The 142,617-nt window shown below is 41.3% G+C and overlaps 11 protein-coding genes across 15 annotated transcripts in view; 3 read left to right on the forward strand and 8 right to left on the reverse strand.

The window, feature by feature from the left end:
- Positions 1-2,444: 2,444 nt before the first annotated feature.
- uqcrc2a (ubiquinol-cytochrome c reductase core protein 2a) lies at positions 2,445-10,693 on the reverse strand. Its single transcript, XM_076265322.1, has 14 exons — positions 10,583-10,693; positions 9,261-9,365; positions 8,947-9,096; positions 8,794-8,858; positions 8,627-8,683; positions 8,252-8,376; positions 8,013-8,110; positions 7,761-7,818; positions 7,561-7,656; positions 5,735-5,934; positions 5,509-5,589; positions 4,790-4,866; positions 3,610-3,763; positions 2,445-2,782 (listed from the first exon to the last, which is right to left on the reverse strand). The coding sequence occupies exons 1-14, from the start codon at positions 10,613-10,615 to the stop codon at positions 2,699-2,701; spliced, it is 1,383 nt and encodes a 460-aa protein (XP_076121437.1). The 5' UTR covers positions 10,616-10,693; the 3' UTR covers positions 2,445-2,698.
- Positions 10,694-12,902: 2,209 nt separating this feature from the next.
- On the forward strand, positions 12,903-15,574 carry LOC143101999 (NHP2-like protein 1). Its single transcript, XM_076265326.1, has 3 exons — positions 12,903-13,098; positions 13,607-13,727; positions 15,035-15,574. The coding sequence occupies exons 1-3, from the start codon at positions 13,096-13,098 to the stop codon at positions 15,295-15,297; spliced, it is 387 nt and encodes a 128-aa protein (XP_076121441.1). The 5' UTR covers positions 12,903-13,095; the 3' UTR covers positions 15,298-15,574.
- Positions 15,559-23,412, reverse strand: LOC143101998 (kelch-like protein 24). 2 transcript variants are annotated; one of them, XM_076265324.1, is made up of 12 exons: positions 23,380-23,412; positions 23,202-23,274; positions 22,495-22,786; positions 21,690-22,016; positions 21,438-21,581; positions 19,630-19,816; positions 19,147-19,293; positions 18,806-18,934; positions 18,241-18,417; positions 17,659-17,805; positions 17,074-17,239; positions 15,559-16,518 (listed from the first exon to the last, which is right to left on the reverse strand). In XM_076265324.1, the coding sequence occupies exons 3-12, from the start codon at positions 22,762-22,764 to the stop codon at positions 16,344-16,346; spliced, it is 1,869 nt and encodes a 622-aa protein (XP_076121439.1). In that variant the 5' UTR covers positions 22,765-22,786; positions 23,202-23,274; positions 23,380-23,412; the 3' UTR covers positions 15,559-16,343. The 2 variants fall into 2 exon arrangements, with proteins under 2 accessions (XP_076121439.1, XP_076121438.1); XM_076265323.1 differs by having other exon boundaries at positions 23,202-23,403.
- Positions 23,413-23,776: 364 nt separating this feature from the next.
- Positions 23,777-26,567, reverse strand: anks4b (ankyrin repeat and sterile alpha motif domain containing 4B). Its single transcript, XM_076266843.1, has 2 exons — positions 26,407-26,567; positions 23,777-25,109 (listed from the first exon to the last, which is right to left on the reverse strand). The coding sequence occupies exons 1-2, from the start codon at positions 26,565-26,567 to the stop codon at positions 23,987-23,989; spliced, it is 1,284 nt and encodes a 427-aa protein (XP_076122958.1). The 3' UTR covers positions 23,777-23,986.
- A 3,641-nt stretch (positions 26,568-30,208) lies between these two features.
- slc25a17l (solute carrier family 25 member 17-like) lies at positions 30,209-36,879 on the forward strand. Its single transcript, XM_076265327.1, has 9 exons — positions 30,209-30,449; positions 30,594-30,654; positions 30,840-30,906; positions 31,195-31,343; positions 33,136-33,252; positions 33,441-33,586; positions 33,688-33,783; positions 33,985-34,067; positions 34,238-36,879. Exons 1-9 carry the CDS (start codon positions 30,375-30,377, stop codon positions 34,383-34,385), a joined length of 942 nt encoding a protein of 313 aa, XP_076121442.1. The 5' UTR covers positions 30,209-30,374; the 3' UTR covers positions 34,386-36,879.
- A 2,066-nt stretch (positions 36,880-38,945) lies between these two features.
- dxo (decapping exoribonuclease) lies at positions 38,946-41,362 on the reverse strand. The gene is made up of 6 exons (XM_076265328.1): positions 40,578-41,362; positions 40,258-40,484; positions 39,944-40,163; positions 39,712-39,847; positions 39,461-39,555; positions 38,946-39,381 (listed from the first exon to the last, which is right to left on the reverse strand). Exons 1-6 carry the CDS (start codon positions 41,015-41,017, stop codon positions 39,231-39,233), a joined length of 1,269 nt encoding a protein of 422 aa, XP_076121443.1. The 5' UTR covers positions 41,018-41,362; the 3' UTR covers positions 38,946-39,230.
- A 355-nt stretch (positions 41,363-41,717) lies between these two features.
- LOC143102003 (winged helix repair factor 1-like) lies at positions 41,718-44,330 on the forward strand. Its single transcript, XM_076265331.1, has 7 exons — positions 41,718-41,939; positions 42,068-42,172; positions 42,270-42,415; positions 42,548-42,783; positions 42,877-42,974; positions 43,391-43,538; positions 44,149-44,330. Exons 2-7 carry the CDS (start codon positions 42,070-42,072, stop codon positions 44,192-44,194), a joined length of 777 nt encoding a protein of 258 aa, XP_076121446.1. The 5' UTR covers positions 41,718-41,939; positions 42,068-42,069; the 3' UTR covers positions 44,195-44,330.
- Positions 44,331-44,408: 78 nt separating this feature from the next.
- Positions 44,409-49,012, reverse strand: LOC143102004 (ras-related C3 botulinum toxin substrate 1-like). Its single transcript, XM_076265332.1, has 6 exons — positions 48,641-49,012; positions 46,918-46,989; positions 46,529-46,646; positions 46,230-46,292; positions 45,969-46,128; positions 44,409-45,653 (listed from the first exon to the last, which is right to left on the reverse strand). Exons 1-6 carry the CDS (start codon positions 48,673-48,675, stop codon positions 45,523-45,525), a joined length of 579 nt encoding a protein of 192 aa, XP_076121447.1. The 5' UTR covers positions 48,676-49,012; the 3' UTR covers positions 44,409-45,522.
- Positions 49,013-51,708: 2,696 nt separating this feature from the next.
- Positions 51,709-66,622, reverse strand: LOC143102002 (ral guanine nucleotide dissociation stimulator-like 1). Of its 2 annotated transcripts, none has more exons than XM_076265330.1 (17): positions 66,183-66,622; positions 60,785-61,077; positions 60,326-60,370; positions 60,069-60,238; positions 59,766-59,908; positions 59,432-59,671; positions 59,183-59,286; positions 58,848-58,932; positions 57,825-57,896; positions 57,069-57,155; positions 56,710-56,742; positions 56,336-56,457; positions 55,227-55,322; positions 54,953-55,073; positions 54,013-54,306; positions 52,465-52,579; positions 51,709-52,246 (listed from the first exon to the last, which is right to left on the reverse strand). In XM_076265330.1, the coding sequence occupies exons 1-17, from the start codon at positions 66,204-66,206 to the stop codon at positions 52,098-52,100; spliced, it is 2,193 nt and encodes a 730-aa protein (XP_076121445.1). In that variant the 5' UTR covers positions 66,207-66,622; the 3' UTR covers positions 51,709-52,097. The 2 variants fall into 2 exon arrangements, with proteins under 2 accessions (XP_076121445.1, XP_076121444.1); XM_076265329.1 differs by having other exon boundaries at positions 66,151-66,622.
- Positions 66,623-70,817: 4,195 nt separating this feature from the next.
- Positions 70,818-109,590, reverse strand: LOC143102005 (choline transporter-like protein 2). 3 transcript variants are annotated; one of them, XM_076265334.1, is made up of 22 exons: positions 109,401-109,590; positions 92,375-92,423; positions 89,995-90,068; positions 89,283-89,367; positions 88,979-89,063; positions 80,135-80,248; positions 79,959-80,019; positions 78,960-79,080; positions 78,224-78,307; positions 78,017-78,129; positions 77,659-77,790; positions 77,359-77,458; positions 76,793-76,885; positions 76,312-76,396; positions 75,941-76,203; positions 75,495-75,589; positions 74,488-74,591; positions 74,254-74,327; positions 74,062-74,132; positions 73,788-73,876; positions 73,420-73,504; positions 70,818-71,778 (listed from the first exon to the last, which is right to left on the reverse strand). In XM_076265334.1, exons 1-22 carry the CDS (start codon positions 109,429-109,431, stop codon positions 71,675-71,677), a joined length of 2,112 nt encoding a protein of 703 aa, XP_076121449.1. In that variant the 5' UTR covers positions 109,432-109,590; the 3' UTR covers positions 70,818-71,674. The 3 variants fall into 3 exon arrangements, with proteins under 3 accessions (XP_076121449.1, XP_076121448.1, XP_076121450.1); XM_076265333.1 differs by lacking the exon at positions 109,401-109,590 and adding an exon at positions 99,900-100,157; XM_076265335.1 differs by lacking the exons at positions 70,818-71,778; positions 109,401-109,590 and adding exons at positions 71,799-72,606; positions 99,900-100,161.
- An 18,476-nt stretch (positions 109,591-128,066) lies between these two features.
- rbfox3b (RNA binding fox-1 homolog 3b) overlaps positions 128,067-142,617 on the reverse strand; it is a 38,873-nt gene continuing 24,322 nt past the window's right edge. Inside the window, exons 7-11 of the mRNA XM_076266844.1 lie at positions 138,550-138,682; positions 137,340-137,379; positions 133,358-133,416; positions 130,811-130,889; positions 128,067-128,179 (exon numbers count right to left, since the gene is read on the reverse strand). Of these exons, the coding sequence (XP_076122959.1) occupies positions 128,135-128,179; positions 130,811-130,889; positions 133,358-133,416; positions 137,340-137,379; positions 138,550-138,682 (356 nt within the window). The 3' untranslated portion in view covers positions 128,067-128,134. The remainder of the gene's footprint in view (positions 128,180-130,810; positions 130,890-133,357; positions 133,417-137,339; positions 137,380-138,549; positions 138,683-142,617) is intronic.

A 142,617-nucleotide genomic window follows, 5' to 3' on the forward strand; every position in this document is an offset into this window, starting at 1 on the left:
ACACAACGAAATAACAAACACTTGATTTAAAAAAAAAAAAAAAAGTCGTTTAGATTAGTCGACTAATCGAAAAATTAGTCGAAAGATTAGTCGTTAGAAAATTAGTCGTTAGTGGCAGCACTAGCATACATACAACACAAACACATTCTTTAACAGCAGAAAGAGTAATTAAAGTATATAATATAAAAACACAACTAAGCAGTAAGGACAGTAGAAGATAAAGAATATGCTAAATATACTAAAATACAAATTATACTAACACTTAATACAATATGTAAAAATATACTAAAATACAAATTACAAAAATACAAATTATACTAACACTTAATCTAAATCAATTCTAAAAACAGTATCCACATAGTGGTGATTAATAAATCAGAGGCGCTTGCAATGACTGAGGCAGGGACTGAGCCTGTGATTCTCTGTGCATAGTAAGGTATGGTAAGGTGCTCTAAGGTGCTCTGTGTGAATGAGTGTCATGGTGGTAGTGCAATGGTGATAGTGGTCATGGTGATAGTGCAAATGAGTAAGTCAACAGTGCAACAATGCAGAAATAAAGTAAAGTAAAGTCTATATATCTATATATTTAACTATTTAAGAAAATGTATAAGTGTGGCCACAGTTCTGCTGTGGCATGGAGGGGGGGGGGGGGGGGGGGGGGGTTATGCATATGTGCTAATGTGCTAATAAAAAGGTACCATTCACAAGACTACTTTTACTTTTAGACTTTAAGTACATTTCCAAGCCTGTTGTTACTTTTACTTGAGTAAAGAAGTTAAATCAGTACTTCTACTTTTACCAGAGTATTTTTTAACACTATTTGTATACTAGGCTACCGGTACTTTTGCCATCTCTGCCGCAGAGTACAGGGACTTGCCTAAAAGGACTTCGGTATTATTGCTGGGGGCAAACACCTTACTGTCTATGGGCAACATTTGCCAGAACACCGGCAATCAAAGACACCTATATATGATTTCCAGTCAGAGTCAGTCACATGTTTCTCCATTGTTGCCACCACCATGGCGGCGCTCGTTCTGGAGCCCAATGCGATCAGAGTATAAGTTAGGACTACTTCTATACTATTTGATGCCGTCATCTAGCTTTCTAATATGGGTATGGTATTAAGCAGACGCGTTTGTCCAAAATATATGGTAAATTCAATTTGATTCACGTCTTATTCGCTCTTGGCCTAGACAGAAATGATGAAAAGGCCCTAAATAGGCTATTTCATGAGCAGGTGAAACAAAACGGCGATCTGTTCTCAGTTGCTCCTCCATGGGTGATGGAGACTACAAGTCTGTCGACAGTTTGGTTTGTCGTCGTGATAGTGTTCACCAACACAAACAAATTAAATAAAGGCATACCTTTATGTTCGGTCATGTAGCCTACGTGTCTTCATCTTCCTTTCTTCTTTTCCGCGGAGAAGTTCTGCTTGCATACGGCTATCCCGTTATTTTGCGCTTTGCCACTAGGGTCACAGTAACCAACTGTAGCATAACTCTTTCCTTTCGTCCAATAATAGTTTGTCTGCAAGTTTATGTGACCATTGCAGTCAGTGTTTACAAATCGTATACTTTTTTTTTCTTTCACAAAACAGATTAATTAGGAGAGGATACCTAATTAATCATCAGTGCCACCCTGTCCCCCTCAACACACAAAAAGCACAACTTTTTAAAAGTGTGCAGTCAATTGGGATTACTTTGATCAAAAACAATCTGGTTTATCCTGATCCTATCTGAAGGATTGATTCAAAGTGGATTTCAGGCACAAAAAACATTAACGTTGGTCAAATAATATATTAGTCATGTATAAGCACTTTTGTTAACTGTTACAGTAGTAAATATTATTTATTTGTTGTGGATTAGACAGGGGTCTGACTGTTTATAAGAAACTGACAAAGGAAGGGGATGTTTATGTTTTATTGTGCTGTTTTCTGTCTTAGAATAGATAACACAAGTAAAGCAACACAATGGATTATTCTAACTGTACCTTCCATGACCACTTGGCTAAATTGTGATATGAAGTCTAATTTAGTGGCATTGATAATCCAGATGTTATACTGAAAAGTTTGTACCTGGATCAGGGTGATCCAATTCAAAATAGTTTTGAAAAACCAGCATAACAGTCAGATGGCTAAACTGCTAGATAGTAAAACGTTGGATTTCCAAATACCACATGGACATGCTTGGAAGTACTTTACATCCCTATATCTGTAAGCAGCCTATTGTTAGACATGAACTTCATACTATTTCTAAAGGATCACATCGTTCATAATTTCTCCAAAGGAGCAGAATTAAATTCAGATGCATTTTCATGAAATCACATGACATTTCCTTAAAATGTGCTATTGTCATCACTCTACATTGCCCTTCCTAGAGATCTGAGTTATTGTATGTTTCCATTTATCAGCATTATATTAGAGACAACAACATATTCTGGGAGAATTGATTTCATAAACCATTTAATGAATTTACATCAGATATACAGTGAAATAGACACGTGTCCCTTTATTTGGTGCTTGTGCACACTGAAACTGTAGAACAAAAACTAGGAGTAGCTGGTGACAAACATTGTCAAATGCAGTTGGTAGTCGTTATGTTTTTTAGGACCATTTCTCTTGCATTTCTTTCTGCAGCAAGGCAACAACTGCCTTCGTTTAATAATTAAATACAGGTGACCCCCCCTCCTCTTCTCCCCCTCACAACTCGTCCACAAATGGTGTGTTCACCAGATGTCCACTGCTGGCCATTGTTTTCTTGCCGGACACAAACTTCTTTGCAGCCTGCAGGAATAAGTACAATAAAACCAGTAACTAAACATTGTTCAATGAAAACACATGGGGCATATTTGTTTCACTGAATATTTCATCTACACAATCAATGTGTTTTAAGTGGAAAGTGAGTGATAATAGAAATTTCACAAACAACGTTAAAAGTCACATTATTTTACCCGTTTTCCCACAATTTGATGTGGTTTCTTGAGGTCTTACTAAAACACCTGTGTCAAACTTTGGTCAAAATACCAAAAGGAATAAGCATCACCACAAAGTTATCAACCCTGTCTGAAGAACTCTGTTCAGAGCACCTTGTTTGTGTGTCTGTTCCTTTACAAATACGAGCATATTGCACGATAGCTTTTCTTTGACATGTTTGCAGGATGAAAAGCTAACTTTCGCTCTTTCATTCTTCAGGTGTTAGTGGAGACTTGGTCCAGAACGACAAAATGTAGGTGGTTTTATTTAGCGGTTTAGCAGGTGGAGCAACGATAACGTCACTGACTACGAATCGATTGACTGGGTCTGTGTCGCTTCATCTGTGTTGCTTCGGACAAAAGCATCTGCTAAATATCAGTCAATGTTAACTTTAACTTTATTCAACAAGCTTCCCTTCTTGACATCATGAAGGCCAAGAAGTTCTGAATGGCTCATTCTCATCTCACTGAACCAGGTTTCCAGATCTAGGCAGCCCATAAATGAACAATTCTGTTTTATTTATCAAGAGTCAGGCTCTGACTTGATTGGGGCATAACTTCCAGTCCACAACCAAAGTTGGCATGGTAAATCCAAATAATCCTGTCTATGATAAATGTGTGTATGGTGGGAACACTCACGTTTGTAACATCACTGGAGGTTACCGTGTCGATAGCCTGGAGCACTGCCTCAGGTTTGCTATAGGCTCCACTGCTAAATACCTGTGCTGCCACCTCCTCCAGGAGGCCTTCTGTGGTCTCTAAGGACATCAGGTACTCTGCCTTCACCTGGTTCCTGTAGGAGAGAAAAAACAAAAACAAATCTGAGGCTCTGCTGTGGGAGAACACATTCTTAAAGGCACCCTTTAGTTTAGTTTTTTTTACCATAACATACCATTTCCTAAATCATTTTGATGGCTCATAACATGACAAACGCCACTTCTGCCATTGTCTTAGTGGCCCTCTATAGGCGATTACCGACCTAGCAACAAACACTGCCGCCCCTCCTCCGAAATCAAAATGGAATTATGTTCATACTTTGTAGCAAAAGATTTAGTTTGTTTATTATTGCAAGAGCAAATCTTCTTTAGTGCCGCTTTAAGGAGGATGTTGGTACTTTTTGTTGCAGATGTGTTTAAAGGACAATTCCGGCGCAAAATGAACCTACAGTGTAGGGGTTAATAACACATGTGTACCGAGTTCGTCCGTTCTCTGGGATATGTTTTCATGCTAATCAAACGTGACCAGTTTTACCACAAACCGCTAATTAGCGTTAAACGCTAGTCTTCGGGGCACACGCAAAGTAAAAAGAAATCGCTATTTCTATACCACTAACAAGGCTCAAAATAGCACCACACTTCCACGGTAACATAATGAGGGGCCCTACATGTAAACCGAAGCATTGAGAAGTTTGTAAGTGTACAGACAGTTTATTAAAAAGATTGTTTAGAAACAGTACCGTTCACAGTATACAAGGGGGCGCCATCTTGAGAAAACAGTCACGTGACAGTTCAGCTAGCGTTGCTCCCATAGACGGTCTATGGTTGCTCCAGTCCAGCGTCGTGCAACGTGAGCTGAATTGTCACATATTTTGAGCCTTGTTAGTGGTATAGAAAAAGCGATTTCTTTTTACTTTGCGTGTGCCAGTTGCGCCACAGCTGGGGCGCATATAAACCATTCTCAAAGTTAGATATCGCTTGCCTTCTCTGAAGATCTCAACTTGAGTATGTCAACTAGCATTCTGTGTTGACATGAGGCCTGATGTTCTCACCACACAAATGTACAGTCATGTTTATGTGGGTGAGCTCAGCTGTGGTCTTACTTTGCCCTGGCCAGGTCCTCCGCGGAAAGTCCTCCATCCGCAATAGCAGCCACCTGAGCCAAAGCAGCTCTGATCACCTGAAGGGGCCACATAAGGGAGATATGTGAGGACATGGCTATGTTCTCCAATCTGTAAAGTTGCTCTGGATGAATAAGTGGGTAAAACACATAGTGCCCTTTTTTGTGCACGAGCAAGTGTCTTTACTAGTTTCTGATCTTTACTGAGTTTTCTAACCTAGTGTCCATATCAGAATCAGAATTAGAATCAGTTTAATCGTCCAGGTTTGCATAAACAAACGAGGAATTTTACTCCGGTTAATCTTAGCTCTCAAAGTACAACACTCACTTAACATATAAGAATAAAAAATAAAAGACATAAAAAGAATAAAAGACTAAAAACAGAACAGTCACAGAAAACAGTACAGGAACCACATATTTATGGTTTCATATAATAACAGTCCCCCCTAGAGCAGGGACTTACTTTACCCTGTTAAAGTTCCTGAAAGTGATCATACTGTGGCGGTTCCGCCAGTGGGCACACGCATAAAGATGGGAGAACCCCCCAGTTCCTGCATTGGAATAGCCCCTCTAGAGTTGCTCCACCCTTGGGCTAAGCCAGCTGATGTCAGTCTTTCAAGTACTGACTGCCTACTGTCTATATCTGGATGAGCATACTGACCACATGCAATAGCTTCTGCACAGTTACTGAGCAGTACTCACATCTCCAGCAGCATCATATTGTGAGACAGTGTAAACCCCAAAGAGTCCGGAGTCTGAGTATGTGGCACTGAAGGCTGTGGCCTACAAGAGAGATCATCCATCATCACTACCGCAACATCATCTTTCTAAATGTTATTTCCTATCTCAAAATATAAACGATATGTGTAGATGTTTAATCATTGGTAAATAAAAATCATAGCAGCTGAATGCCTACACATCTACTTACATCAAATGGTTGTGTGGTGGCCTTGGCGATGCCCTGGCAGAGTTTGCTGCAGATGTTGGCTCCTCTCTTGACATGAGGGCCAGCTCCCAAAGCCCTCTGCAGCACACTGAAGGCGTTAGCCTCCACAGAGCCAGTCACTGCTGACTCACTGGCCACCAGAGCATGCACCAGCCCATCAGCACTCTGTAGCCGCATCTCACCTGCCAGGGAAGAGTCGCCAGTCAGCTTACACAGCCATACCATCCATATACACCATATTTATCTTAGGGTTTACATCAACTGGCAATATGCCGGCTTTTAGCCATGGCACGGATAGTTGTCTGGCAGATGAAAATATCAAAATATGCGGATGGGAATAAGCCAAATAAACTAAATCGATATTAACAAAATAAATATACTAAAATATGCTTTATATGTTTTGTAACCTACAAAATATTTCGTTCTTACCTACTGGACAAAAGTATTGGGACACCTGGCCCTTACACCTACAGGAACATTTATGATGTTCCATTCTTCATCTTTAGGCACTAGAAAACTACAACAGCTTTCAAACTCCTAGAAAGGTTTTGGAGTATGTTTTGCAGAATTGATTCATTCATTGAGTTCATCCCAAAGGTGTTCAATGGGGTCGAAGTCAGGCCTGTGTGGGCCCATGAAGTTCTTTCCCACTCAACTCAGCCAACCATGTCTTTATGGATCTTGTATGGTGCACCCTATGACAGTACCATGCTTGAATACAATGGGATCTTCTTTCACAAATGTTTGTTATCGCAGACTACACAACTACTGGTAGGTGCTTGATTCTTTGTGGTAATGGGTCTGAATGAAACACATTAATACAGTGATTAAGTAGTTTAAGTGTCCCAATAGTTTTATCCATATGGTGTATAAAATGTGTTGCCAAGACAACTTATGCAAAAGTATATATTGCACCACAATCACTCTATAGCAACAGCCCTGTTCTGGCCCAGCCATGGCTCAACTCTGCATATTAGCGTGAAATTGGGGCTCTTGGATTCTAATCCAAGAGTCAAAATACCTGTAAAAATGTGTGTCTTAAAGAGAGCACTCTAAGCCTCATGAGTGAGACTACAGTAATAATGGTCTCAATTCTGGCCAAAGGCTGTTGAAACCTGAGCTCAACAGCAGGGCTGCACAATTATCGCAATATAAACCAACACAATTACCCAATCGCAAAATCTACAAATAATCATGCACAATCATGCTCATGTTAATTTTGTCACATTTCTGACTTTTATATTAATTTCATCCTCACTGACTATGCCGCTTCTGGTTAGTGGGTGAGCATAGTGTGTGAGGGGCACAGCAATTCTGATTGGTGAGCTTCACAGTTGGTCATGGGTACTGTGCTTCTTGTGCACCGGGTGCACTCACCAATCAGGGGTGGCACAAATCAAAGAGACATTTGGAATAGTATTGAGCTGAATCAATTAATTGACATTCAAAAATCATATCTCAAATCGCAATTGCAATATCTGTCAGAAAAAACACAATTAGATATTTTCCCCAAACCGTGCTGCCCTTCTCAACAGCCAATTGAATTACAGCCCTCACTTCCCTGTTCCTGAATCAATGAGTTAAAATCATTGGAATAGTCACTTTGATTGTTTTCCATTTACAGATCCTGGATTGTGCACAAACAATATATTTTTAATTGGACACACTGGCCAGAGAGCCAGAGGAATGTCAGGAAAGTTTCACTTTGTGATGGTGTAATAGGATTATCAGGGATGGCACCTTGAAGCAGCAGCAAGTGAAAAAAACAGCACTCCTTGCATTTGTTCAGGTGTTCCCAATTCTCCTACCTCCACGGTACACAGCTTTGGCCCTAGGTACTCCAGCTCCAGGATGGACGTTCAGGTACTGCTCTCCCATCTGCTTCAGCACGGAATGCTTTACACCTGTGACAAAAGCACATTAACAATAATCAAGCCAGGGCACAACAATGACATGGCTAACCTACTACCTACAAGTACAACATATTACAAACTCAACTGTTACTCACCAAGTCCAACAACGGTCATTCTTGCACTGGTGTAATTATTCTCCACAAAAGATTGCAGCTAATTAGAAAATTAACACAAATATTTCAGTTAAAATACATTTAGAAATGGGCACTAGAACTTAGATCAGAGCCTGTAACATATATCAGTGTGTCTGTACTGTGTTCTGAAAAACCCAGTGTCTAATATTTACCAGTACTGTATTTGTGCAGTGCAAACCTGCTCTCAACTTTTTGGTGAAACATGTCCTTTACCTGGTCAGACCTGATTTTGCCCACATTGAAGTCTGGGCAATACAACGAGTTGGAAAGGCCATTTTTGTATGCAGCTTCATGCAACTTCTCCACAACACCTACAACATATTGAACAAGACATGATGTCTTATAAGTGTTTAGGGGGGGAAGATGTTGAGATTCTGAGCATGTATGAACTCCCAACATCAAGGGGGGAAAAGTACAACCATGTCACTGGTTTGAAATGTTGACAGACTTACCGATTTGTGGACACTCTTTAGCCATGGCCTTGTCAACCTTGATTCTTGGGATGAGGTCTGACAATTCCCATGGTCTAAACTCAGGGGCAGTGATCACGCTGATCAAGTACTCCATGACTGTGTCACTGTCAGAAATATCAGGGCAACAGATGAGAGAAAATGGTCACAGTTTTGTTTTGCAAACAATTATAATGCTGGTACATTATTACCTTGTGCACTCACTGATTTAAGTGGATGTTTTTCACAAAAAAACATGGCAACGATTGCTACGCATTATCAAAACATCTTTCCAGGACTGCTTTAAAACACAGCCTGTGAAATTTGTTCCCTACTATTTACATACACCAGAAAATAGAAAAGAATTGACAGACTTACAAGTCATCTCTCAGACATTCTGCAGAGTAAGCCATGTGTTCCCTGGATGATGTCACACTGTGAGATATAAATAATAAATAGAGTTGTCTTAAGAATGGGACTAGCTCAAAAGTCAGCAGAGGCCCTGTGGCAAAAGGTCATATGAGTATAGTTGATAGCAAACTGACCTGAGAGAGCCTCCCACGGCCTCTATACTCCGACAGATCTTAAAAGCAGATGCGCCTTTTGTGGTCTGTAAACCACGAACAACCGTCAATCAGTGCTTCTGTATGTAATCAGTGCATTGGAATATGGAATCATATGCTATGCTGTGATCTTACCAGGTTTCCTGCTAATCGCAGCACATGTGTAAGCCCAACATTGTCTGGTGTCTCATAGCGGCTGCCAGCTTTCACAAACACACCGATTTTGGAAATGGGAGAATAGTTTTCTAAGGAAGCAATCAGCAGGCCACTGGGCAGTTTGGATACCTGAGGAAACAGAATGCAAAGACAACCATGGAATTTTGCTCAGCACAGTCTGAAATAGTTCTATGCCAAACCATATTCAATAGGAAAGCCAATGGAACCATCGTAGTTATAGGTCTAAGTAAAGCCTTAAATTGGAAAAGGAATTAAGGTGTGCAGGAGCCAACCTGGATATCCTGTGGCTGGAAGACTGGCTTGACAGGGGCATTGCGGCGGTCCACAGGTAAAGGTTCGGCCAGCGAGCTCCTTCTGGCAGCTGCATAACATCGTCTCTGTGAGGATGGAGGAACAAAAAGCTAAACTCAAAAATCCAGAGGGAATCCTTAAACTCCGAAGGAGGTCTCAGGGGTGGGTGAATACAGTACTCAAGGTTTAGGCACAGGGACAAAACTAAGTGGAACGGGACACCAGATAGAGTGGCTATCTATAGCTTCAGTAGTGTGAATTCATACGACCTGGGATAGTGACCCGAACGGGTCGGCATACGACCTAACATGACCCAATACAGTACCTTGTGTTGACTGTCAGAGAGAGAGAGGAAATGGCAGGGGGAGAGAATTAAACACAGACATAAGGATAAGAAATGCACGTTATTTTACCTCTCTGAACTGGTAACTCCCTGGTCATTCTATAGCCTAACCCAAATCTGAAATTCTTTCCAGCGGTCAAGCTAAACCGACGGCACAGCAGGGAATAAAAATCACATGCCCTTATGTCAAAGCATCCCTTCATGAGGGTAACGTTACATAACATCTGAACAGTAACGAACACTGATCTATGTCTCGGTGAGATTACAGGTTAACTTTACAAGTACCAAGATAACGTTAACCTGGGTCTTCAGAGTGGTAGAGAAAAGTCGACTCTGGAAGTCCAGTGCTTGCACCAACTAGGCTAACGCGAGTGCTGCCAAAACAGCGCTAATAACAGCATTAGCCAGAGGACGTATTTTCTGTTCGGCTTTCTACGGTTACCTTGTGGTTGTATCTCTCAAGACCTACACCGATAGATCGACTCTCAGAGAAAAGTAGGAGATTATAGTGAAGTTTATTTGTATGATGAAAGATCTATCCATATCAATACAATGACCTTCAGTAGGCTACCACTAAAACGTTAGCTGGCTATGCTAACGTTGTTGCTTGCTATGTCTATGAACACCTCAATCAAACTTTGCTAGCACGTTTGCTAAATGTCAACATCATATCAGGACTTTGGGAGTAAGCAAGCCCTATTTCACAAAATGTAAGCACACAGCAGAACTGAAAATAGATGTAAAACTTTAGTCACACAGCCATACCTGAAACACGTTATTGCAAAATCTAATCTGACTGTAAGTGGGAGGCCTTGCGTTAACAACCGATTCACTTTTGTTAGCTAGCTACTATATCAGCGTCTTAATATTTTAGAGATTAACAGTTGACAAAAAGCTATCACATACACAGAAAGAACAGAGAGATTTAAATGAAATATTATCAAGAGTATGAAAACTTACAGAGAGATGATTCAGAGGTCGAACTCCTTTCATGACTGTTTCTCGATGGGGGAAAAAGGCAGATATGGCTGACTTGGCGTCCTACCCATAGGTCCTACCCCAAGTACTACCCAGACTCCACGGTAGTAAAAAGCAACCCTACTGGCCGAGCCAAAGATGGTCACAAGTTACCTCAGAAAAGTGTTCTTAGAAAGCTGGGTTCTTCATCAACTAGATGTACCGCAGAGCGGTACAAAATATGACCGCCGCCCAGTCCAGCACATTTTTTCCAGAAAAACAAATCACGCTGAAAGGCCTATATGATTCGAACTGTCTCACTAAATTGCATTATCCACACTCAATTCTCACTGGTATCTGCTAGACAACAAGTACCAAAACATGATTAGTTCATAGATTTCACATGTAAAATTCATTTTATACAACCCCACCCCCATCTTGCCTGTTTATAATTCTGAGAAATTCTTGAATTGTGTGCATGTGTGCGTGTACACGTTTATGTTTATGTGTGTGGGTGTGTGTGTGTGTGCGTGCTTGTGTGTTTGCCTGCGTATGTGTGTTAGTGCATGTGCATGCATGCGTACATATGTCTACTGTGTGAGTATGTGTCATACGTATGATTACTGTGAATGTATGTGTGTGCGTGTGTATCTGTTTATGCACATGTGTGCACATGGAATGGGTTAACATGACCCCTGGAGGCAAACATATGGAAAAAATTGGTCATCCTAGGCCCTACGGTTCTCAAGATATTCACAGAAAGCTGTGTCTGCCCTACCCTCCTTTCGGGGGGTCCAGTACAGTGGGGGGGCTACAGATCAAAACGAAAAACGATGGTTCCATGCTATCCATGTGGGGTAACATGCCCACCAAGTTTCGTCTACCCCGGTCTGTCAGTGTCCCGGGAATCCTTGACGGAAATTTGGACATGCGAAAAAGAAAAAAAAAGAAAATAAATCTGACTAAACCTATATGACCGCCGCTTCGCTGCGCGGCGGTCATAATTACTAGTATGATATTGTTTTAATGGTGAATACACTTAAGAATAATATGTCCACAATATATAGGCTATGTCAGAGAGAGTAACTAATTGCCCCTCATTTAAAAGGAGGTTGGAAATTTGTTCTCATTTTACCAATCCGGGTGTAGTGTGCATACATGTACACACACACACACACACACACACACACACACACACACACTTGGAGCAATGAGCTGGGAGCCCATACACACTAGGATATCCGGAGCAGTGGGCAGCCCTTAATCCGGGGCACCCAAATTTAAACCCAAATTTAAAAAGGGGCACATTTTTAATTATATGTCAACATTATTTACACTTAAATCTGTTACAACGCCCCATATTGAAACAAAATTCCGGTTCCGGCGCCGTCAGGTGTGGCAGCCTACTCAGCAGCTCCGCTTGAATTTCCCCTGGGGATCAATAAAGTATCTATCTATCTATCTATCTATCTATCTATCTATCTATCTATTAAAATATGAGGTCAAAATGTGTCTCAGACTACCTTGGAAAGTGCTTTGAGTGATCGGATCATAGGTCTACTGCGTCCATAGACATAGACCCTTTCAAGAGAGTTCCATTATCAGCATCATAGTTGGCCCCACAAGGCTTCCGTTTTAACATTCCATATGTTATCTTAATGCAGAGGAAGTCGATTGGGAACCAAATAGAATGTTCAAGCATTGTTTTTGTTTTTATTGTTGAACCCTTTACTGATATCTATGTAATGCGTCTTGGTGATTGTTTACACTTGTATTTAGGGCTAACCACTTGTGATCGGATCACATGCATTTTAAAAACAAATGTAAATGAGAAGTAGTCTACGTGGTTTAGTGACAAACCTGGGTAGGTTAACACAGAGTAAGTGGTAAACCTTCTACAAGTCGAGCCCTATACGGTATTGTTTTTATTTGGAGAATGAAGCCAAATACAGCTCTTCTACTAGGAGGTTTACCACTTACCGAGTTAACCACTTACCAAGTTAACTTACTGAGGTATTTGGAATACCCCCATGCTCACTCCCTCGGAGGGGTTATGATAAATGGGGAACATCATCAAATTCCAAGTGGCAAATCTGGGTAGCCTAATCCAGAGAAAGTGAAGAGCCCTTTGGCTTTATTTAGTTTGAAGATGTCCCGATTAAAACAAGTGAATATTTAAAAAAAAATTTGCAAAGTTATGAAATAATATCAATAATAAAGAAGGACTTTTCATTTGACATGTTAATCAATTGGCGCAGGATTATGACACACCGTGTTCGGACACGCCCCTCAACTGACGATTCTGAATCGTTCTGAACCATAACCGGGGACTGCAGTGTGCATGTGTGCTCGCAACAGCAGCAAAGTGGCATTTCCCTCCTTATATTAATTTTTTTTTTTTTTTTTTTTTTTACAAATCAACGTTAAGAACAAATTCTGTCCTCCGTGAAGCACACGCCGAGAGGACTGCATAAGACTTATACATTTTAACTTTACCTACTACGAAGTTAGTGAATATGGTAAGTCATGCACCATTTGCTAAGTTAACGGCTAGCCAGCTAAAGATGCTTATAGCTGATGTTTGCTGTTTGATGTTGTGAAAGTGTGTACCAAATACGACAAGCTCTTGTTCGTTTATCAATAAACGAAGTAAAATAGAAATAGTTGCCTATCGTTGATAACTCCGTGAGTTAGCTAGGTAGCTCGGGCATAGCCTTCAGTTACAGGCTAGCACTGTTGCTGTGACCCTATGCTGTGACCTGTGGCTGCAAGTAACCCACGTGCTGTCAGCACTTTTGTGTACAATTTGATGGTTATGAGTTTATTTTACAGGATTACTATATATATATATATATATATATATATATATATATATATATATATATATATATATATATGTATATATATGTATGTATATATATATATATATATGTATATATAAACGAATGCAGTACTGTTTATTATTCACTACTAGCTGTATTATAAGTACAGATCGACTCACTGAGATGCTTTCCGTTAACGTTACAGACTGAACCAGAGGTGAATCCAAAAGCCTATCCGCTTGCTGACGCAACGCTGAGTAAAACAATACTGGATCTTGTACAGCAAGCTTCCAATTATAAGCAACTGCGGAAGGGGGCTAATGAAGGTAACCTTTTGTTAATGTTTTTTACAGCGTAGAGGCACATATACACAGTGGTGGAGGAAGTACTGAAACTCAGTACTTAAGTAAAAGTATAAATACACAGAGAAATATTTACTTTAGTAAAAGTAAAAGTACCACAATGACAACCCTACTTAAGTAAAAGTAAAAAGTACCTGCTTTTAAATGTACTTTTAGTATTAAAAGTAAAAGTATTTGCATAATGATTTATTCTCTTAATATCTATATTCTAAAACGAAAAATCAGTATGGGCTGTGGCATTTTAATTAAGCTAGTTTTAGGTTATACTCGACTAGATAGTTTTAAGCTAATGCAATTGTGCTTACCATCTGTGGGCCAGTTTACATTCTGACCTACAATTCTAGAGACTGTAATTCTGGTTATCTAACTAGGGTGATCTGCTGAGTAATATCATTCAGCAAAACACGAGAGCCTGAAGTTTAACGGGGTAGACAAGGGAAACGTCGGGTGGATCGTAATGCCAATTATGCTGATTGAACAGAAAAGTTGCTGAGAAAGGTGTCTTTATGATTAGGTTCAGTTTCACTTGCGCAGACGCATAGACATTGAATGAGCGCTCACATTACTACCCCCCAATTGTAGGCTATGCATCTTTATTTGATCACACAATTATGGAATATTTCCTAATCTGGAAAATGTTACGTTCCGGTTCATTAATAGTCTACCATTCATTTGTGCCGCAAATGATCAGACGTGTGACAGAAGCATGGGCATAGCCTGTAACTTCGCTGATCCGCGGATAGCAATCTCATCGGAGAGGAGGCCCTAACGCTGCAGATAACAGAGAAAGGCACAGAACACAGTTGCATGTACAGTGTAGCCATGGGTCTGGTGAATATAGCCTACCGAATGCAGATGGCTACAAGCTCACGCTTTGCCTGGTCTAGACTAGAAGCTTATGTTTCTAAGAATGCACGTAGCGCTCCAGAATCTTTGGTAGCAACCCCGCCCCCTGGTAAAACAAACGTGTTTGTCAGAGAGAAAAAAAAAACTGATCATAAAATGTATCATAAAAAGGAACGATGGTGTTGTAGAAATGTAGCGGAGTAAAAGTACAGATAATTGCTGTAAAATGTAACGAAGTAAAAATCAAAAGCATGCACTATAAATTTTACTTAAGTAAAGTACAAATATGTGGAAAATTTACTTAAGTAGGCCTACAGTAACGAAGTATTTGTACTTCGTTACATTCCACCAATACAACACAGCTTTGGTTGTAACACTAACCGCAATCTCCAAGTTATCCTAATCTTTATACATTGTCCACACAGCCACCAAAACCTTGAACCGAGGTATTTCGGAGTTCATTGTGATGGCTGCAGATGCTGAACCACTGGAGATAATTCTTCACCTGCCACTATTGTGTGAGGATAAGAACGTCCCGTATGTATTCGTGCGCTCGAAACAGGCTCTGGGACGAGCCTGTGGAGTCTCCCGACCAGTCATCGCCACATCTGTTACCATTAAGGAGGGTTCACAGCTCAAACCCCAGATTCAGTCCGTGCAAATGGCCATTGAGAGGCTGCTGGTCTGAATCAGAAGTCATGATGAAAGCATGATGTGGACATACAGCGTGAAATAGCTATGATGAGTTCAATGTGTGTCCTTTGCATGGCAGAGGAACCCTTTTTTTTTTTTTGCTCTAAAAGGCAAGTTATTTTACTATCCTCTCTGGTTTATCTGCAACTTTTTTTTATTTAACTTTCACGTTTTAGTGTAGTTTTTCTTAAGCTTTGATCATGCTCATACCACATTGTTAAGCCTGTGAACTTTTTTTGTAAAGAGTTAAGATAAACATTTTGTTCATGGTAGTACTTTCAGTGTGATTCTTACAATGTACTGGTTATGTGCTTGCAAAATTGATTTTATTTGAAGACAGAACAGCTCATGACATCTTAAAACATGGTTCAGTATTTAATATATTAACACACATATTCCAGGTAGATGTCTTGAGGTTTGAACATTAAACAAAACAGATTCATATACACACACCCTTCACTCAAGGGTAATTACCTGATTGTCTTAAAGCACTAATATTCCAGTGATGCTAACAATACATGTAAATGGCATCTCCTTTATACTGATAAATATCAGGTGTGCCCATTAGGCAAAACTTATTGTATGCATGTACTAATTGAAGTAAATAATAAATACAAAATTAACATCACAATAGAAAATACTGTACAAAAATACTACACAAAAGACTACAGATTAAGTTACAATAATACACAAATGGACGCTACAAAACAAAGCCCTAAGGGCACATGATCACATCACATGTTATACTCAAGAGCAGAATGGGACGACACAGTCTACAATCACAAAAAACACACTGCACACATGGGCGAGTGTTTCTTCGACTCCCACCTTTGGATAATGGAATGAATCCACCGGAAAAGGCATATGTGCATGGACCCTTCCACAAGGGTATGTTTTAGCAACCACCCGTGTGTAAGGAGTTGGTGCCTCTTACCGACACACAAATTCACGGGTGCAACACCAATCGTCGTCTTGCTCTGACCACAGCGAGCGAAGTGCTGGCAGAATTTGCCCCTGCATGTGACCGCAAATTTGAAGTGTTCAGTCAACGTCTGGGAACTCTGTCTCAGCAGCAGTCCCAGGACAACTGCCGCCCCGAGTGTCCTTCCTCAGCTGCATCGACACGCAGCTTAGCCAGCTCCGGCTGGTGGGCATCTCCCCTACAATCTCCCAGCTGTCTGTTTCCTCAGAGTACCGCTCGATTGTATCGTGGTACCTGCCAAACAGACAGATGAACTCTATGACGTAAGCAATATGTAGCTTCTCATGCAGTTCAGAAATGGAGATGAATGCCAGCAAAAGGGGCTGTTTCTCTCTATTATTATTATTATTACATGTATCAGTATACCTCCACATTTAGTTTTAACTAATGACTTTGGGCAGCCGTGGCCTACTGGTTAGCGCTTCAGACTTGTAACCGGAGGGTTGCCGGCAAGGCACCTAACCCCTCACTGCTCCCCGAGCGCCGCTGTTGTTGCAGGCAGCTCACTGCGCCGGGATTAGTGTGTGCTTCACCTCACTGTGTGCTGAGTGTGTTTCACTAATTCACGGATTGGGATAAATGCAGAGACCAAATTTCCCTCACGGGATCAAAAGAGTATATACTTACTACTACTTACTTACTTAATTTTCTGCCAACATGCAACCATGTTTTCTAAACTGAAAGCAGCTTTGGATTCAAATATATGCACTTAAACTACAGAAACCTGGATGTCTATTATTTTTCATTAAACTGAAATATACATTGGAGTGTTGAAAATGTGTTACCTACCTATCCCAACCCTCCTCTCCCCCTAGAACATAAATCTTCCCGTCCACTACAGCCACACCAGGTCGGTACCGCCGCTCCTTCATTGGGGCACACATGGTCCACTGATTGGTCTTGGGATCGTAGCACTCCACCTTGTCTGTGTTCTCTGTGGAAGCATGCCAACCCCCTGTGTGCAAAGGGCAGTGAAAAAGTGCCACAGAATGAGCAAAAACAGGCCGCGAAACAATCTGACGTGATTGTGGACAAACATAACATAGAGGAGAAGAAAAAGTATTTACACAACCTCACCGGAAATAAATCCTAAAATATAGATACAGAATTACTTTTCACATTCAGTAGTATTTGGATCAACTCCACAAAGTCTAATGATCTGGTTAACTCATAAATCTGTCTATTTATTTATTATTCTTTCTGGGAGAAATAAGCTAACAAATCTGAATACAAGTTAAACTGATTTGAGCAGAGAGTCGTGTAAAGTTACAGGAATGTATGATATTTTTCTAATGTGGTCCAAAAAAAATATTAGTACAAGTCAAGTACTGATAACTGGAAGTTAGTGAAAGATGTGACAATTATCCAACTCACCTATAACATAGATCTTGCCCTTCAGGGTGCAGGCAGCCGACCCTGAGCGAGCGATCTGCATGGGGGCTACCTCTGTCCACGCACAAGTTTTTGGGTTGTACGCCTGTGCAAGATCTGTGCCATCTCCATCCTCAAGAACAGCTCCACCTAGTTATGGGAAAGAATAAAAAAGTTATTTAGTTCAATGGGTCAGTGTTTTCTTTTTTTTGTTGGATAAAAAAAAATACAGGAAGGCAAAAATCATCAAAATTAAAAGTGCTTATGTATCAGTATCAGATCGTATGTATGTATCAGATCAGACTATATCACAGTAAATACAGCTCTGGAAATATTAAGAGACCCCTGCACATTTTTCTGATCCATTGAAATGCCATCATACAGTTGCTGAGTGACATTTGAATGAGTTGACAATCATATTCAAATTTGCACTGTTCTCTTCATTGTGAATACGACCTTCAAATCATTCGAATGTCACTCAGCAACCATAGGATGACATCAGAAAAATGTGCAGTGGTCTCTTAATTTTTTCAAGAACTGTGAGTTAGGAGTTACTCTAAGCAGATTAGCAAGCAATGCAATGACCTGTGACATAAAGAAGACCATCTAATGCTACCACAGCAGGGCTGGTGACTGCCATCTTGACTGATTCCATGAACTGCCAGCTGTTGGTGTGGGGATTGTAGCACTCCACTGTGTCTAGGCGAGAGCGGCCCTCCCAGCCCCCCACAGCAAACACATATCCATCCAGCATGACTAGACCTGTGGGAGAGAGAAGGGGACATCTTGCTCAAGAAAAGGAAATCATCACCAAATCATGTACTCTATAAGAACTAATTATTTAATGAAGATTACCTAAACTATCCAACTCAAATCCTTTTCCACCTGCATGCATGACAGTGGCTGTAAAGTGTCTTTATGGGATAAACTTGCTCTATATAACAAACTGTTGGATCTTTAAAAATATAACTTTCACTGTTACTGATTCAGCAAAACTCATTTTGAAAGCAGTGTCGATGACCACATATACTGTTATTCTACTATCTTTGCATCATTTTGCTCACAGTGTTGGTTATTCTGTGCACATTGCAGAACAAGTTCTGCAGGGGGGGCAGAGACAAATAATTGTGCTCTCATGTAATATTCTCACCCAGTTCTGAGCGTGCTACATTCATTGGGGCCATCTCCTGCCATGAGTCAAAGCAGGGGTCATAGCGCCACATCTCACGGCTGGCTGAGCCATCTGGGAACTCCCCTCCTGCTAGATATAACATGGAGCCTGTGGAGAGAAGCAAATACCAATAGATAAAATTATTAGGTCATGTTATAAATCCTCTCCCTACAATAACATTTCCAACATTTTCTGCTCCGTCGACAAGACCTACTACCCCATCACCATTGTAATAGCGTCTATCAATGGCCCAACACTAAAACAAGTGGGTTAGATAAAACCTGATAGCATCACGTTTGGAGCTGTTCGGAGTGTCTCACCTGAAACAACTAAACCGTGTTTGCTGACAGCAAATGGAAGACAAGCAAGGCTCTTCCACTGGTTGGTCAGGGGGTCAAAGCTCTCCACACTTCGTAGAACCACCTTGTCGTCCTCCCCACCAACTGTCACAATGACTTCAGCTGTGCCTGTCAGGTACAGTTGCGTATGATGAGAGACAAGATCAATCCACCGTATATTTCAAAGATATTAATCTGGATGATAGTATGGGAAGTATTGCCTGCTGTATTCTCCTTATAGCCATATGGAAAGAATAAAAGGAGGCATCAAGTTGATATAATCATTAAGCATTTTTTATAACACGTATAACCATATGAAAGTTTAAAAAGTGCAAACTTTGAAAATGTACAAAACCGTCAAATGTGATTGTGAGTAGTGTAATGTTACATCTAATTAAATAGTTGCCAATACAAACACCAGAGATATTTGCTGACCGTCTGGAAACAGAAGGTGCGGGGTGGTACCTGTGGAGCGGCGAGGCCGAGCCCTGGGGCCGTAGAGCTCCCCTCTGCGGTCCTGCAGCAGCATGTAATCCTTGGCCTCGGAGATGAGCCTCTGGCACTTGAGGGACTCCTTGACCACATCCAGGGACTCAATGACGTCATGGATGTAGTACGGGCTTATGAGGGGCATGCGGATGTGTTCAAGCACCTGTTGTATACAAAAGCAAATGTAATTGTATACACATAATTGAATATTAAAGGTGCTCTAAGCAATGCTGGGTAACATTAACCTGACTCCGCCAGATGGATTGCTTCGCATTTGCTCCGCATATCCATCTGGGAACTTTCCGTTGGAGAATTTGGGAAGGGGCGAAAATATTGGTTAGCTGATTGGATAAACCATCTGTCTATCACCACCTATGTTGGTGATAGACGGGCCAAATCAACCAATCAGATCAACGAAGCGTTCTTCGAATGGCATCTTTTAACATACAAGTTAGGTAAGTAGCTAACGTTAACGTTTTTAAACTTACGATTTGTATGTGACATGAACCTCATCAACGACAATCCCCACCAAGTTTTTATGGTAGGCTACACTTCTGAAGAAAGCTTATTCCTTCTCGTTAAGTAACTAAGATTCAGGGCTACCAAATACTAACTGGAATTGGCCGTGGAGGATATCTGTGTCCTTCATTACTCCCAGCTACATTGCAGAGACTCCTAGCTTCCCCAGGAATACTTGAATATTCGGATAAAACTTCAGAGACAGCTATGCTCATCTCATCCGTGGAAGTCGCCATGTTGTTTAGATTGAACAGTAGCTTCTCGTTGCGTCACACCTAAACCCGACTCAAAACCAACGATGATTGGACGTTCGTTTGGCGAACTGCTCCAAATTTTCTCTATCGGAGAGATGCCAGACTGATCTGCGAGTGAAAATCTGAAGCTCACGAGATCAGGACTACTTCCTCCCCCTCCTTCCTGTGCAATTGAAACTCTCCTAAACGCGCATCTTGTCGGTGATTTGCTGGAACAGTTTGTTATGTTTTTATCATTTTTTAAACATTTTTTTACAGAGTATTCAGAACACAGGCAGCTAGCGGATGGTGAGGTGATGTTTGCTGTAAGTGACAAAAAATGTTTTAGCCTACAAAACGTCTGACACCGCTTAGAGCACCTTTAATGTGTGTATTTACATAAAACAACAAACTCCTCTGCATCATCTTTGTAGGGCTTCAAAGGATTGTTGAATATTTGCTGTTGACAGTGATCCATTTAATTCGCATAACAACAAACCTTTAAAATTTATGTATTTCCCAAATTCACAGTTTTTAACGACTTTGAGTCTAAATTGACAATAATAACAGTAACCAAAAACATATTCAAACGGATTCTGTAAGGAGAATCAATTAGTTAGATTCAGGGTAAACAGATGGGCCTTATTCAATCAACCAACCAATCATGCAGTACTAATAACCATGCTGAAACATGATCCATATTCATAGCAGAGAACAATGCCCATGTCATGTACAACAACAATAACTTTGCCTGGGCAGTCTGGACAGCTGTGCCCCCTTCTGAGAGGACCCACCCTCTCAACTGATCTAGATGGATTTCAGAGCTTAGCATCTGAATCCCCGACATTTCGAGGCACCTCGTGCCGATACAGAGTAAACCAGGCCAGGCTCTTCTGTAGGCTTAAGGCCAACAGGACTCACAACTAATACTATTTCAAAAGGGTCATTGTATTACATTAACAATACTGTTTTCTCACTTTGACAAATAAATTGAAACTCAGACCAAATTCTGAGTTTGTGTCAGTCACTCACTTTTTCAAAGCTCTGTCTCCGAGACGTGCTCTTGTTTAGCCAGAGCATTGCTGCCTCAAACACCGTTTCCTCTTTTGGCACGTTCAGGTGGTCGCTGGAGATAATCTCGGTCAGTTTGTCAGCGCACAGAGACAGGAACTCCTCCTGTTGGCATGGGCAGATTTATGTAACGTAAACACACAGCAGCTCCAAATGAGGAAACAAACAAACAGAAAAAAATCAGTTAAACTGTGTAGGCCTCCTCGATCCCACCTGCTGGCAGACGGTGCTGAAGTGCTGCTGGATGTACTCCATGCTGCGGCGCTCCAGCTCGTGACAGGAGTGCGCCTCGGCGAAACAGTGGATGCCCACACAGTTGATCTCGTCCATCTGGCGCTCCATGAAGCGGCAGCAGGCCTCACGCACTGCCATCACGTCCAGGAGGTTGGCGGCGGCCAGGAGGGCCTGTACGTTGGCTTTGGAAATGACCACCTCGGCCGTGTAGGCGTAGCTCACCAGCATGCCAATCATCTGCGGCTCCACACCGTTGATGGCCACACGCTCCTGACGCGACTCCATCAGATCAGTGGAAAACATGGCCTGCCAGGGATAGTTGCCATAGCATCACTGCATGGACTTCATGATGGTTGTTTATTCTTAAAAGGTGACTGTGGCACTATAATATATAGGACACAAGACTTGGAAAAGACTTCTAGTATTTTGATGTTTTTTAGTTGTGATCATTACTGTGCTTAGATGAAATGCCTTTCATAATATGGCAAAAATGATGACAAAAAACTGATTAAACTGAACTAACTAAAATATTACCAATCTGACATGATGAAGCCTTCAAAATGGGTTATTCTCCTACAGATAGCTACCAAAATCTCCAATCTATCTCAAATATGTAGGATATCATCTTTGAATGATTCATGAAGCACTAATATCTCATTAGGCAATGGTAGAGCTATGCTTTGCTGATCAAGAGGGGTGGGGGTTGATTTCACATTAGCAAAGACACTAAATGCTCACGTCTCAATAGTCAAGATGTTGTTTTGTCCTCACTGGAGCGCCTTACCTGAAAATAGGAGCTAAAAGAGGCAAGCACGATGCGATGGCAGGGAAACTCCTGTCCTCCGCAGCACAGTGTCACATCACAAAAGGCATTATTCAGGCGCAGACTGTTGAGGCCCTCCAGCACCTTGTTGGGATGGCGTGCCTCTACAAACACGTATTCCTCACTGTCCAAGGAGGCGAGGGGAAAACCGGATTCCTCCAGAACAGGAGATGGAGGAAGAGTTGCCGTAGCAGGGGAAGTGGGCGATACGTTCACAACCATTATTTCCATTTTTCTGATCACTGTTCTGTCACTGGTTAAGTAATAGGGATAATAGAATTATTCACCTAATCAAAAACATCTTTACACAGTAGGCTGCAACACAGTGATGTTAAACAATAAATATATACAAATTACTCGTAAGGGATTTAAGCGAAGCAAAAACAATGAATACAACGAGCGTATTGCATGTGTAGCCTATGTAGTAGTGACAGTATCACCGACATCGACTGTGACAGCCAGACGACTGGGAATCGCTGGGAAACATGATGGGTATCAAATATCACTATTGACTATCATTTCGCCTCCATACTATTTCCATGGTGAAAAAGAATAATCTTACCACTGTGTGTTTGAGGTGAAATAAAGACCCCGTTACTGATGTCGATGAATCAACAATGATGAACCTTACACCTTTGAAAATGTTTTTGATAAGGGGTGGACATTACCTCTTACAGATGGTTCATGTTCTTCCAGATCCAGTGTTTTCGTCAATGCAGCGGACACCTTAAACCCATAAATCTAGACAAGCAAATCACAAAGGCATCGTGGTAAAGAACCTGATGGCAAAACCACCTGTTGAACATTTTTCAGCAGTCAAATCTTCTAATTTCTGTCAGTGTCGACCTCAGATTGTTTATGCGGAGTCGTGACGCCATGTCTTCTTCTCTGAATTTCTCTAAGACATCATCTACGAAAAATGACATGTGACCGCCCCCTGTTGGAGTTTTATAGAACTCGCCTGTCACCAGGCAAATAAACCACCACCAGATTCATCGTCTGCCTTTGGTGATAACCATACTCCTCAGGTACACGTGCAAGACAAAAAAGTCATACAATTCCTTTATTTGCAAGGTTAATAATAGATGAAAAAGACATCACTCACAAGAACCTTTTACATATTCTAATGATACAGCAGAGAGAGATGGATTTAATATAGACATTTATATTTGGTGATCATCCTTTATGAATATGCATTTATAATTTCTTCATGATTTATCATCATTTTGGTTTTATACGTGTTGTCATAAAAGCAGTCGCCCAAGTCACTCAATTCTTCGTGGTCCCTTAATCACCCTAATGCAACTACTTACAAATTCAACACCAGAAAACATGAATAAAGCTTTAATTCAATTTAGTTTGTTTTATAACAGGTTGTGAATGTGTGCTTCTCCTACTGAAGTATGATGTTGCTATTCAGTTCAATGTTTTCTTTTCTCCTCTTCATGCTACTTCACAGGAACGTGTCTTTCAGAATTCCAGGGTGGTCCAAAACTGCCTTGTGTCTTGCTGCCGCCTCCAGAATCTTCTTGCGGGGGCCCAGCTGGATGCGAATGCCCCTAAGATCCTCATCTGCACACAGCATGAGGGCATCCAGGTCAAGCTTCTCACGGACAAATATGGGCGCAAAGTCCATAAGGCTGATGGAGGACAGGAATGCATCCAGCGGAGTCGTCTCCTCGTCAAGGTCATCCAATCCGATCTCCTCCTGGTTCCAAGGGACACTTCCCTCTGCTGCGAAACCACCACCGTCATCTTCCTCTGTCTCAAACACCTCCTTGTGGATCAGAGTTGCCAGGTCATCCCCCATGGGACCTTCCCAGTCTCCACTGGGAAGGTCCTCGGGCTCCACTCCCATCTCCATGGAGAAGTTCTTGCGGAACACCATTTTGCCCAGGCCTGGCCTCTGGAAGATGGACTCATGTACTCCATCGTCCTCATCCTCATTGGGATCACCAATTCCGGTCTCGCCCTCATCTTCATCCTGCTCATTGAACATGTCAGCAAATTCAGGCTTCTCTGTGGAGCCGTTCTGTTTCATGAAGATCACATTGCTGTCCCCCTGCCTCTCCACCATTCCCGTGTCTTTCTTTCCAAGCTTTCGCTGTAGGGTTCCTTTCATTCTTGCTGTGAGAGAGCCAGACTTGTCTGAGGCGATGAGCTTGGAGAATTGATCGTTGACGCCACTGATGGAACCCATGTTGTTTGAGGATGCCGTGCTGGGCTCTGGCGCTATACTGCCACGGTACCTCTTGTCCATCTTGGACTGGTGCTTCTTCTTTACTTTCTCGCATCTTTTCACACGCTCTTGAGCCTCCTTGGTGGCACGCTTCTTCAGGGTCTCCACCTTTTTGGCATTCTTGTTGGTTTGCTGGGAGGCGGCGCCGTCCAGAAAGCTCACACACTGCATGTGGTCTCGTGAGGCGGCCACATCCATAGCTGTGTGAAATTCATTGTCTAGGGCGAAGATGTTGGCACCGAAGGTCACCAGGAAGCTGATGATTGCCAGGTGACCATTGGTGGCGGCATGGTGAAGTGGAGTGTTACCCCAGATGTCGCTTCTGTCAGGATCCCCTCTAAGAATATTTGATAAAAAATAAACACCACTGTTAGATACTGTACAATCATTTAGTCATTCATGATTTTATACTGCAATAACCTTAAATGAACAAAATGACAAATGAATCCCAATGTTATACTCATTATGTATTGAAATGAATATGGAAATATATAGAAGCCATACGACTGGTTTGAGTATGGATGTGGATTAGACCAGACATAGGAGCATATTGTTTTGGTCAACACCTGACTGTATTCAGTGACAGGTGATGAGCCATCTGGTGGCTGGTTAATAGATGAACCATTAAAAACTAGTCCTTGCATATGCACACACCCGGGATCTATAAAACTCTTGATTGCTCTATCTGTGTCACAGCTTATCTCAGTTTCCAATACGTGCTGCTGACGTTATTCCTCTGTTGCTAGGGTCAACACCAAACTCGATAAAAGTTAATGATATATATATATATGCATGATAATTACAAATGACTATATAAACAAAAAAAAACTGTTATAGCATATTTATGGTGTAACAGCTGTGAGTTTTATAGGCAACACAGTCAGAAGACTGCTAGGAAATGAAGGGTGATCCTTTACATAATACTGTGGTCTAATTATTTTGGCCAGATTTGGGCATTTCCTCATGGGAACACTAAAGCAGACTGCTCACATTGACAAAATGTAATAATATTTACCAATAGAATGCATACAAACCAAACTCAAATGGCAGACATGAGACATGAGACAGAATCTGGAGTTTTGTATGGGGCGAGGGCTTTCCAGAAAGCCTTGCATGATAGTGGTTTTATAGATCAACTGGAATGTCGCTCAGAATCTTGCTTAATCAGAGAAAGCATCATAAACCTAACCTTTGATCTATATGAACATCTTAACAAACAGCAAATTCCAAATCTGCCCATGTCTTGTACCCCAGATAATATGAGATGCCCGTAGTACCCTAATCCTAAAGGCTGAAATTCTGAAACCTCATTTTGACATCTCTGAATTTCTGATTCTGACTAAACCAAAAATGACTTGAATAACAGCAGCCAATAACCTTGTCTGAGAAAATGTGTGTTTACAGTAGACCTATGGTAAACTGGTGTAACTCTGCATAGAATAACTTTTTTTTTTCATGATTTTCGTTTTTTAATAATTTTTGTTTTAATAAAAATACTGAAAATTACAATCTTAGAGAAAGGGTTACAGTTCCACGGTTAAGAATGGAAATTAACCCAACTCCATTGTAATTTGGTTATATTTAGCCTACTTCCTGCTTTAGCCTTTTCAAATCTATAATTCATCTTCACTCACCTCCTACTGCAAATTAGTTGTAAAGCCTCTAAATTTCCATGGTAGGCAGCCCATAAAGTTGGTGTCATTCCATCTTCGTCTGGAGTGTTGAGATCTTGTGTGGTAGCTTCTTTCAGAAGTTCAAGATAATTATCAATGGCTGCCTTATGATATCTTGACATTTTGTCAAAACCTTTCTCAGACAGAAAATACAAAAACAAAAATGAGTTAAAAGGCCCGTCTTAGCTGGGCATATTTGGTAGTGCTGCTCTGGTGTCAGGCTGAAAAAAGAAGCCTAGTGAATTGTCAGGGAGGGACATGACCACAAGTCATAAAGCAAAAGCAAAGTTCAGTTCGCTGTGGACTGGGAGCGCCTCATGGGGTGCAGGCTATGCAAATTATGGTAGGCCTATACAACATGTGAAATATGCTGCTAATAATGAAACAAACAAAATGTTAGTATATAAAAGTGAACATAGACACTGACATAGCTGTCATTCTTGGCAAATGGTCATATGAAGGTGGTAACCTCGCAAAACAAAATGCGGGGTGGCAAATAGGCTATGTCGGCTATTATTACTCATGTGATGAACAACAGGATATGACTGCACAATATGAATTAGTTCAAGTTAGACAGGTAGGGTCTCGCGCCAACTACTCAAGGCCGTGCGGGTGCGTTAGTTTTGGGCAATGTAACAGTAGGCTATGTCAGACTGTAACATATGAATTAATCATATCTTCAAAATCACACACACACACACAAAAAAAAACAAACATTTGTTTCCACTATAAATAAGGGTCAGGGAACATGATATGCTTTACCACATCAGTAAGCCACTCTAAAAAATAATAATTAAAAAACAGTGTTGATTAAAGAGAGATATTAACCAGAGACTTTCTAATGTGGAGACACAGCACTCAAAAAATACTCCATAGAAATGCATGGGGCTAGTTTGTCACGCCAATATGGCCGTTGTCTACACATATCCCACCCCTTCCTCGGCAAAACGTCGACATGTGAATACATTGAGCCAGTCATGTGGTGTGATGTGAATACATTGAGCCAATCATATGGTGTGTTGTGAAGACATCGTGCCAATCATGTGTTGTAATCTCGCCGCTGGAGCAAGATTGGTGTCTTGAAGCCTTGCGCACGCGCATTTCTGCCGAAATGGATGCCCTACGAGTGCCCAAAAAGCGTTGTCAAATGGCCGCCGAGTGGAGGGACTTGCCTAAAAGGACTTTGTATTAACTCAGCTCCTACTTCCTGAGAGTCAAGTGACTAGAGATACAAAGGGCCAAAGGGCGTGTCCAGAAGGATTTTCATCAGAGGGGGACAGTGAACTCAGGGACAGACCATATTTCAAGATATTTAATATATATATTTTTAATTTAACAAATAGCATGTGGTGAGATGCATTAGAAATAGTTCTTTGCAAGTTAAAACATAAATATTAGATTTTTATTACTTATATACTTACTTATTTAATACCATTAATCCTGCCTCTGCGTCATCTACTCTTGCCCCTTCAACAGAAATCTGTGAGAAGTTCCTCAACTTCTTCATCGATAAAATTGACAAAATAAAAACTCAAATCTCACCTCCAGATTCGGATCCCTCAGTGATAGAACTTTCACCTAGCTGCCTCCAACAGTTTCAGGCTATATCTTCCTCCCAGCTTTCTAAGGTGGTCTCCCATATGAAATCTACATCCTGCCACTTAGATGTTTTACCTGCACGCCTTTTTAAAGAAGTTTTTACCATCATCTGCCCTCTTGTATTGGCCATAATTAATCACTCACTAACCAATGGAGTGGTCCCCTCAGGTTTTAAACGTGCAATTGTGCAACCTTTACTAAGAAACCTAACCTTGAGCCCAGTGACCTGAAGAATTATAGGCCTATTTCTAAATTACCTTTTCTGTCAAAGATACTAGAAAAGGTTGTCCTCTCTCAGGTTTCTTCTTATCTGAATGAGTTCAATATATGTGATAAATTCCAATCAGGTTTTAGATCTCTGCACAGCACTGAATCGGCCTTTCTTAAAGTCCAAAACGACATTCTCTTAGCAGTTGATTCTGGATCTTGCGCCCTCTTGGTGCTTCTTGATCTGAGTGCAGCATTTGACACCATTGACCATAACATCCTATTAAAACGCTTGGAGGATGAAGTTGGTCTCCAGGGTTCTGTTTTGCAATGGTTCTCTTCTTATCTTAGTGATAAATCATTTTCAGTTAGTTTAGGCAATTTCTCCTTTCCTCTGCCCTTATAAAGTGTGGTGTTCCTCAGGGTTCCATTTTGGGCCCTCTTTTATTCTCTCTTTATATGCTACCCCTTGGTAAAAAGTATAACATTCAGTATCACTGCTATGCAGATGACACTCAGTTTTACCTGCCTGTTAACACTAATGGCATTTGTTCCTTGGAGAATATTTTTAACTGTCTCAGTGACATCAAATGCTGGATGGCAAGAAATTTTCTTCAACTGAACGAAAGTAAAACTGATATAATTATTTTTGGCCCTCCAAGTGATGTTTCTATCTTGAAAAATGCACTAGGACCTCTCTCTGCAAACTGCCACAGTGAAGTAAAGAATCTTGGGGTTTTCTTTGACTCCTCTTTAAATTTTAATAAGCAAGTAAATAGTGTGGTCAAAGGCAGCTTTTTCCAGTTAAGAACCATTGCAAAACTGAAGCCCTTTTTGTCCTTCTCCGATCTTGAAACTCTTATACATGCTTTCATAACATCTAGACTAGATTATTGTAATTCACTATATGCAGGCCTGACCCACTCCACTCTCAACAGACTTCAGCTAGTTCAAAATGCAGCAGCTAGATTATTAAGTGGCTCTAAGAAACGTGAGCATATAACTCCTGTGTTGGCTATACTGCACTGGTTACCTGTGGAGTACAGAGTTAAGTTTAAAATTTTACTTTTTGTCTTCAAAGCCCTCAGTGGTTTGGCACCTAGTTACATAGGTGACCTACTAATTCCTTACAGCACTCCAAGATCACTTAGGTCTTCATCTCAGAATCTTCTCTATATCCCCAAAACACGCCTTAAAACTAAGGGTGATAGAGCCTTCTCTGTTGTTGCCCCCCAACTCTGGAATAGTCTACCTGTACATATTAAGTCCTCTCCAACCATTGACTGCTTTAAGTCTAACTTAAATACTTTAATTTTCTCCCAAGCTTTTAATCTACCTTAATACCCCCCCCCCCCACACACACACACACTCTTTATTCTTTATTTTATTTTTGACCAATTTGTTTATTATTTCAATTATGTATTTATTTTCCCCCCATGTTATGTTATTATTGTTGTTGTATGTCATTGTTTTATGTTTGTTTGTAAGCACTTTGGTTCAACTCAGTTGTTTTTAAATGTGCTATAGAAATAAAGTTGACTTGACTTGACTTGACTTACCGGTACTTTATATTTGCAACTGAAGTAAAATCTTTTTAAAAATGACTGGGGAAATGGCATTTTTGAGTGCTTGCACCACAGTCAGAGCCTATTTTAGAGTTAATAAACCATGTGGGCATAAATAAACCATGTTTCACATAGTGGAGAAGGGCTTCATTTAGTAAGCAAGCTTGAAAAAATAAGTATCAACCCCATTTTTAGACAACTTATACTTGATTATATCACAACACAAATAGCACTTGCTAAGAATGACACAGCTAGTATCATAAGTGCCAAACTCGTTTTAGGCAAATCATCTTCATTATTCCACATTTAAACTCCACTACTGTAGGGGGCAGTCAATATGTACATTGAAGTCCAATGGTTTAGCTCTAGGTAGAGTAAGACATTTAGGGAGGAAGGGCTGTTTGCTTACATGAACCCGGTAGGAAGTCTATTCATTATGGTCTGATGTCAGCGAAAGTTATCAAGTAACCTAACGCAAGACAGGAGAGGCCGTTTGACAGCTGTGCGGCACTGTTTGCACTAATAAGTACATGTAAAGTCATCCGTTTAAAATACAACATGTCAGACAATGGCGGTGTGGCTGATGGCCTTCTGTCTTACGAGACCCTCGTCCATGCAGTGGCAGGTGCAGTGGTGAGTGGGACTAACGTTACATTTTCACATCAGATTCTTGTCTGTCATAGGCTTACTTAGTTTATTTGGCATAGACCTGTTTCTGAACCATTCAGAAATTGTCAGCCATGGACCTTTACAAACCCCACTCTCTTTATTTCGCAGGGTAGCATGACTGCAATGAGCGTGTTCTTTCCCTTGGATACAGCCAGGATCAGACTGCAAGGTGAGCAACGGGAGGGGGCGTCGATTGTAGATTAGGCTACTTCGAAAGACTTTGAACGGGAACAAGGGGCCATAAATAGGGGTAATACTATACTCACACATACTTACACAATTGTTAAAGAAGTGAGTGGGCAATTGCCTATCTGGTGATGTTCTGAAATTGACATGTCATGTAAACTGTTTTAGTGGATGAAAATCGAAAATCAAAATCAACACCCTTAATCCTGGCAGAGATAGCAAAGGAGGAGGGCGTGTAAGTATCTTTTGAAGAGCTACAGTACATTGCAAGCTGTGATTACTACAGAACAGCTGTGCACACTGAACCATTTTATACATTACATAACCTCCAAGATGGCTTGTAGCCTACACAATGCACTTTGTCAGTTCGTAAGATTTTGTGTTCAAGTAATCCCAGAAAAATCATGATATTGAACTTCTAAAATGAAATGGCTGAGGCCAGCTGACCTTTTTTTCTGTCAATTTGTTCACTTTCTCTGCCTGTCACATTTATTATTGGTGGTCTTGTTATCTTGTCTTCCAGACTGTCACTGTATCGTGGATGGTTTCCTGTCATCTCTAGCCTTTGCTGCTCCAACTTTGTGTACTTTTATACGTTCAACACCCTAAAGAGAGCATTGGTGAAGGGCAGATCATGGCCTGGCAAGGACTTGCTCATGGGCATTATCTCTGGTGAGTGGGCAAATCAGTCAATGCACTCCATTCAGTATGTTGATACTCATAGTCATGAGGTCAAGCACCAATATGTTAACTGTTAGCACATCTTAGAATGGGATTGTGAATAAATGTGAATGCCACAAATATGCGGGATATCTGAAAGATGCAGGTTATACCAGTGTGGTAACTTTAAAGCAGGTGTGTCAAAGATACGGCCAGGGGGCCAGATGGACTCATCACAGAGGCGATTGCTCTAAGACTACAGGGGAAGCTCAGCCTCCTCTAAAATATCACGGAAAATCGCATCAAATAACACTATTACATTAGCTTCTAGCCCACTATTCCAACTAGAACATGCTGAAAAAATGTTCAACTTCATGGCTAGTTTGTTCAGCAATAAGGTTTTGCCGGTCATTTATCGTGATTTCGCACCCGTAATACATTGCTGTAACAACACGATCTATCAAAAAACTATGCAAAAACCCCATAGACGCTCGGCTTCACTGGCTTTCAATGGCACTACAGAGTGGGCTGATCTCAGTGCAGAAAAGCTACACGTTTATTGGACAAGCGCCACAAAATCGTCATTTCCAGGGAAGCCCGGCGTCTCTGGGAGTGAATGGGACAGTGGGATGGCCCGGACGCCGAGCTTCTGTATGATGATTGGAGGAACCGTTATAGAGGCTGGACTCTTTTTGATTGACAGCATATGTCGCGATCTGACAGGAAGTGGTTCAAGTTCAAGGCAGGGATGCGTTAACGTTAGTGTTGGCAGGTGAAGCCGAGAGACAAGGCAAGTTACAGCTCAAATTCTCATAATTTGGGAGCAATACAGTCGGTTTCTATTTGTCTTAAATAGCATACTGTAAATAAAACCGTAATGTGGAGTTACAGAGTTTGTGACTTGCTTTTGTTCCAGTTGTGTATTTAGGCTAAATTAGGTAGCGTGTGTAGGCTACATGCCATGTCTGCCATGCCAACTCTAAAGCCTACTGTTTGGGATACTTTTTGCCCTCAAAGAACAATATAGCACCTTAATAATATTAATTTAATAATTTACCATTTTTTATCAGAGCTTCCCCTGTTCCAAAGAGCAGCAATCGCCACTGGCTCATCAGTAGGTTTCATACGACCCTAGATGTTTTGGGTATGAAAAAAAGATATTCGCATGCAGTTGTCATCGACTATGTGTAATAAGCAACATCGCTAATGATATGATATAATAAATCAATTAAACCTAGCACGACAAACCATCCCCAGGAAGGAAAATGCAGAAAAGGTAAATGTGGTTTGCTGCACCGACATTACATTATGTTGGTGTAGCCATATACTCTCTATGCTGGTGACAAAGAGAAAGACTGACATGAAAGGAGAGGATATTTCAAGAAAGACAGCAGTAGATTACAGCAGTACACAATAAACTATATGCTTTGTTTACTCATCAGTTGGTGTAGTAAAGGCGTACATCATCAAACAACGATCTGATACTCGTGCAGAAAACTTTCAACATACTGGATACCCATTTGTTGATGGGAGATCCAATTAGTCCAAAGCCGATGAAAAGAGTTCTGCTCCTACCTGCGACCACACTGTTACTTAGTGCAATATCAGGTGCTCTGAGTGAGAGCGCATCGCCAATGTCAGAGACTCCTCTGTGTATTGTAAGTCAGTGTGGCAATAGAATTAGTTTGAAACCGTTGTCCTGAGGTAAAGTATTTATATTGTGTGACTTTTATAAGGAGTCAGTATGATGAAATAATGAATTTATTGAATGATGGAATGAGTATGATTTTTTACACTTCCACAGGGGCAGTGAATGTGCTCCTGACCACACCCATGTGGGTGGTGAACACTCGCCTTAAACTCCAAGGAGCCAAATTCAGGAATGAGGAACTGCAGCAGACCCACTACAGGGGCATTTTCGGTAAGTGGTATATGCCAGAGATAGCCCATAGATAGCCTTTCACTCTCATAACTATGGTGTACAGAAAATAATATTTCTCAAGATTTCATGGAAGGTGTGGCATAGCGTGTAAACTCTAGCCAGATAGCCACAGAGTGCTAAAATCTGTGTTGTCTAGTCATTGCTTCTGTGTTGTGTCTCTCATATAGATGCCTTCTCCCAGATCATTGCTAATGAGGGAGTGGGCACTCTGTGGAACGGGACACTGCCCTCCCTGGTGCTGGTCCTTAACCCTGCAGTCCAGTTCATGTTCTACGAGGCCATGAAAAGGAGGGCAGGACAAGGGGGCAGAAGGGTCTGTTTCTTTATTGTTTCTTTACCTGCTGTCTTCATTTAAGAGGCATTTAACCATCTGTCTTTAATGTGATTGTGAATTTATTTTCTATTTACTTACAGATTTCTTCCATGGAGATATTTCTCATTGGAGCCATTGCTAAGGCAATTGCAACATCAGCAACCTATCCACTTCAGACTGTCCAGGCCATCCTAAGGGTAACAGTTTTTCCCACTCATTTCCTCAGTTAACAGTTAGAGTTTGACATGTGATGAGCTGTTTTTGCTTTTATTCTCTTCAGTTTTTCAATGAGAAAAAACAAGTAGAATGGTGTCTTTTGGATATAACTTTAAATACTATAAACACCAACAACATACATGTAAGTCAACATAATTCTTTTTAATTACCTGCTGTTTCAGTTTGGCCAGTACAAAGCAGAGGGCAAAGGAGGCTTGCTTGGAAGTCTTCATAATGTGATGCATCTGCTGATGGACAGAATCAAGTAAGTGCATTCATACAATGAAGGCCTACTATCCACCCCAGCAGTACAGCTGTGCTCCTCCCTATGATGCAATTATGCCCTTCACTGTACAGTGTAAATGCCATGAAATAGTTTTCTATGTCTTATACTGCCACCTCTCTCCTCTCTTGGGCACCTTTTTTACCTGGCAGGAGACATGGAGTCTGGGGTCTCTACAAAGGTCTGGAAGCGAAGCTGCTTCAGACAGTGCTAACTGCTGCCCTCATGTTCGTTGTGTACGAGAAAATCATGACAGCAACCTTCAAGGTTATGGGCCTTAACAAGAAACTGAAGCAATGATGATCTCTCACCCATGTGCTCTCTTAAAAACTAACCACTGGCAGGCTGTTTTCTCTCCACTACCTCTTCCTTTCTGTAAGATCTCACTTCACCTCGGGACTAGTCATTGCTTCATCCTCATTGGTGACCGTAGTCACGCAATTCACTGTTGACCAGGGTGAGTGAGATGCGTTCTTGAATGTTATTCCGTAATGGGCATAACATTATTAACACCTGTCATATTTGATTTATAATATTTAAAAGATGCTCTATCTGACTAAGTGCCAGTGAGAATTTAGTAATTGGTGCCTCTTACGAAATAATCCTAATCTGATGACCGTAACAGCATAGTTTACTAAAAGGCAAATTATTGTGTGGGGGGTAATTTGAATTAGGTCAGCATGGAGCTAAGCCGGGTTGGTGGGGGCTGTTTGTTGTGTTGTTGGCACAGGGCTTAAACAAAGAATAGGGAGTTTATAGGAAGTGTGTGAAGGGTCAGAGATTTTTTTCCAACGGTACTAACTTGGCCATAACATTGCTTTGTGTCTTAACTTAGGTCTATACAGCCTATCAGCTACAATTTTAAAGATATTGCTATCTTACAACCACACAGTGACCGTTATCATTTCCTCACTGAATCACTTCCTCATTGATGATCTGATCTAGGGATAGTCTAATAATTAACAAGTGATCATACAGAGCTTTGTCTTTCTTGTCTACAGCTAATCAACCATTTATGGTGATAATTAATAGAAAGAGGACAATATGAGTTCCATTCCAACTAAAAAAAAACAAAGTTGCGTCCCTATAAGCACAGCCTTTCTTCACACAGTTGTTAGGATGATTGCAACTGTTTGTGCAGTTAATATTGTACTACAATGGTGCAGTTCCTCTGAATCCATCTAGATCGAGATGATGCAAACTAGGACTTAGTTTCAGTTTATACTGCTGGGACTGCCAACCCTTAGAGTTTTACGAAACTCTTGTGGACAGGTTTTCTTGTCTGTTCTTCTGCAAAGGACAGAATAAAGGTTGAATTTTGCGGTCAACCCCAGAAACCAATGCTGTTTTTCCTCTCCATTTTATAGCAATCACAGTAAATGTGATGGATAATCATGTTTCATCAAGATGAAGGATGATCATGTTTCATCAAGATTCCATTGGAATTATATAAAAAAAAACAATTAGCTAGTCGAACTCTGGTCTGAAGAAAATGCTAGAAAGAGTTAATGTTAACTGGATTGCAGTTATGTTCTTGTATAATAGTAGACTGGCCTCTAAACTGTCTAAACTGATTGAAGTAATAGTTTGGCAGGTGGAGATTAAATAAGACAGTGGTTAAAGCAACTGAATGTGCAATTTCATTACGCATTAAAATGGTAGTTCAACTCATTTGACATAATATTGGGCAAATGTGACTGAAAACAGCTATGTCTGTTAATGTACTGACAGAACAAGAAAGGAACAAGATTTTGCCGAAAGGGTTTGAAATAGTAGGTGGTGAGATTCATAAGCTCTGTGCAGGATCAGGACTCAATAACAGTTCCACTCTATGCAGCATTATAGAATTAGTCCATTTTACAGACACAATAGCAAATATGCAATACTTACTGTGATCATGATGGGTGACTTAAGAAGCCATATTATACTCTTCAGAATCATTTAGATTTATGCTTCCTTAAAATGCAAGTGCCTCAATACCAGGTGATGACCAGGGAAGAGCACTGTGTTCGCACTGGGGTGGCCCATGTACCCAAATTAATGTTTGTTTTTAGTGTAACTTGATCACTGGAATTGTTGGTCATTTTAACCTGTCTTATTCTCAATGTGAGTACATTTAAGAAAGTGTTATCTTTGCCAGTGTTGATACAGCATACAGGGGTATTTATCCAGAGGGTGAGTAGTTGGATAAGAAATGCATGTGTCTTGTGTTACTATAGAGGGATGACCAAAGGTAGGCTCAGGGTGTCATTGTTGTACATGTACGGACACATCAGAACTGTAACATATACATCTTGTCATTCTACTTAAGAGGGCGGCATCTTTGTCTGAATGTGTTGTACTTTTTTGCCAATGAAAATAACAAACAACAAAGCTTAATATCTGTTAATTTAAATGATTCTCTCTTTGGTCTTCCATTGTGTGTTTCTGACTGCTCCTCTCGTGTGTCACTACTGATGTTTTGACACTCTGTCAAACGATTTTGTTGTAAGCATAACGGTCTGGGTCATTCTGTAACCTTTTGTAATTTGTAACATTTGTATAATTTATGATTGTTTACAGTACTGTTTACATCCTCATGGAGAAATTCTAAGGCACTTCTGTTTTCGGCCCCTGCTTTGATTATCTTTATTCTTAAACACTTTTGTCTTTGATTTGTAAGTATTTATGAAATGTAATGCTTTTGAACTGCCCTGTATATTGACACCTTCCCAATATGGGCAATAAATAATAGTAAAACACATAACTGGAGTAATATCTTTGTGTTTATCATGACTGCCATCATGGCTGAGTTTTGAAAGTACAGTACTAACATTATAAAAGCAACAGAATAAAATACCGTAAAACTTCAAATAATCGCCGAGTCCCTAAGAGACGCCTGTCTCTTTTAAACGCCTGGCGTGGCTACAGGTTTGGGTTAAAGGCCGGTCTCCAGTAGAGGCCTGGTCTGTTTTTTAGTTTCGGGTTGTATTTAATCTTCTAAAACCCGTCAGATCGTCTGTTTAAAGATTCGCAATGACACGAAAGGAGGTTACAGTGTGGAGGTTACAGCAGTTACAGCAGTGTGAATTAGATGTTGCACGTCGTTGCAAGCCGTCGCAAAGCATTCACCTTGTCTGGTCACAGTCGCAAGGTTTTAGAATGTTGCATCAAGTTGCTGCTCATCTCGTCGCGAATCTTGGGTGTGATTTGGGCTTAAGTAGGCCTATGGCGCAGACTGCGCACGTTATGATTATGGCATTAAAAGACTGCGGTGAAAAGCTAGAGTTCCAAATTGTATAGCTTTTTTTTCAATATGAACTATGCCTATATGTCCGACTTTGTCATCGTTCAATTCATCCCTTGTGTCAAAACCAGAACGGTTCGCGAACGTTATTCTTTATTCTAAATGCCATGGCGATACAGATAAAAAAGTCAGAAAAGGAATTTACCTTAGACTAGGCTATATCAGAGCCCGTCTACGGACATTCTCTGGCTATATACTGAAATGGGTTAATGATGTAAGTCAAGTGCGCTTCTATGGGACTGGTGTGTGCACGCACAGTTTTTATTGATGAGTCGGAGTGGCAAATGCTGCGCGTAGTTGCAGTGGAATGTGGCTGCCCAGGGCATTATAAAACTTCTCACTCTTAGACCTACTCATACACGGCGGTGAAATGGCGTATTTAGCTGTCTAAATTCGAATCATATACTGGGGGAGAAATCGTCGGACATCCATGATTATTTTGTTATTCAGCACCCCTGGTCAAAAATATGTTCCCGCGCGCCTGGAAGTAGGCTACAATTTGAATGTAGACTGTTGTCAAATTTGGCAAATACAAAACGGGAGAAACAACATGGTTCATGCTGTCTCATGCTGTTTCATTCGTGCCGAAAAGGAGGGAGAATTAAACATTAAGCACGTTCCACTTTTGCATAAATAATTCCTGAACGGTTTTGGTCAGGGCTGATAATGCAACTGTATTTGACAAAGGACCAATATGCTATTTGCTAGTGACAAAATATGAGCTTTCAGTGTGATACGATCTCTTTTTAAATTACGTAATTAAAACGTGTTTTATCTGTTCGGTTTTCTGCATCTGTTTTATCTGGCTATCCCTGCGGATCTCAATGAACAACATCTCAACACTAAATGAATGATGATCCGTAATTGTCATCAGATAGGCTAGCCTAGTTATATAGGTAGACATTCAGTGTGTTTGAAATAATTAATTCGATAATATTTTCCATCTTTGCAGAGGAAAAGTTTTGTGTAAAGGGAATTAAAGGCCTGTCTCATATAGACGCCTGTCTCTAATACTAGCCCGTGCAGTTTGGCGATTTGGGAAAATAAAAGCCTGGGCTATTATTTGGAGTTTTACGGTATGTCCCTTTTACAATGATTACTGAAATGTCTACATTTTAATTTAAGAAGATTCCCTTGTTAAATTGATAGCTTTATCACACAACAGCATCCTTGAAAGATTTTTGACATCTTCATATGTGTAGCTGTTTGACCATAGGGAAACATGTTTTTATCTGTTTTAAGTACCTTGACATTTGTTTGCATGTCTGCCAGACAAGAGTTCATGTAAACAAGAGTGTCTGGGTGTCAACTGGCCATTACATTGAAGCTTGTCTTTCCGCCGACGATTGAGAGTTATTGTCAGAGTAAATATCTGTATGCATTTGTCAGTGATCTGTGGACATACAGCATATTCAACACATGCTTACCTATTTACTCATACTGGAAGCTTGAGCTTTAACAGATTCAAAACCGGTTTCTGACATTGACGTATAGAGTATGATGCACTGATAAACCACTATCACGATCGCTGAGCAACTCACATTTCACCAGATTTCGGAAGAATTTCAAGCAGCTACAGTATTCATGTCTTGTTAGCCTCAACACCTCACATGGCAGTATTACACATTAAAAAAACAGTTTAATTTCTTCAAACTATTTACAGTATAAAAATCAAGACAAAGGAAATAAATCTGAAAGAATGGAATTTGAAAAATGTAATAAGATGTCTGTCCATGTATATGTCTTACACGTTCACAAGTAAATGCCTTTGAAATGCACATTCAGACACTGCTTTTGTCATTCAAGCTTAAAATAATTCACCTTGACTGACATGCATCTAAAGTCTGTTAATGTTTAGTTTAATTACAGGTACGTGGTGGAGCGGGGGTCTCACAAAGAGGCCTTGTCATTTCTTTCACAAACCAGTCAGGCAGGAAGGAATACTCAGAGTCTCGGTGGATTGTGAATGTGACGTCTTTGTGTGGGTCCCACGAGAACAAGTACACCGTCCTGGGGGAGAGAAATTACTTGTTTATTACATGTTATGAACAACACAGCATGCATGTTGGCAAATTGTAGACATCCTCACCTTGGATCATCCTCTCTGACAGTCTCTCTTACAAAGGACAGAAAGTCACTGCAGAAGTTCATGCAAACTGTTGGTTTCCAACAGTTGTATTCAGTCTGCATCAAGTGAGAGAAATCATTGTTACACATTTGTATATGGAACATGTCTGAGGAAAGAAACACCATAAGTTCACACAATGTCATATGTCATACACCCCTGGGTTTATGCTGACTGATTCAAAGACATCTTAAAAATGACTCATGGAGACAAACCTTGATTAGCTGGGATATTTGGGATGTTTTAAATGTCTCCACATCAACCACTTGTCCATCATTGTCTCGAAACCCAGCCACAATCTTGGGAACTCCGGGAAGAAAAGACTGTGCCCACCATTTAAGAAGCTTGTACCTGAAAACACAGTGGACAGATAAGTATAATAGAGAACATTTTCCTTTGGAACTATAATTGTTTTCAAAGCTATGACCAGGATGACATTGTTCAGACCTATGGAAGTTGCTGCGTTGTTTGGGGGTATGTATCTCAGCAGAGGTCTTCAGCTCAATGTAGCAAGCAGGAGCTTGGGGTGCTTGAAGATTGGCTTCACGGCAGTCCACTTCCCCTGAGAAGAGCAGCTTGTGTTCAGCAAGTCGTGTCTGGACAACTGTGCAGAATGCTTCATTGGTGTTCACCACCCCTCCAGAGTCAGGACAACCCTGTGCTTCATCTGATGGGGAAACATTTTTCATTCGTAAAGAGAACATGAAAATATGCTGATGAAAAATATACTATGAAAAATGTTATATTTGGCAGAAATGTACCTGCACAGGTGTACTGTTCAAATTTGTAGCCCCAATACATCATCTCCTCATGTCTTTCCGTCCGGTTCTCTCGGTTTCTGCAGGCATACTCGGTTTCCACTTCACTAATGTAAAGAGTCCCAGCCAGTTTGGACACAGCAAGCAACCAGCCCTCCTGTGTCTCATATGGAGTGGTTAACAGCTTGGTTAGGTGGCCACGCCAAGTAACAAAGTCTACACCTACCGGACTGGGAATGAGAATGGTTCACAATATTACTTGTTTAAATCTGCCAACTATCCAAACAGGTGGGCACCGTTAGGACTGAAAATAGGTGACTTACCAGGTGACATTTTTAGACTGCACTTTGTGCCTATTTGCCAAAATCCATCGCAGAATGTGGTCAAGTTTCTCTTTAATGCTGTCATCCCTCTTCACGAAACGATCACGATAACCATCCCTCAGGTTGAAGTTGGGACATTTTTCAGGCTCAACGTAATAACGAAGTTGCCTTGCGTCATTCCAAAACGTACGCTTGGAATCTAAAGAAAAATATCCGATTTCCACAGGCTGTTTATAAACAGGAAAGTCTCTGTCATAAAGCTGACGCAAAACGCTCATGGTTTGTAAGGAAGAAACGCACTCATTAGGTCTCGCACGTCTGGCATTAATTTCATTTCCCCGGTCATGTTCACGACCTCTTTTTAAGGATGACCTCTCCTGCTTAAAACGATTTTGCTGGCCTTCAGAGCTGAAGTGGCCTCTGTTGTAGTGACGGTCCATATTCACAAATTACGCTAGCTATCAACGGTTAATTGTAATACCACCGACCAGATTCGGCTACTTTAGACGTTGTTAGTTATGATAATCAAGCTAATCATGTTAGGAAGTAAACATAGCACAGGTCTGACATTCAAGCTGATTTCAGAGTTGATAGTGGATGTTACACCGATGCATTTCCAGGTTCATCACCGGCGAGATTTACATGCAAACTTCTCATTCTTGCATAACAACACTGGGCAACATCAACTTGACTCTGCTACATCCAAATCGCGCTACATGGACAACCGTAGCATAGCCACGAGGTTCATTACACTTTATGCAGAATTGCGCAGATTGGGCTGCAAGTGATGCATGCTGGACTTTTGTACAATACAAATAGCATTGTGTGATGTCCAGCATGCATCGCGTTCAGTCAGATTTGCGCAGCGCTGCATGGAGTCGAATGAGCTTATAATAACAGCTCGTACTACTTCCGGGTTTTATATTGCCATATTAAAAGACACGTGGGAGCGACCTCTTCCCATAGCCTATTCCACGCAAACTAATTATTTTATTATTTATACAGTCTGAATTTTCCCGTCTGAAAAAGATGCTGTTACGTGGGTTAACTGTTCTTTAGACTAGCCTACAATATGTTATTTGATAGGCTTGTATTTTGATTAAGTCCCAGTATTAATGACCCGGAAAGAGTTATAGAAAGTTGTGTCTGAGAAAGTATTATAAGGAGACGGGCTCTGGTTGTGTTTTGAAACGGAGCTTTAAAAGGCTAAGCAGAACCGCAGAGACCGTCTATGTCTAAAGCCAGCAGCCAGTCCAGATATAGCCAAATAAAGAAAGCTATTTTGTATCCATTGTGCGGGATTTCACAGCTTTTCGTGTGATATTTCACTGGCAAAGTACTAGGCATGATATCAATTTTCCGGTAAGTCATGTTCAAAAGACACATACGTATTGATAACGTTAGTAATCAGAAAAAGTTAGAGAAGTTAGCCAGATTCGTCCTGTCTTAAAAGCTAATAATAATATGTAATATGTCATCACTCATCGCAGGGATGAACAGGAAAAGGACACTGATTTCGGACACGTTCAAAGTTACAAAACGACGTTTTACAGAGAACACGTTTGGTAAACCACGATGTGGAGAGGCAGACCAAGGTAAACATTGTTGTTATTAACGTCCTTGTTGCAAATAACTTATTTTAACAAAATGCCTCTATACTTAAGCAATTTCTTTACTTTCCTTACGACCTAGATGGCCCTCTGGACATGAAATCCAGTTTGGAGTACCTCATGACTCTCTTTCCTCGCAAAGTTTTCAACGACTCTCTGCCACCAATAGTAATGAAGCATCAACTGTACAGCATACACAGTTGCAAGACCTTTGTGGACAGGCAACTGGTGAGTGGTCTGGTTGTTTGGTGCATGGCACTGGTCCTATGCAACCCAAATACACTGATATAAGATATTTGTCTGTAATTGCATTTGAACTTGACTATAATGATTGCGACATTATTTCAATATCATTAACAGAATCTGCTCAGGGAGCAGGGAGAGGTGATGATGTTCCAGCTGGGTTTTGATTCAGACACCTTTGGGCTGGTGTTCACAGCAGACTATAAGGACAAGGTCCTGGCAGGGATTGCTGGTACAGAGAGCCAAGGAACAGTAGAGAGGTTTCTGAATAAAGTGGTGCCATCCTGCACTGAACTCAGCTTCAACAAAGACAAAATGCTGAAGGAGTTCTTGTTCACGGATTCAGAGATCACGTAGGGGAGAAAATTAAATAAGCTTTAAATTACTTTTTAGAACTGTCACTGATATAGAGGGCTGAATTATTTGAATCTGCTCTTTTCATTTAGGCTGCTGGTAAAATGTGGAGTATTGACAGTCAGAGATGCTGGCAGCTGGTGGCTTTCAGTTCCCAACTCTGGCAAATTCACCAAGTACTTGATTCAAGGTACATTTTCATTTTAGCAGGCATTTTTGTCAAATTCAAAGTAAGTCTGATTATATATAGATTGTATATCCCCCTTGATAATTTAACTAATGAGTTTAGTGTTATTAGCAATTTTCTCTATCACTAAGAGGTGCTGGTTAATGTGTCTGTAAGAATACAAAATAAATCACGCACTACCAATTTCTAAAGTTCATCAGATATGTCTGAAGAAGGGCTCACGCCCGAATCGTTACAAGTAAAAAATACTATTGGGAGTTATTGGTGTGGCGGATTTCCTTCACTTGTTTTGTAATGGTTAATGTGTCCCAAGTTGGTAGTGAACAGTGATGCTTGTAGTGTGCATATTTTAGAATCTAAAACTTAGATCCTCAACCCTGAATCGTGAATTAGAGTTGAGTAACATTTGTCTTTCTTAGGACGGAAAGCTGTAATGAATATGGTCAAAAAAGCCAGATATGGGGAGGTCTTGAAGAATGAGCTGGAGGAGAGGCGCACCACCTCCCAAGTGAAGTTTCCCATTAAATACCACATCTATGACCTCATGGGCGCAGAGCTGGTGGAAAGGTAAAACTCTACAAAACTACTATAGGCCTATATTCTTTATCTGTGACAAACTGAGCTTGCCAATATCTTGTTTACGGTTCATAAGAACACACATTCATGGATTGAATTCTAATGTGTATAATTATTTGTGTGACTAGGTGATGAGGGAATAATGAAGGATAGTAAGAAAAGGATAGCCTTGAAGGCTGAGTCGAGCGAGCTGCAGCGTAACAAAATAACACGTTACTCCTGTGCGCAATCAGCAATCCATGGCAAATGTAAATCAGTCTCTTTAAAAAACTCACGCAAGGCAAAAAATAAGCAAAACAACCGATCTCACCCATGTCAGAAGTCCATTTGATCCTGAAGTGCATGTGTATATTCCACCAAAAAGGCATATTTAACAAGCGCTCAGTATATTCCCGACGTATGTAATTCCGCCTGGGTCTTAAATTATATGGAGGTTACTGGAAAGTTAACTGTTTTAGTAGTATTACATGTGTTGCAATAATTTTAATTTCCACATTAATCACCTTTATGTGGCTGATGCTACAATATACATCTACTATACATACTACAAATTCAGTTTAGTGTCGAGCAAGCTTTTTCTCATTGTATTTTTCTCCTTCAGCATACCAACAACATCAGGAACACTGCTTCGTTACGTGGACACATGAACTCCAAAGTGCAGTTGCACATTCAGAGATTGCCATTGAATGGATTTAATTTATTGCCTTATGTTGAGAAGAGATTGTGATAAATTGGAGTTGGAGAACTGCCATTTCACATTGTAAAATAAAATATTTTGTTGTACTTTGTGTACAGACTGTTAATGGTATGAGTTGTAATTGCAAATAGGTAATACTTTTAAATAAATAGAAACACAACATAATAGTGTTACATTTTATTTGATTTTCACTTAAAAAAGTTGATTTCTTACAATTACCCATAATAACTGGGTTACACTGCTGGCTTGAATCTTTTTCCCTAACATATTTTCGATTCTTTTCCATAGTCACTGGTTCAAAGAATGTATAATATGTTTAGGTATCAGCAGCCTATGTATTGCACATTTCATTATGTCTAATGCCAAAACCTGTTGCATGAAAAAAACATTTAACAGTTTAGTACTACAATGATAATAAAAGGTTATTTGTGGTACAAGTCAAGATCAAGTACGGAGTGAAATGTCTACCTACCTTTTAATAATGTATTTTCCTTTATCATTGTTTTTTACACTTGCTTGTACACCAGCAGTAGAATGAAGTTGGCTACTTTGGCATCAGTGTTCTCCTTGTGCATATGGAAATAAGTGGCTGTGTGGCATGTTCACAAATGGTCTGACCTCTGAGGCGTTTTAATCAGGGTTTGGCTATTTGCCCTTTCTGTAGGTATAATGTAAAAAAGCTAACATTTGCGGTGATCAGAGTCATAAGCAATACTGCAAGATCCTCTATTGGACCTCCAATCAGACCTCTTATAATTCACCTATTTCTTGCCTGTAGATGGTACCCAGTCATCAACAAAAGACACATTTATCAGGACAACAGTGTTTTGCAAACACGTTCTTTCTACCTGTTTTCCAGTGATTCATTAAATACCCTCCCTTCTCTGGTAACTTCACAAGCAAGGAGAAAGTGGTGTTTGTATGAGCTGGGCATGACACTGCCCTGATGGCAAACTCTTCATATTGTACAAAAATACTGTAAACAAACTTCTAAATAAAAAAAAAAGTACATAATTACACAACAGAAAAAACCCTTTTGGGAATATTTAAAATTGAAGCTCAAGAAGGCTGCAGGAATTTCAAATGCTTGTCGTGTCTTGCAAAAAGTGGGACTTGGAGTTGATTTGTAGTTTGCATTCACACAACTAACCAAAAAAATCTGCTTCCTCATGATACACATTTGTAGTGGTAGTTACAATAAGCAGGGATAAAACTCTGAACACAGACTTCCCATATGCTATTGTGCTCCTTCTTTCTCCCTCTTAGTGATGAGCAGATCTAGAGCAAAGAGCACTTCCTCTTCCTCCTCTTGACTGGGGGAGGGCACAGGACAGCCCTGATGGCTTCATCGAACACAGTCTTCAGGCCACGCTGCGTCAGGGCGGAGCACTCAAGGTACTTCACAGCTCCTGAGAAAGGAAGCACAGCATATTCAGGTCAAAGGCAACCAAAGGAGAGATCAAAGATGTAAGATGCAGGCAGAATCAATTTATTGTGGGGTCATTGATATTGAAAAACAATCACCAGAATAGTGACATTTTCCTGTGAAGACCTGTGAGTGATGCTAAATTGCCGGTCATTCAGAAAACAACCTACAGGACCATAGCTTCCTGAATTAAACTTTTAAAAAACTAAATTTTTTCACCACATAAATCACTTTCCAAAATCACCGATGACAAAGTAAATGCAGCTGCTTGGTTAAAAAAAAGAAACACAACACTTACCGATCTCTTTTGCCATGGCCAGGCCCTGTGGGTATGTGATGGGAGTGAGTTTCTTTTCTTTCAACTTCTCGATTGTGTCCTTGTCATCTCTAAGGTCAAGTTTGGTGCCCACGAGGATGATGGGAGTGTTGGGACAGTGGTGTCTGACCTCTGGGTACCACTGTCAATAAAGTCATCCATATGTAAATGCAATGTCCTCAAATTACCACTTGAGTTTTTGCAAATTCAAGAGGAAATTCAAATGTCAAGATATCCCTTTACCTTTGCTCGAACATTTTCAAAAGATGCAGGACTCACAAGGGAGAAACAGATCAGGAACACATCCTACAGATGGGATATTCAATATGAATGTAGTGCACACACACACACACACACACAATCCAACAGACTTTACTCAAATGAGTAAAGGCAATATTGATTTGAATATGTGAAAAATATTAGTTACATAGTAATTAATTATGATGCCACTGGCTTTTGTTCATTCAATCAGTTCCAGCAGCATTCATAGCACATGTTTAAAACTTTCATTTTCATGCTAGTCAATGTCAAAAAGAGCATACTGTCTGGGGATAGGAAAGAGGGCGTAGTCGGTCATAATCTTCCTGTCCTGCAGTATCCCACAAGCCAAGGTTGACCGGCTTACCATCCACCATCACATTTGCAGAGTAGTTATCGAACCTACCAAAATAATACATATTATTTTTAATCAAGGAATACAGCATTGCATTTTCTGAGAAACAGCAACATTGTGCCCTCATTCATTAGACTTCTCCCAAAAGACTACATTTCTTGCGATGAACACTTGCTTACATAGCAACAGTATAAGCCATCACAAGTCCTGTACACTGACTTTTTGATGGAAACAAAGATTTGGTCCACTGCACACAGCTTTGAAAGCAGGCTGTCATTAATGAAACATTTACTTTGAACTCAATGATTGATTACTTACACTGTGGGGATATACTCCCCAGGGAAGGCATTTGTAGTATAGCTGATCAGGAGACATGTTTTTCCCACAGCCCTAATGAGGTAAAAAAATAAGGTGACATTAGACACTTCTGACATGAACTCTACATCTTATGTTCCTAATATATTGTTAACGAATGCTCAATACAGTTGTGTTAACAGCCCTTGGACCGAATATGATATATTCCTGTAACAGAAGCCGTTTGCTCCGCCGCTTCTATCAACAGCCATGATTTTTGAGTTCAAGTTAGCGGAGGCGCTCAAACTAGTGAAGAAATTAGTCATTTCAAGGAAAAACGGCAAAACGACAATTAACACTTTAAATAGTTGAACAGTTATTGCTTACGTAAATAGCACATACTATTAAAATACTAACTTAAAGGAACCGTATGTAAGATTGTGGCCAAACTGGTACTGCAATCACTTTCAAATTACTGTAGAGCAGTGTATCCCCTCCCCCTCCACCCTGATTGGCAGAGCTGGCAACCCAGATGCCGAAACACTACTGACTTTGTGATTAGTAGATAGGTGGAGGTGGCGCATCAGGCCAAAACACAACATGACAACATCAACATCACTTGAGGGCTGCAACTTCACTTTTTAAATGACAATATCCTGGCCGGACTACTGTTGTCAGTGATATAAGTATTTAAAATGAACATGATTTCTTAATGTCTAATGACATATCAGGGCCATTTTATGATTAATTGAAATACATTTCTTACATACGGTTCCTTTAAGGGATGCAACGTTGAGTTGTTTTAATCCATGATGTTATGTTAGTAAACATTGCAAAGCAGACACAAACTAAACTTATAACTTAAACTAATAACTTCTTAAACGCATTACAACCAAACCTAACTTGGCTACAGGCTGAACCAAGAGAACAGAATCTCGCTGTGTTTACAATGTCCATGTGTTATTGTTGACCTCAATTTCATTGAGACATGGTGATAAAAAACATACAAGAAAATTCCAATGTATGGAGAAATGTCATTATTTACATAGAAGGCTTTCAGTCACAAAATGCAAAGTTTCAAATATTCATGCCCTACGACTTTTGCAACACACAAACCCTTATGAGTTAGTTCACCAACATGTTGTATTTACACTGTTGCTGCCGTGCTTTTAGTCGATTTTGTAATGTTAATGAATAATGAAACAATGCCGTATGTCATTTAAAAAATGTCCTGGTGCAAATCCATAACGTTCATTCCCATGGCCTTACTAACCAAGGAAGCAATGTTAGGACGCTAACAGCCCTAGCTAGAGAAGAGGAAAGCACAGATTGAGGCAACACGGTGGCCGAATCTAGTATGCTAACCAGCTAATAAACGTAAACGTTTACAAAATTAATGCAACGTCCAGAGTCGACAATGTCAATAACTTAAAGTAAATACAGCAAACACCACAAATAAAAGGAAAAGATGATATCAAGGCTGAGGTACGTGCGCTTTACTTTACACGCGCTTCATCGCTTAAAACTAGCCAAGTTACATTAACGTTACAACCACAACCAACGTTAGCCTCGTGCTAACCTCAGTGTGCTGGCTAGGTAACTTAGCTAAAGAAGTTGCTGCAATTTGAAGAGATGCTAAAGTTCACAAAGTTAAGTAGCAAACAATAGACAATGTGATGTAATTCTGCTCATTAGAAAAAAATATAAATGCAAATTAATGTCCGTCTCGTTTTGTGGTTGTACTCACCCGTCTCCAACAACTACACACTTTATGGCCTGCATTGATCCGCAATATCTTAAACGTTTGACTTGACCGTGCTGTTACAAACTATCAAGCTAAACAGCTAATTTGTTAGCCAACTAGCTAGACGTAGCTCAGTCCTTGGCTAGCAAAAACTAGAAAACAGACAGCTAGCTTAAATTTCAACCTTTGCTTCGGTTACTATATGTTGATCTAAAATATTTATATATTTAAGATCCAAGTAAAAAAAACTGCCGAACACAAACTGGAACAATTTCTCAAAATTCTCACGGTTAACCATACAATTATGGAAGTCGGTCGCAAGTTTTGTCCACCGACAGCCACCACCCCTGAAAAATTCCCGGTTGTGGATCATGAATCCTGTGGATCGAACTTTAGCCAAAGCCTTGTTGTTCACTAGGGCGTGTTCGTCTGACTGTTGGGCGTGTTCAGAGTGAAATGGGAGGAATGTAAAAGGAAGCAGTGGTATGTGACTTAACAGGAAATTTAGTTGGAACATGTCTGTTTCCCGACGGCTGCCGAAAGACAAGACGATTTTCTAGACTATTTTTTTTTTACTAGTAGTCCACTCAGGAGCAAGACAGGTCCCCTAAAGTATAGGGCCTAATTAAAGGGTGTCAGTTGGCCCAGAGCCCGTCTACGGATTCTCTGGTTGGCCTCTCTCTAGGGAATGACACTATAACCCCCCTTAAATGTTTGATAGTACCTTAGCCTATACACATACATAGGCCTACTATGCTAAATTGTCCTAATGTGGGGGACACTGCCTAACGTGGGACAGGGACACCATAAGCTCCAGTGGGTGTGGCTCTTCCCCAAACTAATGAATGTCGCCAACTATGGGAAAGCCAAAGCTGTGGGTCCTGTGATCAAAATTGATGTGGTTTTAATGTGTTGCCATCACATTGTAGCCTAATATAGCCTACTACAAGGATACAAGGAAGTTTATTGTCACATGCATATAGTTACTGGATGTAAGAAATGCAGTGAAATTATATATAAGTATAGTATATATAAGTATATATACTTTTTTGATCCCGTGAGGGAAATTTGGTCTCTGCATTTAACCCAATCGGTGAATTAGTGAAACACAAACCGCACACGGCGGCGCTCGGGGAGCAGTGAGGGGTTAGGTGCCTTGCTCAAGGGCACTTCAGCCGCAGCCCACTGGTCGGGGCTTGAACCGGCAACCCTCCGGTCCAGAGTGCTAACCAGAGGGCCACTGCTGCCCTAATTATGTCTGGTATCAGCCTATTTGTGCATTTATGGGGGGGGGGGGGGGAACTCCCTTACTAAGGAAGAAACCTTGGCCAGATCCACGGCTCAAGGGGCTAACCCAACTGCCAGGGGTCTTGGTGTGTGTGTTGGGGGGATGACAAGGGAGATGGGATACTACAGAAGTCCGAAATCAAAAAAATGTCCCACATTAGGGCAACCCAGCCCTACATAGGCCTATTATGTACATACATTCATATATATATATATATAATAGCCTATGTATAAAAACAATCCAATCCAATATGGGCTATGGGCCCAACAGGTTTACAGGGATCCATCCAAAGATGGGATACATGCATTCCACATGGTCTTATTGGTCTAACCCTTGCAAAATACTGTAAGATTTCTTTAGGAGTGTATAATACTTCTATTACATTCTGTAATAGCCTACCCTATTATCCTTGCACTCTATAGTGTACCTGTTATAGAACTTAAAGTATATCCCAAGATATTATAAGATTCCCCTAATTGGGGGCCAAGCAACAAAGCTGCGTGGACCATCTTCAGACCATGCCTACCACCGCATTACTTTCTGGAGCGATTGTCGAAAGCATTCGCCTGTGACAGCCAATCAAAATCAGTCATATCTCAGGAACTCTTTCATGTATTAAAATTAAACTTGGTACATGGACTAAGGACCCAGGAAGAGGCTCAAGAAATTTGGTGACCTTTCGAAGCCGCCAAACAGGAAGTGAACTCATATCTCAGCAAGGCTTTCATGTATCAAAATCAAACTCGGTACAAGGACTCAAGAACCAATTAGGAGAAGGGTCAATACATTTGGTGACATTTGACCACTATGGGGGTGCTGTAATCACAGGAAGTAGGCTCATATCTCAGCAACACTTTTCCCTATCGAAAACAAACTTGGTACATGAAGTCGGGACCCCATCCTGAGGCTGCACAAAAAAATTTGGTTTGGTTTTTGAGAATGAATGAATGAATACTTACTTAAATACAACACATGAAGAAAACAGGCATCAACTTAAAGGGACACCAGGCAACGTTTTCGTGTTAATTAATCATTAGAAGACTTTAGACATTAGAAGACTCTCGCCCGCCCCTACTGCCTGTAGGAAGAATATCCCGCTTGCAAGTTCGGTGTATCCTACCCGCGACCTTCAGTCTCACAAAGTCTCAGACATCGCGAGAAGCAGGGTCAGTTTACATCCTGCATCCCCAGCACAGAGGCAGGCTAACAAAACCTGGCTAGTGATTGTTGCAAACGTGTGTATAATGGCAGAGCCGGCGAAGAAGCAGCGAAAACCCTTGACGGAGGATGCTGTTGTTTTCTGACAGAAAACGTTTCCACGTAGGATGCTGTTGTGTTTCCTCACGCATCGTCCCTTCCTTCTCACCTTCTCTGGTAGACAAATGAGACATCCTCAATGACGTCAAGCTTTGAACAATCTCCAGGTCACGAGCTGAAGCCGCCGAGCCGCCAAAGCCAATCGAAATCGGCAGCGAAGCCGCCAAACAGGAAGTGACTATATCTCAGCCAATCTTTGGTTGCTGCTAGACATGAAACTTGTTGTGACAGCTTACAGCCATGTGTCTGTTGTTGCCATGGCAACTCCTGACTGCTTGGCCCCCTCATTGCTGCCTGCAGCTATATTATCTATAGTATTCTTATATATAGATTACTATAATATTGCATCTCAAAGTACAAGATTCTTATAGTTCTTATAGAAATAAGTAGGCCTAGCCTATATCTGATCCAGGTCAAATTTGCTAAATTCAATCCATTATTACCAGTAACAAGATAAAGACAGTAATAACAAATCACACCAAGTTTATTTGGACTTAAAACAGCCACATTCTCTCTCTTTTTCTCTCTGTGTGTGTGTGTTTGTAAGGGGATGGGGATGACAGGATACAGTTCATGGTTCATTTGCTTCATTAATAAATAAGCTGTCCTTTCAGTAACAGTCATACTCATGCTGCCAACAAGACAACAATAGGAAATGCCTTGCCTCTTGACATGTGTTAGCTTAAGTCTCACCGTAAATCCAATGATCCATCTCAAAGTGCTTTGAAGTGAAGTTTTTTCTTTTTTTACACAAAATGTACAATATAAAAATATGGCTAAAAGTTCACAAACAATGCAAAAGTTTGACTTCATCCTCTTCGGCGTTGCTTGAAATCTGGCCTGGAGATGGCACTGTTACTTCTGTCTTCTAGTTAGTGTGCCTAGACCAGACGCACTCAGTGGGGGCCTGCAGTATCCTTTTGGGCAGTGGCGTAGAACAAAGTCATAATTAGCAGATGTGGACATGGCGTAGAACACATTGGCTTTGTCTGGGATGAGAAGCTCTGTAAAAGGAGAAAAGATTATTGAGGACATTTAGATGACACTATGACAGGGACTTTCATTTTGAATCATGGCAATGTAGGCCAAGTTTAATCTGCATTTGCATTTAAGTCATGTGTATGAACTCTTTTACACATAAAATACTGGTCCCATCAACAAAAGTGTGTGTTATGTAAAAGGATGCTTGAGGCACTAATAACTTCGTCAATGGAAAGTTTACCTTTGCCTTCTGATAGAACCTGACTCAGGGTGAAGTCGTGGCTGTTCATGTTCTCAAGGTGGTGTTTTTCTAAGGCTTTTTGAATCACCTGCACTGTCTTGTCCTGACTGGTGAGCTGAGGAGGGAAAAAACAAAACAGTCATGGTGGTTCTGTTGTCTGTGACGGAAGCCTTTAAAAGAAACCGGAACAACAACTCAGTCCTCGGTACTCATCCTACTCGACTTATTGGCTGCCTTCAACAGGGTTAACCACTGCATCCTTCTTTCCATTTTCTCAAACATGGACATGACAGGCACAACACTGTCCTGGTTTGAATCCTACTTCATGGGGCGCTTGTTCAATGTATCTTGGCTAGAAAAGCAATCCACATCCCACATCCCACTAGTTCACTACAGACGTACCCCCAAGGCTCGGTGCTGGGGCCCATTCTCTTCGTCGATAAGAAGCTCGCTAGGCTTCTCATATCACTGCTATGCAGATGATACACTCTGCACACTCTACATATTCCCTGACAACAATTTCCTCATGGATAAAGGGACATCACCTTCTGCTGAAACTCTCAAAGACTGAACTACTGGTCCTCCCAGCCAAACAAACTATCAAAATTGACATCTCTGGCTCTTACCAAGGTGACCATGTTGCCTCGATCACCCAGTCATACCGCACTATTCAATATAAACAAATCAGGCCATATACTCAATATTCTACCCAACTCCTGGTAAAGGACATAGTTATTTCATGCCTTGAGCCCTCAACTACTATAACAGGCATCCCAGCCAATAGTCGTGGCACATATGTTTTTGTTGAGAAGATTATTTCTTTATGATATTCTTTTTTCTCAGAATCCCTTCAAGATTTGATTTTTCCTCATTGTTTTCATTGCGACACCAAGATAAACTGCCAAAAGATTAAGATTAAGACTTTTTATATAACTTTATCAGGGGTTCCAATAATTGTGGAGGGCAAAGTAAGTTAACATCACCAGTACTCTGTATAGATGTGAATGGCCTTCATGATTGTAAAACGTTAGCCACATCTAAAGGCCCATTCACACCAAGAACGATAACTATAACTATAAATAAATATTGTTCTCGTTAATATGAATGACGACGTTCACACATAAACTATAACGATAATGACATGAAGAACGATATCGTTGGGGATCACTTTCAGAGCGATTTTCAGAACGATAAAAGGCTAATAGCCAGTCAGAACCCATCGAATTTTAACCGTCACATTCATTAACACAAGGAGAGACTTTGTTTATCGTTGTTCAGTGTGAACGCTTTTATCGTTATGGTTATAGTTATTGTTATCGTTCTTGGTGTGAATACGCCTTAAGACATTTCATGAACTACAGATTTAAAGTTATGATTGATGAAATTAGATGTAATTCTAACCAACATTTCCTCATCTAGGTCATGGTCAGGTATGTATGATGACCCAAACCACAGGTCATTGTATGTGTTCTCATAGTCATAGATCATAGCATCCCCCTCCCCCTGGCTTAGCCATTTCAAGAATGTGAACATTTTAGTAGGTCTTACCAGAATACTTTTGTACATGTTTCCATTGCTGCTCTCGCAACCCATCATGCTGACACGGATTATGCAGGAGTCAGCCACCTGCCGGTTGTACACGGGCAGCGAGGTCATCGACACAGACCGCTTGTGTGTGGAGGACAAAGCGCTCTTGGGTGGAGCTAGAGAGAGTGGAGAGGGAGGGGGACCCGAGAGGTCTGGCTGTGAGCTGGAGGTCAAGGAACCACAGGCACTGCTGGTGTCCGAGGATGCAGAGGATGGGAAGGAGTCAGCCATGTTGTGGCAGGAACTAGAGAGTGACTACAGACAGAGGCGGAGAAGAGGGTGGTTGTTTGTTATGACTTTAGTGGAAAATAAATCCATTTATAAGAATGGCTTTGTGTGGTTCATTCTGGTTGAACCGAGGTTTATACATTGATTTTGCACAATTTCTTCAGCTATAACACAATGCCTTTCTTTTCTTCATTCTTCTTTCTGTGTAAAACACAGAACTTAAACTTGTTTTCTTTTATTACTAATATTCAGCCTGCACAGCACTAACAGAACTTCAGCAAACATTGTATAATATGCTGCACTCAGAGAGGAATTAGTACAGCCTCTAGGAACATTAATTTCAGTCCTGTTGATGCTGAAAACTCTAAATGCAAATGCAAACCTCAAGGCCATGTTTAGTTAACATTGCCTGGTGCAGCACAGCAAGGACAGAGGTCCCAACAGATTGTTGAATTAGTTAAAGCTTGGGGGAGCACTATGATAATTAATCATAAGTTACCCCACTTGTCTATTGGCTGTGTAAATGTATTGCCCTGTAGGGATGGACTCTGGGAATGACCTGGATGTTTGCTTGGCAATGAATACTAACTGAGGAAATGTTGCTGGTTCACTGGTTTGCACTAGTAGTGGGGTGGGGTGTGAGGCAGGTGTACAGGAAACCAGTAAGTTGTACCTCTAGCCGAAGTGGGGAGGAGTTTGAAAGGTCTTCCATTTCAGAGCCACTGGAGCCAGAGGAGGAGACACTGATCTGGTCTGCGTACATCTTTTTGGACCCATCACTCACCATCAGAAGGCTAAAAGGATCCCCAAGAAAGAGTTGTTTGAGAAACCTCTTAACACTTCTTTGGTTCCAGAACCTCAACATTTGAATGGGAAAGACTTAAATGATTTGTCATCCATTAATTGATAAAAAGAGCCTTTTTTTAGGGAAAATGGCCAGCACTTACGAAGACAGTTTCTTGGTGAGGGTCCGATGACTCCAGGAACTGGAGGTTTGGGGACAAGTATCCACAGGAGGCTCCAACTGACGGGAAATCTCATAGCTGATTGAAAAGAAACACATGAATGCATATGAATAAAGTAGAAAGTATTAACAGAGACCAGCAACGTAAAGGTTTTTGCCACATTATAAAGCATTTCTTATGCGTTATGGTTTGTATATTATAATATTTCATCACTATTGATTGAATTGACGTTGTTTATTATTGCTATGCTCCTTAATTATTAAAGTGTAACTCCGGCGAAAATTGACCCCAGGGTCTTTCTGCATTAAAAAACATCAAATACGCTATAGCAGGGCTAGACTGGCCATTTGGCATACCGGGCATTGTCCAGGTGGGCTGACGCACTTTTGGGCCGAATCGGCGATGTAATTATAATTTAGGATATAAGCTATTAAAGGCCTGTCAGCGGCCCACTGGTTGCCCAGTATCGCAAGGCTTCGTTGTACTGTCATGTTTGGTTAATCTATTATTCGCGCTGGGGTTGGAGGAGCTGGTAGGGGGACAGTTGTGTTCTTAACAGTCTTCTGTAATAAACTCAGGTTCGCTAACTACGTTGTTGATGCTTCGTTTTATGTGTAGGGACCCTGAGCAAGCTACTGATGAGGTCTGGTGCTGTTTTGAACAAAATTACTGGTTAAAAAGTGCTATTTGGGAAGTGTTTGGCTCACCGCCCTTAGCTAATCCACTGTTTGCGATTTGGGACTATAGCGTGTACCAGGGCAAGCTTTGTAGTGGTTGATCAACGAAAAATACTGCAGAAAAAGGGGATCAATTTTCGCCAGAGTTACACTTTAATGTAGTCTTACCAACTTTTTAAATATAGTTTACTGTTAAATTTAACTATTGTATTGTTGTTATTTGTATGTCGATTTGGACTAAAGCGTCTGCTAAATCATAACCATAACCATAACATTCATGTAATGGTCGATATGTTTTTTGATACTAATAATGTTTATACACAATGCATTCACATTTATTTCACATGCAGCTTGTGATGACGACAACCAAACTTGTTGACAATTGACCTAACTTTTTCTTAGATAAACACCCACCTTTCCTGGTCTGCGAGTAGCCTCTGACCTTGGAGCCAGGCAGCAATTTGGGGATGATGAGGCAAAGTGTACTGTGAGCAGGAGAACTGCATCTGGCGGATCTGAGAGAGAATCTCGTATTCCTGCAAAGATGGAGTGTGACAAGCACAGTCAGGCATATCTCCAAAGGACAAACAAGACAGGCATATCTCCAAAGGACAAACAAGACAAGCCACTACACTCAATTATATCAATATTTTGTGAGATATACATGAGATATGCAAAATACACATTTGAAAAAGATTTATTTATTTGGATTGATTTCTTTTATTCTTAAATGTCAGCATCTAAAATAGAGTGAAATATGCACTGTTGGAAAGAAAGCAGGAACTCACCCGTCTCTTCTTCTCGAAGTTTATAAGACCCCCCTGATGACACACACCAAAAGGCAGGAATAGAGAATGACAAGTTAAATGAAACCTCTTTGAGGTAGCTATGGACCATGTAATACATGCCCGTTTTACGGCATCTGTCTTTTCAACGAAATATACTGATATAATATGAACGTATTAATATAATGTATAAAGTGCTTTTAATTGGTAAATGGTTGTCAATAATGACACTTATTCAATGTAGACACCCAACACCCAAAAAACATTTACAAATCTGATGCTCCTTTTAGGTTAATCTACACTTTAATGTAGAGCACTACGCTAGGACATCATTCTTGTCAGCTATAACGCAGGAGTCTCACCTCCACAGTGTCTGTCAAGGCCGTGTCCAGCATTGTGAGAACAGTGAGATATGTGCCGAGGTATGGAACCACTCCGTTTGTGACACTCTACAAAAAGACAAGGACATGTCTAAATGACAAGAAAGGACTGACTTATTGAAGGTTAAATGTTGGCTGATGTTTCACCTTGAAAGCAACACAATTTGACTAAACTCTGTAGTGACTTTCAAAGACATGTCATATAAAGCAACAATCACAACAAAAACCTGCCTTTCTCAGCTGAAAAGTTAGTTTCTACACATGATTTCCCAGAAGATAAAAACGCTAACCAAAAGCTACAGAATAAAAAAAAAAACACAGCCCACATGTTCCCTTTGTGTACTCCTCAAGTCAGCATTTTCAGAGCTAGTGTATACGTTTCTTTTTTCTTATAGTCAGTGCTAAAGAAATAGGAAGTAATGCCTAAAGCGGAATTTAACAGAAGAAAGGAATATAACAAAATAACATAACATCTCTCCTTTGTCTAGCCTATATTTCTCATAGATAAGATTTGGACTATATTATCTTTATTTCAACTCCTAAAAAATAACTCCAATTCTAATTGTCTCAGCCCAAGTCCAAGTTAAGTTCAACTTAAGAGCTTAAAACTAATCTATTTTCTTTTACTGCACTGAACTCAGAAATGATCAGTTTGATATCAGTTATAATTTTGCTCCATATTTCTCTGAAGAGCCCATTTATTGCAAAGAAAGAAAACTATTTCCTCTGAGTTCTTACTATTTGTCTTGAGATGCTGTATCTTTTCAGTGTCTTAGGAGAAATGGTCTCTATGGCTGGTTGACTTCCATCCTAAACCAAAACAAAGAATATTACATTAACATTAAAAATAAAGGTTGTTTTCCCTTTTCTCTAGCTAGAAATATTTATTGTAGGTTCCTTTACTGTGGTTGTGTTTTCTACTGTTAAGTTTTTCTTTTTTTTCCATATAAGAAATTCTGTCTCATAGCAAGTTTTCTTGAGTCCTTAATTACTAAAAGCCCAGTGTTGTCAAGCAGAGGCATTCAGGGACTCCTAACCTCTTGATATTCTAAAAGCAGAGTGAACAATGGTACTTTCATGCAAGGAAACACAGCGAGAACATTGAGCTAAAACAGCACTTGCATGCAAAGTACTGTTGACAAAATAAGTCCTTGGGACTGGGAGCACCTGAAACTCATTCCCTAATCATGTGGGTTAAAGTCGCTGTGGATCCTGGAGAACAAAACACCTTCATGTGGGACAACAACAGATATCGATTTTTACCACACCCAATCCCCACCTCTAGGCCCCCAGGATACAACTACAACCTGAGACCCACACGTGCCTTTATTTTTAGACATCCCAAAATTACTACATTAGAGTTAGTGGTGTCAAGTAAGAATTACAAAAATGCAGCAGAGTAGATATCCAGGCACAGAAAAGCAGTTACCAATTATTCTGATCAGTTTAAGTTGAGTTCTTAAGGCAAAGACTAGGCAAAAGCTCAGGTTAATGAACACACAACTCTGAAGTAGTTCACAAAACATTAACTCTGACAAATAACAAAAATGTAGGCATAGGGGAAGCACAACCCATAAGTTAAATACATTATGTAACCTATAATGCCAATAAAGCTATACTAGTTGTCATGGTTACAAAGTGGAAGATTGAGAGACATTTTCTATGGACAAGGTTCATGCTCGTTCCAATCCAGCTTTTTCTGCTTTTTACTGTCAGTCTATCTGTGTATGTTAGTGGGTGTGGGTGCCATTTCTTCCTCACCTCTGTGAAGATCTCCCTGCTGGTCAACACACAGTTCTCATCTGGTAGCGTCTCACACAGGCTCTCAAATGTGGCCATGCTCTCTCTGTGGAGACCCAAGAGAGAAACACATTGCTGTCAACATCAATTATTCATTCTCTCAACCTCTCACACAGTCACCTGTGGTCACCTATGGTCAATTGCCCGGAAATTCTACAGCATGAAAGTGGTACCAATACGTGTAGACATGTTCTCATGCAGACATTTACATATTTGGAACAATAAAATGGCAAAACTTGAAGATAGTCAAAAGGATGCTCTTTAGATTTGTCCGTATCCATTCATGTGATGCTCACCTACTAACAGTAGACCAGGTCTTTCTTAGCCTATAGATGGGATTTGATTGTAGGGCCGACAGAATGGCTTTTAAGGAGGAGAAATTCTTCAGCTGCCTACACTCCTGTAAAGACATGTAGACCCCCAGATAAACATTTGTGTTTACACTGTATACATTTGTATGAGTTGTGGCATAACTAACTTCACATAGAACATGGACAGTGACCACGATTCAGAGCTTTAATATGCTGGGGTGCAGGTGTCCTCACCTGTGCCACCTTTATCCATTTCTCAATGACCTTTGCCCTCTGGACGTGGGGTTGGCTGGGGCAGCGTGTGGAGGACGGGCTGGAGCTGGCTGCTTGGCAGAGGATGGAGGAAATGACCTGGTTAGTGACAGCATTGAACTGAGCGATGGTGGCACGGACGGTGGGGGAGAGGTTCTCTTTGTCGCGCTGAGACCAGATGCAGCCTAAACACTGGAATGGAACCACCTTCACAAACAGCTCCTGTTTGGGTAACAGGGTAAAAAAGGATAGATTAGAGGGATGCTAACTTGGCAACTGCTCCACCCATATTGTTTATGGTGGACGTGGTACTCACAGAGTCCAGCCGAGTAAGTTGCTCAGCAATCCCCTGCACAGAGAACTCCAAAAATCCCCGATGGTCCAATGGTGTGTCTGGTTCTCTCTCATCTTCATCTACATCGGACTCTTCTGGACTAGCTTGCCCATTGTTTATGTTTGCTGAGAGGGAGGGAAATGAGAGAAAATAAACATGAAAGGACTAATACACCCACCAGGTTTATAAAAAAAGACAATAAGAACTATGAGAAAGTTATTGAGTCTTGAACAGTAGAATTGGTAGGCTCGTCTATGAGTATGATGAGTATTAGTTTCACAGTACCTTGACTCTGGAACTTCTTGAGGAGTGCTTCAGAGCGCTGAGCCAGAGAGCGCAGGGAGGAGTGTTGCCTCAGGTGGAGGGAGAGAAACCGCAGAGACGGGTGCTGGGGAGGGTCCCAAAGGTCCTCACTGAACTCCTCCAACCATGTCTGCACCAAAGCCTCCAGAGGACTGGTGGAAATAACAGAATGCATTCTTCCAAATATATTGTGGTCTTGAATAAGCCAGTGAAAAATGAGAGGATCAAATGAGTCTTACCTCTTTTGACACTGCTTGAGGTCAGCTTCAGAGTTGAGGCCCTCTCTGTTGGACAGAAACAAAAATAGTCTATAATGTGAGAAGAAGCCCAGCAAAACAGTGGCCACATTGTTGTGGGTGGATTCCCCCGGAGTTGTGCAAGCCTTTGCAGAGTCTTTAATAGCCCTTGTAGAATGCTTATTATGTGTCACAGCAAAGTTGTTGTCCCTTAAGTGAGGACACATCAAAAACAAATAGATCCTCTGAGTCAAAACACCAGCCTAACTAAAAGGAGCAGTTTGAAGAAGTAAAACAACAAAACACTTCAAGCGGCTTTCATGTCTACCATTACAGAGAGACAGGTGAGGCCATTGCAATTTGAAGGGCTTTTACACTTAAACGAGAATTGCCCCCCCCCCCCCACCACAGACACACACACTGACACAATGAATGATTTTCTGTCCATTATTTGGTCAGCACCTGTTGAAGATGAGCTCGATGAGCCTGCTGGTGCTGGTGAAGGCGCGGTAAGTGGACAGGAATATGCGTGCGAAGTCCTGCTCCTGGGAGTCCAGTGGGTCCACCAGCTGGGATACCAGCCGCTCCAGCGTAGCCGCCTTCAGCCTGCGCACTTTACACGTCCTGTAGTGGACAAAACTGTTGGAGGGCACGGCCACGCTGGCGTCCGCCACTGGCTGGACGGGCTCCCTGCGCAGGGTGACCCCATACACGGCACCATCCTCAAACTCCTCACCCCACTCCTGAACAGGATCCTGCAGGACACACGGACAACTGGGTGAGGCAGCAGACAAGAAACAACAAATTTGCTGTGATTCAGGGGGTTTTAAGGCACCCTCATACCATTTCTTGTGAACTTCATGGGAGAACAGACACAGAGATCTATGTCAGTGTCAAGACAAGACAAGACATAAAAAGAGCTGATGGATCAAAATGGGCTGATGAAGTTCAACATAAGGGGAAACGCCAGGTGTAGTTGGTTTTTTTTACCTGATCTTTGACCTTGCTACCATCACTTCCTGGTGTTTTTGAAAAATACAAGGAGGCTTAAAGGAGAAGTTAAAAGTAGCACGGAGTTGCTTGCACCAAATATGCTGGAGGGTCTGCAGTCAACCCCCCAAGGGTGTGAGGTGATGTAACGTCATCCCAACTCTGGTAATCTCATGCAGACATGACAGGGCAACAACACAGGTCCTGATGGCTTGCTGCTTGTAATGCATGTCAAGCAAAAGCTTTGAAGTGTCAGCAAAACCACTGTCTAGTGCAAGCCCATAATAATCAGTCCTGGGGTAATGTAGCCCAGACAGCAATTTAAAACACCAGATTCAGTGGACTTGCCCAGTGTTTATCTGTTTACATCTTGGACATAAATGGATAAGCTTATGAGCTGATGGGTTAAAATAATAGAGGCCTTGCTCTGAAAATTTAAGAGGAGTTTTTCAGTGCAGACACATGTATTGGGTCCTTTGCATTTGCAAAACCATCATCAGTATTAGGGCTGCACGATATTAGGAAAACATGCGATATGCGATAACATTATTGAGTACTGCGATAACGATATAATTTGCGATATTTAAATATACTGCTCAAAAAAGGTTTTCCACACATTTTTGAAACCTTCCACCCTTTTCCCCATTCTCAACCTACATTCACAGAATGTCTGACAGTTCTTGCAAAATAAAACACTCGCCTCAAAAGTTTTACCTGTGCTCAGAACCAAACAGTGTCAGAGTACTGATCCAGTGTATAATTGAAGTGTTCCCTTAATTTTTTTGAGCAGTATATTTAATGTTTTTTCCCCCCATTCTGCTTGGGGGGGGGGGGGGGGGGTAAATGTATAATTACAGAAATAAATGTATAATTTTCTACATAAACAATATAAAATATCATGTAGCCTAGGCTATATATGGCCTGATGGACAGCTAAGAGACCTGATAGGCTATCGAAGTTGTGTGGAAGATCTGCTCCTAATCCTCATAAAAGACATATGGACAGCCAATCTGAACACTTGTGCACCAACCAGCGGAATATTCCACATTGCCAGCCTTCGATGGGCCTAGCAAAGAAGCTACTTGCTATATCGCGGCAGTCATCTCAGTCTGTAACCTCATAGGCTGTGCATCCCACGTTATTAGGCTACCGGCATGCCGACTACGAGGGCAGCGGAAAGTGAAAGTAATTGGGCTGCAATCGCACAGTCCAGGCTAAGAAGTAGGTTAAACAACTTTTACAAATAACGAATCCTGATTACCTCTGTGCTGCTGTCTGAGGCTTTTGCTAAATGCAAATCATGAAATACAAGCCTTACAGACAGTGAAAGACAGATATCTTCTGATATAACGATAACGAAAGAAATTGTTTATTTTAACACGGTGGAGAAGGACGCATTTGCGCTGTGTTTGTAACACGGCATCCTTCATAAAACCAAAATATTCCCATATAACAGACGTGCTTTTCCTTTTAGTCACTAATTCCTCTTCACCCAAGTGTAGCCTACCTCGCTCGACTCACTGAGCCTGTCTCAAATCGCGTACTTCTGCACTTACAATACCTAATTTGAGTGCATGAGGGTGTTCACACTGACAATTCCAACGACACGAAGGCGCTGCAAGTTCCCGGATGGTGCACTCATAACGGTCAAAAAGCTGAGTGTGTAACGCTCAAGGGGGCAGGCGAATTCCCGGAAGTAGAAGAATCGACGTAGGCTGGAGGGACCACCTCTCTGCTAACTCCCATAGAAGTCCATTAATTGTAGGATTTTTTTGAAATACCATAACTTCATAAAACATATATCCTGTGCCGATATTGTAGCTTCTGTGTAATCCACATAAACACTACAAAGGCAAAACAGACTCCACTACCTCGTCCTTAACGTTGGTTACCCGTAAGAAGAACGTTTAGCTTGTTCGGTTGGAGGGAAGCTAGCTTTGACGTAATCTCTCTTTCGCGCCATAGGGAGATAACCGTATTGTTTGGATAAGAAGCTCAGTCCACCTTACTGTCTATGACGGTAACTCATAAGCAAAACCTAGCATACACGACCGTATGTTAAGGTAAAGCATTACACAGAGGGAACCTAATAATAATAAAAAAGTAAACCTAATTTTTTTAAAAAGGCCATTAATCATTTCAGAGGTTTTCGATGGATTGACCGTAGGTCGGAAAAGTGGAAAGAAGATTAGCGTCAAGGCTATAACTTTGTTTTGTTTTAGCATGACTGTTTTTGAAGATGATCATGTATGGTAGCTTCAACATTAACTCGACTTGGTGAGGATGATAATACATAAATAAATGTTTATCTTTGATGACTTTGAAGGCGAAGGAAGTGTGAGAAGAATTTCTGTGTATCTATCATATGAGTTACAAGATTCAGTTCGATGGCTAACGTCACGAAGTTAAGTGTGAGTCTGCGCAGTACTGGGGGGACCAACTGAAAAATCATTCTATTTGACTCAGTGCCCTCCCATTGAAAACGACGGAGTCTGTTCGTCCATTTCTTTTACTGTCTATGGCAACGCTGGACACTTTTCGCCCTTAACGGACGCCATCTTGGCCAGATAGCGGAAGGGGAGGGAGCGTTTTCAAACTCGTGGAAATCGCGGTTGAGAAAGCTGAAGCAGCAGCAGTGGAAAACAGACTTTACAGAGGTACAAGCAAGTTATAACATAAACGGTTCATGTTTTGACACAGTATGACCATGTCACTGTCGAGTTGAGGACGCCAATAAAGTTATGTTAAAATGTTTGCGATCGTCATTTCCGTGAAGTGCAGGGAGTTAGTGTTTGATATGAGACAATACTATTTTGTTAAAATTTGTGCACTCCGCCAGTACACAGTGCACATAGTGTACTACACGAAAGTGTACTCACGTAAGTACACCATTTGAGACAGACTCACTATCTTCAGCCATCACGACTTAGCTCCCGCTTCAACACCTAAAACACCACACACCTAAACTGGTAGGGGACGGGCTTCTTGGGCAGCATGACAGCATCGGTTTGGTAAAATATGTTGACATTCAGAATGTGAATACACCAGACTGTATGGAATGCGCACGGCACAGAAAATGTATCGAAATTTATCGAAAATGATGTAATCTTTGCGGTATGTCCATCGCAAGCGTTGATATCGCGATAACGATAGATTTTAGATATATCGTGCAGCCCTAATCAGTATTCTCAAACTGACTCATTTCTTGTCATTAGAGTCTTCACTCCTGCTTCTTCCCCTCACTATTCTGCAAATATACTCCTCCCAGGCTCTCTAGCAGGCCCGTTCCTACTGCTTTACCTAGTGAAGAAAAGCAAGCCTTATTAATGAAGAAGACACTCTGCTCATGTCATGACACACTTGTGGAGCACCAACACAAAAGGACAGATAATAAAGGGAAAAGAAAATGAAATGCAGCTGCTTTGGGAAACTAAGACTAATCAACCTTTAACAAAGCCTGAGTGGGTGCTGGGCTTTAACTCAATTCATAGCATCAGCATAAATCTGCACTTCAATACGCAGGCACTCATCCCACATCTCTATTCATCTTTTTGAAATACAGTAACACAATGTTCGCTTACGTCATCTCAATATCCCCATTTATTAGTTATTTACCCATTTTCTATCCATGGCTTTGTTCCTGTTGTCTTGAAACTGAACTGTCAGGTTTTCTTAACAGATGATTCATGGATTATAAAACCAAAGCGCGTCACTAGCTTTTACGTCACATGGTAAAATACCTCAGTAGGGGAAATAATGGCACAGAGTTACAGCCAGTCAGACAAAGGCTCATATCAGTTTTCAAATCTCTTAGATTTCATATGACAAGAGTGCCAAGGTAGAAGGCTGTACATCATGTCCTTGAGAGGCGCACTGATGTAATGATTAAGGCACCAACAGCAAAACACATGATACTGGGTCAAGATGAAAATTAAGAGTCAAATTAATGATTGAACTAAATGCCTTAAAGAGGCCACTGTGGGAAGAGTTAGTAGGCCTGCATTTTTGCTGAGGTTGTGCTAGAATGTCTGGCTAGACCTGTCTGAAAATACTTTCTACTACGAGAGACTGGCCAATTGCCCTTTTTCCTCTTAGAGGTGGAACACATGATGGCATAATGAAGCTGTTAAACTTAGTCCTGAACTGACCTGTTTTTTGGCGAATCATTATACAATTGTATCACAGTTGATGACACCACCAGGGGTTGGTGTCCCTATAGTGAAAGCTGCACCAAATAAACAACTTTCTCACATAGTCTCTAATCCACAGCTGTGGTTAAACCATATCCTGCGCAGTCACCAACATTTGAAAAAGCCTGGCCTCCAAATTTGATAATATGATTTGCATTTACTGACTCACAAAAGACACCCACCTAAGATGATAGTCATAATCCATCTTAATGCATAAAAATGCTACACGAAGCAGATCCTGCAAAAGTAGGCTAGTCCTGTCGAGTGGTTTTACAAAGCGTCCAATTTAGCAAAGACAATGCTGGTCAAGAGAGGTTCACGCCATCAGTCAAACTGTCAGGGGCCTGCCTGCCTGTCGACCTTCCTCCAACCTCCCAAATGTCCGCCACCCTTCCCTCTAGTTCGACCCACACTACATGACTTATGACTAACAGGTGTTTAAATGGAACGATGGTCTCCCTTCTCGCTGTGTCTGAACTTGATATGCGCCACTATTTCAAGAGCATTAAGTCCACAGAGCTGACACAGTTAAACAACGATGTGCAGAAAATACATGCACAGACATAACAGCAATTTAACAGACTGATCACTGAAACCAGATTCATAAAAACCGGCATAGGCTAATTAATATACTCTAAATTATCTTACATTATGTAGTCTGCTGCGCAGAATTAGCCTACCATAGTCAGTTGCCATTTTCCCATCTTCCGCTGCTTTTCTGTGAATGTTTAAGGGGTAATCCCATCAATTTCAGTGATTTGTCAGGAATGAAAAATGGAAAAAGTCACCCACTTCAGAGAGAACAAACGCGAATACTTTACGGCTGCATGATTATACTTCAAAAAAATGTTAATCACTGATATTTTTTTTTACAAATAAACATCTATTTAAAGTAACACTTCATAATAAAAAAAATTCTTGATCGTGCAATATTTGTCACATCTTTCAAGCATATACGACTGAAACGCTTTTTCCCTCTTTAAACTGTTTCCAAAACACTGAATTTACTCTTATCAAAAGTCTGGTCTATAGGCTACTAATCCGATTGCAATAAAGCGCGATCCCAGTCGGTGAGGGCCGTCTTCACCCACAGCACAGTCACTCTCCCTTCATTGAGCAACTTCACCTGTGTATGCATGTCTGTCAGGTGGGTGGTGTCTAGGCAAGAAGAGAGGTCCCTATTTGTGAGCTCACAGGAGGGCGTGTGGACTGCTGTCAAACCCGCAGGGACTCAAAACAGAAAACTTATCTGCGCTCTTTTACCGTCTGACGCAAACCGTCGTTGTCTGCAAGTCTGCTCAGTTTGAGTAGGCTATCCTATTATCAATAGGCCTTTAGTGGTCACCCTGGTAACTTTGATTTATGCTCATGAAGAAATGTTATCCGGAGTCGCTTTAGATAAAAGCATCTGCTAAATTAAGAAATGTGTAAAGTCCTCACAATCTTACAGATGTCTAAACTCTGCATAGAATATAGGTCTAGCCTGCAACAAGCAGAAAGGTAGTAAGTAGGTCATACAAGATTTTGTAGTCTGAGCCCTGTTTTGTCGGCTTGTAATTGGCAGAGGATCTGAATCAAGCTACTGTTCCAGCTGAGCAGGGCTCTGGTCACAGAGCAGGGGACACAATAAGTTTATTTACAAACATAGGCAGAAGTTATTTATTGCTATTCAAAGACAAGTGTGGAACAGTAGTGATTATTTGAGTGTGATCACAGTCTCAGGTGAGAATTACTCCCTGTTTGCATACCTTGAAGCGAAGGTCGTAGGCATAGCTCCTTTGTATTTTCACAGAATATCTCTGCTGAAGGCAATCTTTCATTAGAAAGTACTGAAGTAATTGGTGTGTGTGATACTAGAGGCCTAGTAATGTAACTTTTGAGGCTGAAAATGAACCATCGCATGCAATCCATTTAATATGTCTCCAGGGCACCCTTGGGAAAGATTGCAATCTTATTGGGACTCATTTAGTTAAATAAATGAATTAAATGAATTTAGGCCTTTAAAAAATAACTAGATTACCTTTGAATGATTATTTGTGGATTCAATTACTCTTTTTTCTTTTTTTTGTAATCACTTATTGACAGATGATATCCCTGATGTCTACTTTTCTGACATCAGCATCTTACAGGATGTTTACCATTGATTGTTTCTCATGCATTACAGTAAAGGAGCTGGATTTTATGCTTTTGTCTTTTCAGTAAAATCCATCATAGTCTCTCTCCTTTCATCAACACTAAAACTGATAATTGTCAATATCAGCATATATTATTGTCTTTATTGTCAATAAAGTGATTAAGTATGAAGACATTTCAATAGACAGCTCTTAAAGCTTTAGCATAGGGCAGATTGGAAAAGTTAAATCATACCATATTTTTGAACATAATTAAATAGCATGCATAATAAAAAAAAATATCTGAAAATCTACTCTGCATTCTGGCCAAATAAGGTTTGGGATTTAAAACACAATAAGAATGTCTCCAGACGGCATACTTCGCTGTTAATGGTCTCATCTGCTGCATGTTTTAAACGAGGTCAAGACGGCATCATTGAAATGGAGCAAATAAGACAGTCTAAACATTTTCCCCCCAACATGGGCTGAAAATATGTAGTCCGTATCTAAATATTCACTAATTTCTCCCCTTGTTCTCAAGGACCTGAAGAAGGACTCTAGAAAAAGAGTGTGTGACTGACAGTGAAAGTATGTGGTCTATATCATCTCTGAAGAGAACTAGACCTCTGATTCCACCGCACAGAGAATGCAAGGAATCCACCAGCATGTGGGTTGTCACAATGACTCATGGACCACTCCTGATCTGCGGTGTCAGTCTTGTAAAAGCTGATATTTTGATATATTCTTGTACACAAAAGCCAATCCACACTTAGTTTCTGATAGTTGATGGTTTCAGTCTCCAGCGTTGTTTTTCTTCTTGCTGATTATATGGGTTTTGAGTGAAATATGTAACTGGTTTTGTAGTTCTGTGCCATATTAATCCCCTTGATGTTTTATTTGTGTAACTCTACCAATTAGTAGTGCCTATGGTACTGGATGTCTGATATGAGGCGTTAAACCCTGTTAACGGTCAGGGGAAAGAGATACAGAAATTGTTGCAATGATTGCATTATGTCCCGTGTCCCAAAACATGCGTCATCCTCGTACTTTCATCTCCCCCAACACGCAGTAGTGTTTAGGCCGTAGCCTGAGATAGTGTCAGCAAGTTATGCAAACTGTATTAGATTTCTGCCTCCTGATGCACAGACACACAACAGGGGCATTGCAACAAGATGCAGCCATTCTTTACAATCAGGGGTGTTACAAGTTAAGACATGCCACTGAACCTCTTCAAAGAAAACAAACAAACAATAGACATACACACAAAATAAGGCTAATAAAAATAAGTCCCTTTTAACATCAATAAATCCTGTCATATCTCAACATCAAAATGAATCTCTGTCAGTTTGCTTACTCAGGGTGCTTGCTCTTTTTCCAAATTAAAATTCCAGACTTTTTCCAGACTTTTTTAAAACTGGAATTTTTTTTCTCAAGACCTTAACTTTATGTACTTCTATACTTGTGGGCCTACTGCCTACTTCATTGGTTGAGATTGTACCAACTGTGTTTATTAGAAATGTTAATTTTTATAGGCTAGAATTCAATGAACAAATGCATTATTCACAGTAAATTATGCTTTTACTGATGAAAATGTTTCAAAACATGAAAATCACAAGTAAATGAATTTCACATCAAACAAGTGTCACAAAAACTATCGGTAACACTTTACTTGACGGGTGAGTTCATAACACATTCATAGCAGCTGTCATAAACTGCACATAAAGCATTCATGACTGTTTCATGAGACATGACTCAACATTCATACCAAACCTTTCATGAATGTGGAAGACAGAACGACGAAAAATTGTCAAAATAAAAGTCCATCAATCGCAAAGCAGCATTGCCGTTTTTGTAAATATTTCATGAATATCTTATGAAGTCTACATTGAATGTCACTTTACTATACAAGTTGTGAAGTATTTGTAATCACTGAGTTTAACACTGGGAGGCAAACTAGCCTACATTCGACTTGTATTTGTGTGACCTGGAATGGTTGGACATTCCCAGTAGCAAAAGATGAGAAATTATCTGCAAAGGTTACATCATAAAACAAATACATTTTTATGAAACAAAAATGATTTGCTTGACCATGTTCTGTCTTTTTGGCACTGGACTAGCCCATTGACTCAGATGTGACATGGTCAGGTAAGAGGTTTGGAACAAAAACGGCAATGCTGCTTTGCGATTGATGGACTTTTATTTTGACGAGTTGTCGTCGTTCTGTCTTCCACATTCATGAAAGGTTTGGTATGAATGTTGAGTCATGTCTCATGAAACAGTCATGAATGCTTTATGTGAAGTTTATGACAGCTGCTATGAATGTGTTAAGAACTCACCCGTCAAGTAAAGTGTTACCAAACTATCAACAAAAAAAACATGAATGGATGGATGAATGTATGTAGAATTCAGTCTCATTTTTTCTGTCCTTAACATGACTGAACATATCTTTATGTTATCTCATTTTAACTTCTGAACAAGCTGTATCACAACACTCAAAAAAGTGCATACATTTGACCTAGTGCACTTGGTTAGAACAAAAAATAAACTGCACAGTATGGCAAAGACTCAAATTTTTTTATTTCATTTAAATTTAAATCCAGCCATAAATTCGAAAACACGCAACGACTCATTTCTGTTGACCACTAGTCTAGCTATGTGTCAATAGACCTCAGCAGTGACGAAAAGGTGCCAGACTAGGCTAAGCAAGCGTTGATTGGATATCATTCCATTAGGCTAATACAGTACGTGACCAGTTAGTAAAATTATAGTTTTATAGCCTACCTTCCTATTTCTCATTTCACAATGCCTTTGAGCATACTGTAAGATTCTAGCATACATTTTTTCCATACTTTATTAAGACTTTCACACTAAATTCAAGACTTTTCAAGGTCTGGAAAACAGTGTTTAAAAATTCCATACTTATTAAGACTTTCAAGACTTGCGCAAGCACCCTGTTACTGTATTGACAAAAACTGCCCTATACCATTGATTAAATGCTTTTTAGCACAATCAGTAGGCCTAGAGAGAGCTCCCTCTACTGGAGTGATACATACATTTTTCATTTCTCAACAAAATGTCATGGAGTAGATGAGATATTAACTGGATATGAATTGCTCCAGTGTAATTGTTACAATCAAGTATTTTATACCTGATTTATTTATTATTTGACTCATAAGGAAGAAATGAATAAAATAAAAAGGAATGTCAGTACAAATGTTTTCCATCTTTATTTCTCTTCCAAACTGAACCATAAATACATATCAATGCTCCAAGCAGAAACAAAACTAAAACACATGAAAGTATTTGAGGGCATACTCCATACTTTCCATATTAACCTTTTAAGCACCAACTCCAAATAAAGGGTTAACTCACTTAAAATTGTGTGTCTTTTGGCAGATTGTAAAAGTAAAGAAAATCTAAAAACATTGCACACATATTTGGAAAGACAAAAAAACTTGTGTTCTTTAGCTATTGAGATGGGATAAGGCACATTTGAGATTGGCTTCACATAATGTAATAACAAGACAACAAATCACAGAGCATAACAGTTTTTTCTATAAATATGGACTGGAATTCCAAAGCGGATACTGTATTTCAAGCTGAGCAATATTCATGCTAATAGAATGCCAGTAGTGCTTACAGCTGACTTTAAAGCTTTGTTATCTAACGGACTTCAGTTTTTATGCCAGACACAAAAGTCACAAATTAAAAATAAAAAATACAAAAATAAAAATGCCTTTGGTGTGATGTCATACCCCAGTCACATATCATTCATGTTATCTAAAACTGTGTAAATGTGATACACGTAGAGAACAGTGTCCAGTCTTCTTAGAGTTGCATAGAAGTGTGATTTATGTTCTTTCTTCTGATTAAAACTCCATATATCTTCTGGTCCTGATCAGTTTTGAGTGTTGAGGTCAAAAATTGTCCTTATACTTCTTTATATACAGTTTATATGGCAGTTATGGAAAGACTAGCTTAACTGAGATGTTCAGCAGACCTGCTCCAGTCATCCTCCACTTCACTTCAGTGACACCGTCACGCCACTTGGGGGAGCACTACTACTCGCTCTCCGTCTTGTTCTTTTTCTTCAGAACTTTGAGCAGATTGTCAGGCATCAGGTAGGGTCTCTCTGCACTGCCGTCGTTCCTCTCCAGATCCTCCACTGTGTAGAAGACAAAAAGAGAGAAATGAAACAAAACGCCACATGGAACCACAGATGTGTAGGCCTTTAGGTGGGGGAACACGGAACCACAGATGTGTAGGCCTTTAGGTGGGGGGACACGGAACCACAGATGTGTAGGCCTTTAGGTGGGGGAACATCTATGTACTCAGAGCTTCCGCCACTACTCCTACAGATGCTCAAGGGAAAGCTCTGCTTAAAGGGCCTCTGCTTGATGGCCACTCAGGGCACTCATGTGAGTCATTCACTTAATAAATGGTATGTTGGTGAGAATGTGTATGTGTGTTTGTATGTGTGTGTATGAGTGAGAGAGAGAGAGTTTATGTAAGTTTACATTAGGCATGTGAGATTGTATTGCATTGCAGACATTCATAGTGTTTTTTCATGATAAACTCATCAGAACTCATTGTCAAAGAAAAGTAATGGGTTTGAAGGCATACTAAAGTTTCTGCATGGAGAATGTAGATGTAGATGTTTATGTAGAAAATCCATCACTGCCCCACACATTTACACCACTTGTTGTTGAGGCAATATTGTTGATTATATTGATGATTATTGTTGAGGCAATACATATTCATAGCCTAGTGTTTCACCCTTAGTGTGTCTAACTGAAGTACAAAGTCCTGATTTGGAGAAAGGCTGAATGACCTCAGCACTGTCCTCCTGCACTCTACTCAGCCGCAGACTGGACGTCCTTATCCTCCCACTCTTGCGGTGTTGCCTGGTCGCCTTTAAAGAATATATCATGGATCTCTGCTGACATGTAGTAGGGCCTTGCTGCAGAGCCATCATTCCTCTCCAGATCATCACCTTCAGGGATGTTGATGTGTGTCCAAGTAAGTACGTGTGTGTGTGTGTGTGTGTGTGTGTGTGTGTGTGTGTGTGTATATATATATATACATATATATGAGTGCATAGATGTGTTTGTATGTGTTTTTTGTGTGTGAAACCCAGTACAAAATGGAGTGTGGACAGTGAGATGCAAAGATACAGAAATGTAAGTAAATTTGTAAGAAATGTAAGTAAATGTCAATTTGATTAGGTGTAGAAAGTGAGTTAGTTTGAAGAGAGTGTCACAGTAGTGGCAGTGGTAAGGGTGATGAAAATGGAAGAAAAGACAAAACATAAAGGGAGAACGGAAAAAGGAAATACGTCAGAGGTTAAAAAGAGGAAAAAAGCATAGAGCATTAGCAAGAGCATGCACTATAGTGGCTGATACTGAGGTCATCTGTGTGAGTGATCCTTACATGGTCTGTTGGTGAACATAGCACAGGACAGTAAAGAGAAGATGAAATGATCATTGCATATCTAAAGGGTAATATGTTCCGGTTATTGCATATTCCCCAGAGGCACATCATAGCTAAAGCCAAAGCCCAGGAATCAGAACAATAGAGTAGAGTGAGGGTGTCCATTGTTTGTATTTAAGGAATGAGGTCTGCCAAATAAACTAGCTTAGACAGACAGGACTTTCTATGTGCCAAACAGTCTCATGTGCAGCTCAAACTCTGAGGTTACACTGAGGTGCCAGCAAGGTTTCAGTTCCTCCCGAGTAGAACAGAATGGCTTTCAGCTAAAAGAGCATGAAAGCACCATATACAGCTGTGGTGGTCTGCGGTGACTTACAGAAGCAGAGGAAAAGTGTGTCCACACACATGGCATAGACGCTGAAGAAGCCATGGGCTATGAGGTAAGAGCCAACAACAACCGTCTGTGGAAAGAGAGGAACACACAGAGGAACACACACAAAAGTACATATTAGGAACATGATCTTGTCAGACATCACTGAGATGATCAGACAAGGAGCATGAGCTCTCTTTACCTCTTACAAATAGCCACAACAAAAAAATAAGAACATTTGTGTTTGTTTGGATGATTATGGAGAATCAAAGAACTTTGTCACCAAGGAACATACAAAAACATGAGGTCTATAGTTATAGAATGTTATTTCTGTGGCATGCTGCATGTGGGAGTTATGAATATGAATCCCTTACCAGGATGGGAACCCAGTAGTAGTTGAGAGTGGGTGCTGTGTCCTCGAAAGCCTTCACTCTTCCAGAGAAGAAAAAGAAGGCAAAGACCCCTACAAGACAGAGGAGGATGGGTCAGATATCAGATCAGATGTATTTTTAAAAGTAAGAAAGTAACTTTTAGAAAATCCATAGTTCTGCAGGGTAGGCCTCTAAACCGAGCTCCCTGGAATTCAATTTTTCAGTTTTCATTTAGTGATAGAACTCAAGTCTCCAGGGAGGAGACAGTTTCTCTCACCTACTAGTCCTACAATGAGAAGCTTTCCCAAAAACAACAGGAAGTCAGTCACTTTGTCCAAGACAGTAACTCTGCAGAAATGAGAGAAAACAGGGTATGAGCTTGACTAGACACATAAATCAGAATTAGAATGCAAGTTTGACAAGACTTTGACATTCAGGATCTCATCACTTCACAATCCATTTGTCTCACCTTAAGATATTTCTCATTAGAAGGAAGAAGGCATCTCTGGCCGAAGTGCAAAAGTTTTTGCCATATATGGCTACCTGATGAGAGCAGATGATCAAGAGGATTAGGAAATACGGGTGTGGTCACATTAGACAACGACTGCAAGACAATGTTATGACCTGATTAAACGACTGACTGACCCTCATCCCAACCCAAGGGAATGTCACCTCCAATAGAAATATTCCCCATGAGACATACCATGATATATGCATTCCTGTTGATGAATTTGACGAATTTCTCCAGGCACCAGAAGCAGCACTTGAGACAGCACAACAGGAACTTTGTACATTTGTTTTGGGCTCCTAAAGATTAAGAGCGATAAAGAAAAATTTGACACAGATGAAAACACACATAGCAACTAGCGAAGGTAGCGGTAGGAGTAGTAGTAGCATTAAAGGAGAATTCCAGTGTGATATTGACCTAAAGTGTATTGAAACATGATACCGAGTGTGAACGTATGTCTCATAGCCCATCTCAGCTTGTCCCCTGCACTCCAAAATCTGGCGCTAGTTAGCCGATGCTACCAACAGCTTTTTCAATTGTGGTGCTTCGGCATCGGGCTAGCCATGAAAATAAATCACTGTTTTACACCATTTACGAGGCTCAATGCATCTCCACACTTCATTGGTAGACTTCCGAGGGCCCTGACATTTAAAACGAGACTTTGAGAACTTTGAAAAAGCACTGGTAGTTTACTTACAAGACGATTTATACAGACAGTATCTTCACGAAGTTTAGCGTTTGCAGCCATCTTGAATTTAGTCACGATAAGTCGAGCGACGAGTAAGAATGAACAGGTATGATAAGGGGTCAGATTCCAAAAATAATTCAGTGGAAATGCATGGATTCCAGTTTCTTCCAGTAGCAGCAACTAGAATCCATGCATTTTCACTGAATTATTTTTGGAATCTGATCCCACCACAATTGAAAAAGCTGTTGGTAGCATCGGCTAACTAGCGCCAGATTTTGGAGTGCAGGGGACAAGCCGAGATGGGCTATGAGACATACGTTCACACTCGGTATCATGTTTCAATACACTTTAGGTCAATATCACACCGGAATTCTCCTTTAAGTGACAACATACATGGGAAATACTATCAAGTACTATTACTTTCTGTTTTTCTACACATGACATGGATTGCTGGGTGTGTTCACAGTTGAATGGCTGAGGGTAGGCCTACATAGGTGTGCATCTGCTGCCTCACCTTTGAGCTTGTGATCTAGATACTCCAGCAGCACTCTGATCACCTGGATTATGGAGAGGATCAGAGAGCCAAAGGCCAGGGAGCCTGTGTGATATCTGCACAGGGAGGGTAGGGCAGGGTGGCAGAGGGGGAAAAAGATAAATGTGTGTGTACAGGTTCATGCTCATAGACATACACATGCAGTCAAGTACGTACAATTAGAGCTTTAACAATGAATTGATTAACTGCCATCCATTTTGATAATTGGTTAATTGGTTTGAGTAATTAAAAAAAAGTCTGAATTCTCTGATTCCAGCTTCATAAATCTAAATGTTTCCTGGTTTCTTTACTTCTCTGACACTAAATTGAGTATCTTTGAGACTGACATTTGGGGAAGTCATCTCAAGGTTTAAGAAGCACTGATTGACATTTTCCACCATTTCCTGAACCAAGCAACTAGCGCCCACCTGAGTGCCCTGCCGAGGGAGGAGAAGATGGGACAGGTGGGCATGTCGTCCGGCTTGACGAAGGCCCAGTAGTAGGAGGCAAACGCCCCTGCTAGAGTCATCTGCCCCAGCGCAGTCACAAAGTTAGCACACCAGAAAAACAGGAAGACGTTGTAGAACTGCAGGCCAATGAGGTACTTGTGGTAAACCGTCTCCCCGCCGTAGAAGGCAAACAGGCACTCAGAGTCGGGGCACTTGGTCTTCATATCAGATATGCTGAAGTTCTGCAGAGAGGAGAAAGTGTGTCAGCGTGGGTGCAAGTATATGCGTTATGTGTGTGTGTGTGTGTATATGTCAGAATTCTTGTAATGTGTATGTGCATTTATACTGACCTCAGGGTTACATGTCTGTCTCCCGAACTCACACTCTGTCTCATTGAAGACTTTATAAACGGGTTCATTGGAAGTGGACAGGAACCTGCCCAGGGTGGGTCAAGGGAATACAAACACGGTGTATTGCAACAGGCAACATTACTCATTTTCCCCCATCCAAAGATATATTATCTGATGACTGATTACATATAAAACAGACTGAGTATGTATATCAAAATAGACCTTGAGGTCCAGTTCATACCCAACTATGCCATAGTGAGTCTATGTTGAGCTAGGGTCTGTAGATAAGCCAAAAACTAGACAATCTAACACCAGCGTGGGCTTAGAGTATCCCATCGGCCAATCCATTCAACAGCTTCCTGGACAGGTTATAACTGTACATGAAACAAAATTAGAAAAGAAAAAGGAAACATCTGCAGAGTGCAAGATAAGGGCTTGATGAACCCATAATGCACTGGGCCAACTCCAGCAGAAAGGATACACGGCTGTGACTGCCCAGTAGGCGATGACTATGGCCAGCAGCAGAAAGGTCACCAGGGGGTAGAACAGAGAGGACATCATGTGACCGATGGCCCTGTGGACAGAAAAAGTTACTGTTAAAGGAGAAATCCGGCGCTACACTCTGGGAGTATGTCCGTGAGCTCCCACTTACATGCCCCCAGAGTGTAGCGCTGTAGCTGCCTGGCTGCGTTAGCTGCTGGCTGTAGCAACTCAAGCTAGGTAAAACCTATAACTTCAGGACTAACCTCTTTTCTCTAAAAGAACCCTTTACATGTATTGTCTCTAAAGGGACATCAGTTAGATCAGCTGTAACTCACCAAGGTAAGCCAGTAACCTTGCTTCGTAATATACTGTAGCCCTCAGGTGACATGTGTGTGTTAATGTACAGGTAGTTAAAAGTTAGCAGCAGTGTTGTGTGCGTGAGCTTTGGGGAAGTAATGACTAGACAGTGCAGTCAATGTCTCTGCCTGCGTCAGTGTCTGGGCGTGACTGTGAGTGGACTGTGAGTGGACTATGAGGCACGGGCCCGGCCGACTGGTCACAGACCTGCTGGCCTCCTTGATGAGAGCGATGGCAATAAGGATCCTCTTTCGGAGGAAGATGAGGAGGAGGATGATGATGACCTCCAGGATGGCCAAGATGATCACTGTGGACAGATGATGTGGATGTGACCATGCATGGGGCAAATTGTGAAAATGGCAGTGGATATAAGATGGACTTTTGGACTGCTGTGTCCATATTATCCATGCCCATACAAGCAAAAATCATTCATTCAAATGGTTTATTTCAGAAAATGGAGGGTGCACAGTCACTATTCTTTTATTCAAACGTTGGTACTGTACTTACTGAAAGCCAGCCATGTCTGTCTGATGTGCAGGTAGATGGAGACGTCCATCTGGAGGCCCAGCTCTTGGAGCGTGATGTTCGCCCCCGGCTCATCCTTCAGGTGGGCATACTCCATGTAGCAGTGGAAGATACCTGGAGGAGGGAGACCAGACGACTACTCAGAGGGACATGGAGGTAACTGAACTTAATCCAATTTATACAAGCCAATACAGAGAGTATCGAGCAGGCTGAAATTAGATTAGATTAGATTAGATTAGATTCAACTTTATTGTCATTGTGCAGAGTACAAGAAGAATGAATCTGAATCAAGAACTTATAAGACATATTTATGGATGCGGGGGCTGAGAGAGGGGCTTACCATATCCGATCACCAAGATGACCAAGACGATCATGACCCACACCATGATGCCAGCTAGGAAGCGCATCAGGACAATGAAGATGAGACTGATGACCATGGCCAGCACTAGTGCTCTATGGAATGAGAGAATAAAGAGATGATGGAGATCACATTTCAATTTACAGAGCAGGCAAAATGAAAGACTAAGCCCTTGACTGGTGCACTCACATTAGGATCCAGTACCATGACTGTGTGTAGTCTTCAAAGATCTTCATGGCCACTTGTCGTGCTTCAATAACCACTGAGGCATTTCTGTCCGTCAAGAAAAGCAGAGTTTAATAAGTAATTAAAAGATGTGGGCCCAGGTAAGCAGGAGCAGCAGTGAGCAGTACTGGTATGGGAGGTTGCGAGCTCATGAACCTAAACGCGTTATCTCTTTCTGCTTTCTGTGTGAAGAGAACAGTACTTTGGATGGATGCTTCTGGAGCATGTCATTCAATTACAAAATTACACTACCCTTCCTCTTCCCAGACTTGTGAGTCGTTCAATAGATTGAATCTTCCAAAACAAACTTCTTATTTTTCTTTCAATGCAGGTTTGCTCTTTCTTTCATTCTACAGAAATATATGTGTGTAAAGTTTAAATGTCACTCTTTAGATAAAGGGAATGTGATATTTATTTGCCAGATGAATAAATCAGACTTGAACAGTGGTAGGTGCATTCAAATGTTGGCATAATATTCAATTTGTCGCCCAGGCATAACCTAATTGACTGGAGGAAAGGTTAGTTTCAACAGGAATTTATTGCTCTCCAGCTTGGGTCAATAGCCTTCCCCCATTTCCCCTGCAACCAGTACAAATAACCATGATGCTACCTCTGAAATCACAAACAACATTAGTAAGCAATCAGCATCTTGTGGTAGATGGAGAGGCCCATCCCGGGTTGGGAAAAGTTTGAAACTCACTTCACTCCATCGAGCAGGTCTTTGGCGGGTCTTAGGCCACTCCCATCATCAAACTGCGACTGGTTGCCCACGAGCACGTCCTGGCCCTTCCTGCTGAGGGCAGGGAAGCACCTGCGGGTGACTGCAGCAGAGCAGAGGAGACAGGCAGGTTAATGAGCCGAGGGGCACACATACTGTAGGCTGGCCCACCTGTGCTGGAGGATAATGTGACGCCTTGGGCCCTTAAAGAAGCACTATGCAACAATTTTAGCAAAAATGACCTAATTATGCAGAGTCGTTCTGATAGTTCTACAACCATTTCTGGGTTGTTTGGTGGGTGCTTCGTCTCCCCCTATCGCTTCTCCGCAGAAAAAACGAATATGCAACTTTCTGTTCACGGTCCGAACAAAACCGGATGTGACTTCGTGGAAGTATCCAATCGAGCCTCGAAAATGTAGTCAGATTGTAGTTTCGAAGAAGACTGCAAAACGGACGCCAACTTGCCTTTGTTGCTGTTGAAATTGTAAGTAGCCTGCCCTTGGGTGAACTTCGTTTTTGTAATGTGGTTTGATAGTCTCTTGAACAATGTGTTTGCTTGACCGTTTTATTGTGAGCCCTGTATGTGTTTAGCTCGGTTTCTTGATGGCTAGCTCGCCTAGCTAGTGGGGATTTAGCATAGCAGTCACTGACAGTGTCGTGAAAAATACGAGCCCAAATCCAGCGAAAACCTAGAAACAGCGAAGGAATAACCAGACCTGCATAGGGCTTCTTTAAAAGGGGAGACCATTACTTTCTCTCATGAGTCTCAGTCATTTTACATCATTTTGATGAAACAGAGATAGGATTATTTTATGTTTTTGGCTGTTAACTTTTTTGCATTTGTTTGTACTTCATACTTTGTGGCCTTAAAATACCTTTTTAGTTAAGCAGTATACTAGAATACATGTTAAGGGTATTTACTGATTAAACTGCAGAGTACTGATTTACTGATTAACAACTGCATGGGTATCCAGGACTTACAGGATTTGCTTGGCAGAAGCATGGCAGGACACAGGCCCTCCTTTAGAATCTCCTGTACAGGCTACAGCAAGAACAAAACAGGTCAGATCAACTTGTGTCACAAGCCGCACCTGCGCGCACACACACACACACACACACACACACACACACGAAACACACACACACACTGGACTCACCTTTGCTTTAGTTGCACCTTCCTTACAGAAATCTTTGTAGTAATCCCAGTCTTTGCTTACAGCATGTGCTTTCAACAAGGTCATGAATTGCTTTGGACATTTCTCTACACACAGCTGATGAAAGGAAAAAAGAATTAACATGGTCAGGACTAAGGGTGTTTTCACATATAGTCCTTTTAAAAGAACCAAACTCAATCCCCTAAAAGGTGACCATAAAGTGGACCAAAACAAAAGGGACTCAGTTCATTTTGTATTTACATTGCGAGTTCATTTGAAAGAGGACCAGTCTTTCTGGTGCACTTCAGCTCTGATGGGGCCTCAAGTTTTCTTTCTGTTCACACTATACCTTCTCTGGGGGTCGCACACTTACTGCTTTGGACTATGGGCTATATAGTTGCTTTGGGTTAGTTATGTATTTTCATCATTATTCATCATTAGGTACAAACAAACAAAAACATGATTAGTGTGGTGGTTTGTTTCATAAATATATATATTTTTCTGAACACACACACACACACACACACTATATAGGTAATTCCAATGTTTGGGCATTAATATCATAAAAATTACTTTTCATAGCCAACATGTTCTCAGTATGACTGAACCATTTGTATTTGCACCGTTTGTATGGCATGATCATTGATTTACAAGGCCCTAGATTTGGAAAAGTGCAGAAGAGTGACATTAAAAGGTACTATAAAATTGTTTTCGTACGCATTTGGTATCAATCATTATTTTTTCCCTCATATACAATATTTCTAGCCTGACGTTGTCAATCATACTCAAATTCTAGTCCTAATTCTATTTCCTGAATTTCCCCTTGGGGATCAATAGAGTATCTATTTATCTAGTCAGAATATGAGTCTGATACTGCTCCATTGGACGTAATTATGGGGCGTGTTTCAACCGATACAGGGGGGGAATGCCTCTGCACTCAATTGGATAGACCTAACCAATCAGAGCAACAAAATAGCTTACCGTGAGGTAGGAAGAAAACACACGAACCATCCTTCTGCTCCTATATCCCCTCCGTTTTTAAAAATAATTCTGTTGTGATATGCTACAAACATGTTAAACAGCTGGGAAAGGCTGTCGCAAATCCCTCGAACAGGTGGTCAATCAGAGATTTCAAACGAACGAGGGAACATGTCGCAATGCAACAGCGCTGTTTTCCCTTGATGAAAGTGAAACCACCAGTTTTCCCACATCTCAACTTTGGCCAAAGTTTTCAGAAATAATCGTTTTCAGTGATACAAACTCATTAAATAATATAACATTTTCCATATGGGGTCTTAAAAGCCATGTATCCTTCTAGCCACAGTGTATTTGTTTCAAACATAATCCTAATCTAAGTGTGCTCAGATGACGTGATAGACCAGGCGCTGTTGCTCACCTGTCCATCATCGTAAAGCCTGATTTGATTGGTCCGCCCGATTTAGGGCGAGCATACTTCCACCACAATCAGGGGGTCAAGTATGAAGGTATATTGGGTGCAAAAGTGGCGAGCACATTTAACTGCAGATTTTGCATGTGCACACTAAAGTCGTAAATGTGTAACAGTAAAGTTGAAGTTGTACATATTTTTTTATATTTTGTTAACACAAAATAGGGGCTACGGGTTCACAAATCCTTTTTACAGGTACACAAATCCTATCCTGTGAGTCACAACTTTCAAGAGTCATGCACTTGACACTTTTGCTCCAAACGTTGCAGCGCAGTTGGTGCAAAACACATTTGCACATCCGTGTTTCATAATCTGAGAACATGCACAACATTCGTGCATTTGTAAACCCAAATGTGAACTAATGCATCCGAAGTTGTGCATCTGTGAAATAATTTCTCGTTAATAAAATTCTACAGATCGCTTTGATTTTCTTGCACGACTACAAGTCATTTGATACAAGTGCTCGAATCTGCTTCTACGAGTGACGAGTGACTTTTGCTCCTGGCTAGGTGATATAATAGGAGCAAAAAGATTTGTATGTGTGCACGTCGAGCGAATCGATCGAGAAAACAAGGCGGCCGGATCTAGATCCTGGATCACGCTCAGACTACCATTGCCTGCTCATAAAGTAAGTAACCTCAGCATGTTTCCTTATTACGGAAGCGTATTGCATTCATGACAAATAAAATAAAAATGCACCCTGTTTGTCTGAATTAATGACTTGGCGCATCCTGTTTTTCTGAATTGTTGAGTTAACTATCTCATCAATACAGAAAAACAGCCCTGTTTCTCTGAATTAACGAGAAAATTATCTCGTTAATTCAGAAAAACAGAGCTGTGACTTGCATGAGGTAAGCTTATAGATACCTGGACTAGGTGTTTTAATGTTTGTTTTAGGTGTTTGGTTTGGCTGTCAAACCCTCCGCAGCAAACTGAAAAAGTCCGATTTAACTTGGGTTTTATTAAAGAATGTCTGTGTAGATGCATACATATAGAACACTGCTAGATTCTAAATCGCATTCAGTATTTTGTGCTTTAGCTAGCAGCTAGCAGTAGCTAGTTATATGGATGTTGGCTGTGATGCCTAGCCTACAATGCAGCCTGCATAGGCTACCGATCATTTTGATCATCACCTTTGTTTCTGTTTGCTTGGCCGTCTTTACAACTGTTTTTCTGAATTAACGAGATAATTTTCTCGTTAATTTAGAAAATCAGAATAACTCATTAATTCAGAGAAACAGAGCTGTTTTTCTGTATTGATGAGATGGTTAACTCAACAATTCAGAAAAACAGGATGTGCTAAGTAATTAATTCAAACAAACAGGGTGCATTTTTTTTTATTGCATGAATGCAATAAGCTTCCGTATCTGAGCGCGATCCTGGATCCAGATCCGGCCGCCTTGTTTTCTCGATCGACGTGCACACATACAAATCTTTTTGCTCCTATTATATCACCTAGCCAGGAGCAAAAGTCACTCGTCACTCGTAGAAGCAGATTCGAGCACTTGTATCAATACACGGGTTTCCCGTTTACCAACAAAACAAGATGCGCGCGCAGCCGTGAGGCAGAAGACGCTTGGTGGCCGTCCACAACGTTATAAACCTAAATAGTCGGCTGCTGTAAGCTACAATCGGATTTTATTGTATGCCCCTGTTGTCTCAATGATAATAACATCTCATTTCAGACTATATTTCAAAGTTTGCCGTTCATTTGCATTATTAATATAACATCGTATTTTGTCATTTTTGGCGAAGACATGCATTCCGTCAGGGATATTGAACATATTTAACATTCTCTAACCATCGTGATTTCGAATTGGTGCAGTTTTTAGCACAAAAACTAATTTTATTATTTTGCTCTTTTGCATTGCTCTATGCTGTTCTATGGTGCTTTCTGCCTCTTGGTTGCGCACGCATGTGTTTTAGAAATCCATGTATTGACTTGTAGTCGTGCAAGAAAATCAAAGCGATCTGTAGAATTTTATTAATGAGAAATTATTTCACAGATGCACAACTTAGGATGCATTAGTTCACATTTGGGTTTACAAATGCACGAATGTTGTGCATGTTCTCAGATTATGAAACACGGATGTGCAAATGTGTTTTGCACCAACTGCGCTGCAACGTTTGGAGCAAAAGTGTCGAGTGCATGACTCTTGAAAGTTGTGACTCACAGGATAGGATTTGTGTACCTGTAAAAAGGATTTGTGAACCCGTAGCCCCTATTTTGTGTTAACAAGATATAAAAAAATATGTACAACTTCAACTTTACTGTTACACATTTACGACTTTAGTGTGCACATGCAAAATCTGCAGTTAAATGTGCTCGCCACTTTTGCACCCAATATACCTTCATAGTCAAGAGCGTGCAGATTAGCTTCGGCATGTTAGCATACGCCATTTTCAAATATGGCGCTGCATGGAGCATTTGGAAGTTTCTTTTACTGTCTATGCCAGCTCCATGCACGAAAATCCGTGTTGGGCACGAGCTCTCATGCGCGTACATGTTGGTGGGCGGGTACCTATCCGGCGGCTACAGCCAAACGTTATTCAGTGCGTATTTCTTGAGGATCCTATGAGAAGACGTGCATATTATGGTTGTTTATCCATCATATGACAAATAAACAAATAAAGAAAGTTGTATTGATCTTGTTTCGTTGTTGTTTGTCCCGAACAAACGTAGCCTAAACATGATTAAAGACAATAAATTACACAACAGCGGCATAAAGACCTTGTCTCGTTACACCATGGGTCTCCAACACGTTGCTCTCAACCTATAGCCGCCCCCTTTGGAGCTTGCCAGAGGCTAAAGCACTAGGCTACTACATTTAAACACAATTATTGCCGCGAGGCATTCCAGCCTACGAATTTAATAAAAAGTAAACCATGCATAATTAAAAAAAAAACTAAATTTAGGCTACTTCGCTATGCAATAAGGTTTCCATTAGAGCACAGCGCACGTTCAATGAATGAAAAATGCCTTGTCTCACAATAAACAGCTGGAAATTCCAACACTTTTTCAACTACACGAAACTTTACAGTGATCATCAAATACCCTCTAGATTTAAATGCCCATCAGCCTCAACATTTAACTAAAAAAATTCGTCTGCGTTTGATAGCCTGGTATGCCGCTCCAAACAAAACGCATGTCTCACAATAACGTACAATGTAAGAAATAAAGGTCTGCCTCGAATAAGCCTACCTCAAATAAATACCTGTGCTTTGCAGCCTAAGTAAATAGCAGACCCTGGACATAATTTAGGATTTACGGAAATGCAATCATAGGATGTTGGACGCCTGGCGATGCTCTGGCCGTCTACTGTGCCTCTGACACCGCTGCCTCATTTGGATGGTAACTCCACAGGTGAGCGCGAAGATTGGATGTCGTGGATGCGTAAGTAGGCCTAAACTGTTTTTTGCTGAGTCCGCAGACAACATTCTCTTTAACCGTTACTTTACCATCTGCGGTGTACAACTCAAAGTAAAGACACCACATTTTAGATGAGTTGGGGACGTAATTGTCCGCTCAGGCTGACCGTTCTGTGAGTTATCTTCAATACTATCTTCAATAATATTGAATATCTTCAATATTATTTTAAAAACAGGGTGGCTATTGAGGGCTCTGGCTCCAGTCATTATTGTGGCTACTGGCTATTATTGGCTTGATTTGGTCATGGGCCAACGCTAGAATACGTTTAGAGCACCCGCTATGAGATGGCAAACAATAAAATAAAAAACAAACTAATCATAGACTGTAAAAATGCGCTACACTTGGCACTAAAAACCGAATAGTTTATTTATAGTTCGACTACGGATATTTCACGTCATGTTCGAATGCATATTTGCAGCAGGACAGCAGGCAGACCGCTCTTAGTAGAGCCGCTGTGTTATCCAATGAAATTAAGTTGCGCTTCAGGGCGACTCCACTCGGACTCCATGCGCGTTCCCGAGCAACTTTTTCTTCTTCTTGTTATGAGGCAAGGACTTTATGTGCATTATTGCCACCCTCTTACTGGAGGACGACTCTCTTTTTACAGAATATCCAATAAAAATCGACGTTGGTCCATGCGTCATTTCCAGCTTTGTAACTTGGCGCATGGTCAGTCGACTGGCGCTGGATCCGAACCCCAGTGTTCAAGATGGCGTTGACTATGAATTGGCCGGATTTACTAGCCTAGCCTCCACCATTCATTTGTATGGAGGGCGGGACTTAGTCACTCTCTCCAGTTATATATAATACCTCCATGACCACAATGGAGCAATGCCAGACCGAACTTCCTGTGGGGCGGAGCCGCGGGACTAAGTTCGGAATGGCACCCAGGCTACAATATTTCATTAATGTTATTAACAATATTTGAGGTTTCCACATATAATGGGATACAAGGATACAAGGAAGTTTATTGTCACATGGATATAGTTACTGGAAGTAAGAAATGCAGTGAAATTATGTCTGGTGTCAGCCTATTTGTGCATTTATGGGGGGGGGGGGGGGTAAAAAGTGCAGTAGAAGAGGGGTTTAGTAGATTAAGTGGCAAGGGCTGCAAAGAAAGGTGGGGGAGGATAGGGATTGGGGGGGGCACCAACAAGGAGCACCCAAGAGCAACAGGGGCAAGGAAAAACTCCCTTACCAAGGAAGAAACCCTGTGGCAGATCCACGGCTCAAGGGGCTAACCCAACTACCAGGGGTCTCGGTGTGTGTGTTGGGGGGGGATGACAGGGGAGATGGGATAGTGTGCTGTGTATGTGGGGAGAGGGCAGTGTGCAATATGTGTGTTGGAGAAGCTTACTATTGCAAGCAGAGTACTGTATGTATGATGTATGTGAGTGATGACAGTGAAGATGTGTGTGTGGGCGGGAGGGGAGTGGAGCAGTGACTGTGTGTGTAGTGTGTGTGTGGGTAGGTGGGGGCAGTGTGCTGTAAGTATGTAGAGGATGTGTGTTGGAGAAGATCCTGAAGACAATGTGCTGTGTATGTAGGGAGGGGGGGGCAGTGTGCAGCAAGTATGTAGAGGAGGCTTACTGTAGCAAGCAGTGTGCTGTATGTATGTGAGGTGATGACAGTGATGATGTAAGTGTGTGTGTTTTGTGTGTGTGTGTGTTGGGGATGGGGGTGGGGTGGGGGGTGGGGGGGGCAGAAAGGCTAGGCAATCAAGGACATGGGTAGATAGATGGAGGAGAAATCAAAAATAATAAATAAAAAGTTCTATGGAGATGTGCAAAAGTTGGAGAAAGTCAGATGTGTGTGTGTGTGTGTGTGTGTGTGTGTGTGTGTGTGTGTGTGTGTGTGTGACGTGTGATGAAATAAGAAAATAAATAAAAGATCTGTAGCATAGGGAGAGGGATGTAAAAGTGCTAAAAGTCATGTAGGTGTGTGTGTGTGGGGGGGGGGGGGTCATGAGTGCTGAGGAGTGAATGAGTGCAAATTCAGTATAGTGTGAATTCAGAGTTGGGAAATGTTTGAGAGTGCTGAGGAGTGAATGTGTGCAAAGTCAGTATAGTGCGAGTTCAGAGTTCGGATGGCCTGGGGATAAAAACTTCTCCTGAGTCTCTCAGTTCTGACTTTGTGACTACATAGGCATCTTCTTGTTTTCAGCGGTAGGAATAATCCATTGTTAGGATGAGAAGAGTCCTTCAGAATCTTTTGGGCTCTTAGGAGTACTCTTCTGGAATAGATATCTTGTAGAGCAGGGAGTTGAGTTCTTATAGTACGTTCAGCTGAGCGCACTACTCTCTGCAGAGTACTACAATCTCTAACTGTGGAGTTCCCATACCAGGTGATGATGCTACCAGTTAGAACACTTTCAACAGCTGAAGTGTAGAAGGCCTTCATGATGGATGTAGAAACTTTGAATTTCCTTAGCTGACGAAGGAAGTAGAGTCGTTGTCTGGACTTCTTCAGAACATTTTGAGTGTTAACAGTCCATGTTAAGTCTTCAGTAATGTGGACACCAAGGTATTTAAAACTTGTGACTCTCTCTACAGGTTGCCCGCTGATCATTAGTGGGGTGTAACTGTAGTTCTGCTGCTTCCTTCTGTAATCCACTACCATTTCCTTGGTTTTATTGATATTCAGTGTCAAGCTGTTAGATTGACACCACTGTGTCAATCTTTGTGACCAAGGTGAGAGGTACTATCGTGTTGAATGCTGAACTAAAGTCAATGAACAGCATCCTCACATAATTCCCATTCCCCTCCTCCACGTGAGTTTAGGTGGTGTGCATGAGGTTTGAGATGGCATCCTCTGTAGACCTGTTGGCTCTGTAAGCAATATTGGAGGGGGTCGAAGGAGGCAGGGAGGGATGAGCAGATAATGTTTTTCACAAGCTTCTCAAAACACTTCATCACTGTAGACGTCAGGGCTACTGGGCGGTAGTCATTCAGACATGATGGACTTTTGTTTTTCGGTACTGGAACAATTGAAGGTTTTAAGTATTAAAACATGGGAAGGTTGTGATTTTCGGTCATTTTCATATGAGTAGAATGGTATGTGTAAGGGTAGCTAGTAGGCACATGAAAATCTATGTGGCAGTAGCTCAGTGTATGGGCATTTAGTGTACAAAGTGCCAATGTTGTTCCATAGATAAAGAAATAGAGTCAAAATCATTGTTTTACCTCAGGGACAAGAGTGAAAATGCATAGGTATACAATGAAGGAAACATGGTACAGCATTGGCACTCTGAGCATGAAATGACTATAAATTGAGGTAGGCCTATTCCAACATTGATTTTCGTGTTCCTACCAGCACCTCGTTTTATGCTTAATATCTTCATATGAGACCTCAAATATTGGTTCGACATTCATAAAGTATTGTATTTGCAGACTAAATACTGATTGATTTTGTTCCAAATCTAGGGCCTATAAAACTAATGGGCAAACAAACTTTTAATGGTCCAGTCATACTGAAAACATGTTTGTCTTCCATCTTACAAAATTGTGCAGGCTAGGAGTACAGCTTTTTATGATATCAATGTCCAAACATGGCCACCATGATGAGACATTTTTGAGAGTGTAAAATTGATGATAAGGGTGAAAAAACTACTGAAAACATTGGAAAATATTTTACAGGTCTAACTTCTGGGACCTAAACATTATGTAGACAAACTTTGAGCAAAATCTAAACAGGGGAACAACCATTTTCCTGGATTCTGTCTGATTTGACACGGATTGACCCTAATGCAGAGTGGTAACAGCCTTTTAACTGCACTACAGCTTCTCTCGTATGTTTCCCTTTAGATGGATCGGAGTTTGTTTGGAGTGTTCACTTCACACTTACACAAAAAATGCCGAGTCATTGATCTGAGTCTGTTTAGAATGCTGAACGTGACAACACCCTATGACTAATGGCGGAAGGATATCAAAGAGGCTCTGGAAGGTGAGAGAGAGGGGGACAGGGTAGCAACCTGAGTGGTAGGGCACTGGAACTCCAACAACACCATGGGGTTGGCACACTTCATGATGTTAAAGTAGAACAGCTTGGTCTTCTTCCTGCCATACAGAACATGGAGGGAGGGATGAAGAGAGGAAGGGAGAGATGGGGGTAGGGGCTATTAAAGATTTACAGATAAAGTGAATCAGTGAATGTTCGGCTCCAAACCAAAGATGTGGTGTGTGGTCAGAGGCATTTTTAAAATACAAAGCACACCAACAACCAGTAATGTGGATCATAGCATTTAGGCGAACTCGAGAAAGATGGGAGGAACTTACGCCAGTGGCGTGCCAGCCTGTCCACAGAACTGGCCTCTGCTGTCAGTGGGGTAGATCACCTTGCGGGGATCGCCCTGGGACCAGGCTTAGAGGGGAGAGAGACCAACACACCATCACAGACTGGCCAACACATACTCCTACAGGCACCAGGGACTGGCCCCTGGTCCAGGAATACATCGATGACAAACCCAATGCTGGAGAAAACATGTGGCCTACTCTTATCAGTGTCTTAACAATGCAATAGCTCTTAGCGCGCACACACACATACACACACAAACCTGATAACATAGCCTCTATTATTAGATAGATGTTGTTTTTGCCAGCCTGGTTTTATGGAACTGGCCCTAATGTCGTTGTAATAATAAATATACACTGTAAGACTAATGACAACTGAAATTTGATCCATCTTAACATTACAGTGTTTGACTTAAAAATCAAATACTGTAATGTTAAGATGGATCATATTATGTTTGGTCTTTTTGCCTTTAATCAGATAGGAGTGTGAGGAGTGACAAGAAGCGAGCAGGAGAGATATGGGTGGGATCGGGAAATGACTGTGGGTCGGATTCAAACCCGTTTCCCCGCGGGCACTAGAACCTGCATGTGGTACGGATGCTGCCGCTTCTGCCACAGCTCCTGCGCTATTTGAATATCTTAGATTTGGCACACAGATGTTAAACAAATACTCTCTTTTCTGTGGTGTCTCACTCACCCAGAATGCCAACGGCGAAGTAGCCTAGGATGGCCACAATAAAGAGGATGCAGCAAACAATGTCTGTGCAGCCCCTGTCATTGAAGAGATGGGGAGAGAAAGGGAGAGTGGGTGTTAAAGAGAGGAAATGAGAGTAGGGTTGCAACAACTAGGGTCATTCCACGTCAACTCAGCCACCCATGTACATGACACCTCTCAGATTTTGCTGAAAAGCGGTGAAAATATGCCTTATGTTACCAAACTGAGGAATCTGAAGTTTCAGGTCAATATCTTAAACGGTTTGCCCGTGGCGTCCATTTGAAATTCGGGTGCCACGGCCCTAATTGACACATTGGACACATTGACAGAATCAACATTCCTTACTGTTTGGAGGAGAGGTGGGTCACCAAAGTCCTAAAAAATGTTGACAGCATGTGTGATTTTTCACTTTTTGGGTGGCCGTAGCACCACGATTAATGATCATATTTATTCTAAACAGGATTATTTGTTATATTTGGGAACTTTGCTCTTTCCAAAATTAATTTGAGGGTTATGGTACCACTGATGGGGGTTTTATGGGGGTCCAAAAACCCTCTCCGGCAAATGTGACTTTTTTGGAACCCCATATTTGGACCCCCAAATGACCATGTGGGCACTTGATGATCCTAATGGGATTTATACCAGATAAAGATACATATTTGTTCTTTCTTTTAATGAAATAACATTTTTGACTATGAAGCTCCATAATATGAATTTTATTCTTCATAATGCACCATTTTGGACATTGTTTCCAGAAGTCTGGAATGTAAATCAGGGAGAATTTAGTGATGATAAAGCATGAACATAGTGGAAATAACTTAGTATTATGCTCAGTGATGGCAAACAATTAAATACTGAGATGCGGTCACAGATTAACCCCTTATCCCCCATGAAAGAGACCCTCCATCAAACTTTCAAACTAAATAACAAGAATGTTACATAGTGTAAGACCACTAAATATAAAAGAGTTTTCCCTTGCCCCTGTCACTCTCCAAATAAAATTAAATTGAAAATTAAATAGTGTCTATAGTATTATCCAAGAAATTGTGGAAGCAGTTGCATCATTTTGTCATGGTAATTTTGGTCAAGTTTGTATTGGCGAGCACTGCGTCCATAGATGTCTGGCACACTGACACAAGAAATGATATGTTGGAATGACACCCAACAGGGGATCTGTCTTTGGTCCGATGGCCATTTGAGGATGTTGTTGACACACTTCATGAATTTCACAAAAACATCACCATGTTCATCTGAACGTTCAACAATGTTTCCAATGAACCAGTTATCATCATAGATACAGGCAATGTATTTTCCTAGCTGGAAAATTGAGTTTTGTGGCTGATCTGACTGTGTTCTGCCGGGTGTTCTGTATCCAAGTGTTCTGAATCTGATTGTTGTCCTGCATCGACATCTGTGAATATTGTATCCTGTGATATTAATTTCATCCGTATCTTATTTTTGGAAATTGGTTTAATCTGTGACAGTCTCAGTATTTAATTGTTTGCCGTCACATTTTTATTTCATTAAAAGAAAGAACGAATGTGTATCTTTATCTGGTATAAATCCCATTAGGATCATCAAGTGCCCACATGGTCATTTGGGGGTCCAAATATGGGGTTCCAAAAAAAGTCACATTTGCCGGAGAGGGTTTTTGGACCCCCATAAAACCCCCACCAGTGGTACCATAACCCTCAAATTAATTTTGGAAAGAGCAAAGTTCCCAAACATGACAAATAATCCTGTTTAGAATAAATATGATCATTAATCGTGGTGCTACGGCCACCCAAAAAGTGAAAAATCACACATGCTGTCAACATTTTTTAGGATTTTGGTGACCCACCTCTCACCTAAACAGTAAGGAATGTTGATTCTGCCTCCAGAATTGTGTAGTACAGGCTACAAGGAACTACCACACCAGTTTCCAGCCTTCTACCACTATTAGAACAGACGTTATGGGCTTCCAAAAATGGCAAAGGATGAAATGTGAAATTCCAATGTGTCAATTAGGGCCGTGGCACCCGAATTTCAAATGGACGGCAAACCGTTTGAGATATTGACCTGAAACGTCAGATTCCTCAGTTTGGTAACATAAGGTATATTTTCACCGCTTTTCAGCCAAATCTGAGAGGTACCATGTACATGATACCCCGATTTTGGCTGTTTTCACTTGGAATGACCCACTAATTAATTGGGAAAAGACTGATCAACATTATTTTTTTTACCATTTTCTAACATTTTAGCGATCAACTAATCGATTAATCAAGAAAATAATCGACAGATTAATCGACTATGAAAATAAGCCCTTAATGAGAGAGAGGCTTTCCACCTCTTGGCATTTCAGTTCAGCTCTGCTTTTCTTTACCTGTTGTGGATTGGTCCTTTGAAGGTGGGGTCATACTTCCTGGGTTCACCTGAACAAAGGGGGGGGGGGGAGCATTTATTAAGTAAAAAAAAGATCTAAACTTTCTTCAGACTGGTGCACATATTGTTGCCTCTACATAGATAATAAACAACAGGGAATATCCACAAAACCAAAGTAAAAACCAAAGTCTCTCCAGTTAAGAATGGGAGCAATTCAGATAGAGGGGGTACAGAAAACAGAAAAGGTCTTAGAATAGAAAGGACAGCATGATATCTCTATTCACTGGACAGTTAACCATAAGCATCCTCTAATTACTGAGTAGTCCCTATAAGAACAGTTATCTTCATATGTTCCTCTGCCTTTTCCATAAGGGATCTCCAGAAGCCAGTGCGTGTGGCATTCCCACACAGCCACGAGTGAAATGTGATTCCTCCCCCAGGACAGACACGCCTGGCAACCCACAACATTCCTCCTTAGTGATTCACACAGGCCTCCTCTGACCCGCCCCCCCCCCCCAACCCAACCCTATCTTTACACCAGGCTGACAGCATGATGCACATTCATACTGAGATTGCCTGAACAACAAGTCCACACCACAACAATGCCCACACATTACTATAACCCTCCTCAAAACAAGGACAGATGACAAACAACTAGTCACAAAATTTTAGAAGGACAGTCACACACACACACACACTATTTTGTTTGTTTTCAATTCTTAATATTTGAATTGGAACATTTTATGTAGGGATCTATGACATGATGTGTTGGAATCTATGATGGGCATAAAATAATAGCCTACACAAATGTACTTGTATTTTGAGAACAGATTGTTGGCCTTAAAGCTTGAAAACAACAGGGGTGTAGGATGAGTAAGCCCATCTCATTCATTTCCTCCAAGGCGTAAATACCACAACCTCTAGGGTCATTCCACGTCAATTCAACCAGGGCCCACGCACTTAGGTCTCAAAAGATTCTGAAAAAATTACCAGGTGTACCTATGTTACCCAGGAGACACACTGTAAAATTACTTTTATGTAAGATCAATACTTTCCAAGATACAGCAATTTTTACGGAGGGGGGGGTCAAAAAAAGGAATAAATAGGAATAGTAGGTAGCAAAATCGTCACGTTTGGCCTGGATGATCCTGCATGGTCCTGCGGTTTATACACAATAAGGCTAATAAACTGTAAATTACTGTAAGTTACTACCAGCTTTCTCACTCTCAAAGCCCTGTAACACCCCAATGTAGGCGTTATGTACACCCAGGCCTTTTACACTTTAATGTGAGAACCTTTCTTTGTGGACCTCTGTATATGAACTTCTCTATGAACATAAGTGGACCTCTTTCTCGTCATCTTTGTACAGAGAGAGAGAGAGAGAGACAGAGAGAGAAAGAAATAGAGAGAGAGAATGACCACTTTCTTTTTGGCCTTGAATGCTCTTCTTCCCTAGAGTCTCCTGATCTTCATTAATGCCAGCCTGTTTGAGTTAACGCTAGGAGCATTGCCATGTCCAACAAATTTAACTACATTCCATTGTACAAATGGCTTTACAAATGTCCTTGAACTTCGGCAACATATGGTAGTCTTCCACTGCCCCACTGTAGACTCTAGACACAAAAATGTGTGAGTTTGCAACTGGTTGTAAACTTTGTCATACAACATTTGATGGCCATTGGACCCTGATTCTGAAGGAGTCAAGAAAGACTTGCCAAAAGAAAGAAGATAACAAAGAGAAAGAAAGAAATTAGCAGTCACCCTTATGGTCTTCAGAAACAGCATTGCAAGCCAACTTTAAGCAGAAAAGACATTGTGACCCCTTTAGAAGTACAAGGAGATCGGAATTCCAGGACCCCTGGTCACAAACAATTGGTTGAGGTTAGAGAGATCAAAGTCATTTTGGCTTAAAAAATAAATATTCGACTAATCCACCTGATGCAATGTAGCAACAAGGTGACGAGGCCAAATGACACTAACTCTGACTCATGACCTAAGTGACACTGACTCATGACCTAAAGTGACTATACCGAAAGAGGACAGAACAATCTCAGATTTAAATGCAAGTTCACACAAACAGTCACAGAGTTCAGGACAGCTACGAATTAATACGAATGAAGCACTTTTCCTCTGTCGCACACACACTATTTGTTTATCTAGCACTGGCTTTGCAAATAACGATGTCCACAGACAAGGTAGAGTATGTTGCATGATTTTATGAAAGTATGATGTATTGCGTAGGGCTGGGATAAACGATTATTTTTTAAACGATTAATCTAGCGATTATTTTTCCGATGCATCGATTAATCTAACGATTCATTTTTTCAGTCCGATTCGATTTTGATTCGATTATCGATTATCTCCTCATTAATTGACTAATAGCAACTTATACATGTTTATTTACATATCTGAATTAATTAAACATGAATTCTTTAACATTGCAATATATGTTTATTGCTCTTAAGATTCCAAAATAAAAGACTATACAAGTGCAAAGTAATGCATTCTTGTCAGAAGGTAGCATTCAATAAAGTTCAGTAGTGTATGTCTAATTGAGTGCCTGTCATTTTAAGACGTTCGTGAGGGAATCCTTGCAATTAACATAACACAGTTAAAAGGCTGCTGATGTGTGGATGCAATTCATAACGTAGTTAGTTCAAATAACGGTTCGTACTTCTCCTTGGGACAAGCACTTTTGAGTCTTGGAAAACACCTTTCCATTTACATCGGGATTTTGCAAACATTCAGAGTCAATTATAAAATGAGCCCTGCATGAGTAACGAAATACAAGCAGCTGTAAGTAAGCATGCAAACTTGACATCCAAACAGTATTCTAACGTTAGCTTTGAGATACTGATTGATTGCATACTGTAACTTAATTTAGTTTAGTCTCCTCAATGTACTATGTTGTGCAGAGTTTACTTTAACTTTAATGCAGCAGTTTTGAACAAATTTGCGCAGCATGGTCACGATGCTAAGCGGATTTAAAAGAACCGTATGTAGGATTTTGGCCAAAACTGGTACTACAATCACTTTCAAAATACTGTAGAGCGGTGTACACCGCAGCTGTCGTAACTAGAGCAGAGCTGGCAACCCAGATGCCGAAACATTACTGACTTTGTGATTACTAGATAGGTGGAAGGTGGCGGATCAGGCTAAAACACAAATATGTAAACATCAACATCAGTTGAGGGCTGCAACTTCACTTTTTTAAATGACGATATCCTGGCCGGACTACTGTTGTCAGTGATATAAGTATTTGAAATTAGCATGATTTCCTAATGTCTAGTGACAAATCAGGGCCATTTTATGATTAATTGAATTACATTTCTTACATACGGTTCCTTTAATAGCAATTTAGCCCATTGTGTTCTATGCAGTGCTTCTATGTGGCAACAACAATCCTTCAACAATCGTAAATATATAAGCATTGATACATCAACAAACATAGTACAAGTTAAAGATCACGATGGTACCATGAAAAATTCAACATTACATAAAGACAAAAAACCATGTATGCAATTCAGACGCTAGGGAAGGTTATAATAAGAGATCACAAAGCTTAACCAAAAGAAAATGTACAGGCTACTACTGTAAAAGTTCATATTGCTTTAGGGTTATGACAGAATTGAAGTTGATTAATTTACTGTTTAAGCTCATTCTTATAGGCCATAAAAGAGGGCTTGCTACCAATAAACTTACATTTATGAATGTGAAATTTAGCTAAGAGAATAAATAGATTAATTATGTATGTGTGTGCATTTTCTTTGGAATCAACTTCTGACAAGCCAAACAATATACATTTCCAAAACAGCACAACATTTTCACCAATATTTTCTGAAATAAAAATACAAAAATCCTGCCAGAATTTACGAGTGAAGGGGCAGTGCCAAAATAAATGTACAGAACTTTCCGGACGGGTGTGACAGAAGCTACAATTCATATCAATATCTAGTTTGTATCTCTTTACAATATAAGACTTAGCTGGGTAAATTCTATGAATGAGTTTAAATGAGACTTCCTTAACCTTATTAGTAATACAGTATTTGTTAGGAAGAACCCAAACCCTCCTCCACCTAACCCCATCCACAAGCTGATTCCAACACAACACTGCAGAAGGAGCAGCAGCCACATCCCTCATGAGTAGAGCTCTCATTAGTCTGCTGACACCGAATTCATTTGACAAACATGCTCTGCCCACTTCAGTGTGGGTTGGAGAGAGTAAGAACATTTGTTCATAACTAATTCTTGGTTGGGACCTAAATAGCATACACACACCAGATGAAATGGCTCCAAAAACTCTAGCAAAGTCACCTGGTGTTACAGGGATATTGTATTCAGAAAGGAATTCATCATAAGTGAAAAGTAGACCATCCCTATTAAATAGCTGATCTACCCAAATAATATTGTTGTTGAACCACTGTTCTAAGAAGAGAGATTTACGCTTGAAAAGGATATCCTTATTGTTCCAAATGTAATATTTGTGAGGAGAGAAATTGTGCTTGTAGATGAGGCACCACGAGAGGAAGGCCTGACGATGAAAGGAAGACATTTTGACAGGAATTTTATCAATATCATAATTACACATAAGGAGGAAGTTTAAGCCACCCAGTTTTGATAGGTTATGAGAAGGTATAATATTCCAGATAGAAGTTGGACTATGGAAAAACTGTTTCAACCACTTTAGCTTAAAAGAGCTATTTAGAGTAGTAAAATCAAGAAAATTAAGACCACCATTATCATACGAGTTCATTAGTACTGTTTTCTTTAAGTGATGGGATCTGTTTTTCCAGACAAAGTTGAGGAGCATTCTATCAATTTCTGCAAGTAACTTCTTGTCAAGGTGCAGAGCAAGCGCTGCATAAGTCAGTCTAGATATACCCTCTGCCTTAGTAATTAGAATTCTACCTCTTCTTGACAAATCTCTTAAGAGCCACTGATTAAACTTTTTTTTAGCTTTTTCTAAGATGGGATTAAAATTTGATGACATTCTTCTTTGCTGATCTTTAGTGAGTAATATTCCTAAATATCTGATTTCATCTTTTACAGGGATGTTATACAGGAAATTAACAGAACACTCCTTAATAGCCATTAGTTCGCATTTGTTTATATCTTTTCGCATATGTTTATATTAAATCTAAAAATAAGATGAACCCTTATCCTCCATTAGCTCAGGGTAATCTAATATGTCCAGGACTAGTCTGATGTTGTTTGTAATGTGTCTTTTGGTCATAAACCCAGACTGAGTCTCTGCAATAATAGATAGGAGGACCATCTTAAGTCTTTTAGCTAAGAGGAGAGCAAACACCTTGTAGTCATTATTAAGAAGGCAGATCGGGCGCCAGTTTTCAATGAGCAACACATCCTTGTTGGGTTTGGGAATTAATGTGATCAACCCTTGAGTCATGGTGATAGGAAGACATCCTTTCATTATACTTTCAGAGAAAACTTCATATAGAATGGTTAAATGCACATGCAGAGGAGGAGCAGCGGGCTCGTTACGAGAGAGAGCGGGCGGGGCAAGGAAAGGCTGCGTGAGTAAAAAGTGCAGCTCAATGAAATTATTTTATCTTATCTTTAATTTAAATAGTACAACATAAAACATCAATGTGTGCTGCCGGTTTTGATTTCATGGCGCCCAGTCACAGATTAGTCAACGTATGGAAAACACTGAAGGTGTAAAATTTGAAATATTAAGCAGCACACGTTATGCTTGACGAATCGACGCGCATATTTTGCGTCAACGTATTTTTTGCGTCGACGTCATCGATTACGTCGACGCGTTGTGCCAGCCCTAGTATTGCGACATCAGAAGCAAGTGAAATTTGTAGTTTCTTATGTCTCATTCCATCGAACTACAGATCCGCTACCCGATCTGGCAAACTTACATAGTGTGGTTATAGCCGATAGAGGGTCGCGAAGCGAATGCAGAAGTGCCGAATTGATGAACCACTGAAACGATTTTGGAAACTTACAATTATTTTAAGGTACAAAAAAACTCTTTGGTGTTGCTTTAATGATATATAATAATAACTGGAAATGATATTCAGAGGACACTTTATACTTCATATAAAGTCTCTCGATTGTGACAAATGTAAATGGTACCATTTAAACAGACCTCATCCCACATGACATGATGATGGTCATTTTGGTACCACAGATGCATGAAGACCCAGTCAGACCAATGGTAATTTACAATGATGTGCATTAAAGGGGAGAGACAGCATGACTTCACCTAAAGATCCACCAGCTGCTCTAACTAGACAACCACACTAAATCAGACTCTGAATAATGCTAACCTAGCAATCTGGAGCAGATAGCTACTGATGCAGGGGGGTTGCACCCATGCAGAACAGTGAAACACTGCAAAAACATAATATTCCCTTTATCTCTGAACACAGTCACACACAGATATATGGTCATCTCATATGTGGAAGAACATAACAAAAAGATCAGGACATAAGTTATGAATATAAAAATCAGAAGTTCTGAAACCAATACTCTTAATGAGCGTGTGTCTTTCAAGCATGATCTGAAATTCACGTTGCATGTCTACAAAATCAGACTGAAGCTAATGTTTGGGCAACCACATTCTTCTTTTTAAACTCTCCCCACAAGTAAACACTGACCTCTAAACATTCAGACACTTTTGCATGACTGCAGTAAAGCAGCCGACTACTGTGCACTGATCGGTCGGTGTGATTTTCTGTCTGTGTTGACCTTAAATCAATAATACATGGAGGAGTGCAGACACTCATGCTCTCAGCATCTCCTGCATGTCTGATGACACAGGCTCTTTACAACCACAAACAAGCTAGCTTCTCACTGAAGTCTTCTGCAGAGTCCAAGGGAGAAAGAGAAAGAAAGAAAGAAAGAAAGAAAGAAAGAAATAAAGAAAGAGAGCATCAGTGAATGTTTGTCTCCAAACTAAGAACATTGTGTGCGATCAAGTGCATTTGGTGGGAGGAGAGAGAGAGAGAGCGAGAGAGAACAAGAGTTTGGAGCACTGACTAACCGAGAAAGTGGGTCAACAAAAGGTACAAAGACAAACAAACAAAAACAAAGCCCTACAAGAGGCATATAGAAAAAGATTCAAGCAAATAAAGCGAAATTATTTACCAGTAAATATGGCTTTAACACTCACACTGACCTCTGAAACACCTCTGTGGGGATACCTCCACTTTAATTCCATTCAAAACACAACAAACAAACAAAGCAGTGGCTGGTAGACTAGCTTGTATTTTTTCCAGCAACGCACAGCGAGCCACCTTATTCCACCCAAAGCTCCATAGCTGGTAATACCAGAACTTGTCCTCTCTGCACGCCTATCGGTGTGCACCTGTTATCTCTGAAGTTTCGGTCGAGAAACTCCACAGCCAACAAGCATATAGCAGTCGCGGCACCTCTCTCATGCACTCCCTCCCAGCTTCCTGTGATCTGCCCAAGCCGGCTCCAAAACACCTGTGCCCTCCGAGAACTCTCCCTTCTGAGAGAGCGCACATGTGACGGAGAGGGCTGACATTTACCGTGCTTGCCATAGTGGGACTCCTCCTCAGCCATCTTCACGGTCCTCTCTGCGGTCGGTTTCCGGTCCTCTCGTCTCTCCTTTACAACTCTTGTCTTTCTCCCCACCTGAGAGTTCAACTTAACCCACACCAACTAAACCAACTCCCTCTCACTTCCTCTTCCTCTCTGTATAGCAGAGTGTATGTATGTGGGAGGAGTAGCGTGTGAGACAAACCTGTCTGGCCAGTTTGTTACCGTGGGTATCTATCGGCAGTTTCCCTCCCTGTCTGTTCAGTCGAGCTGTTGCTATTGAGCGCAGCTCTTCTTAGTCCTGTGCCTTTTGTTTGTTTTCTGGTTTCATTCAGTCAAGCCCCCTGAGACTTCCACGGGTAGCTCATTTGTTGGGGGAGGGAGGGGTGGGAACTTGGCTACCTATCAAGGTGGAGCTGGTGCTACAACAAACTCACAAACTCAAAAAGTCTAATCTCCCTGTTTTTAACCCTTGCTACTAGCTGGTTCTCCTTTTGCTTGAATTATATTCTCATGGAAGGTTCAGTTTCACAATCCCTTTGTGCAAACAATTCTAAAGTAAAATATGTTGAGCTTCAGGTGTTACTTATTTGACCTGATGAGTAATAAGCTAAGCACTGCAGTCTGTCATCTGGACTGAAAACTGGGAGGCACGTCTTCAGTAACCTTTACACCAGACTGTTTCAGTATATTTCTAGTGAAGTTTGTGTCAGTGGGGATTAGGAAGAATGTTGCAATGGAATGATTTAAATGTTTCCTGGCAGGTAGACAACAATGCAAGATGTTTTTACTGTCCCCTGGTGGTATCAAGTGTTATTGCAGCCACATATCTGTTGAGGTTTGGTACCTGAGATGGTGTTTGATCCTTATGCAGCACTCATTATGTGTGTGTCTTCTCCTGTGCTCACTCTTAATAAATATACTGTAGCTATGCTTCTAAATCCATGTCATGTAACTGATTTTTTAAATAATTTCACAATCACTGTGAATGCATGTATACCTCAAACTATGTCATCATGTTGGATAATTGCATAAGTAAACTACTTGTTGCAGATGTCAATTCCAACACACTTCCAATAAGTGTGCATATTTTAGAATGGCTACCAGTTGGCATGACATGAGATCCTTCAACATATATATATATATATACATCAAAAAAAGACATGTCAAGGTTTAATGTTCAGTCTTTGAAAGAGCTTAACTGTGAAACTACCCATGTGCTCCGTGATGTTCCTACCCTACCAAATACAAATGTTGTCATAAATTAAACTTACAATAATTCCACGGGGGCAAATATGATCTCAGCCATTTAATCCACTTAATTGTGCTTATGTGTATATTAAATCAAGCCAAGACATACCATTGAATTCCTATGAGCAAAATTGCTTGATGGCTCCAGTGTTGAGACATGTAATTACCTCCAGAGCATCAGCCCTAAATGAGTACGTGACACCCCACCACAAGACGCAGGGCTGGTTCTCCACTACTACACACTCTAGTCAGACAAAAGTGGCGGCCATGTTTTGCGTGGGCTGAGCCAAGTCGTAAGGCAGCCAAGGCCTAAGGAAAAGGAACGGCTAGGAGTGTGAGAATAAAAATAGACATGGCTGCTGTGGGACTGTTCCATCAGGGTGGTCCCACGACAGCCAAGAGAACAGCTCCACCATGGAGGACAGAGATTTTCACATCCTTCTGCGTGCGAAACATCAACAGGACACAAACTCTGAAGCTGGCTTCAGGGGTTGAGCTACAAATTTCAACTAAGATACAAGTTCTTACGATACAAACCGAAGTACAAGTAATGAGTCCAGCATGTGTTTAGCCTACATTCTCACTAGCTTCTTGATATGTTTCTTTTTAATGTATCACATTACAGAGAGAACACTGTCTTGCTTGCTTTGATAAACTGGAAGCTGAACAGCCAGTGGGATCAAGTGTGTCAGTTTATTCATAAACCCTAGTGCCACTGTGTTACACCCCACCTTTACGTGGCCCTTTAGGTAGGGGTGAGCAAAAACCCACCACTGACCCCAAATCCTAATAAATAACAATTTATTACTAATAAATACAAAAATGTACCCAACCAGTGGGATTTATTACATCAAGATAAACCATAACAAAACACTACATAGACATGACACAAAGTCCAAATCAAAAGACGAGACAATCCCAGGCTGAGAGGCAGCAAGACAGCCAGCAGTCCCCACACCAAAAGCCTCTCCTGAGGAACTGGATCCTTTAAAGGAGAATTCCGGTGTGATATTGACCTAAAGTGTGTTGAAACATGATACCGAGTGTGAACGTATGTCTCATAGCTCACCTCGGCTTGTCCCCTGCACTCAGAAATCTGGCGCTAGTTAGCCAATGCTACCAACAGTGTTTCGTTGCGATGCCTCGGGCATCAGCCTAGCCATGCAAATAAATCACTGTTTTACACCATTTACGAGGCTCAAAGTAGCTCCATACTTCATTGGTAGACTTCCGAGGGTCTTGACATTTAAAACGAGACATGGAGAACTTTGAAAAAGCACTGGTAGTTTATTTACAAGACGATTTATACAGACAGTACCTTAAGGAATTTTACCGTTCAACGCCATCTTGAATTTAGTCACGATAAGTCGAGCGACGAGTACAAACAAACAGCTATGATAAGGGATCAGATTTAAAAAATAATTCAGTGGAAATAGAGACCGACCGATAAAGGATTTTGAAGGCCGATACCGATACAAAATTTGTTGATTTAAAAATCAGATTTTCCGATATATCGGCCGATATATATTTTTTTTTTCAGAAACGCGCAACAAAACATTAACAGATTTCCCTAACATTAGTTATTTGTAGTTATTTATGAGTATTGACTAAAATAATATGATAATGCATTTCAAAAACAAACTTGTTTATTTTTAAATAATATTGTCACAGTGGAACAGAGGAACATCGAAATATATTAAAGTTCTGATAAATAAAATGTATAAAAATAGAAACTTAAGATATGAAACTTATTATGTTTTTGTTCAAAAGACTAACAACAACCAAATCAAAGTTACCCTTATTAAAAGACTTAGTAAGCTTCATAAATATAACTTTGAACTAAGACTTAATAATTACAAAAAATAACTAGAAAATGTAATTTCGAGGAAATTACCAGTGCATGAAAATATAAACATACTGTATATTAACATAAAATGCCAAACAAACTTTTATTTGAAAACAGTTGTCAGGAGTCATAGTTGATAACAACTGACAGTTGAAATGGCTGAACAGTTAAATAGTTGAGTAGTTGAAATAGTTAAATTATTTAATAGTTAATTATTGTAGTGAGGACATTTATTTTGAAACAGTTGTGGGCAGAGGAAATAGTAGTCTTAAGAGAGCCAGATTGTATGCTTAAAGCCTGAGACAGAGTATATAGTTTAAAAGTTGAATGTAGATAGTGTAATGGATGTTGATAGACAGAAAGTTGAATGGATGTTGATAGGCAGATTGTTTAATGGATGTTGATGGATAGTTTAATGGGTGGACGAGTGAATGGTTTAAAGAGGATGAATGGATAGAAAGTTGGATGGAATGTGCCTTATATCCTTGTAGAATGGAGAGACAGAGAGAGTTGGCCTAGTTAAGCGGAGAGCAGTTGATGTGCAATCGGTTTAACTGGCCCTTTGATGGGTCCTAGTTGAGCAGCTGGAAGTTGATACAGGTGCAAATCAAGTTAATTAGTCCATTGTGATGTCATAGTGCTAATGCAAAGTCTATGGGGAAAAATAAGCTTGTTTTTTGTTAATATCTCAAAAAGTATAAAGTTTACAAAAGTGAAAAATACAATCCTCAAGTGTCCTTTTCAAGACCTACGTTACAAAGTTTGAACGAAGTTTCTACGTTAAACGGTTGAAGCTGAATTAGACGCAGAAATTTGGTGGGAAGAATAAGAAGAAGAAGAAGAAGAAGACTTCGGATAACAGAACAGTGCACTGTAATGATGACATTATTACTATCATCATCATTTGTATTATCATTAAACAAGATAAAGGTCACTCTTAAATGTTTGAGTGTGCGTGTGTAATAATTAGTCCCTATTGCCTTATAAGCTACCTTATAATTACAATGTCAGCTTGCTTATCCCTTTACCTGCACTTTTAAAATTATTTCCATCAAGCTAGCAGCTACATCAAACCATTTTCAATCATCAGTTGCTGCCTGCCTTCTAAAACCTACTATTTAGTGATCTAAATACATTATGTAACTCGTTAATGCTGCGGCTGAATGACAGTCTGAAACGCACACTTGGTGTCATTGGATTTCACACACGTGTAAAAGAAAAGCTAACTTTTATGCACAAGCTACGTTTTGCACAAGCTACGTTTGATACTTTTTCTCTATGTCTAAATGTTCACTCCTCGCACGTCTAACTTACATTTTACAATGCAGGGAGTGTAACTACAGATATACTAGTTATAAATCATTACTTTATTTAGGCAGAATAAGTTCGTTGTGGTTTCCAAGCTCATTAATGTTAACGTTAGCGGTCTTCCACTGATATTCATGGCATTAGCTAGCTTTGTGGTTAGCAAGTCTATGATGAGCCCTAATTTAGCAATGGATAACGTCATACTGCAAATTGTAAAACATACGCTTTCAAAATAACAGGCCGGGGAGAGATGATCGTCTCACTGCTATAACTGTCACTCTATTAAAGAAATACATCTTCAGTCACATTGTCAAAAGTTAAAAGGACAGACAGTCAACTACACTGTAACAACGTAAAGTAATTACTAGCTAATTCCGCTTCACTCTCGGCTTATTTAACAGCAGCAAAACTTGACATTGTTTTCACGAATTTTGTCATGCTTATTTGAGTTAAGAGATCTGATGGGGAAGAGAACTGATGGGGATGTTCTTTTAATTGTTATTTCAAGCAATGTATGTCTCGTGAAATCACCATGAACACACTTCACTGATGATCTCACTCGCGGATAACTGGTTCTCTCTGCCCGACTCTGGCTGGATCAGCAGGTTGCAGGATGTGTGGCGCGTTATACACGAGTGTTGCCAGCAGGGACGGTGTAGAGTGCCCTCTGGTGGACAAACTATACAACGCCAACACTCATGACATGGTTGAAGGGTGTTTCGTCCGTTTTTATTTTATTTTTTAAATATTCATTTATCGGCCATTATAAATGCCGATACCGATAGTTTGGAAAATGCCTAATATCGGCCCGCCGATACATCGGTCGGGCTCTAAGTGGAAATGCATGGATTCAGTTGCTTCCAGTAGCAGCAACTGGAATCCACGCATTTCCACGGAATTATTTTTCGGAATCTGATCCCTTATCATACCTGTTCGTTCGTAGGCTACTTGTCGCTAGACTTATCGTAACTAAATTCAAGATGGCGTTGAACAGTAAAATTCCTTAAGGTACTGTCTGTATAAATCGTCTTGTAAATAAACTACCAGTGCTTTTTCAAAGTTCTCCATGTCTCGTTTTAAATGTCAAGGCCCTCGGAAGTCTACCAATGAAGTATGGAGGTACTTTGAGCCTCGTAAATGGTGTAAAACAGTGATTTATTTGCATGGCTAGGCCGATGCCCGAGGCACCACAACAAAACACTGTTGGTAGCATTGGCTAACTAGCGCCAGATTTCTGAATGCAGGGGACAAGCCGAGGTGAGCTATGAGACATACGTTCACACTCGGTCTCATGTTTCAACACACTTTAGGTCAAAATCACACCGGAATTATCCTTTAACTCCCAATCAATCACCAAGCCAGGAGTTGCCAATCAAGGTCATTACAAGCAGAGCACCTGAGCAGAGGTAGAGAGGAGGGAGAGAACAGGGACAAACAGCACTGGAACAAATATACATCACAGGGAACACATACAGCCGTAACACACTGCATGGATCTTTTTTCATTTGATGTCAGCCATTTGTGAGGTCATTTGGACTGAATATAAATTTGGAACAATTTGGAAATTTTGTGAGGTGCCACCACCATTCTCCACACTATTATCCTTTTCATCAATAGTTCTACGGAGTATCAAAGAGAATATTCTATTAAATTTCCCACACTTCTCCCCCACCATCACAGCAGCACTAGACACAACACTCTTTTGAAGATCATCCTCTCATCCCGAAACCAACACCTCCAGTCTGTCTGGACCCAATTCCAGCAAGCAGGGACAAGGACAAGGACAGTGAGGGAATGATCTCGAGAGAGAGAGAGAGAGAGATCGAGAGAGAGAGATCGAGAGAGAGAGAGAGAGAGACACATCTCCCTCTGCAGGGCATCTCTGTTCCATCCACCCCAGCCCCACCCCGTCCCTTCACATAGCCGCCCTCAGAACAGGCGTGGTTCCGCGGGGAGAACCAGGCCCAGTAATGGAGGCCAGCTGTGCTACAGCTCCCAGCAGCATGGGCACCAGACCAGCGCTAAACTACAGCACAGCACAAAACCCCACCAGCGCCAGGAATAAACATCACAGAGCCCCGCTCCACTTTCAAAGGGCCTCACTGCATGTGTGTGTGTGTAAATATATATAATATATATAGACTACAATTACATGTAATCTAAGTCTCTGAGCAGGGCTGTGTATGGTACAGTGCAGTTCTGCTGCTCTGTGATTTGGGCTTTCCTGATATAGCCCCGACAGGGCCTGCAGGAAATACACCCACTCATTCTGCATGGACACACAGGTGGGGCTGAGTTCCTCGTGGACACACCTTCACACACATACACATAAACACAAAACACGCACACATCTCACAGCTCTTCTTAAGCGGCATAAACCTTAACATGTAACTGGCCTGATGTAGCCTCTCTCTAAATATGTATGCATGCATGTATGTATGTATGTATGTACAGCATGCATGTATGAAGCAGTGCAGACATGGTTTGTGTCAATGAGACTATGTGTGTGCTTGTGTAAATGTGTGTGTGTTGGAGAGGGGCTCCTGGTACATTCTGGTGGTGCTGCTAGAGCTAGCACACTCCATCACAGCTCCACAACTTTCTGTGTGCCAAACAGGCCTTTAGTAATTTCTTGTGTATTAGCTGCATTGTGTATAAACCGCAGGACAGTTTTATGTTTTATGCAAGTTAAAAAAAACAAACCCATATTAATACCATATTAACTGCCCCATATTAATCTCACAGCTGAAGAAATTTTGCCAAATCAATGTATAAACCATGGCTAATAGTCAGGAAATTACGGTACGCCAGCAACTCACTGTTAATACTCTCATCACCACATTAAAGTGCAATATTTGCGGAACAATTTCCCTTCTATATCTGCCCTCTTAGGAGCTGTTAGTTTCCTCCCATGAGAAGCCAGGAGCCTTCGGATAAAGCGTGGATATCATTATGTCTCTCCATTTACAAAGAAACAATACGCTCTCTCTCAGAGGGCTCTTCTTGCAAAACAGAGAAATGAAGGTGGAGTGTTACCAATTCACCCGGCTGCTCTCTCAGAGTGGCTAAATGCATTATGCATGAGCCACAGAGTTCACACACAAAATGAAATCGATAGTAAACAGTCCCACCGAGCCTCAAGACTGAGAGCCATTTTTTTATGATGTGAACAACAGCCGCAGAAAAACAGCTGGCAGCGTCTTGAGAGGCCGTTGACCGGCAGTTTCCTCAACAACAGCTTCCTGTCTCATAATTAGCATGACTGGCTTGACATTTTTTCCATTTGCTATAAAGAAATCACAGGCAGAGAGGGTTAAAGCAGAGGATCTTTGATATGCCAAATGGTCGCCCAGGCAACCACCAAATCTGATTTGATTCAGCTAATACTATTGCATTTGGACAAATAGGCCAGAGCGCGTATTTGTCTGGGCATCTGTGTACGCCACTCAGAGAAGGCTATGGCTGTGTGGAGCACTGAGGAGGGAATGAGACAGGAAATGCCATAAATGAGCAATTAGATACCAGGCAAAATAAAGAGATGGTTTTGTTTAGATGGATGGGGAGAGAGAGAAAGAGAGAGAGAGAAAGAGAGAGAGAGTAAGAACAACATGGCTCGAGTGACTCATCAGGCTTGGCTTGTGGTTTAGGATGTTACTGCTCTCTCAGATGTTGCTTCACTCCTTTGCACACAATAGGCATTACTGGGGTGAAAAGATAACCAGGGAGAAGACTTCTCCCTCTTGAATGAGGAAACATATGCACAAGACATCACTTAAACACGTGGGCTGCCTTACTAGAAATCAAGGGCGTCACTTTATCCATGAAACCCAATTCATACTCTGATTTCAGAGTTCAAATCAGAAACCAACAGATATAGTTAAGTGAAAGGACATATAATAGGGTATGTATGAAGTGGTCCATCCCTGTTTTAGTGTCACTCCAACAATAATCCTTGTCTGGGAGATCAGACACCAAAGTCTGCCTCCCTACATTGTTGCTGATGAAGCTATTCCACAACCTATTCTTAGATCACGGGTTACTCCAAAAGCATTTGCAAATGAACTCCTTTTAACTCCAAATGAACTATTTTTATCAACCCAGTGTTGTCCACCTCCCACCAATGGAGAGGAGCTATTCTCTGGGATGCTATACGTGGAGGAATGTGACACCTGGGCATGCGATGGCAGGCCTGAGTTAGGACGCTGAGACCCCTGGGAAGTCACATGCTATTAGGCGTCCACAGAGTTTGGCCTGACTGACATGACTTGAAGTCTTTCACAGAAGCTCAACAGTTCTGCTGAAGACCTTTCTGTGAGTGTGCTGCAAGTTTGAATTTTGAAACCTTAAACTTCTCATAGTGTAATGCATTGGTCACGATTTACAATTAAGATCAAACTCACCATACTTCACCTCACCTCACCTCACAACACACGCACACACACACACAGGGAGAGAAAGAAGGGAGATATTTTTGTCTCGTTTCATTTCTGTTTCCTTTCAATTCACTTAACTCTACAGACGTTTCGATGTTAGAGACAGACTATCACATTATTTATTCAGTAGGCTGCACTGTACAGTAGTTTCTAGTCAAACTATATCACATCCAGGACATGTATTCAAGCCCTGAATCCATGACGTGTGCCAAGCATTCATCTGGTATTAATTTTAGCGCTGCACTGTTTCACTGAAAACGTGCACAGAAGTAATATTGTAAAAGATTACTTAACATACGTTGAGTACAAAAGCGTAATTGGATTCTATGGATTAATGCTAATGCATACTTCCACAGTACACAAATCTACCGTGCATGAGTGTACATGAACATGCAGGAGTAAACATTAACCACGCAGGCAGGCAGGACATGCGTTTTCCACAGTGAGCTTTCTGACTGACTGACTGACTCTGAAAAGTGTCAGACTTGGCCTGGGCCAACGCTACGTGAACGATTAGGGCACGCGACATGAGATAGACCTACTAACAATAAACTATATATTTAATTTAACCATGTGGTGCCAAGTAACCATCAATAATAGACCACTCGCATATCTAAATAATTGTTCTATTAACGTTTTCAAGTTAGTCTTACCATATTTCGTAGTCTCGTCCTCACCATCCATGTCGGAAAAATGCGTATATCCAACTTTGTAACCACAACGTTCAAACTGCTTTCATGGTTTTTAATGTAGCCTATAAAGCCAAAAGCTTGTCACGCTCTTCGGCTTGGAATGAACAAACTATTAGACTAGAGAAAAATACGGACTTCTCCGAAGAAGTGAGTAGACAGACCCGCCCAGTCTTCAACCCGGTGATTCAATTGAGTTTTTGACCGCCAGTCATAGAATTCACATGTGTTATTGGTCGAATCCTGTAACGAGGTTGACTTTCTTGCATGTTATAACTTGCGAAATGCCAAAGCTTCTTGTGGTGGCCTGGGTTGCTTTAATCGCATTAAATCGCGTAAAATTTATATATATATATATAACATGTCATCTATATTATCTATATTATGTAATCTAGACTAGACGTTTGCATGATTACGTATCTAAACGTAGACATAGAGAACAAAAAAGTTACAAGCTTAGACTGTGTAAATAAAACAGCAGCAACTGCAGTAAATGAAGACCTTTGAACACTGTTTTTGTTAACCCTAGACATTGTTTAGTGTCCAGTAAATCAAGGCTCTTTTCCCACAGACCTGTAGGCCTATGTGTTCAGCCCAGTTCTATTCCCATTTCATTCCTGTTCCAAAGGTTTTACATGGGTATAGTTACAGAATAGTGGGTTATATGGCTATCAGAACCAGGGTATGTGCTTTGTTTCTTAAGGCCTAAAAGGTACACCTTTTTGAAATAACGTTATTATTACTATTTTGGGTAGAAAAAAATCATGACAATTGGTCATTAACATTAACACATTTTTTAGATAGCCTATGTATACTAATGCACTGTGTTGGAGTGGACTTCTGAAACACATTTTTCATTTTTAATTTAATTTCACTTCTAGAGCGCCAACACATTACACATGTCTCTTGGCGCTTTACAGAGTGTTAAACATTCAGAGAGAGCCCATGACAGGGGTGAGGAAAAACTCCCTAGAATTGGAGATAAAGGAATAAACCTTGGAACCTTGGAACCTTACAAAGGAAGAAACCTTGAGCAGATCCATGACTCAAGGGCCTGACCCATCTGCCTAGGGTCAGTTACAGGCAGAGATGGCAAAAGTACTCACTTTACATACTCAAGTAGAAGTACAAATACTTGTGTTAAAAAATACTCTGGTAAAAGTAGAAGTACTGGTTTAACTTCTTTACTCAAGTAAAAGTAACAAAGTACAGGCTTGGAAATTTACTTAAAGTATAAAAGTAAAGTCTTGTGAATGACAATCATTTTTTATGCAACAGCATCTGAACCACACAAATGTTACCAGAGTGCAAGAGTGCCAGTCTCTCTTTTTAAATCTTCCCATAACCTGTGTGTTCTTTTGTCCAATCAATCAAATGCTGGACATCTTTAGAAAGCTAAGATCCTGTAGTTTCTTAGAAAGCACTGGCACAGAGTTACAGAGCCTAGAATATTGTTTTTTTCTTTCTGCGAGATAACAAGCATCTCTGAACTGACTACATTTCAGTCCTCTAGGTCACTTGATATGATTTTAGAAACACAATTGAGCCCTAGTCCCAGGTCTTGCGAAGCTGTGTGCAAAAGTAGATCAATATAAAATGAAAAATCAGTATTTTAGACCATTATTTGCCAAGGTATGCTCATGCGTTTTGTAATGCCTTATGGAAACTCCTCATAGGACTTTTGGTTACCCAAAATGCATACTGACAATAAAAGTCTGCATTTCTGAGGTTTCTTGTAGACTATTTGGATTGTGTGTCAGGTTCTGATATAGGATGACTACACAAAATGGAAAAACTACATTATATATTATATACTCTATTTTTGCATTTTCTTTGTTGGCTTCATGCGTGTGTAAGATGGACTATACATCTGCACAACTAATATTGGATAAAACAACATGAATATTTAATTCCTATGGATTCCTGTGAATATTTCAAGACCAGGAATGTAGTGGTAAAATAAGAGGTGGGTAAACTATGAATTCTGTGATCACAGTAAGGTATCAGATTTTTAGAAAAGGCATTCAGAACAAGCTAAGGATGCATCAACGGGAATGAGGTGGAGCGTGTCACCAGCTTCAAGTTTCTGGGTGTCCACATCTCTGAGGACCTCTCTTGGACCCTCAACACCTCTACCCTGATCAAAAAGACTCACCAGCGTCTCTTCTTTCTGAGGAGACTAAAGAAGGTCCATCTGTCTCCTCAGATCCTGGTGAACTTCTACCGCTGCACCATCGAGAGCATCCTCACCAACTGTGTCACAGTTTGGTATGGCAACTGCTCTGCCCATGAAAGCACTGCAGAGGGTGGTGAAAACTGCCCAACGCATCACCGGTTCCTCACTCCCCTCCATGGAGGCCATCCAGGGCAAGCGATGCTTGCGTAAGGCGCGCAGCATCATCAAAGACTGTTCTCACCCCAACCACAGTCTGTTCACCCCACTCCCCTCCGGGAGGCGTTACAGGTCTCTCCGCAGCCGAACCACACACAATTGCACTACCCCCCCCCACACACACACACACAACTGCAGTACCCTATTCCACCCATAGTGTCTATTTATTTACAAAGATACATATTGTAATTGCATTATACATAGCCATATTCTATTGCTCTTCATCCTGCACATACACTTATTCTTAATACTATTATAATGTTACTGTTTCAGCACTACAATGGTACTGTTACCACACTGCACATAGCTGTACATACTGTACATATCTGTTTATATGGTTCATACTAAATCTAATCTAATCTAGAGCCATAAAATGGTTACTGCAATAGTTTATTTCATATATATGTACCATGGGCCATATTTTGCACCCTGGTGCATGGCGCAAAACTCGTTTTCCACCCAGCGCAAAGTATATTTTCTTATTTTGCACTTTATTTTTTTAAACAATGCACCCAGGGGTTTGGCAATTAACCATTTAGGGAGTGGCTTAGCGCATTGTCTAAAAATCCCTATTGTACACCTGATCAGAAGTGTATGGCGAGTTGTTTATATGTTATTTTAAGACCGCATTGTCAACAGTCATATTGGCGGGTGCACAACGCCCATCCTTCTATCATCCATGAACGCACACCAGCGCACGTCCATGCAAAACATTACAAATGATTACAATGGGAAACATAATTAGAATAAAGATATTACGAAATACTGTACATCTCATGATGAGTAGGTATTCACCATCATTTGCAAATTGGTAATGACGGCTAAAAGTGATAGGGGAGAGGCGAGAGACACGTATGGAGCACAGCTGAAGACACAGATAAGCAACTCCTCTGCAGGATAAATGTTTTTTTATTCAGTCATTTGAGCAATATTAGGGTAAGTGTTGCTTTTTCCAGCCTATGTTTTGATTGTTTGATTGGTGATAGAATGACACACGAAAACAATACATCAATTAACATATCAACCCATGTGTGGGTAATAGAATGGCAAGAACTGATTTCACCATGCATGCACATTTGGTCCCCCCCAATGTTGACTCCAATGCTATATGTGCAGTATATGGTTAAATATTTGTAGGTCTAATTGTTGCTAAATTCATTATGCCTTAAATTCATGCCTATAGGTAGGGGTTCTTCCACAGCGGCCAATCACCAAACCTATTTACCATTAAAAAAATTCACCAACAAAGCAACCTACAATATGTTTATCACTGTTCCTTTTGTTAACATACAAATGTTTAAGTTAGTTGCATCATGATATAGCCTATATTATATGTTATAGCATATTAATAGAATATGTGTTGGAGTGGACTGGACACAAACTGTTTAATGGAAAACGTATGGTTTTATTATTATTCAAATTATTCAAATTGTATCTGGAAATTTTGTTGGTAGGCTATTACTAAGTTTGATTCATATCTGAAGTATTTCCTCCACTAAATAAGTTAAACTAGGTTAAAAAGTTTTCATTAAAATTGTGCTAATTTTGTGCTTTTTTACTACATCAAAATTGTAACATAGGCCTATTGTATTACAGAATGTCCTAGCAGGACTGGTTCTAGCCTACTACATTTGGGTGGGCTGGTATATTGGGCAACATAGCAAAGCGGTCAAATTAGATCATTTTTAACCAAAAAATGGTTCAAATTTAACACAAAACACAAACATGGTACTACCTAGCTCGAGTGCTCCAGCCAACAGCCAGGGATGAGCAGTATTTCTGATACATGTATTTAAAATAAGTATTTCAAATTTATGTTGGTGATGTGATGACATATGAGTAACTTGTAGGTTGTTCACACATGCAATACACTCATGCCATACCAACCTCAAATTTCTTGATAACTTTAATGATCAATTTCTTGATAACTTTAATCATCTAATCGGATGTGGTTGCCCTGCAGTGTTGCTCAATCTGTGCATGCGTTGACAATGTCAAAAACTTGTCTCCACTTTGTACTGCTTGACAAGTTCAGTTGTGACTTTTTGAGCGCATCTCTGATACAGTATTTAGGCTATGAGATGTAACAGGCAGACATCGTAACATTCAAAATACAAAAATACAATATTTTATTTTGATACATGCTGTGGCTAATGTATTTTGTAGTTTATTTTGATATACTTAAAATACTATTAAAATTAGGGTATTGATATTTTATTTTAAAATACATTTTGATGTATTTTTGCCCATCCCTGCCAACAGGAGCCAGGCAGCTACAGTGCTACACTCTGGGGGCATCTTTAAAATCATGCCTGCACTGCACTGTAGCACTGTAGCTGCCTGGCTCCTCTAGCTGTTGGCTGCAGCAACCGGAGCTAGGTTGCTAGGTGATTTTGTTCTGTTTTTGTTCTCACTTTGACAAACAGAGATCTATGTGAGAAAGAGTTTTCCTTTTTAAGGCATCAGGAGGGGGATTTACCTAACACACATACATAACCCTACTGTATGTACCAGCTAGCTACCATTACACTCAACACAAACTCATCTACAGCTGGGTTTGAGGTTGCACATTGCGCAGATGCACAACTGAAACACAATTTCTTGACTTTGTCTGGGTGGGCAAGACACAATGCTTGGCCTGGCCCTTGCCTAGAGCCAGCCCTGTGTCCTAGTGTGGTACGAAACATGAATTAATTTAAACGTTTTTTTTCTTCTATTGTCTATAGTTGCTGCTAAGTTCAGTCATTAATAATGACATCCAATACAATCCAACATAATTTTTTGAGGTACCCAGACATGTAGCATATGTGAATAATGTCAAGATCTTACCCTGATTGTGAAACTACAATTCAAAGCTTGGGATACATTTCAAAACTCACATTCTCATCATTTTCAAAAGTATGAAAAACTAAGGCACTGTCCTTTAACCTAATATGATGCTGCTAAAGTGGGTTTAGTCATAGAGTTGTGATAACTGCCCTGTGTTTTTGCCTTAAATAATAAATCTTAATTCATTCTTGGCAAAATGTCTTCAGTCTGACAGTAGTACTCCTGCACGACTTTCCTGGTGAGGTTTTAATAAGAGCAGTTACTGCACATCATGAGGGCGCAATAATAAGGCAACTGCTCATGGGTCCAGTATCTGGACAACAGAACTGTGCATGGCTGCTAATTCTGGCCCTCATTCACAGAAGCCAATTGCTCTTGTACAGCATCTTGTCACCACCTAGTGGTAGCATGGTGTCCTTATTTTTTATCTGTCTTTGATCAGAACTTTAGCTGGTTCAGAGGTAGAGAGATGCTTACAACTGACTTTATGGACTAGGACATTGGTTCCCAAAGACTGGGTCGCGACCCACGGGTGGGTCGCAGGAGATTTTATTTGGGTCACCAGCACAATTTATGTTGTGTAGGCTAATAGGCCTAGCTTATACCATCTAACCAGGAAAGCTATCAGTTTTCTATTAGGATATAGTTTGTTTACCACAGTCACGGCCCTAGAATAGCTCTGAAACTAGGGGCGAACGCGCCGCAGAGGGGGCAGCGTGCATCTCACTCGCAAAATGAAACATTTCTGTGGGGCGCCTGCCATGGACCTCGCCGTTGCAAAATCAGCATGAACATTAACGGACAGCTGCTTCCGTTGACCGATTAAAATCTAGTTACCATGCTGTCAACTAAAGCACACATCCTGTACCGGGCATGGCTTTTAAATTTGCGTCAAAGGCTGATAGTTTCAATTGTAGATGCACTCTTTAAAGTTAATAGCAGCCTCCTCACATTCCTTATTATTTCGGATTTAAAATGCACACCAGTGCATTATATAAGGCTACATATATAAGGCTATACAATTTAAATTGACATTTTAATAGCTATTATTTCCTCTTGTTTTCCACCTCGCAAACTCTACTAGGCTGCAGTAAAAGCGCATTATCTTTTGGCTATTGCGCAAAAGCCTCTTGTTCTGATATTTATTCATTTCACATTCTTTCAACAACATAGCTTGTCACAACATCAATACACAGCCTTAGTATAAGGCCTACAAACACTTAACTTGCGGATTCAACTTTCCAAAGAAATCTCCAGAAATAGGCTACAATATACGACTTGAGTTATTTGCAATGTTTACATCGGAATTAACGCTGTTATGGATCCATTTCTCTGCAACGCAACGTAGCCTACAACATTTCTCTTTAGATATACAGGAACAGCTTGTTGAAGAGTGACGATTGCGTAGAATGCAAGAATATCACCAAACTCTCGAATGCGCATTAAAACGTTATCTTTCCACGCTGATGGTGCCCAAAATGCAACACAACTGTGTTCAAAGCAGGATGAGGAAAACCTGAGATTGTGTTTTTGTACAAAACTGAGCGAGAATGTTATAGCTTTGAAAATATTTAACATTGTTTCATGTGTAATTGAGATTGCAGAGTTGTGGGAAACTGAGTCAGTGCATCACCAATCCCTGTAATAGTAGTGGTAGTAGGTATGGCACTGTAGAATGGTTAGAGGGGGCATATAAAAGTTTGAGAACCTGTGGCCTAAAACAATATTGGTGGTTGCATGTTAGAACTGAAGTGAAATGGGTCGCGATGGTCTGTCATTCTTTAAAAAGTGGGTCCCCAGAAAAAAAGTTTGGGAAACACTGGACTAGGATATGTTAGGATTTCTAAAAGATCCAAAGACACAATGTTTCAGTCTTGAAAGGGGGTGGTTAAAGTTCCTGAAATTTGTTGGGAAGACATTTTGTTGCGAAACACCTTGTGTAGGCTAGGTTAGAAAACTACTCCTGAAAACATAAAGACTGTAAACTGAATTGTGGAGTTAGACCATTAAACAGGACATCCTCATTTTCATGATAGCAGGCTGAAGAGTTGTGCTACTAGACCTCTGATGGTCGCCTAGAAAAAGGACCCAAAGCTGCCATCGTTGCTCATATAAGGAGATCCTAGTGCTGCTACTAAGCTGCACTGCAAGTTTGCTCCCATAGCAAAACTCAAAGTTCATGTCTTAACGTACCAAAGATCACAAAACCCACTCGAGGTCAGATGACAAAAGTGTGTAGGGCAAAACGTCTGCATTTCAGACTTCTTTGTCATTGAACAGGTGCAATTATTAAAAATTCCCATGTTATTTTCACATAAGGAAAAATCGCATGTACCCGGATCTATTATATTGGCAAAGATGGCAGCTTGTTTTTTGTAGGCGAACTTCAAAAGTCTATTAGAATCAGCTGGTTTAGTGAATAGTTGGAGCCAGAGTGGTGGAGAAAACAGAGTGGCGACACTCCCATAAGAGACCGTCGAAAAATATGGTAGTGGATCCCTTCAGATTTGTTTGAGTGCATGACACCTTTTCCCATAGCATGACAAACTCGCATATTTACTTTTTGTTCACAAGGACTTTAAGGGTCCTCATGACACAGCACAGTCTGGCTTTGGGACCCACAATTTCCCATTTTCATTTAGTCGCGACCAATATATTTTTTTTGCGTTTTAGTTTAGGTGAGCTACATGGTAAGACACGCAAAGTGCCTGTAGGCCTGCTTGTTTGGAACATGCTGATGTTTGGCATTACATTTGTGAAGTCTTCAGGATATTATTTTATTTTACAAGCTCCACGACCCACCCAGAATGGTTCCGCGACCCACTTTTGGGTCCCAACCCCCTAGAAACACTGCTGTACAAGACTTGAACTAGGTGATACTTGTGTGAGAAAATCATAATTGCACACTCTGGGGATGATTTAATTGAATGCAACTGACTTAAAAGCTCCTGGGCCAATCAATCAATGTGTTCATTGTATGTGCAGGTGGTTTTCCCGTGGTGGAAGGCTAGGTGAAAGCCTATATGATGGCTTTTCATAATATTTCTATGTGCAGATATTAAAATGAAATGAATCAACAAGGAGCCAAGGAACATATTTCAGATTGAATCAAACACACATACACACACAGCGTGTAACATTTTCTTATGTTCATGCAATCTTCTGCAATGCCATGCAATGCAATAATAATCCCAAGGTAATCTCTCTCTCTCTCTCTCTCTCTGTTTGTGTGAAGAATGAAGCTCAAAGCTATTCTCCTCCTCTTCCCCCTTGGAAAAGCTCCCATATCACAACATTCTGTCTTGTGAAATATGAATGCTGTACTCAATGGTATCAGTCAACCCATCTAGGCTTCCCCCCTGACTAACTACAGAACATATCAACTTTCTGTGAGCCTGAATGCATCGATTAAAAATCAACCACGTTCTACAAAAAAAAAAAAAAACATCAGAGAGAAAAGGCCATTTGTTGAAGTAGACAATTTTTATTAATGGTAATAATGATGATGATAATGATGATATTAATAATTAGTAATAATCATAATAATAATAACGTTAATGTCATAATAAATAGAACTCTTCATCTGAAGCACATAAGAGAGGCATACAGAAGGAGGAAGAACACAAAGTCTAAGAGTACAGAGAGGGGGAGGATAGGAGGAGCTTTTTGTTTTCTTTTTTTGTTTAGTTTTTTTTCTTACAGTACTTTACCTTTTTTAATATATCCATTTCATTTTTTAACCTTTTTAGACTTTTATTTAACATGAACATTTACAAAAAGGAGAGAGATAGATTTTTTAAAAAATCCTTATAAATAAATTTTTGCTGTTATAGAACAAAATACAAGATCTTGGAAGTCAGAGAGGGCAGGAGATGGGGGGAAGCAGGAAATTAAGGAGGGCTTGGGTAGGTGAGTTTTTGTTGGGGGAGTGGGGTGGGGGTCATATGTACATTACACAGGGAATACAAAAGGGGGAAAGGTATGGGGAGGTTTTCTCAAACAGTTAGGACCAGAGGGGTTTCTTCTCTGAGGGAAGTCCTGCAAGTGTCATAGCTCACGTGCTTCAGTGCAGAGTCTCTCTCCCAGCACCCGCCTCACCTCGCCTCACCCACTGGCCACTCGCACCCTCTGCAGTGGGTGACTCAGCTACAGTAGAGCTGGCCTCACGAGAAAATGCTCAAAGCGGTACTGAATACCAAGGAACGTCAGCCTACTCAAACTGCCTTGGTGGACAGTGGACGCAGTGCTTGCCATGGGTTGCATCTGCACTGTTGTAAGCTACCAGTTGAAAAGTAGTGAGTTCACTTTGAGACACCAGACACAACTGAAGTGCAATGAGGCCTTTGACTCAGAGGATGTGAACAGACCAAGCTATGTTGGAATGTCACTGATGGTGGCATGCTGCTTGCTTCAGAAATACGACCTCTGTTGTTATGTTAACCGTAGATAAAATGCAAAGAAGAATATAAAAAAATGTCTGACAATTATAGCTATTGCAAATATGTATCTGAGTGGTTTGTATTACATGTGAACGCCCTGTAGTGATATTGCTGACCATGAGCCAAGCAACATTCTGTGTGCATATGTGAAGGGGCGACTACCTACTGACTATGACTATCTATAACTAAGAGCTGTATTTGGAAAGTGTGGGGCATACTAAGCTAAGAGCGCAGTGTTTGAATGTGCTGGATAGAGCTAGCCTTTTCGCAGGGTTTGGAAGCATAGGACGCAACTAACTGTTGCTAAGACGACAGCTTGGAAGTGTAGGGCATAGTTGAGCGCAACTAAGACAAATTGTGTGGAAGTGTCGGGCATATCTAAGAGGGGTGGGGGCCATAGCCGAAGCTGTGATCAAGCGGGCTTGTAAGTGCGGGGCACACCCAGCACACTTTAGGCGTCATCTCAGCTCTCTAGTGCGGCAGCATCTCCTCTCTAAACTAGGTCACATCAGTAGGCATCTCCCTCCTCCACAGCATCGCCGATGCCGCGCTTTCTCTTGATCAAAGACCTCGGAGTCTGTGTTAAATTCACACTTTGGATGGAGAGAGAGACAGAAAAAAAAACGGAGGAAAAAAAAAATCAATATTCATAAACTTTTGCATCTGACATCCGGAATACCTTGTTCTACTTAGCGAGCTTTTATGACTGATCCAATTTCGATGAAGTGTGTGTGTGTGTATGTGTGTGTGTCTGTGTGCATGTTACCACAGGGCAGGCTTAATAAAAAAAGAGAAAGAATAAAGGGAAGAAAATTAGAAAGACGATTGACTTTCTGGGGTTCTTGCAATCTGGTGCTCGCAATCAGCTCTTAACAACTATGGACTGTGCCTGGTGTGGAGTGTCAACTGTCTCAACTGCTGTATATGTGTGTAAGTGTGTCTCTCTCTCTCTCTCTGTGTGTGTGTGTGTGTGTGTGTGTGTGTGTGTGTGTTTCAGGGAGAGAGACAGCACATATGTAGGTGAGCTCAAAAGAATTCACAAATAAAGTTGATGTGAGCTGTCATTGTGAGTGCACAGGTGGGGCTGTCTGGAGGAAGTAATTGGTTACGTGGGGCCTCAGTTACTGTCGAGGCCAAAGGAAAAAGGCAATTGCTTATATGCACCCCTGAAAAAACCATCCATAGATATGTATATATACAGAAACAAGTAGTGTCACATCTTTTCACATTTAAATACATTCAAGAACTGCTCAAAAAACACACGTTTACAGGGAACGCTCTCATAATAATTCAGGTTGTTACAGCAAATAAATCATGATAATACCTTTAAAAAATGTATTTTTTTGTTGTTCCTTTAAGTTTTTCTTTTTTCACAAATAATAACTCTAATCAGACAATATTGACCAAACAATAACAGTCCATTTGTAGCATTGACTTTTGAAACATCATTTGGTTAACAGTGTCTGTCTAATGTCCGTCAGAGTCTACAGTTCTCATGTCTGTTTGAATAATGGTTATTGGTGTCATGCGCTGTCTACTGAAGTCATTTAGCACTATCCTTGGTGTTTGACATCCGGACTGTCTGAGTGACACAAAGGCTTGGGCTTCGACCCTTGCAGGTAAGTGATCAAGCTCACAACCCCAAAAACCTGTTCATTCATTTCACCTCCGATTGGTCACTCAGACCACCCCCGTTACAAAAAAACAAACAAAAACCAAACATAACCGTTCACCTGCCAACAGGAAGTGACAGGCTATGGCTCCTCCCCAAATAAGGAGTGGTGTCTGAAAAAAGACTGACCCCAGGAAGCTGACTGTTGACTGTTTGGCCCCTGTTCAGGGCAGAGAGGTGGGGACTGAGGGTGATCAAACTGGAAGTAGAGTTGTGACATCCATCGCAGCATGATGGGGACCAGTGGTCTGCCATGGAGGGAGACCCAGATTGACCCTGGTCCTCAACCCCCCCCCCCCACCCCACCCCTTGGGTAGCCCTGACCCTGACCTCCCAATACAAAGTGGGATTGGGTGCGATGACACGGGCCAGGGGTGATATGGACGGTGGGTGGCACTACTCTAAGGAAGTTAGATGAGTGAGAGCACAAGAAATCAACGACGAAAGAAAGGAAAAATTTCTGACATCCCAGAATAAGAAGGAAGTTGCCGTGGGAACCAACGGACCTCTGTGTGAGAGAGCACACACGCACACTGAGGGTGTTGGTTTGCTGCACCAGGATGCCGAGCTTTACAGTACTTCAATACTTGTATACACACTCATCCGTTAAACATTTGACATCACTGACATCACTCTAAGCAGTCTATCTATCAATCTATCTATCTATCTTTGTGTCTGTCTTGGATGAGAGGGGCAGGGGATAGGGTGACAGAGAGAGAGAGTGAGAAAGAGAGAGAAAGAGAGAGGGCTAAGAGGGTCCCTCTTAATCCTGCAGATGAAAACATCAACAATCCAGGGCGATCTGTTCCATCTCCCCTTTACCCGTTAACATAAAAACATCTCTGTTCATATATTTATATACTGTTTTATACATATAATATTTTTAAACTGTTTTTTTAAAGCACAAAAAAGCATAGAAAAATAAAATGTTATTGTCATAATGAAGCGTGTTCCCTCTTGCTTTCTCCTTCTACCTCTTTCATTCACACTATATCACACGTTAATGTCTTATCTCTCTCTCTCTCTCTCTCTCTCTCTCTCTCTCTCTCGCTCTCTCTCTTTCTCAGTGTTGGTGGTCCCCTGGTGGAAACAAGTTTCTTCTTTCTTGTCAGGCTGCTGGCAGATTTTTTTTGTGTGTGGCCACGGTTCCGCCTTTCTCTCTCTCTCCCTCCCCAAACTCAGTCTCTTCTTCTTCTTCTTCTTCTTCTTCTTTTCTTCCTCCTCTCATTTAAAGCTAGTTCTCATTTTGCGTCTGTCACCTTCTTGTCATTTTTTTGTGTGTGATGTCCATCATTACTGAGCACAGCGTCCTTTCATGTTATTTACTGGAAAGGAAAAGGAGAAGAGAAAAAAGTTTAAGAAACACAACAATGCAGTCAGACTTTTAGTTAGTAATGCTAGTGATACTTTCAAAGTGTTCTCACGTTAAGACCTTGTCATCCTATGCCACAGTACTGACAAAGGTTGTTTTTATTCCGACTCAAGAGTTACTTTACAATCAGTAAATAAATATAAAAATACATCTTCAAGCCATGACTCCTATTCCTTGAAAGCAAAGGATAGGGAGGCACATTATTTTATTTCAAGGCGGCGTTATAGAGGGATGTCAGCACGGCTGCACAGTGGCAGAAGTGCAGTGCTGTTGCATTTGGGTCCTCTTTGCTCTTGCCAGTTTCATTGTATAGACTTGAAAGCAACAAGGAGATTGTGAGCGTGGGCCAAACCCAGGGCGACAGAGTGATCTGATCAGAGACAGAGAAAAAAGGCGCACACACACACACACACATACACAATCTCTCTCTCTCTCTCTCTCACACACACACACACACATACACCACACACACACACACACACTCTCTCTCTCTCTCTCTCTCTCTCTCTCTCTCACACACACACACACACACACACACACACACACACACACACACACACACACACACACACACACACTCTCACTCACACAGGAGTTCACTCAACTCTAAGCCTAATCATAGAGCAAAGGGAAGTAAGGGCAGAGGGAGAGAGAGAGAAAGAAAGAGAGAGAGAGAGGAGGAAGAGAATGAGAGAAAGAGCAGAGAGGGTGAGTGAGTGAGTGAGTGAGTGAAGGAGCGCGAGTGCTGGGGTGCTGTGGGACTCTCATCATGACAGTCGCTCTAATTCAGAGAGATCCTCAGTGCGTCGCGGCCCCCTCAGATGAAAATAAAACCCAGCTTTAATTTTGACGTGGCTTTGTAGTGTTTCTTTCCCCTCCCCTCCTGCACACCTCCCCTGGAGAAATAAACAGGCAGCGCGATAGCATACTAATCCCAGCCCAATCGCATGGCTGTCTGTCTCCCTCTCTCCCGCCCGCTCTCCCTTTCTCTCTCTCTCTCTCTCTCTCTCTCTCTCTCTCCTGGTGCAGGAGAGGGTAGCTGAGGCTCTGGATCCTGTATGTGCTCTCCTTCTCCCTCTAACAGATGTCTCTCCACCACCACGGAGTGCGGCGGGGCCTAGCTCAGCGGAGAGAGTCATGGATTACAGCTCGCAGAGCAACAGGCCCACAGAGAAGTCCAGTTTTAGAACAAAACTGGACTGTGGTCCACTTCGTTGGAGAGCTCTTCAGACAAGGACTTGACAGAGAATGGAGAAGGCTAAGTGAGGTTTGGCGTCTGTCCCACAATATGGCAGGAAGATAAAGAGATGAGTGAAGTCATGTGCATGCGCACACACGCACACACACACACGCACACACACACACACACACACACGCACACACACGCACACACACACACGCATTCATAGCTAACTCACAGGTCACACTTTAGATTTATCGATGTCTTTAACAATGCTCTAGAAGAGTACAGCTTCACACATGTTGGTTCCATGTCACTAGAGAAGAATCAATTGTTTACAATTGATTACAAACTAATGATGATAGATTTTAGACAGGCATCTTTATCAAGCAGAATGTTTCATATTAATTCACATATTAACTCTTAATTGAACACAGCTGCAGAGATCGTTATGAATGATGTGTATGAGAGATGGTTTACATCTGGTAGAGATCTGGAAAAGGACACCATTTGGGGAGGGAATTCTATAAATCACTATCCACTTTAGTTGTCCAATTTCATTAAAGTCAAGGTATGGCAGATACAATTTGTTTCGTATAAGCAAATATGCAAATCATTTCAATACGCCTTTTCAGTGTAATGACAGATAAGTTGAGTAAAAATCATTGTAATTCTTTTGAAACATACTATGCATGCCATTTCTGAAGTGGACAATCAGACAATTTGTATAATAGTTTTATTCTGACACCCAAAACACCCAGAGATTATGGAGATATGTCACATATATTAACATTCAATTCAATTTGGAATGAACAGAATATAAGGGCAATATACACAGTACCAATAAAATATGTCAAATGAAAAAGTTACTTACACCTTCCAGACAAAACCAGATTAAGAAATTACAGTACATTTCATAGAACAATGTTAGCAGAATTGCAAATGCACAGATCAAACCACTTTTGATTTGGATATGATAACATATAAAACAGCTTGTTGTAGAGAATCGGAATATACTGTGTGTATATACATGTATATATATGTACAGGTTGTCATTTTTTGCATGTTTCTTCTTGCTTTAGTACAAATTAGGTGGACTAACACAGGGCTTTAGTCAGGGAATTCTGCTGCCAAATTCCATTTGAACTGCAGCTGCATTTGGCAGCTAAATTGCCTGTCTAAAGCTTAAGCAAGAAATACCTGCTTACCAGGGCTTTAGAAAGAGTTTATACCATTGGAAGATGAATTTCTTAAGTAGCAATATATATATATATATATATATATATATATATATAGTCATGTTAATATGCAATGTCACGTTACATGTTAGTGAATAAAATGTGTACAGTAAGAGGAGAAAAGATTTCACAGTATGTATGCACCTCAGTTAGCATCTCATTTGGACATGAGGAGGAGGAGTTTTGCATGAAGGTCGGTCTAAATAAAGACACATGTAATACACAGTTGACCCTCTCTAGAGCAATACTCCACATGATGAACTAAACATCAACTAAACGTTTACCACACTTACAGTAACTATTGAGAAAGTCCCATGTCTATACTACATGTGATAGCCTTAGTAAACAGACAGTAGCCAAGTGTTAGAAATGATGGGAGGTGTACAGGCAGAAAGACAGACGCTGAGAAGAAGACCTAGCAACAAGAATGTGATCATATTGTTTTTGTTTTTTTATATTTTGTTCTGATGGTAAAACATGAACCAATACACTGTTCTGAGTGAACAGCTATCCACACGGTACTGTATTAATGTGCAGTGCCCATGTGTAGTGAAATAGTGAGTAATAAAATGAGAGCTCCTACGCCTGCCTGGGGGAGTGGAGTTGCTGCATGACAGAAGGGAGGCAACTGTAACTTCAGTCTTCCCAATCAAGGATTCTCATGGAAAACAAGCAACAGATATGTGGCTTCATCACTGAAGCATAAACAGAAGACCTACTGCATAAAGCAACTAATCGAATCCAAAGCAACTAAACAATCTAACCATCTCCTGCAGCATCCAAACCTTGAGGACAGCAGTACAGCATTTTCAGTGGAGGACGAGCCGACGGAACTGCGGCTGTTTGCAGGAAACTGGAAGCTAACCCCCCCCCCCATCTCAAGGGAACAGGACCGTTGCTTAGGGGAACGCTTCAAACCTGTCAGAAGTAACCAAGGTTCCAGTCTGGACTAATTACTCTAGAACACCGCTCCAAGCGTTGTGCATAAGTCTGTCTGACATCCAGATCAAACAGGCGCGTTTGAGCAAATAGAGGCAACCTTTTAAAGTGCAGCTGGCGCCGACACTAATTATGAAGTCACTGTCTCCAGTAAATTTTCCACATGAAGAGGGAAGTTGTGAGATTGGAGAGAAGAGCAAGAGACGTTGGAGTAACAGCTGCAGCCGCTGGCATCATTAGGAGATGGAACGCAAAGAGAAAACGCAGAGAACTCAAAGAGAATGAGCTTTCTTTTGACCATACAGGAGAATTTACTTGAAACTCCCTCTCCCTGTTTTTCTGCGAAGCTCTTTCTCTGTCTTGCTCTTGCTCTCGGTCCCTCACTGCCATTCGGTGAGTGCTGGTTTGAATAAAACTGAGCTAGCTAAAGGAAGTTTGCAACAGTTGGACTTTATTCTGCGGGGGGCTTTTAAGTGGGAGCAGCCGTCTCTTTAAAACCCTGCCACTGCTGCACCCTGCCACAGCACAATAAAGTGGACAAGAAGGGCTGTGCCACTCAAAATTAATGAGCTAACGCACACCGCAAACGCACACATATAAACACACACACACACACACATACACAAACTCTCCCTAAAAAAACACGAAATGCTGGCTAGAGTATATGTTCTATTAAAACATAGGTAAAATGTTGTCTGAGGACTTTCGATCCAGAATCTTTGTAGACTATGAGGCAGTCAGACAGACACATTTCAATATGATACAGTAACTTATACTGTGATTCGTGCTACAGTTTCGCACACTGACTGATAAGTAGTAAGAAATAAGTGATAAGTTATCACCTCTGGCAAAATGCATCTTTAAGTAATATTCTTGGGCCTGACATTAGATGGTAATCAGTACCAAAAAATTAAATGTGTTTACATGTTTGTCTGCTCCTATCTGATTCTCACAGAGAGAATGTGGACCCGACATCTGGCAGGGGGGGGCTTAATGCGCACAGGGATGGACTCTTTATCTGGCTAAGGGAAAAGAGCTGATTTGCTGAGCAGTTTTCTCCATATCGATTAGACTCAAGAATGAATTAGTCTGTTACCGACACTACCCCCACCCCCCACTGGGCCCTCGTAGCTCCGTATTGATTGACTTTCCTGTACTTATCCTTACGTCTCTGTTCAGATAAAAAAAAAAATACAACTCTGCATTGCCACCAAAGTCTGCACTTTCCCAGAATTTAGAGTGTAAACCCGTATTTCGGACCTGAGAAAGGAGACCAGACAAGAACCGAAGGGGAAGTTATGTTAAGTGAATAAATAAATGAAGATCTTTCTCCTGAGCCCTATTTGCATAGACACAGGGCTGCTTCCCTGGACTAGACTGAAGCCTTGGTCAGAACTAAATGGCGCTTACAGTGGAATCCTTACAGAAAATGGATTCAGTCTGAAAGTCAGCCAGTTGAGTTGAGCACCAGACTTGCTTGAGGTGATCAGAGAGTTATTTCACTTGAAGTCGGGGCCAACATTTAACTGGCTCATACGTAAATGAATGCCATCAGAACTGGTGCTCAGTGGCAAACTGGACATGTTACAGCAATAAACCAGTCTGGCTGATATTAAGACCATAACACATATAAATGTTTCAACCACTTCACTGAGATGAAACATCCGACTGTTCCTTTGGGTTATCCTGAGGTAGGACAGCTATATCATTTGTGCATGACTGAAAAGCGGTTACTCCTGAAAACTTGCTAAATAGATGCATAAACTTAAGACCATGAGTTTCCATGAACCACACAATAGGGTTCAACGCCTCCTGCTGTTTTACAATGACATGCATGTAACCCAACATGTCAATTAATACAGATACAAGTCAGGACACGAGGGGGAGTATAATGCCTCAAAGCACCCTACAGTCAATAACACAGCCTGCCCTCAGTGATCAATGAGGGGGGAGCAGGGAGGAACACTGCCTTTGATAGTATCATGGTATGGAGCTTTTCTTCTCTGCAGTGGGAGAGGGGCTAACCTTAAAGCGTAAATTAGCTTAGTGTTGGTGATGGAGACTAGGATATAGTGTAACAACAAACTGATGTGATATTCGATTTGGCTCAGACTGATGCTCATTGCTTCTTGAAAAGGAAGGAGCAATGATGGAGAAGAATTGTGCATATATACTCACAGTATTAAAAAAAAATAAAAAAAATAAAATAAAACTAAAAACAAATCAACACTGGTAACACAGAGTAAGGTGTCCACAAGTATGGGGACGTTTATATACAGTCCCTCCAAACCCATCAGTAACACGTCACATTACATGAAGTAAGAACAGACATTTGAAAAGACAGGAGGAAAAAAAAAAAAAAATCAGTAGTGAAATCAATCAACAGACAAACATCTGACATCTGGACACAAAGAGGAAAATCATTTAGGCAAGGGGTGAGGGGACAGGGTCAGCCCTCTGATCTGGAAGCTTTAGTCTGAATCAGTACTCCACGCAGGATGAGCTGTTTATACAGTAGCTTTTTTGATTGTTTTTATTTATTTGTTCTTGAGAGTGTTTTTTTGTTTGTTTTGTTTTTGTTTGGTTGTTGTAGTCTGGGTAATGTCTTTGTGTTTCTCTTTCTCTCTCTTTGTCTCTTTAGTAGGGAGTGAAGCGACTGTACCCTCCTCTGTAAAGGCTAGCCTGCAACATCAAAGATGAAAAAGGACCAATCAGTGTTAGGGTGACCGCTCCCATGCAGCTTTTTTCCTCTCCCTCTGCAAAGTTCCTTCCCTTGACACGACGCCGCTTTTGCTTGACAATTTGGCCATTTTGGTGAGTGTGTGTGCGTGCTTGCGCTTTTAAGTTTTCATTTTAAAATGCTACGGTTGCCTTCAAAATTTTAAGCAGAACACCTAATAGTGGTGTAAATATTCATTTGAATCTGAACTTTATCTGATATGCAAATCACCTCCATTTTATAAAAGGACACCTACTGTATCCTGTGCTCTTTTCCTCCTAACTGCAGGGCCAGATTCACTCATGGAAGTGTTCATTCTAGCGTCTCGGCCTCATTATGAGCCCCGCTCGTCCTGCGTGCTCAGTGGCGCTCTGTTCTGGGATGTGTCCCTCCAGGACAGCTTCTCAAGTCGTCAGTGTGCAGTCGGAGTTTAGGGGGCTGAGGCAAAGCGGTTCAAAGGAGCGCAACGATCGTTCCCTTTCAAGTCAGAAACTCGGGGTGGGGGGACACACCTGACTGGCACTGCGCTGCACTGCACCATACCACACCACACCACACCACGCCACACCACACCACACCATGCCACACCAGGGTGGAGGGCTAACTTCACTGCTACATGCTTCCTGAGGGCAGTGCACACAACCATACAGTCTGAGAAACATGCACACACACAGCTACACACAGACACACACACACACACACACACACACACACACTAATGCACATACCAAACACAGATGCATATATTCCCACACATACATACATGCATGTACACACACTTCCTCTCCCTCTCTCTGTCTCTTTCGGTCTCTCTCTGTCTCACACACACACACGCACTCGCACCCACACACTCACACACACACTCATAGACACACACACACACACACACACACACACACACACACACACACACACACACACACACACACACACACACATTCCCCGGGTCCAACCTCTGCTCTGTTTCTTTTGGCTACTTTCCAAAGGCAAGGCCCGGAAACCTTCAAAGGCTAATTATCTCTAATTTTAGGAAACCCTCTTGCTTATGTGCAACTTTCATCAGCGTGGAACCCAATTTGTAATTTCAGCACGCTGCAAATCTGCAAAGAGAATTTTACGCAACCTCGGAGGAACTAATTATTGAATGGCTTTTAAATGCAAAAAAGCACCCTCCTCTCTTCCTCTCTCTCTCTCTCTCTCTCTCTCTCTCTTCCTCTCTCTCTCCCTCTCCTCTGCCTCTGCTCTGTCTGTCTTTTCTATCCTCTCTCCACCCCTATCCGCTTCTTCCAAGCCATTAATCAAATATGATTAAAGAATTAGAAACCAAATGATTTTCCCACCTCAACAACTCTCACTATGTTTGACAGTACTTTATACACTGGGTACAAAACATTCTGAAGAACCTAGATGATTTCCTCCACTACCTGGTTAAGCAGTGTACTGAGGGAGGATATAACCCCCCCTGCGCCCCCACCACACACACACACACACACACACACACACACACACACACACACACTAAGGCACAGACACACACACGTTTTGAGTTTTTGAGGCCAATTGTGTCAGTCTTGTAATGTGGATCAGCGCGAGAGAGTGTGAGACGAGGGAAGGAAGTTTGGAGGAGCAGAGGAAAGCATCAAAATGCACAAGCACAGCTTTTAATTAGGTTAAAATGAAGGCTTATAAAACGAAATCATAAAAATTACTGTCTTAATTAATGAAAGCTTTTAGCTAGCAGCTGCACCGGGGAACTGTTTCTCTTTCTCCTTTTTAAATACAGCTTTGTTGTTGCTCTTTGTTTTTGAGGACAAAAAAGAAAAAGAAAACGCATGCATGCCGGAAAATGTTAAATATTTGAGTTGCTAACCTAACAGAGAGAGTGATAGTCAAATTCAAACTTATGGGGGAAGGAAGAGGGTGAGACATACTCTATCCCTTCTTTCTTCCATCATCCCTTTCTTTTTCTTTCTTTCTCTCTCTCTCTCTCTCCCCTTTCATGTCCCACGGCACACTGCTGCATGCGGTTAACAGTTGTTCATAATAGAGGCAGAATGGAGTCCCCTCCCATGCTCTCCAAAGTAAAGAGAAAATAAAACAAAAGTCAGAGAACAGATTTCTCATTCTTTTGGTCAAAAAGTAAATGCTTTTTTCCACTGATTTTGACTTTTCATCTTTGATGTAAAGCTGCAAACGCTAGCTAAAAACAAACATTAACCAACTGACTTGATTCTTTTAAGTAGGTGCTCACAGCGGGAAACTGTTTGTACGAGGGAGGATGTGATTAGTTGTGTGTCAGCAAAAGCCATCTAACACATAAAATCAGTTTAGAGTCTGTGGTGGAAGTAATTTTGGGATGGCAAATGCCCAGTTAGTATATAAACTTCGATCCAACATCATATCAGTTCTATTGCGTTGCCACTAGATGGAGTGAATGAGCAAAATGTCTCTCTTTTGGAAGGACTGTACTGTGCTCCTATGTAAGGCACAGATTTCCGAAGATTTGTATATTTGTGTGTGTGTGTGTGTGTGTATGTGTGTGTGTGTGTGTGCGCGTGGGACTGCAGCAGGGTGCAGAGGGATAGGTCACTCACCATGGTCCCCACGCTGTAGGTGGTGGCCGGGCCGATCGTGTGGTGGTACGGGTCCGGCGTTGCATAGACTCTGCCATAGCTGCAACGGAGTCGAAAGAGAGAGAGAGAGAGAGAGAGGGAGAGAGGGAGGGAGGGAGAGGGAGAGACTGAGTTGGCTTTAACACTTGAGCGTATACAGTAATACTGAGAATGGTGCTGAATGCACACAGCACCTTAATTGCACATGAAAGGCTTTGGGTTTTCACCTTTTTGTAGCCTTGGCATAAGCCTCCTTTTTTTACGCCCCCCCTCTGGTTCTCTATCACTCGCTCTCTCTCCTGTCACGAACTGTACAACTCTGGAATTGTCCAGGCTTTTTTACACCAGGTGTTCAAAGGTTTATGTGCTATTTGTGCTGAATTGAATTACTCTGTTTTATTGTCTCCTTGATTAGGTGGTGGGTCTCTCTGGAGGTGAACCCAGGAGGGAGGGAGAGGGAAGGAGAAATAGAGGGGGTGAGGGAGGACATAACCCCCCCCCCCCCCCCCCCCCCCCAAGCCCCCCAGCCGTTGTTTACTTGGGCTGCACAGAGGGCTCACGCCCTGGCTTTTCATTGTTGGTGGTTTGGAACTAATCCCTTCAATTTCCCTCAGAGACAGGACAAGATGTGTCCTCCCTCCTGCCCGTCTTTTCATTTATTTATTTATTTACTGCTCCTCAGTTATTCCTCTATTTACTTCAGCCCCCCCTCCCCCTCCCCCCTCCGTCCGTCTCTCTCTTCCTCCGACGCTCGCTTGCAAATGAGGGTCTGTGAGGAGCAGATAACACACTCCAAGCCAAGGACTGAGGGCACCAAATCAAGCAGGAATACGGAAAAAAGGGAATCCGGAGAGAGGAGAGAGAGAGAGAGAGAGAGAAGGAAGGGGGGTTGGGTGGGGTGGGGTGGGGTGGGGGGAGGAAAATGTCATTTTCCCCAGAAAAGAAAAAGAGAGACAAGAGACATGGGGCAAAGGCTTTCTCCTGAGCAAGGGCATCCAGGCGCTTGCAGGGGAGACCCAGCGCACTCGGCCCACTGGGGGTTATGGGGAAGGAGGCACGGGAGAGAGCAAGGAGGCTCTGGGAGGCCATGGAGGACGGTTAAGGGAAGAGGAGACGGAAGAGTCCTTGTCGACTGGGAAAGTCACAGAGGCAGCCTCTTTCACTTCAGTGGGTGTAACCAATGCCAAAAATGTCCACTCAGAAAAGAAACAAAATGGCACCCTGCCTGCCTTGGCATTATATTAAGAGACGGCTGAAGATTCTCATTCCCAAATTATTTGTTTCATTAAGTACACAGACAAACCCTAAATGCTGGCAGAGAATGGCATGTGCTTTATGTACGTGACTAATAGACTGATTTGGTGTTTATGTGTTGTGTTTTTGTGTACAGCTGGCACACATCTATGGGCAAAAGTCCAAAAGCCTTTTAAAGAACTGAACATGTAATTACAGCACTAATTACTGACTATGATAACTCTAGATTTTAGACTTGGAGGACATCACTATTCTTAACGTTGGAATGAAATTCCATTTCTCTCACAGGGCATGTAGAAAGAAAGTTTGTCTGACAGCTGTACTCGAAACCTTTCTCTCAGGTCCAATGGACCTAACTTTACCCTCTATCTCATAAGCTAAGAAATATCTGGTGAAATCTGAAGGCAAACACATTGGCTTGGATTGATGTATACCTTGAGAAAAAGTGGAAAAAAATCTTGGAAAAGCAAAAAGCTAAACCCAAATCCAACTACACTGAATTACATAAGGACGAACAAGCAGAAATACATACAGAAGCCAAATAGAAATGAAATCAGTGGATCAGTGGATCAGTGGAGGTAAAAAGGCCAATCTCCAACATGTATTTATCTGCATTTATCTTTAATTTATTTATTCATTTGTGTCCCTTCTGGAGCACAAAGCCAGTGTGTAAGAGGCATGTCTGATAAATGGGACATTATCGTTATGATCTCTGAGCCTCTCGGACAGTGTGTGTGCATTATCACTCCTGACACGCTCACACCCTCACAGATTAGATCCCACCTCTACCTCCACCCTTCCCCACCACTCTATCCACAGTCTGTTGTGGCCTCCAGACCATTCTTTTACCTCCACACCATTCTATAACCTCCACAGCTATAACAGTATTGGGTACATGTCTTATCCCAAATGACAACTACATATACTCACACTGACAGCTTCAAACTATTCCCTAGACCCCCCCCCCCCGTAAAATCCTAGGAAAATGTATTTTAGATTTATTTTAACTCCTTATAAAATTGTTTTATACTTGCTTTTTCTCTTGACTAAAAAATATGAGACTGAGAATTGAAAACAATCTCTTTGTACTGGGGACATGGCATTGTCTGTGGGTGAAATGTAATTGTATATTTTTTCTTGTTCTTCTGCTATTGTATTTTATTTTATTTGTTTGTTTGTTTGTTTGTTTGTTTGTGTGTGTGTGTGTGTGTGTGTGTGTGTGTGTGTGTGTGTGTGTGTGTGTGTGTGTGTGTGTGGCACAATGCGTTTCCTCACCTGTCACTGTAGGCTGCAGCAGTGGTGGGCTGAGCATATCTGTATGCAGCATAGCCCCCCTTTAAAAACAAACAAAGAAAAGACAAATGATCAACAACAGGTTTCCAGGCAATATGCACATCCATACACAAAATGTAGTTGGATAGAAGATATCCTGCAACAAACATATTTCATGGCTTTGGACAAAGCACAGGCCCTGAAATATAGCATACAGATAATAAGTTTTTCTTTTGTGTTTTTGTGTTGGCAGAAATTGTGTAGGACACAATTCTTTCTTTTTCAGGGGATGGCAACAGGCGCAGAACCGTGAAAATCCCTGGCTCACAGCCAGAGGGCGCCATTTCAGGGGAAAGAATCCATTTGTTTTTTTCTATTTCTGAGTGCCTGAAGGATCGGGGAATGATTGATGCCCTCAGAGCCTTCACGTCTCCCTTGTGTGTGTGTGTGTGTGTGTGAGTGTGTGTGTGTGTGTGTGTGTGTGTGTGTGTGTGTGTGTGTGTGTATGTGTGTGTATGTGTGTGTATGTGTGTGTATGTGCATGCTCTTGTGTGCGTCTGAGTGTGTATGTTTGTATGTGTGTACACTAAAGTTGGTATAGTTGGATATGTTGTGGTGTACAGTCAGTGCAGTAAGGTTGTGCGTTGTGTGTGTAACTCTCTCTCTCTCTCTCTCTGTGTATGTGTGTGTGTCTATGTGTGGGGAGGAGAATGTTGCTTGCATGTGTCTGTGAGAGTGTGTGCGTGCATCAGAGGGAGTGATTTAAGTTTTGTGGGGAGCAATGCGTGACTGCAAGCATGAGAAGTGATCTGTGAGAGACAGAGATAGACTCGAGACAGCTTAAGAGTGCGCAAGAGAGAGACAGAGAGAAAGGGGGATAGAGAGAGAGAGAGGAGAGAGAGAGAGGTGGAGGTGTGAGGGGGGGGGGGCATAGCTCTCCCCAAATTCACTCCTCTTTTTAAGATGACGGCAGGAGAGGGATGGCTCTGCTCGCTCTGTTCTCTGCATTATTAAAGAGCTCACATCTGTCTTCACTTGTGTTGTACAGACTCAGACAGAGCAGGGAAGGGACCCATCTCAGAGCAGCCGAGAAGATGGCAAGGCTTCATGCAGAGGAGAGAACTTCCCAAAACCACATGCCCCACACCTATATGACAAAAACCACACGCCGCACACCTATATGACCAAAACCACATGCCCCACACCTATATGACAAAAACCACACGCCGCACACCTATATGACCAAAACCACACGCCGCACACCTATATGACCAAATGCTGCCTGGTCCGCATGCTCACCATCGCAAGCTGCATGTGTGTGGGAAGCCTGTGTCTGTGTAAACTTGTTATTACAAATGGCTGGCCTGCCCTACGCAGGTAAGCAAGACCTGTGTGTGTGTGTGTGTGTGTGTGTGTGTGTGTGTGTGCATGTGTGTGTGGGCAAACTAGAACTTGTTGGAGGGAGATAAAGAGTGGGTGAGGGCTCATCCCCATCTCAGCGCCGGTCAGAGGGCACTGCAGGGATGCTTGGGTCAACCGAGCTGACCCGCCCACCCCTGCCCCCTCCCACTGTGGGGGGGGGGTTGTGGGGGGGGCAGGATGTGGTGGGGGCGGGGGTGGGGCTAGGGGGTGGTGGGGGTAGTGGAGGGCATCCTGTGGGAGAGGCGAGCCCTGGGAGTGCGCTGATTACACTTCCCCTACCTCCACTCACGCCACCTCATACATCAGTGTCAGATCCGTCGCGCAGGCCACCAGGCACATTTGTTATTTTGTGTCACTTTTTGCTCCTATGAGTGGGTGTGTATTCGTTTGTGTGTGTGTGTGTGTGTGTGTGTGTGTGTGTGTGTGTGAGTGTGGAAGTGTGTAAGGGAGAAAGGGAAAAGAGAGAGAGGCAGGCACACAAACACATACACACACACACACACACACACAGAATATGTGCGTATAGATGTATATGTGTGAATATGTATGTGTTTATCATTCTGTGTGATGTTTGTGTATGTACATTGAGTGTGAGCATGGGTATGTGTGTTACTCATCCCTCAATGTCAATCTCTGTCCCTCCATGTATGTGTGAATGGATGGGAGAGGTCACTGGTATGTATACATTGTGTATGTTATATACGGGTAATACATAGGGTAATACATATATAATGAACTGGGCTCATTCCTCATGCCATCATGTCAGGCACAGAAGGCACCAATGCTCTATGACCTCTGAGCCTCCTGTCAGGCTGAAGTCCCAGGGGCTGATGGGAGTTTACCAGGGGGAAGGATCTGTCAGTGTGTGTGTGTGTGTGTGTGTGCGCATCAACCATGATTCAAACAATGGAAGGACCACATCACTGGCTACTGGAAAGCCAGTGCTCAAAAGCATGTGCATCTCTCTCACACACTCACTCATGCATGAACGCACACACACACACACACACACACACACACACACACACACACACACACACACACACACACACACACACACACACACACACACACACACACACACACACACACACACACACACACACACGCTAGTCATGGCTGAAGACACTTGGGGGAAAATGGCATGTGTATGTGAGGGATGGTCTGGCTGGTCAGTATTGGGTAGAGATCTGAGAAAGCAATGGTGTGGACAGAACCAAAACAACATCTAACACACAGGATACAGCCACCTGACCTAGGGCTGGAGCATCACAGGGCTACATCCAAACAGTGTAACACATAGAAAGAGAATAGAAAAAGAGAAGCAAGAGAGAGAAAGTGGGAGAAAGAGAAATAGAGAAAGAGAGAAAAAGCCTGAGAGAAAGACGCACAGCAACAGAGAGAGAGAGAAGAAGAACATAGAGAGAGACAAAAAATGGTTATTTGAGAGAAAAATAGAGCAAGAGAGAATGTAGAATGACAGAGCCACAGAGAGACAGAAACTGAAAGCAGAGGCAGATGGATAAAGGAGGTGGGATTGTGTGTGTGTGTGTGTGTGTGTGTGTGTGTGTGTGTGTGTGTGTGTGTGTGTGTGTGTGTGGGAGTCAGATGTCAGCGGAGTGGAGCTGAGTGTGAGCGGGGAGGCTCGGTGTCTGGCTGCGGTCTCCCCTCTCTGTGGCGGAGGGAAAGCCGGGGATCTAAACAACACATCCACTGATGCACTAATTATCTCCCTTCCTCTGTCACTTGCCCCGTCTCCCTTTCTCTCTGCCACAGATAGTCTCGCTTAGCGCTAGCGCTGTGTTTGTATGCTCATGACTGACTGACTGGGCAACCCGAGGTCTGTGTGCTTGCGTTTGTGTGTATGAGTTAGTGTGTGTGTGTGTGTGTGTGTGTGTGGCTGTATATGCATGCGCAAACAGGCATGACCACGTGTGTGTGTGGATGGTTGTGTGCTGGTGCGTGTGTGTGTGCGCAGGGACAACAGCAGCCGCTGAGGAGAGATTATTAAATCCTTTTATCTGCTCTCTGCGCCTTATCTGGTACTGATTGTGGAGGTCCCTATGCCCTCACGATAAAGACACACACACACACACACACACACACACACACACACACACACACACACACACACACACACACAATGTGGAGACCAGTGATGCTCCCTTCTACATCAAACCAAATCAAAAATGCTAGTTTGATTTACTACCAATTCTTCAAAAACACAGTAAATGTATACCAGTGTATCTCATACGGAAGTGCATTCCGTATATACATGTGTACGTGTATCCCTATTTGATGCATGTGTTCATCTCTATGTGTGTCTGTCTATACAAAGTGTGTGTGTCTGTGTTGGGGGAGGCGGTGAGTGGGAGTCTTGATGATGAGGGATCATATTCAGGTCTGTGGAGAGCCAGCCGATTCAGGGAATTAGTTTTGGTGGAGGTAGGAGGGCTGGGTTGAGGCATGCGAGATGCCTGTTTAGTCCCCCTCCACCAGCGTTTCACTCACAGAAGAAAAGGGAAAAAAAAGCACAGAAAGAGGAGGCCAAACTCCCACTTACATAGATCTCTGCTCCGTAGAAGCCATCCTGGTAAACCACTCTGTTCACAAGGAGAGAGAGAAAGAGAGAGAGAGAGAGAGAGCATTAGTGTATTTTGGAAAGGTGAAATGGGCTTCTGGTGTAGCATGTAATGCAATTCCTCCTCTAACTTTGAGGCATAGCGGACAAACGGCTTCATGGTGATGTGCTGTTTAAGTGTGTGTGTGTGTGTGTTGGGGGGTGTCATGAGTGGGAGACATGAGAGTGCGTTCGTGACTGTTGGGTCATCTCACGGAAGCCACAGCCTGATCTTCACCACAGTGCAAATAATGAATGACATATTAAGAGGGGAGGGGCACACGGCCATTTCTGAATCACAGTCCAATTTTCTGCTCTAGTAAAAGTGTTTGCCTCTCCAGTTACTGCTGCAGTGATGTCAGGGAAAGAGAGATAGATAGAGAAAGAGAGAGAGAGACAGAGAGAAAGAAGTGTGGTGTGTGTGTGGGGTAGAGAAGCTGTGTGAGAGAAAGCGATATGGAGACAGCTGGTGTACAGTAAGCAAGAAAGAGAGAAAGAGAGACAGAGACAGAGAGAGAGAGAGAGAGAGAGAAAGAGAGACAGGCAGACAGAGAGAAAGAGAGACAGAGAGAGAGAGAGACAGGCAGACAGAGAGAAAGAGAGAGACAGAGACAGAGAGAGAGAGAGAGAGAAAGAGACAGGCAGACAGAGAGAAAGAGAGAGACAGAGACAGAGAGAGATAGGTAGTAAACTGCAGGAGATCCCAGGATGTAGACCTAATCAGTAAGGATTCGATTACAACTCTGATCTGTTGCAGATCTGCCTGCCAGACGGCTGAGCTATAGACAGGCTGAATGTCTGGTACCCGTATAGCAACACACACATACACATGTGTATACACACACACACACACGCACACACACACACACACACACACACACACACACACACACACACACGCATACACAGACACAGACACAGACACACTGTCATGTGCATCTCATTTGTGACTGTGGGACATCCTGAGCACTTCAGTCTCACAGGACTCTGCCATGAAGTGCTTTCAATGTCTGTGTTTGTTATGTAACTACATGCTAACAGAGTGCTAACAGATGTTTACATAAGCACACACATAGACACATGCATGGACCCCACCCTCCTTCCCCTCACACATACAGACCCAAATGCAATGCAGTCTGCGTTGGACACTTACGCTCCGTAAGCGGGGATGGGAGGGGGTGGGGGTGCCGTGCGGAAGGTGTTGTACACAGCCCTGCCCCGCCCTCTCAGGTGGGCCCCCCGGTAGGCAACTGTGGCCCCAGTGGCTGGGTACGGAAAACCAGTTACTGCAGAAAGAGGGAGAGAGAGAGAGAGAGAGAGAGAGAGAGAGAGAGAGAGAGAGAGCAAGAGAAAGAAAGTGAGAGTAAAGTTTAGACAATCCAATACTTTAAACAGTCAGAAACACAAAAAGATCTTCACGATCTAAAACCCAATATGTTCCCTCTCCCCACAAAGCAGTCTAGAGTAGGGGCAAATCAAGTTGCAATACATGAAAGTGAATGTGAAAGTAAAAGTGAATTTATGATCAAAACTCTCCTGCCAACTCAATGAAAATAGTTCTCTATTTAGTTTCTACTGATCACCAGAGGCTTTAAGCACCTGGATGTCCATCACGTGTGCGTGCAGGTCATGAGTGACGTGGGTGATGTATACCCTTTGTCCTGGCACAAGAGGCACGCCCACCCAGGAAGTGCCCTCTAATCATCTTACCATCTGTGGGTACGCAGGTTCAAGAGTATGCAATCGTTGGTATGAGCATTTTTTGACGGGTTGGAGCAGTGAATCTTTGCCCTCCAAAAGACTTTGAATAGCAATCCAACCCAAGTATATTATATATGATACTATATATGCAAATATTTTCTGTTGAACGTTGGATGAGATTATCCGGTGACCTCTCCAAATCTACACCTACAGCCGTGTCACCTCCGAAGGGCCAGAGCCATTGTCATTGTTAGGGTCCTGCGAACCAGCAGTGGTGCAAACAATTCACAGCTCCCGGGATATAGGCGAGGCCACGCCCTGTCCAAGCAGCGGCTATCGAAATCATTGAAACGGTCATGCTTACAGGAGCAGTGGTTTCCCAACCCCTCATCGTGTGCAAGGTCACTCAACCAGCAGTGTATCTACTTCATGGGAGGCCCTATAAGGAGTCCCCCTTTCAGATATATGTGCAGCTGCATCATGGACATCACCCTGCACATTTTCAAGATATTAATGGGTCAATGTGGTCCCACACCACCCAGTGACTACAGCTATTCTTCCTACCTCTTCACAGCATCCTTAAAATGCAAGTTTAGGATTTCTCATGCCTTTATTGGAATTAGTCATCCAGGTGCTTAAAGCACTGGTTAGTAGAAACCATGAAGAATGATGGTGACGTACGTAACTGCGGTTTTATAAGTTAAGTTTGACCTCCAGAGCTTGAAAGTCCCTCGCAATACTCCCAAGAAGATTGGCAAGAGGTCACTTAGGAGTAGGATGTACTTTTTGTGCCACTGCAAAGAGCATATGTCACCCAGGTCACAGGTGACTTTGTTGATACAAACACTTAACCTGCACACGCATGTGATGGACAGTCAGGTGCTTAAAGCTCATAGAACCTTGGTTACATACGTAACCATCATTAATATATAAAACACACCATTTGGGGACAGAGAAATTAAGAACAAAATGAAACAGATAAGTGCAACATCTAGGATAAAATTAAATGTCAAACAATGAGCTGCCAAATCTGCACAATGTAGAAAGAAATAAAATGTCAGCATGAACTAAAAAGTATAAAAAGGTTATTACAAAAGAAGAAATTTGAGTACATGTCTGGGGAACTAAATTAAATTGAACAGTTGATAAATCAAAACACAATGTAGGGAAAATTAACTGACAAGACTGTCTGAAAGACTGATTAAAAGGGCAATGTCTGAATGACTTATTTCAAAACTTTTTTTTTTACCAACCCCCAGAAAATCTGGAACCAAATCCTTAACAGCTTGCCGTAATCACAAAACAAACCCCCTCAGAAATGAACTATAAAAGACTGTAAAAATCATCATTCCTATCTCAGATGGAAAGATTGACAGAAAAGATTTCAATTCACATTAGATCCTAATATTTTAGAGTGCACAATCAGCTATACGTTTAAGGACTGGCTGTACAGGCCTCAAGGCAGTTCCACCACAGGCTTGAGAGACGGAGCTCATAGGGCATTCTACACAATCTATAAAGTCATTACAAAATTTCACCTGCCCTTTAAATTTTGGTTAAACATAATTGACACCTTATTATGACTCAAATTCTGCTGTACAGTGCAGAAATATGGGGTCCAGCATTAAGCAAAAAGTCATGGGACAAGAGTGTCTTGGAAGCACTCCACATAGTTCTGTAAAACCACTGGTCCATAGAGGTGCACTGAATAATGCTTGCAGGGCAGAGTTGGGTCATTTGGCCATGCTCCTTGCAGTCACCAAAAGTACAATCAAATTCTGGATGCATTTAATTCTGCATGATCAGAGAAAAATAATAGTACAAAATGAATTATTAATTTGAGTCGCATCAAGGATATAAACCCAATCAAATGGAAATTCTCAGAGATAGTGAAACTGCCCATATTTCTCAAAGGCTAGACCAATCTTACAATCTTAAAGTCCAATCTTACAAAAGTACTGGAATGCTAAATCAAGTTAATCAGAGAATACCTGATTGCAGACTACCTTGTCAAATTGGAACAGCCACACAGAATATGCCTTCCAAAATACCTCTTGGGAGATCACAAATTTGAGATAGAAAAAAGAGATACTACCCCTTTGCATCCCCTGTGACCTTAAGGAGGTTGAAAATACAGTTTTTATTCCAGAAAAGACCAAACTATTTTTCAGTAGGAACACAAAAAAAACTTTAGAGAAATCCTAAACTTGCAACTTTAGTTTTTTTTTATGATTGGATGAAAATTCTAAAATTCGAATGCTTTTATGGCAAGAGAAGCCGACATTAGAGCTCAAAACTCAACGTGTCACAAAGAAAGAAAGGACACATGATTAAAATGGACAAGGGGCATACAACTCTCGCTTCTTCACATCTTCCTCTCAACTAATTAGTAGTTCTTTATTTATCATAATTATGCATTTTTATTCATTCATTCATTTATCTTCATTTATTATAATTGTTTGATATTTCAAGAATCAAGATTCACTTATTAATAAACCTAATTATACGTGAATAAGGAGAGTAAAAATCTTGAGTTTGGATATCTATTACCATCAATATTTGATCATGATTATTAATTGTATCTTTTAAAATTGTGATTTATGAAGCTACTATCTAAAGAGAAAGAGAGAAGAAAATGTAACTGTAATAAATCAAACAAATATGATACTTCTTGGCTCTGTAAGAGAGACAGACTATTAGGGTCGCATCATTGTTTTCACTTTGTTTGAGCTCTCTCTTTGGCTTTTACAAAAGAACATTAACATCTGATATTCAGCCAGAAAAGCAACAGAGGGAAGAAGCCATTTGATTGGAACATGCACAACCTTTCACCTCTGTCCTTAAGGGACGCATTGCCGTGTGAGGCACATGCAGAACATGTGCAACTGAGAGGAGGTGATTATGTCAGCACAGAGGAGTGAGATAGACATAGGGGAAAACAGAAGAAGTGAAGAAAGAGACAGAGGCGGTAAGAGAAAGAGAAGATTGGAGAGGAGGAGGAAAACGAGAGCAGGGCAGGCAGCAGAAGCGAGAGAAAACGAGGGAGAAAGTGAAACAGAGATGACAGCGAGACAGATTAGTTGCGTCCCCCCCCCCCCCAAACTCCGGCGGACGGGTTTAATGTCCCCCGCGGTTAACGTCTCGGCCCATTAGCGCTCCCTTCCCACGTGTACCGCTCCGCTCCCCTCTGCTCCTCAGCCCTCCTCCGCCCTGCGCCTCCACACCACCACGCCCCCTAACTCCTGCCCCGCCCTGTCCCCGTCACGCCCACACATTGTCACCACGCCAACAGCAACCCGCACATACCATACCCCCCACACCTCCAGCCCCACTAGCCCTCCACACACCTAATTTATAACTCTGACCTTGACATTTAAATGAGTCCACTAGAACTCTCCGTGAGTAACGGCCCGAGCCTCGTCCTCATTCACAAAAGACTTTCAAGATTCACGGATTCACGGTATTTTTTCACCTTTCAAAATTTAAAACCTCGCCTCTTCCTTTTGACATTAAAAAAGAG

Source organism: Alosa pseudoharengus, unplaced genomic scaffold, assembly GCF_046254945.1.
Source record: "Alosa pseudoharengus isolate Yale_2024_CS ecotype anadromous, Long Island Sound unplaced genomic scaffold, YU_APseudo_1.1 YU_APseudo_1.1_scf_4, whole genome shotgun sequence".
Lineage (NCBI taxonomy): Eukaryota > Metazoa > Chordata > Actinopteri > Clupeiformes > Clupeidae > Alosa > Alosa pseudoharengus.

Bases quoted from the DNA above. Each gene is read 5' to 3' on its own strand.
- dxo (XM_076265328.1), bottom strand. From the start codon at position 41,017: ATGGACCGTCACTACAACAGAGGCCACTTCAGCTCTGAAGGCCAGCAA. The intron at 39,848-39,943 runs GTCTGAACAATG...CTGTGTTTTCAG, and splicing joins CAACGCAGCAACTTCCATAG to GTACAAGCTTCTTAAATGGT. The intron at 39,556-39,711 runs GTTTGTCTCCAT...CACTTGATGCAG, and splicing joins AAATATCCCAGCTAATCAAG to ACTGAATACAACTGTTGGAA.
- LOC143102002 (XM_076265329.1), bottom strand. From the start codon at position 66,198: ATGGCAACTGACTATGGTAGGCTAATTCTGCGCAGCAGACTACATAAT. The intron at 61,078-66,150 runs GTAAGATAATTT...TGTGTCCTGCAG, and splicing joins TGCGCAGCAGACTACATAAT to GATCCTGTTCAGGAGTGGGG. The intron at 55,323-56,335 runs GTGGGTGTTTAT...CTTTTCAATCAG, and splicing joins CTACTCGCAGACCAGGAAAG to CTATGAGATTTCCCGTCAGT.
- anks4b (XM_076266843.1), bottom strand. From the start codon at position 26,567: ATGTCAAGATATCATAAGGCAGCCATTGATAATTATCTTGAACTTCTG. The intron at 25,110-26,406 runs GTGAGTGAAGAT...AAATATTCTTAG, and splicing joins CAACTAATTTGCAGTAGGAG to AGGGGATCCTGACAGAAGCG.
- slc25a17l (XM_076265327.1), top strand. From the start codon at position 30,375: ATGTCAGACAATGGCGGTGTGGCTGATGGCCTTCTGTCTTACGAGACC. The intron at 30,907-31,194 runs GTAAGTATCTTT...CTTGTCTTCCAG, and splicing joins ATAGCAAAGGAGGAGGGCGT to ACTGTCACTGTATCGTGGAT. The intron at 33,253-33,440 runs GTAAGTGGTATA...TCTCTCATATAG, and splicing joins CCACTACAGGGGCATTTTCG to ATGCCTTCTCCCAGATCATT.
- LOC143102003 (XM_076265331.1), top strand. From the start codon at position 42,070: ATGAACAGGAAAAGGACACTGATTTCGGACACGTTCAAAGTTACAAAA. The intron at 42,173-42,269 runs GTAAACATTGTT...CTTACGACCTAG, and splicing joins ATGTGGAGAGGCAGACCAAG to ATGGCCCTCTGGACATGAAA. The intron at 42,416-42,547 runs GTGAGTGGTCTG...TATCATTAACAG, and splicing joins CCTTTGTGGACAGGCAACTG to AATCTGCTCAGGGAGCAGGG.
- LOC143101999 (XM_076265326.1), top strand. The intron at 13,728-15,034 runs GTAACCTTTTGT...TTGTCCACACAG, and splicing joins GCGGAAGGGGGCTAATGAAG to CCACCAAAACCTTGAACCGA.
- LOC143101998 (XM_076265324.1), bottom strand. From the start codon at position 22,764: ATGGAAATAATGGTTGTGAACGTATCGCCCACTTCCCCTGCTACGGCA. The intron at 19,817-21,437 runs GTGAGTGACTGA...TGTATACAACAG, and splicing joins GGAGACAGAGCTTTGAAAAA to GTGCTTGAACACATCCGCAT. The intron at 18,418-18,805 runs GTGAGAATATTA...TCTCTCCCACAG, and splicing joins TGTAGCACGCTCAGAACTGG to GTCTAGTCATGCTGGATGGA.
- uqcrc2a (XM_076265322.1), bottom strand. From the start codon at position 10,615: ATGAAAGGAGTTCGACCTCTGAATCATCTCTCT. The intron at 9,366-10,582 runs GTAAGTTTTCAT...CCATCCTCACAG, and splicing joins GACCTCTGAATCATCTCTCT to AGACGATGTTATGCAGCTGC. The intron at 8,377-8,626 runs GTAAGTCTGTCA...TATTTCTGACAG, and splicing joins GAATGTCTGAGAGATGACTT to TGACACAGTCATGGAGTACT.
- LOC143102005 (XM_076265335.1), bottom strand. From the start codon at position 99,933: ATGGCTGAGGAGGAGTCCCACTATGGCAAGCACG. The intron at 89,368-89,994 runs GTGAGTGAGACA...CTCCCCTCTAAG, and splicing joins CTTCGCCGTTGGCATTCTGG to CCTGGTCCCAGGGCGATCCC. The intron at 78,130-78,223 runs GTGAGTGCACCA...CTCATTCCATAG, and splicing joins TCATGGTACTGGATCCTAAT to AGCACTAGTGCTGGCCATGG.
- LOC143102004 (XM_076265332.1), bottom strand. From the start codon at position 48,675: ATGCAGGCCATAAAGTGTGTAGTTGTTGGAGACGG. The intron at 46,129-46,229 runs GTAAAGGGATAT...CTTTATTGACAG, and splicing joins TTGAAAATGTTCGAGCAAAG to TGGTACCCAGAGGTCAGACA. The intron at 45,654-45,968 runs GTAAGTGTTGTG...TTCCTTTCTCAG, and splicing joins GGCCATGGCAAAAGAGATCG to GAGCTGTGAAGTACCTTGAG.